General features: G+C 45.9%; 3 protein-coding genes and 1 non-coding gene across 6 annotated transcripts; all 4 read right to left on the reverse strand.

Moving 5' to 3' along the window:
- Nucleotides 1–12,549: 12,549 nt before the first annotated feature.
- LOC133373970 (uncharacterized) lies at nucleotides 12,550–27,669 on the reverse strand. Its single transcript, XM_061604468.1, has 4 exons — nucleotides 27,649–27,669; nucleotides 25,570–25,697; nucleotides 15,102–15,276; nucleotides 12,550–13,383 (listed from the first exon to the last, which is right to left on the reverse strand). Exons 1-4 carry the CDS (start codon nucleotides 27,667–27,669, stop codon nucleotides 12,997–12,999), a joined length of 711 nt encoding a protein of 236 aa, XP_061460452.1. The 3' UTR covers nucleotides 12,550–12,996.
- Nucleotides 27,670–31,937: 4,268 nt separating this feature from the next.
- Nucleotides 31,938–44,545, reverse strand: PDCL (phosducin like). Of its 2 annotated transcripts, XM_061604274.1 has the most exons (5): nucleotides 44,355–44,543; nucleotides 43,011–43,093; nucleotides 40,527–40,710; nucleotides 35,459–35,640; nucleotides 31,938–33,327 (listed from the first exon to the last, which is right to left on the reverse strand). In XM_061604274.1, exons 3-5 carry the CDS (start codon nucleotides 40,699–40,701, stop codon nucleotides 32,776–32,778), a joined length of 909 nt encoding a protein of 302 aa, XP_061460258.1. In that variant the 5' UTR covers nucleotides 40,702–40,710; nucleotides 43,011–43,093; nucleotides 44,355–44,543; the 3' UTR covers nucleotides 31,938–32,775. The 2 variants fall into 2 exon arrangements, with proteins under 2 accessions (XP_061460258.1, XP_061460259.1); XM_061604275.1 differs by lacking the exon at nucleotides 43,011–43,093 and having other exon boundaries at nucleotides 44,355–44,545.
- A 2,494-nt stretch (nucleotides 44,546–47,039) lies between these two features.
- On the reverse strand, nucleotides 47,040–103,523 carry RC3H2 (ring finger and CCCH-type domains 2). 2 transcript variants are annotated; one of them, XM_061603758.1, is made up of 21 exons: nucleotides 103,395–103,523; nucleotides 85,093–85,388; nucleotides 82,705–82,822; nucleotides 81,543–81,776; nucleotides 79,825–80,000; nucleotides 77,374–77,574; nucleotides 76,248–76,380; nucleotides 75,405–75,523; nucleotides 70,176–70,288; nucleotides 67,311–67,625; nucleotides 66,443–66,681; nucleotides 63,577–64,010; nucleotides 61,629–61,802; nucleotides 60,554–60,709; nucleotides 59,957–60,170; nucleotides 58,979–59,063; nucleotides 57,775–57,856; nucleotides 57,428–57,562; nucleotides 54,547–54,654; nucleotides 53,557–53,705; nucleotides 47,040–52,526 (listed from the first exon to the last, which is right to left on the reverse strand). In XM_061603758.1, exons 2-21 carry the CDS (start codon nucleotides 85,321–85,323, stop codon nucleotides 52,331–52,333), a joined length of 3,612 nt encoding a protein of 1,203 aa, XP_061459742.1. In that variant the 5' UTR covers nucleotides 85,324–85,388; nucleotides 103,395–103,523; the 3' UTR covers nucleotides 47,040–52,330. The 2 variants fall into 2 exon arrangements, with proteins under 2 accessions (XP_061459742.1, XP_061459741.1); XM_061603757.1 differs by having other exon boundaries at nucleotides 60,554–60,712.
- LOC133374053 (small nucleolar RNA SNORD90) lies at nucleotides 77,222–77,314 on the reverse strand. Its single transcript, XR_009759811.1, has one exon. It is a non-coding gene; the product is annotated as a small nucleolar RNA SNORD90 (small nucleolar RNA).
- Nucleotides 103,524–104,066: the final 543 nt, after the last annotated feature.

Genomic DNA, 104,066 nt, shown 5'->3' on the forward strand with positions numbered 1-104,066 from the left:
CAATGGGTTAGATCTGTCTGCCTTATGCTCTGCTATCCTGAATGACACCCATCTAAAGGGCCAGGAATCTAAAGACAGATTGCTCTCACTCACTCCTTTCTACCAGCCTCAGTAGTTGCAAGAGCTTTCTTTCCCTTCCTCTATGTTGCACTAGCCCCCACCGCACCCCATAATTGCCCACACCTCCCTCCTTGGTGGCGCCACCTTCAGACACCTTGAGACGTGACTCTGGACCTCTGGCTGACAACTACATTAACAGCCCTGTTGGATCAAGCAAAGGGCCCAGGTTGTCCAGCATCCTGTCCTCACAGTGGCCAACCAGATTTATTTATTTATTTATTTATTATTAAATTTGTTAGTCGCCCATCTGGCTGGTTGTCCAGCCACTCTGGGCGACATACAAGATAAAACAGTACATAAAACAATTAAAAATTTAAAAAAACAGTAAAAACTAACCCATCCCAAAAGCCTGCCTGAAAAGCCAGGTCTTCAGGGTCCGGTGGAAGCTCATTATAGACGGGGCATGGCGTAGATCATTTGGGAGAGAATTCCACAGGGTGGGGGCTACTATTGAGAAGGCCCTCTCTCTAGTCCTCACCAGTCTAGCTGTTTTAACCGGTGGGATCCAGAGAAGGTCTTCTGAGGCTGATCTTGTTGAGCGGCATCCCTGCCGATGCTGGAGGCGCTCCTTCAGATAAGCTGGGCCACAACCGTATAGGGTTTTAAAGGTTAAGACCAACACCTTGAATTGGGCTCAGTACACAGCCGGTAACCAATGCAACTCCTTCAACACAGGAGTGATGTGATCTCTCCGGCGGCTGCCTGCAATCAGACGCACCGCTGCATTTTGTACCAGCTGTAACTGATGCCCATTAGGGGAAGCCTACAAGCAGGACCTGAGCTCAAAGAGCACTCTCCCCACTTGTGATGCCCAGCAACAGGTACTGAGAGGCATACTGCCTCCGACAGTGGAGGGAGGGCCAGAGCTTGGAAAAGTTACTTTTTTGAACTACAACTCCCATCAGCCCAATCCAGTGGCCATGCTGGCCAGGGCTGATGGGAGTTGTAGTTCAAAAAAGTAACTTTTCCAAGCTCTGGAGAACATTGCCATTATGGGTAGTACCTGTTGATAGCGTTACCCTCCACAAATTTGTCTAATCTTCTTTTAAAGCCATCCACGTTGGTAGCCATCACTGCCTCCCATGGGAGCAAATTCGATAGTTGATCTACTGTGTGTTGTGTGAAGGAGCATTTTCTTTTCTCTGTCCTGAATCTCCCATCAGCCACCTTCCTGAGTTCTAATGGTCTAATGTCACATGAAAGGGAGAAAAACTCTCTCGCATGCTTTCTCCACACCATGCATAGGGATGGGTGAGAATTTCGATTCAGTTGGCATTTCAAGCAGAATTTATCAAATTCGCAATTTCCGAAACAATATGAGAACCGAATCACAGCCATCCTTCAAAATGCGCATTCATTCGAATTTTGGGATGCAGTTCGCCAGCTAAGCGACATTTACAAAAATGCATATATTAGGGGAAAGTGTGCATGAGAATGAACGCATGAGTGAAAACAACATGCAAAAAGGCATGAAATGCTGAGAAAAGGCTTGCAAAAATGTGCACCTTTGTCAAAACTGCTACAAAAATGTGTTTATTTGGAGAAATTCACACTAAAATGGTGGAGAGTGTTCATGAGGATTTTTAAAAAACAGCCACCACAGATCACTGTAGGAATGTTGTTGTTATGTGCCTTCAAGTTGATTTTGACTAATGGCGACCCTATGAATCAGTGACCTCCAAGAGCATCTGTCATGAACCACCCTGTTGAGACCTTTTAAGTTCAGGTCTGTGGCTTCCTTTATGGAATCAATCCATCTCTTGTTTGGCCTTCCTCTTTTTCTACTCCCTGCTGTTTTTCCCAGCATTATTGTATTTTCTAGTGAATCAGGTCTTCTCATGATGTGTCCAAAGTAAGATAACCTCAGTTTCATCATTTTAGCTTCTAGTGACAGTTCTGGTTTAACATTAGAAAAATTAGAAACTGAGACAACTGAAATAGACAGATCTTTCCATTCCTAACCATGCAGAATTTTATATACCTCTCCCATGCCCTAACCCCGCTTTGTGGTAGCCAGGCATCTAGGGCAACACACAGGAACAGAGAGCCAAATTGCTCCCTCTCCCCTTCTTATGAATTTATCACCACCAGGATATCTGGAACTGGCTGAGACAGGCGACCCCAATGCAAGGCAAAAACCAACAGGGAGGCAAAGCCTCAGCCTCAGGCTACCAGGCAGCAATTTAATATTAAGCAAAGTAATCACCACATGTGTTTCAAAAAGGATCTGTCTCACGAGTGGCAAAATAAACCACGTACATACATTTCTTGATTTAACAACAGATGTTAAAAGGAATGGAAAACTCTAACACAAATCGAGAAGCAAAGAGGGATATTGTTGTGATGACATTGCACTAAAAGCAAAATACACAGTAATCAAGTCATGCACTCTTATGCCCTTGTAGTCTCCTCATTTCAAAAACACAACAGGAGAAATGGCAAAGGAGAAGGATGGTGTGGAGGTTCCCTTTAAGACCTCTTTGAGACAGCTGAGAGTAATGGCCTACTCAACTGAAGGGATGCAGCTCATTAAAAAGAAGTGAATTATGTCTAGGCCTAGGTATACTCGTTATGCGTGTTTTGCTTTGTACTTAGAATAAAGATTTTTATTACCTATCTCTTGCCTTACCTCTTGGACACAACATATTTGGTGACAAAAGATGGCTCTTATATCACTGAATCCACCAGCACCTTCTTTCAAAGTCCAGGTAAGCCTCCAATTGCATTCCCTGTTTGGAATCGGATGTTTGAAAACTATCTGCTTGCAGTTAGGGACATAGAAATGTCTGAAGAAAGGAAATGTGCATTGCTTATCCACTGTTTGGGAGCTGAAGGGCAGTGTACATTTTATACCTTTTGTTGATGATAAATACAAGATAGCATGCATGTCTTTAAAGAACTTTTTTGTGCCAAAAGTGAATGTAGTTACTAATAGCTGCAAATTCCGTCGGCGTGAACAGAAACCGGGGGAGTCTACAGTACAATAATATATTGCTGCTCTAAGAGATTTAATGAGCTCCTGTAATTTTGGAGATATGGCAGACGAGATTATTAGAGACCAGTTGGTTGAAAAGACAAATATGCCTCGTGTACGAGAACATTTACTCCTAGAGACTGATCTTACATTGGAGAAAGCTATGACTATTGCGACCCAAATGGAGATTGCTTTGGCAGAAGCCAAAATAATGAGCTCAGATAATGGGGGCATGGGGCAAGCAATAGACTCCCAGCGTAGAAGTTCGTTTACAAGACAGAGGACCCCAAAGACAGAGCCAGCTGGAAACAGCTGATGCATCAAAGTCAAAGTGCAATAACATGTTTTCGTTGTGGGTCTTTGTGATGTTCCTGTATTAATGTAAATATGGTAAGTGCTGTTTGTATAGAAGATACATGGTAAGTGGAATGAAAGAGGAGGGGGGAGTAGATGAGCAGTAGAATGCTGGATGATTGGCTGAGCGTTTGAATGGCTGAGAGTATAAATGGAAGAAGGACAGTTGAATCTGGGTGGATGTTAGTAGGTGGCAGAGTTGGTGAATGTGAGGGAAAGAAGGTGTTTGGTGGTGAATGTTAGGAGAGTGTGGAGAAAGAGGGAATTGGAGTTCTAGTTAATAATAAGTCAAGTATCACAGGAATAGATGAAACCATATGCTTATGTACCATTATAAAAGTAATCTTGTTATTTCTGATATTTAATACAGAGCTTGGAAAAGTTACTTTTTTGAACTACAACTCCCATCAGCCCAATCCAGTGGCCATGCTGGCTGGGGCTGATGGGAGTTGTAGTTCAAAAAAAGTAACTTTTCCAAGCTCTGATTTAATAAATACTATTTTGGTTTACCAAAGGCCTGATCCTTGGCTGGGGTTTTCACAGACCAGAAGGGAGGGCAAGGTAATTACCAAGGCTGAAGGGCAACAGTAACGAATGGTGGCAGCGGTGAAGGGGAGAATAATAACATTACATGTATCCAGAGCAACCCCGAGTTACCAGAGTTGTCTATATAGATATTAAGGGGTTGGGAACAGCATAAGCACGGAGTCACAAAAGTAACCAGATAGAGACTCAGGCAAAGTCTCTGAGAACATTGGTTATAGGACGTGACTGGTGGTGCTGCCTAGCAGGGGGATCTAGTGAGATCTGTGCTAGAGTGAAGAGAGAAACCATAAAAAGGACAGTCCGGACTGGTGGAGTCCCTGGTGGTGCCTAGTGAAAGGCAGTAGCCACAAGCAGGTAGGAATCTGACAGGGAGAGCCGGGGAAGGGCGCCACAGTCGTCTTCACATCTTGCAAGTTATACAGGATGTCCTGCTAAGATGGCTCATTGTAATTATTGCAAAACGATGGGACACTTTGCCAAAGTATGTAGGAATAACCAACAAGTACATGCAGTTACAGTGCCAGATACTACTATTTTAAGTGCGGACAGGATTAGATCCGCACATATTGCTGGAAAAAGTATGTGTACTCTTAATATTTGTATTATACCTGCAGGGGTGTCAAAGAACATTGAATTAATGCTGGATAGTGGTTCAGCAGTTTCTATATTACCTGAAATAGTTTATTTGAATTACTTTGGGAATGTGCCACTTATAAAATCAAAATTGCATTTGGTGTGTTATTTGAAGAACCAAATTCCTGTATGTGGATGCCTGCCTGTATAAGTGACTTTGGGGCCAAGTTGTGCATCTGTAGAGTTTTATATTGTGCATAAGGGCACTCATATCCTTGGCAGGGATGTATTTACTGCATTGAATCTTAAAATAATTGATGGACAAGTTGTTGCCCCTCAGTTAAGTGTTGTTGTTATGTGCCTTCAAGTCGATTACAACTTATGGCGACTCTATGAATCAGTGACCTCCAATAGCATCTGTCGTGAGCCACCCTGTTCAGCTCTTGTAAGTTATTATTTTGTATGGTAATGCTCCTGAACAGCATGAGAGTAATTTGCAATCTGTATTAGACTGTATTAGTGCAGCAGGCTTGAAGCTTAATTTGGATAAACATAAGCTTAGACAAACTGAACTTTGTTTTCTGGGTCATATAATTTCACCACAGGGGTTGAAGCCTGACCCAGATCATGTGTTAGCAGTGCTAGAGGCACCTGTTCCTAGAGATATGCAAAGCTTGCATTCCTTTTGGGGTCTCACTTCATGGTATGCAAAATATATTCCAAATTATGCATCTGTTGTGCAGCCTCTTCGGGAACCGTTACGAGGAACTTCAAGTCTGATTTGGACAGGAGCTGCATAAGCCAGTTTTGAGAAAGTGAAGGGCCTGATTGTTAATAGTCCTGCACTCGCACTATTTAATCCTGCATTACCTGTAATTGTGACAACAGATGCTTCTGATTGTGGACTGGGAGCTGTACTTGCCCACCTTCATGGGGATAATACTGAAAGGACTGTGGCGTTTGCATCAAGAACACTTACCGAGGCTGAGAGGAAATATTTAGCTATTGAAAAAGATGTGTTTGTGTTTGCTTGCGTTTGGACTACAGAAAAGTAGAGGACATTTATGGGGCCATGTATTTAAACCACGTACTGATCACAGCCCTTTAACATCATTATTAACTACAAAAGGAGCGGGACGAGTAGGAAACCTTATTGCCAGACGGTCAGCACTTTCCTTTACATACGAAATGGAATATAGACCAGGGTCCCAACCTCTGACAGCTGATTGTCTATCTTGGTTGCCTTTACAATCATCTGAAATCCCATTGGAAGGCGATGAAGAAATAGTTGCATTTATGGCTACTACTCTTGCTGCAGTTACACAGGTCTGCAGTCCAACAAAAGTTATGGGAATTCTCGACAGGCAGATGGCCAAATAATAAAAAAACTTGACTCTGCTTTGCTGCCTTATTTTAGAATATGTGATGAACTCTGTTTCCAAGGGGGTTACTTATTACGGGGAACACACCAGCTACTTGTCCCAGAGGAATTACAACCAACGTTCGTATGTCTGGCACGTGATACCCATCAAGGGATTGTTAGAACTAAACAGAGACTGAGAGATTTGTATTGGTGGCCAGGGACGGACTGCCAAACTGAGGCAGCTATAAAATCATGCATTACTTGCCAATTACATGACAAGACAGCAATAATTCGCAGATCAACCACCAAGTGAACCAGAAAGAACGCCTGTCCGAGTTGGACAATCACCTGCTTGGACTAAGGATGATATTACGGGGATGTGAGAGTATGTGGGTTTCTTATGAGAAGGAGAAATGTGGAGTTCCCTCACTTCCCACTTCCTCTGTCTTTGAGACAGCAGAGAGTAATGGCCAACTGAAGGTCAACTGAAGGGATGTCGCTCATTAAAAAGAGGTGGGAAGCATAGTGAATTATGTCTAGGCCTAGGTATACTTGTTACGCGTGTTTTGTTTTGCACTTAGAATAAAGTTTTTTTTATTACCTACTTTTTGCCTCGCCTCTTGGACACAACAGATGGCAACTCAACGAGAGCAAGACCATCTGCTCTCCTCAGATCAAAGACCAAAAGGTAAAGAAGTTTAAAAGTCGATCACAGTGAACGTAAGAGCCCTGCAAGATCAGGCCAGGGGCCCATCTAGTCCAGTAAGCTTTCTCATAGTGGCCAACCAGAGGCACATTATGGGAAGCCTACAAGCAGGACCTGAGCGCAAAAGCACTCTCTCCTCCTGCGGTTTCTAGCAACTGGTATTAAGGCATATACTGCTTTTGACTGTGGAGGCAGAGCAGGCTACTGTGGCTAGCAGCCATTGATAGCCTGATCCTCCATTAATTTGCCTAATCCTCTTTTAAATATATAACCAGAACTCTGAACTCTGGTCTCAGGAATACAAGAATAAAATACAAGAATAAAATAACGAGTAGGGTGGCCTACAGATCCTCCGTGGCGCAGAGCGGTAAAGCAGCCGAAGCTCTGCTCACGGCCGGAGTTCGATTCCAACGGAAGGAGGAAGTCGAATCTCCAGTAAAAGGGGTTGAGGTCCACTCAGCCTTCCATCCATCTGTGGTCGGTAAAATGAGTACCCGGCATATGCTGGGGGGTAAAGAAAGGCCGGGGAAGGAACTGGCAATCCCACCCCATATATACGGTCTGCCTAGTAAACGTCGCAAGTGTAGTGCGAGTCGTTTCCAACTCTTAGGGTGGCAAGTGTGGGGACACTTTTACCTTTTTTTAGGGTGGCCATGTGCCCTACTTCTCAGAGGATAGTCCTCTGTTTGACAGGTTGTCTTGTCCAAGTTCGATTTAAAGATCAAGACCTCTAAGAAAAGAGAGCAGGAGGGAACTTGGAGCTGCCCGTCAACTGTTAGTGGCCTTTAGGGTGGTGTGCAATGCTAGTCATACTCAGAGTAGACCCATTTAAGTTAATAGGTATGAATAATTTGGACTCTTGAATTGCACTGGGTCTAGTGTGAGTAGGACTTACCCTTAGACTTAACCCTTAGACAAAGAGCCATGGTCAGGCATAAGCACGAGCTGATGATGATGGAGAAGAAGAAGCATTTTATTTATTTATTTATTTTGTTGCATTTATATACCGCCCATAGCAAGTAGCTCTCAGAAGAAGATTTAAAAAAAACGGATGGAAGAGCAAGTTTTCTGCGGCCCAGAGAAAAAGATGTGGGGCTTGAGCCCCTGCCCAGCTCTCCTAAGGACATCCTGGCCTGTTCGTGCTTTGCAACCATCCATTGCAACTGACAAATTTAACAAAGCCTTAACAAATTTAAAAGCTTTTCCCAAAGGAGAACATCTAGCCACTGACAGAAGCAAGTGGAGCAGTCCTTGAGGGAAGCCTGATCTCCATCTCGTGACGTTTGCAGAGGCAAAAAGACAAAGGGAGGCCCTGGCCGGTAGCAGATGGATGCAAAACACATTTTGTTCACAATTGTTTATGCCTCGGCGGAACTGGGTGGCTGGCAAAGCAGGATAAGATCATCTTATGGCAGGTTTTGCAAGGCAAAGTGCGAGTCAAAACAAAACTGCCAGCTCAGGACAGGAAGCGAAGGGAGGAGAGAGAGGGTTTCGCTACTTGAAAGGCTCGTGGTGTTGCTGTCTCTCCTAGCTCCATTCAGACTACCCCACTGGGAATAGCTTTTCAAAATGGCTGTAGCAATGGGAGGGTCTTCACTACCTGAAGGCACCTCACCTGGAGATCGTGGAGGAAGAGTTCTGCCAGGCGAACGCTGGGACTGCTTCAGTAATGTGTGTTGGAGCAGTGCACTCAACCAGCTTTCACCAACCAGGTGCCCTCCAGATGTTTTGCACTGCGGTTTCCATGATCAGCCCCGATGACGGGCCATGCTCGCTGGAGCTGAAAGGAGTTGTAGTCCAAAACATCTAGAAGGCACCAGGTTGGTGATGGCTATACCTTATCACCGTCATCATCATCTAATATCCCTGCTCAGCCACGAAGCTCACTGGGTGATCTTGAGCCAGTCACTTTCTCTCAGCCTAACCTACCCCACAAGGTTGTTGTTGGGAGGAGGAGAAGCATGTTCCTACACCACCTTGAGTTTCTTGGAGGAAAGGTGGGATATAAATGTAATAATAAATAAAATAAAATAAAATTGTTTTTTGTGTTTGAAAATTTGTATATTTGTTTTTAAAGTTTTTAATTGCTGTAAACCGCCCAGAGAGCTTCAGCTATGGGGCGGTATATAAATGTAATAAATAAATAAATAATCTACTGCTACAGCAGGCATATATGTAACGTCTATAAAGGGGGGGGGAAATAGCTGATGGATCGCGTCATGAAATGGGCTTATAAATATTTAAATAAATAATTAAACATAGAACCAATGCAAATCTTTCTGCAAGAATTAACCACTCCTGAGCATGCTTAATATATGACAGGAGGTGTTTCATAGATGAAGATATAAAAAAGTGGCCCCGTGTGGCATTGTTGCTCTTTTTAAAAAAAATTATTGATAATCTGTCAACAACGTAACATTAAAATAAGGTACAATTTATCTGAACAGAATAGCCATATCGGATGTGAAATAATGACGGTACAACGTCATGTGTGTGATGCTGTTGTGTTGCCTTTGTCCATGGTGGGTCAGTTTAGAGGTGATATTATTTTGCATGAGTCCTTATTCTGCTCTTTTGCATAATAGGCAGATTGCCATCTGGTCTGGAGGGAGCATTCTGCAACACGGGAACTCCGGGACAGGTATACTTGGGTGAAAGGGCAAGCCTATCATTGCACACAGGAAACTAGAACCGGTGGTCCCATTTAGACCATGACACTTCGTTGTGCAGCAACGAAAGGCCGTTAGGTAGGTAAAACATTTCCACTGCCCAAATGAAAAATGAGTTGGAAGCAGGAATGAGTGAATCTGTCGGTCTCAGATTCTCATTTTGCCAATCTTAAATTCAGCTGCCCACATTTCCACATCAGCAAGGTCTCTGGAAAATTTATCAGCATTGTAATGCAATTTTTTCTTAATGTACATATTTTTGCAAAGCAATTTCCCGTAATATAGTGCATTTTTGTGTGCTATCTTCACTCATATATGCATTTTTATGTATGCTTTACCCTAATGTCTGCATTTTTGTACACATTACTCAGCTGGAGAAACTGCACTGCAGAATCCGGAGGTTTGAATTTCAGAGGACGGATGCGTTTAGGTTCAAATATTGTTTTGGAAATTGTGAATTAGGTTAGTTGGCCTTTAAATGCAAACTGAATGAACTTTCTCTTCCATCCCTCGTCGGAAGGGACTCGAGATGTAAGGAGGCTACAATTATTGTCCTGTTCTATGATCCCCACAATCAGCACTGTTTCAGTCCTGTTACAGTTTGGCTTCCGCTAAAACCTACATTATTCATCAGCTATGGCCAGAATTAACATGTTTCATTATGCAATTAGCTTCAATGCAGAAGATAACATAATTATTATGTTAACATTCGTGGACTAAAATAAAAACAATAGTAAATACTGGTCATATTTGCTTGCTTGATTTCCATTCCTGACTTCACGTGAATTATGGCATTTTCTGCTTGCATGCATTTCTATCTCCAATGAAATTTTCTGACGTCCCTTAGGCCATCTACCTGAGCCCCGTGCTGATGCAGGAAATCTACTACAACAGCCTCTGATTATTGCTTGAATGACTGAATTCAGTGCCTACACATTTATCTCCTGCTGCTACCAAACTGCTTGATGATGTAGATGGGATACTTTCATCAGGATTCACTGTCTTTTCTTTTGCAGTTGCAGAATTCTTACTTTCCACAACTTGGCTTTTTGAAGTAGGAACTAAGAGGAACTCCTGTCACTCTGATGGGCTCTAATTGGCAGGAAAGGACAAGGAAGCGAGAAGACTCTTCCCAGTGGCTAACACACTCCCCTTTCATGCTGTTTAGCTCATAGGATGCTGGAGACATAGGGACCTTGCCAGGACCTGGCTCCCAAAAAATGTAAGAGGTCTAAGACTCCCCAAGACCCTGCACAACTACACCCCTGCTTGGGACTCTCCCCAAGCCATGCCTTCTCCTCAGACCACACCCCTCACTGGCAGTAGTGCAGTGGGAAACTCAGAAATACAGGGTCGCTTCATAATATTCACAGCCACACCCCCTTCTAAGATTATAGAATAACCTGGCCAGGCTTGAATACTGCTTTCTGCTTCTCTGCCACTGTCACCATCAGACAGTCCTTTCTCAGTGCTGGAGATATTGCTTGAATGACTGAATCCACTGTCTACACGTTTATCTCCTGCTGCTACCAAAGTCTTGATGATGTAGATGGGATGCTGTCATCAGGATTCATTGTAATTACACAGTTCTCAGTCTCTACAACTTGTCTTGGCTTTTTGAAGCAGGAACTAAGAGGAACTCCTTTCATGCTGATTGGCTCATAGAATGCTGGAGACATAGGGACCCTGCTGGGACCTGGCTCCCAAAAAAGTAAGACCCCCCCCCAAGACCCTGGACGACTGCTCCGCTTCTCACAGGACCTGATCCACACCCTGCTCAAGTGCTTTTGCATAGCTGGAGTGTGTCCTTGCACTGTGAGAAAGCCTCTGGTTCGCCTGGACAGAGAGGTGTGCAGAGAGGTTTCTGCGGTGGCCAGGAGTGCTTTTGCACAATTAAGATTAGTGCGCCAACTGTGCCCGTTCCTTGAGCCGTCTGATCTGGCCACGGTGACACATACCTTAGTTACATCCTGTTTAGATTACTGTAATGCGCTCTACATGGGGCTGCCTCTGAAGACTGTTCGGAAACTTCAGTTGGTGCAACGTGCTGCAGCCAGAATGTTAACTGGGGCTGGTTACAGGGACCATACGACTCCCCTGTTACAAAAGCTCCACCGGTTGCCACTCTGTTTCCGGACACAATTCAAAGTGCTGGTGATGACCTATAAAGCCCTATATGGCTTAGGTCCAGGCTATCTGTCAGACCGTATCTCCCTATATGAGCCTGCCCGGGCCCTGAGATCCTCAGGAGAGGCCCTTCTCTCAATACCTACATCCTCACAAGCACGACTAGTGGGTACGCGAGATAGGGCCTTTTCGGTGGCTGCCCCGAGGCTTTGGAACTCCCTTCCTAGGGAAGCAAGAATGGCCCCCTCCTTGCAGTCCTTCTGTCGGCTAGCAAAGACTTTTTTATTTCAACAAGCCTTTGGAACTGAAAGCTGTTAAGGACAGGACTTGAAGGGTGCTGCATTGCTATGGTCTAACTGTATTATTTTAAACTGAGTTTGAATTATTTTAATTGTATGTATGAATGGTTTTAATACTGTAAATAGTTTAATTCGATTTTAATCTAGACTTTTGTATGTTTTTAATTATATGTGTGCTTTTATCTGGAAGCCGCCGTGAGTTCCATGTTTGGGAAAAGGGCGGGGTAAAAATAATGATAATAAAATAAATATGGGATGATGCACACAGGTAGGTACCTCTGGCTCTTCCACAGCCGGAACGTGGCCTCCTGTACAAAGGCAAGAGTCACATCCATTGCTCCACCCACTTTTGGCCTCTGGCCCCACCCACTTATGCCTAGGCTTCCATCCACCTCTGGTATGTAGCCCTTGGAAGGTTGCCTTCTAGGGAATGTGGCCCTTGAGAATGTTTCCTTGGCCTGGTCTAGAGGGCTGCTGCAGGCCTGAAGGCATCTGCAGGTAGAGCCACCAGAGAGAGGCGTAAGCAGCTATCGGGAAGAGGGGAGAAAATAAACAGACATTCAGCCGAGGTAGGCCGGGGTGCATGTGTGGACAGGGAGGTGGCAAGCCAAGCGAAGGGGAAGAAGCAGGCTTTAGAAAGCTGAAGGAACATCTGGCTGCGCCTCATTGTCTGGAATGCTCTAAGGTTGCCCCCCATCCCCAATTCAAAGGAAGAGAAGCTCTCTGAATGTTTGTAGAAGAAAAAATGTCGGAAACACCGGAATCAAAACAGCTCAAGGTCACCTTGAACCAGCCAGCGCACAAAGGAGCTTGAAGGGTCATCCAGACAGCCTGTTTATTGAGCATTCATCGTGGTTTGCTGGCACAAAGTCTCCACAGAGTTTATATATGACGCCGGCTGTTTATTGAGCGTTTGTTTTTATTTCTTTGCAGGGAGGTTGAACAATGTCACTTCAAGCAAGTGTTATCCCTCACTTTCTAGTGCTTTCCCAATCACTTTCTTTACTGCAAACAGTCAGAGTGGGTTGTTGCAGGGGAGGGGGACTGAGTGTGTTGCACAAGAGCACCAAATCCACTTCTGCTGAGCTTCCTGAATGTGCTGGTGTACAATTAACTCATATTGGAAAACTGATAATCTGGAAGTGCCCTGAGGGTCAGATGTGGAGCAAGGCCGGTCTTTTCCTGGGGAGCACACAGACGGCGTACTCATAACTCTGCCCCCTCCCCGCCAGGATTCTCTGGAGCCTTCTACCCAGAGGGTTTCGCTACTCCCCAAGGTCTGGTGTCTGGGGCTGCAGTCCTGCCTCTGCTGAGCTCTCACCTAGACAACCCGGGACGCTCTGCGTCAGGGCCAGGGAGATTTCTGCTGCTGGGTACGTGAAAAGGTGGATCTCAACCACTGCTGCAGGCAGAGCTGCGTCAGGACCCCAAAGAGAGCAGCTGGGTGTCGTAACCGGAGCCGCCGCAACCCCACTTCCCTCTGGCGATGTGGCGCTCTCGGGCAGTGTGTTGGGCTCATGGAGAGATGCGGTGGTGCAGACGAAGTGAGGCATCAAGGAGGATGTGCCAGGGCGTCCCATGTTGTGGGTGGAGGCGATGCCTTCAAGGGCCTGGTGGCCACCTTGTTGCTCTGGGAGGGGCCGTTTCCCAGCCTGAAAGGAAGACAACCATTCAAACAACGTGCAGAATGTCTCTCCCACCTGCCTCCCCCTGCCAGCCTGGTGTTTGACAACATAAAGAGAGCCTGGCTGCTGGATCAGGCCATCAGACTGAGTCCAGCAGCATCCCTGCTTCTCAGAGAGGAGAGCAAGATGCCCCCAGAAAGCCCACAAGTAAGGCAGGAAGGGAGTAGCTGTTCCCCCCCCCCTGTAATTGGCATGCAGCGGTAGACTGCCTCTGAGCACGGAGGTTCAGCTTAGCCATCATGTCCCCACAGCCATTGACAGAACTTGGAGAATTTGCCCTATCAAAGCCATCGAAGCCAGTGGCCATCTCACACATCTTGTGGCAGTGGGTTCCATAAGTGAACTACATGCTATGTGAAGGAGGATTTCCTTTGGCCTGTCCTGAGCTTCACTGGGTGACCCATTGGGTTCTAGTATGGTGAGAGGGAGAGAAAAACGTCTCTCTGCCCACTTCTGCCATGTCATGCATTACCTTACAGCCCTCTATCGCATCCCCCGTCAGTGGTCTTTAAACAGGCCCAGAGCTCCTTCGTGGGGGACTTGAAAGCAGAACTGCTGTGCATGGTAACAGCCCATTAAGGACATTGCTAGTCGAGGTGCAGTCATCTGGGGTCTTGGAGAAGGTTGTAGACCCCCTTACTTTTCTGGGAGCCAGGTCCCAACAGGGTCCCTATGTTTCCAGCGTCCTATGAGCCACTCGGCACAAAAAGGGAGTGTATGGGAGAAGGGTCCCAATTAGTGTCAATTGCAAGCAAGCATTTGTTAGTCCCTACTTCAAAAGGCCAAGACAAGTTGTAGAGAGTGAAAATTCTGTAACTGCAGAAGAGACTGTGAATCCTGATGATAGCATCCCATCTACATCATCAGGCAGTTTGGTAGCAGCAGGAGAGAATCGCGCAGACTCTGAATTCAGTCATACAGGCAACATCTCTGACAGTGAGAAATGACAGTCAAGTGGTGATAGTGACAGAGAAGCAGAAAGGAGTATTCAAACCCAGCCAGATTATTCTCTAATTTTAAAAGGGTGGCTAATCTTAGAAAGGGGCGTGGCTGTGACTATCATAAAGGGACACTGCTGTTCAGCGTTTGCCACTACACTACTGTTGCTAGGTTCTTAAGAGGCTCAGGGCCCAGGTTCACCACACACATTTACATAACATTTTCATGTGCCAACTTCAACATACAGGTGTAAACAGAGGCTTGTGGGTTGTATTCAGCTAAGTCCTACTCAGCGTAGACCCCCTGAAATTAGTGAACCTAGGTTAGTCACGTCTATTAACGTCAATGGGTCTACTCTACCACTTTGTATTCAATTTTAGTCCTACTTAGACCCATTGAAAGAGATGGCTATGAGTAAGTTAGGTGCATTGATTTCAATGGGTCTGCTCGGAGTAGCAAATTAAGAAAAAAAATATGTTAAGAAAAAAGGAGCGATGGGACAGGCTAAGCTTCAGGGCATTAGGCCCCCAGCAATGGCAGCTGTGCAAGTGTTGGGTGTCATGTCCCCCCTTGGTAGCGCTCGCTGAAATCCACCTCTGCAAAATGCACAAGACATGATAGAAGTATGCAAAAGAGACTTGTGTGGTCTGAAAGCTTGCCCCCTGCATTTTAAACAAAGATTTGTTCCGGAAAAGGCATGGTCACACTTTCAGTCTCTTCCTCGGCGACCCTCGCAGGCACCCTACCCGTTCCTCAGCCGGCTCCCTTGGCTCGCAGGGAACGACCAGCTCTTCTCCACGGGGTGATGGTGTCTGATGCCAAGGTGCCCCAAGAGGATCCAAATGAGAAGCACAGAGGGTAAGCGATGTCTCATGCGGGCTGCATTGAGTAGCATTGGCCGCCTGCTCTTCCTGAAAAGCCCTGCCAGTCAAAGAGAAATAGTTATTGGAAAGACAGGGGTAGCCGTTTTGGTCCACTTAGGAGGATGGTAAGGATGGGCGAGAATTTCGATTTGCAATTCAAGCAGAATTTATCAAATCCACAATTTCTGAAACAATATGAGAACTGAAACACAACCATCCTTCGAAACTCGTATTTATTCGAAGTTTTGGATGCAGTTCGCCAACTGAACCATATGTATAAAAATGCATGTGTTCGGGGAAAGTTTGCATAAAAATGAACACGAGTGAAAATAACATGCAAAAAGGCACAAAGTGATGAGAAATTGCTTGCAAAAATGTGACCCTTTCTCAAAACTGCCCACAAAAATGTGTTCATTTGGAGAAATTCACACTGAAATGGTGGAGAATTTTCATAAGGATTTTTTAAAAAAAAAAAATCGCAGATTGCTGCAGAAATGTGAACTGAATTGAAGATTGGAAAAGTGAGAAAACGAGAGAACTGAAATTGACAGATCTTTCCATCCCTAGAGGATGGGGACCAGCTTACAAATCCACGTTGATCTCAGTGGGCTGTTTGGATTTCTTCCGCCTGGATTGCCCACATGGTGAAGTGGGAAGCCACTGGAGGCATCACATCTCTGCCACATGCAGCAGGACCCGTACTGATTCCCATGTACGGTGTCCTCTTCCACCAAGTAATTTCTCTTTCGCCTGGATTTCAAGGGCTCTTGGACAGCTGTCGAGAAAATAGTGTCGTTATTTGTTATGGTTCCATGGTTTTTATCTTGTTAATGTTTTTATCTGTTGCACACTGCTTTATTGGTTTACAGAAAGGCGGTATAAAAATGTCATACACAAGATTGGGTTGTTCATCCTACTCAAAGTAGACCCATTGACAGTGATGGGCACAACTAATCCAGGTACATTATCAGTCTAAAACTTAGTTGGATACCATCTATTTCCCATAAATTTTGGAAAGTTGTTGTTCGCTATGAATTTTGACACTTCTTACGGTATCATAACCAAATTCTGCATGATAGTTCCCTCCTGAGTTCAAGGAACAGGATTTGGTCTATGTTTGGATACAGTTGGATGCCATTTTGAATCAAGGTGGTAGACAATTTTTCCAAGCTGCACTGACTTTAACCCACTGGTTTCAAAATGGCATTGATTTTTTGTCTTCTTAGAATCCCCGAGCCAGGAATGAGGTTGCTAGGATGTATATACACATGCATTAGCATTGCCAGGTCTGCAGGTTTCATTTGGAGACTCCGGTTTTTGAAGGCCCTCCCCTGGGTCGCCAGGCAAGGCACCCCATATTCCGGTTTCTGCTTGCCGGGGGCATAACTATAGGCCCAAATCTCCCTTAGGCCCATTGACACACACCCCTGGCTTTGGAGCCAGCTGCATTCAATCAGTGGGGTGAAGAGGAAGTTCCTCCTCGCCCCCTCCCAATGGGATGCAGCCAGTGACATCACTAGATGCACCCCTGAAATCTCAGGGTTTGGGAATGCTTCTGACCTGGCAACCCATATATATGGAATGAAAAACAATACAAGATCCAGGCAATACCATTCAGTCCTTGAGAAAATTGTACACACACACACACACACACACACACACACACGACAGCTTAAATATTTAGTTTACGTTTATAAAATGTAATCCCAGTAGTTTTTGTGGTGGTGGTGATTGTTATTCTTAAATTTGCCAGTCACCTAACACAGAGGAGCCTCTTGGCAACTCACAATCAAATTTCAAAAATTCAGATTCCACCAACTGCTTGGGTGAAGAGGGAAGTCTTAACCGGGCGCCAAAAAGATGTCCGTGTCAGTGCCAGGCAGGCCTTGCTGGGGAGAGCATGCCATAGGTGAGGGGCCACAACTAAAGAGGCTCCTCCCTTCTTGTCACTCTCTGAGCCTCTCTTGGAAGGGGGCACTTGCAGAAGGGCCTCGGGTGATACTTGACAAGACCAGCTATATCCTTGCCGAGAGATGCGCTCAGTGAGGTATGGTGGTCCCAAACTTTAAAATGTAAGTAAATGTTCTCAAGCAGAAGCAACAAGGATATGGTTAAAAGAACTGCAGGAACCTTACATCTAAAATAAGCAACACTGAAAAGCAGAACTCAGGAAGAAGGGGAATTCAAATAACTGAAGCATCAGCAGTATCAACAGTAAGAAGCTCACTGCAGAGAGAAGCAGCGAGTGGTCGCTAAAAACTCTATAAAAATACTTGGGTAGGCTACAAGATCTGGACCTGGTGCCTAACACTTGGCAGAGAAGGCAGAGCTCTCTGGAGTGGGTGTCCCACATACGTGGAGTCACCACGAAGAAGGTTGTCTCCTTGCCGCTGTCTGCTTCCCTGCTGAAGATGGGGAAAACGTGGAGAAATTCAGATCTTAGTTTAGCACTGGAAAGGGGGCAGAGCAGAGTCACTATGTAGAAGTGGGGCCTTCCCCCCATCTGAAATGGGAAAGCTGCAGTGTGTGTAAAGCTAAGGAAAGTATTTCACAAGACAATGCAGATACCTAGGCTCTGACGCCTTAAACAAGGGTGGCTAACCTGTGGCCCTCCAGATGTCATTGGACTCCAACTCCCATCAGCCTTGGCCAGCATGGCCAATGGTCATGATGGGAGTTGAATCCAGGAACATCTGGAGGGCACCACGTTGGCTACCTTTGCTTCAAAGAGTGATATGGCCTGGGACCACGGTGCCTAAAGGACCACGTTTTCCTGCGGGAGTCTGCGCGCATGAAGTCTAAGATCATCTGGGCAGGCCCTTTTTGTGGGGGCCAGCATGCAACAGGGCCTTTTCTGTAGAGGCACCAGGCACGTGGAATTCTCTGTCACATGTGGTGGAAGGACATCTCCTTCTTTGCCAATGTTCTGTGGTCGCTGGATAAGTTTTTGTATTTTCAAGCAAGCTTCCAATTCCTCGGCTGTGTAGGGTTTTCTTGTTTTATTCCTACTTATTTGCATGTATGTGCGTGCATGCACATGGACATCCCCCTAGCAATCCCTGAGCAACAGCCCAACTTGCCTTTAGTCTGCTTCAGTCTCTTCTGCAACCAATACACCCCCATGGAAACAAAGATCAACACCAGGGATACAGAGGCCCCCACCACCACGTGAACATCCTGCATCTCCAGGCCCAGGAACCAGCTCGAGTCGGTGAGAGGCTTTTGCCTGGGGGGGCGTGAGGAAGAGGAATAGAGGCATCGCAAGTCACAACAGACAGGTTGGTTTATCTTGTTCTGAGGACTGCAGTTGTGTGAGGATCCCGCCCAGCATTTCGCACAGAAATTTAATTTGAGCCTCACATAAACGTGGTTATAAAAGGGACTGCTCCTGAGCATGTACAGAGGGCTTTCAGACAAGGTGATACGTGGAGCTTCAGCATTTTTAATAAATGTTGGCCTCAGATGATTCCAGACACACATGGGGAAACTTAAAATCTAAAAGGAAAACCTAAAGTGTGTATGTGCATGTTTAAAGTCAAGTCTGCCTGGTCTTAAAACTAGTTTATTTTTTTAAGTGCTTCTTTGTGTGAACCCTGATAGGTGTTAATGAAGCATGCACCCAGAAGAGCATGGGCAGAGCAATGTTCCTTGCATCACTGAATAACCCACAACTACTAATGCTTGTGGTCCAAAGGAGGTTAAATTACACAGTACTCCCATGTCACACACAGGGGCAGCTGCCCCTGGGAGTAGCATCCCCTAAAAAATGTAAATGTACTGCCTTCAAGTAGATTCCGACTTATGGCGACCCTATGAACAGGGTTTTCATGAGGCTGAGAGGTAGTGACTGGCCCAAGGCCACCCAGTGAGCTTCATGGCTATGTGGGGATTCGAACCCAGGTCGTAGTCCAACACCTTAACCACTACACCACACTAAACTGGCCCTTAAACCTGGCTACGACTTGTTATTCAGCAGGGGAGCAGCGTGGGCATTTATATATGTCTTGGCTTAGCACATTTGTACCCTGCTCTTCAGCCAAAAATGCTCCCAGATTACAATCAGTCAATAAAAGCAAGGCAGTCCCTGCCTGCAGGCTTACAATCAAAAAGACACGACACAAGAGGAAAAGGGGAACAGGGCAGAAAGAGGAAAAAAGAAAACCCAGGCACTAATTCTTCGTATTGTGACCAGCTGGAATGGAAACAGTCCAGGGGCACTTGCCACACATGTACAGCAAAAGCAACTTGCCCCAAAACAAAGCCACTCCTGCACCTCTCCCCACCTCACCTTGCCGTCACTTGCCACTCTCCAAAGGCCACCTGCGTTACAGCCTCTCCTTCCATTTGCATCGATATGATCAATGCTTTTGCCATATTTCCAGAATGCAAGGCACCAGCTTTGGCTTGGGCTGGTGATGGTTGTCCCTGGAGCTACTCTGGTCCCTCGAGGAATCCAGAGGAAAGACGCTCTCCCATGAAGCTGCGCTGCGCTCTGCCTCCTTCTCCAAGGGATTCCACACTTTGAGGCTAGCGTGGCCTGCTTCTGTGGGTGCTGGTCAACTTGAGATGATTGGAGATTTATAATGAAGAAAAGGGGGGGACAGTGGGGGTCGCCTGGGGCTCCTTCTGGGAGGGAGGGATATAAATTTAAAAGATTTTAAATAAGTATTCAGTGCAAATCCTACTCAGGGATGAAATGATCTGTCACTTTCGGTTCTCTCAGTTTCTCATTTCTCCAGTCTTAAGTTTAGCTTTCCATGTTTCTGCAGCAATTTGTGGGTTTTTTTTAATCCTTATGAAAATTGCTCAGCATTATAGGGTGAGTTTCTCCTAATAAAACACATTTTTCCATGCAATTTTGACTAATGTGCACATTCTTGCAAGGGATTTGTCCAAATACAATGCATTTTTGTATGTTTTTTTCACTCATTCATTTTTGTACACATTTTCCCCAACATATTGCTTTTTTGTAAACTTTGGAGAACCACCTTGGAAAATTTGGATACGTGCGAATTTCAAAGGATGGCTGCATTTCGGTTCTCCTACTGTTTCAGGAAGTGAGAACTGAATAAAGTGCAAACTGGACTGAATTTCTCCTCCGCCTTTTGAAGTGGGGAAGAGAAAGGAACTGACCCACTTGGCAGTGGTGCTCCTATGAATCCACAGAAACAGTTACACCCCCTTCCGCCTTTCCTTGGTTCTTTCTCCGCAAACTGATCTGTTCCACTGAACTGACCACAAGAGGACTTAAACCCTGGTCCGTGCCAGATGTTTTGGAGTGCTGTGATGGAATTCTCATCAGCCCCAGCGTCATACAGCCATGCTGATACAAGCTGTAGTCCAAAACATCTGGAAGGCACTAGGCTGGCAAAGACCACCTTAAACCACTTCATCTCAATCTATCCACAAACATTTGTAGTTGTTATGCCTTCAAGTCGATTCTGACTGTTGGCGACCCTATGAATCTTTTTTGTTGTTGTATTCATAGGGATTTCATGGTAAGCGGTATTCAGAGGAGGTTTACCATTGCCTCCCTCTGAGGCTGGTCCCCCCAGCTGCCTAAGGCCTGCTCAGTTTGCCACAGCTGCACAAGCCAGCCCCTTCCTTGTCTTCAACTGCCAGCTGGGGGTCAACTGGGCTCTTGGGACTATGCAGCTTGCCCGTGGCTGCACAGGTGGCAGGGCACGTAACCCCTGAGCCACTCACTGTGGGGTGATCTTTAGCTGGCCCTTGACACCCAGGAGGCATGAGTGGGGATTTGAACTCACAGACTCTGGACTCCCAACCAGGCTGTCCTCCCCACACCAAAGTACCTGGAGGTTATACCTGCCCGAGACACAAGGTGAATCCGTTTTCATTTGTTCCAGCTCAGCAAGTCATGGTGAGAGCTTTGGGGAAAACATTTTGAACTGAACTGTGTTTAGAGTTCACATGTTAAGGGTCTAAACTGATGTCAGATTTATTTATTTATTTATTAAATTTATTAGTTGCCCATCTGGCTGGTAATCCAGCCACTCTGGGTGATGTACAAAATTAAAACATATAGTTACATTAAAATATTAAAATCTCAACCAATAATAATAAAACCTAACCCACCCCAAAATCCTGTTTGAAGAGCCAGGTCTTCAAGGCCCGGCGAAACACTGGCATAGCCCGAAAGCTACCCGGTGCACTCAGTCAGTCATACTTGCTCAACCTGTAACATTTGTAAATTAATAGATTATTGGTGTGGTGTGGTGTAGGGCAAGCAGTCCTCAATTCTTGCATCTCCAAAGGAAGTTGCCATTCTAAAGGGCTCCCTTAAATGCCCAACAGCTCTGGTGAAAGGGAAGAATCATTACACAGAGGCTTAAGTAAAAAATCTTGCAAGGGCCCCCAAGGGCCAGCGTTACATCTAGATTGCAATCTCAGAGCAGCCTTTGCTGATCAGAGGAGCCAAATGTCATCATTGCTCCCTGATCAAGGCTGCAGCTCCTGGCGTTGGATGGGCCCCCATCTGTTTCATCGCAGCCCACAGCAACATCTTTGTGGGAATTGCACAAGGCACTGGCATGCTTCTTTCTGAGGCTGCGACGTGCTCGGCAGTGATGTTGATGGAATTATGCAGTCTCTTGTATGGGCTGTGCGTGCGTGCATGCGTGCATGTCAGCATGTTCACACTTGTTGTGGGAGAGACGGAAATCTCTACACCACCACCTCAGCTCCTTCTGCTTTTACAAAAATTTTCAGGGGTGGTTGGGTAGTTGGGGGAGAAATACACTCTCTTTGCACTCTCTAGGAAAACTCAGTCTCTCTGTGAAAAAGTCCACAGAAGTTCACATCTGTCACCCCAAACTGTGCAAAAATGACAAGAGGTCCTGTCATTACTTGGCATCTGCTAATCTTATGGAGTAGCAAAGAAAAGAGAAGCTGCCTCTTCTTATCTCTGATCTGCTGTGAAGTGTCCCTATTAACTAATTAATTAATTTGGTTTGTTGGCTAAATTTGTATCCCACCTTTCCACCAGATGGTGCTCAAGGTTGCTACCATTAGTAGTAGTAGTAGTGATTTTCCAAAAATGAACTCAAAGCAGGTTGTTGTTGTTATGTGCCTTCAAGTCAATTACGACTTATGGTGACCCTATGAATCAGCAACCTCCAATAGCATCTGTTATAAACCACCCTGTTCAGATCTTGTAAGTTCAGGTCTGTGGCTTCCTTGATGGAATCAATCCATCTCATGTTTGGCCTTCCTCTTTTTCTACTCCCTTCTGTTTTTCCCAGCATTACTGTCTTTTCTAGTGAATCAGGTCTTCTCATTTTGTGTCCAAAGTATGATAACCTCAGTTTCATCATTTTAGCTTCTAGGGATAGTTCTGGTTTAATTTGTTCTAACACCCAATTATTTGTCTTTTTCGCAGTCCATGGTATGCGCAAAGCTCTCCTCCAACACCACATTTCAAATGAGTTGATTTTTCTCTTATCCACTTTTTTCACTGTCCAACTTTCATATCCATACATAGAGATCAGGAATACCATGGTCTGAATGATCCTGACTTTAGTGTTCAGTGACACATCTTTGCATTTGAGGACCTTTTCTAGTTCTCTCATAGCTGCCCTCCCCAGTCCTAGCCTTTTTCTGATTTCTTGACTATTCTCCATTTTGGTTAATGACTATGCCAAGGTATTGATAATCCTTGACAACTTTAATGTCCTTGTTGTCAACTTTAAAGTTACATAAATCTTCTGTTGTCATTACTTTAGTCTTCTTGACATTCAGCTGTAGTCCTGCTTTTGTGCTTTCCTCTTTAACTTTCATCAGCATTCGTTTCAAATCATGACTGGTTTCTGCTAAGAGTATGGTATCGTCTGCATATCTTAAATTGATGTTTTTCCCTCCAGTTTTCACACCTCCTTCATCTTGGTCCAATCCCACTTTCCGTATGATATGTTCTGTGTATAGATTAAACAAATAGGGTGACAAAATACAACCGTCTCACACCCTTTCCGATGGGGAACCAATCGGTTTCTCCATATTCTGTCCTTACAGTAGCCTCTTGTCCAGAGTATAGGTTGAGCATCAGGACAATCAGATGCTGTGGCACCCCCATTTCTTTTAAAGCATTCCATAGTTTTTCATGATCTACACAATCAAAGGCTGTGGTGTAATCTATAAAGCACAGGGTGATTTTCTTCTGAAATTCCTTGCTCCATTCCATTATCCAGTGTATGTTTGCAATATGATCTCTGGTGCCTCTTCCCTTTCTAAATCCAGCTTGGACGTCTGGCATTTCTCGCTCCATATATGGTAAGTGCCTTTGTTGTAGAATCTTGAGCATTACTTTACTTGCATGGGATATTAAGGCAATAATAATAATAATAATGCAAAGCAACTTACAAATTAAAGAGAGAAATAAAAACAAGTCTAAAAACAACCTAAAATACTCACAAAATGCATAAAAAGCAAAATCCAACTCATCCCCACCTGACGAAAAAATATCCAGAGAATTAAACTCCAAAGGCCTGGCATTTTTACCTAAAAACAGATAGTGATGGCCCCAAGCATGCCTCCCTGGGGAGAGTGTTCCAGAAATGGGGAGCCACCACGGAGAAGCCCCCTTCCGCACCTCCCTCCGTCCCAGCTATAAAGCAGAATAAACACAGGGGAGAAGAGAACTTAGGAGACTGCCTTATAGTGAGGCAGACCGTTGGCTCATCCAGCTCCGCATTGCCTACACTGACTCCAGCCCAGATGTCATTGCGGATTGAAACTAGGATCTTTTGCATGCAAACATGTGATCTAGCACTGAGCTGTGGCTCATAGAAAACTGCCTCATGGTGTGTATATTGTTATTGTTGTTATTATATATTTATTTTTATCCCACCCTTTTTCCAAAACTGGAACTCAAGGCGGCTTCCAGATAAGATAAATACATATAGTTACAAACATACAAACTACCTTAAAAATCAGACTATTTGCAATATTAAAACCATTTAAACATACAGTTAAAATGAATCAAACTCAATTAAACCGTAAAAACAACACAGCACCCTCTGCAAGCTTCGTCCTTAAGAACCATCAGTTCTAAAAGCCTGTCGGAATAAAAAGGTCTTCACCTGCTGACGGAAGGACTGCAAGGAGGAAACCATTCTTACCTCCCTGGGAAGGGAGTTCCAGAGCCTAGGGGCCGCCACTGAAAATGCCCTGTCTCTCGTCCCCACCGTTGTGTACAACACTGACTGTCAGCAACTCTCCAGGGTTTCAGGCAGGGAGACTCTCCCAGCCCTGCGTGGTGATACCAGCGACTGGTTCTGGGGCCTTCTACAAGCAGAGCAGGTGCTGTACCACTGAGCAACAGCTGGTCCCCTAAACCAGCAATAAAATACACAAAGTAAAATAAGGTAGATGATTGTCACTATTCATAAAAGCACACTTGTTGTCCTTCTTTCTCCTTTCCCCTCCCTGGGAGAAGAGTCCTTCAACTAAAATGGATTCCATGTATAAAAACCATGCAAATGTTTAAAAACAATTCCACATACCAAAAATAACTTTTGTAGGAATAAGCTGCTTATAAATGTATAGGATGAGCAGGCAGAAAGCAAGCTTGGCAAATGAGGATCAGAAAATGGGCCTTTGGTCTGATCCTGCAGAACTTTTCTTATGTTCTTAACCAATTCATTAAGTCAAAGTTGCACCCTTGATTTTCATTCCCGTCTGGTCATGTTATGCGCCCGCTTAACCTGCAGCTTTGCATCACGGCCAAAAGCAGGATATGGAGCATAGCTGGGCAAGCTGTGGCCCTGCAAATGCTCTTGGATTCCCAGCTCTGATCATCCCAAGCCAGCATGGCAAATAGCCAGGAATGCTGTAAGCCCACCAACATCTGGAAGGCCACAAGTTCCCTGCATCCTTGATTCAGAGCAACAGATTCAGCATTTTGCACCCATCACTCTTTCTCACTTGTCCCCGTAGCAGAACTGCACAGTTTATGAACAGTGATCCCAGACTACTAGTAGCAGTCCAGCAGGACAATGTACTGTCTTTTCCAACTCCATAAACCAAAGACATTGCATCTTAAAGCAGAAATGGCACGCCGCCTTTTATTAGAGACAGGCCGTTAAGTGTGGTGCTTTCAGAGGCTACCACTAGATGGCACCATCTCATGTGGTTGGGACAGGTGTAAAAGACTTGCGCTCATCACACTTCCGCACCCTCCAAAATCCCACCCATGCGCCAGTTTCACAGTCTGCATCAGCATTCGCCAAACATCTGGAGGGCACCAGCTTGGCAAAGGTTGATCTGTTAATTTGAAATAATCTTCCAGTTTCCCATAGGATTTCAGCCTCATCCGGGGCACCAGCAGACGACATACCTGGGCACCTCCTCAGGGTGGACCAAACGTGGAATCAACCCCTCCTCAGGCACTAATGATGCTGTCTTGTGGCCTGTGCTTGGAGCCAAAGTTTTCCGCACGAGCAGACGCTCCTCCAAAAGCCCCCGCTAGCAGGATGATGAGGCCAGAAGGTTCAACAACACTCTCCAAAGCAGGGGATGCTTTTTGATCTTGCAGCCCCTTTCACTGCAAAAGCACCTGGGAGGGAGGAGGAGCCCTTCCCCCCTCCCATAAACCAGTATTTCAAAGCTATTCTAATTTCTCGTCCATCCTCTGCCAGAAGAAGCAACATTGTCATGCTAGTTGGCTCATCTGCCCATCCCTGCTTTGATTTCTTCCATTTAAAAAAAAGAGAGAGAGAGAGAGGGAGAGAATCAGCCAGGAAACGAGCAGAGGCTTGCATTTTATTCCCAAAGCTGCAGGAGAGTTTCCTGTTAGGTTTTAATTTGGATTCCTGCGTTGAGCGGTGGGTTGGGCTTGATGGCCTTACAAGCCCCTTCCAACTCTACAATTCTGTGATTCTATGGTTGGTCTAAGGCAGGAGAGGGGAAACTTTTTCAGCCTGAGGGACACATTCCCACATGAGTAACCTTCCGGGGGTCTCTGGAGTCCCCTTACTTTCTGGGGGAGCAGAGTCCCAATGGCTCCAGCATCCAGCAAGCCAATCAACAAGAAAGGGGAACGTGTTAGCCACTGAGAAGAGTCTTCTAAAACATTTCCTCATCCTTTCCTGAGGACTGGAGCCAATCAGAGTGAAAGGAGGTCAGTCAGCCACTGAGAAGACTTTTCAGTCGCTGACACGGTCCCCTTTTGTGCTGATTGGGTCCTAGGGATGTTGTGAGAGAAGGCATGAACAAGGATCTTGTGCTCAACCCAGCAGCAAAAAAAAAGGGGGGGAGGGGGCATAGCTGTGACTAACATAAAGGGATGCTGCACTTCTGAATTTCCCACCACACTACTGCCTGCAACCTTTTGTGGCCCCTGGGCCAGAAAGTATTTCATCCTCCCAAATCATTATTCGGGGGTTCAGTTCCTAGGAGCCACAGATGCTTGCATGGTTTCTGAGATTTTTAGCAAATAACATTTGCATGTTTAAACTTCCTGTCTGTCTCAAGAGCCAGTAAAACAAGGTTTTCTTTTAAAAAGAGGAAACAACAGGCTAACCCAGAAATGCTCTAAGCTACTTTGAAGTCTCTTTTTCTAGGCTGTTGATCACTCATCACACCTTGTGGTCGTAGTGGATAGCTCAATGAAGATGTCAATCCAGCAGGTGGTTATGCTCATAGCAGACCCGTTGAAATTAATAGACATCCCTAACTTAGGTTCATTCATTTCAATGGGTCTACTCTGAGCAGGACTTGGCTGAACACAACCCAGTGTGTGGCAGCTGTGAAAAAAGGGGAATGCCACGCTAGGGATCATTAAGAAAGAGACTGAAAATAAAACACCCAATATCTTTACACTATTATACAAATCTACAGTGTGAATACACCTCAGAATAGTGGCCTCTGCACCTCCAAAAGGTTTCTGGAGTTGGAAAAGGAGCTGGCACAGCAGCCCTTTAGGAAAGGTCACATGCAGTGGTGGCTCCATGTCAGTGGGGCAGTGGAATCCGCTCCACATTTTCATCCAAACTATAAAACGGAAGCACCTTGGACAGCTCCTTGAAAGTTTGGACTAAAACCTGGAGCGGATTCCACCGCCCCACTGACATGGAGCTGCCAGCCGCCGCTGGTTACAACATTCAGGCCTTTTTAGTTTAGGAAAAAAGGTGAGCATGGGAGGAGACATGGTAAAGATGTATAAAATTATGCAGGGTGTGGAGCAAGTAGATAGACGTCTCCCCCCCCCCCACAGTACCAGCACTTGGGGTCACCCAGTGAAGCTGAGAGACTGAAGGCAGTCAAAAGAATTTCTTCACACAGCGCATAGTTAAATTTGTTACCGCAAGAGGTACTAGTAACTACCAGCTTGGGCAACTTTAAAAGAGGATCTGACAAATTCATGAAGGCTATGGCTATGGATGGCTATGGATGGCTATGGATGGCTATGCACTACCTCTGCTGTCAGGTGAGTCATGCTACCAAGTGCCAGTTGCTCAGGTCCTGCTTTCAGGCTTCCCCATAGACATCTGGTTGACTCCTGTGAGAACAGGACCCTGGACTAGATGGGCCACTGGCAGTGGTATAGTCATTCAGGGTCTCAGGGGGGCTTAGATCCTTTACGTTTTTGGGAGCAGGGTCCCGATGTCTCCAGCATCCTATGAGCCAATCCGCATGAAAGTGGAGTGTTAGCTACTGAGAAGAGTCTTCCAAAATGCTTCGGTGTCCTTTCCTGCTGATTGAATCCTATCAGTGAAAGGAGGTGAGCCACTGAGAAGACTCTTCTCAGTAGCTAACACTCTTCTTTTTCATGCTGCTTGGCTCCTAAGGACATCTGTTGTTGTGGGAGAAGGCATTAACAAGGATCTCATTCTCAACCCCATAGCAAAAAAAGAGGGAGGGGCGTGGCTGTGACTGTCATGAAGGGACCCTGCACTTCTGAATTTGCTACTACACTACTGGCCACTGGCCTGATCCATCTGCAGGTCTCTTCCTGCATTCTAGTCTCTTGCAGCAAAATCAATAGTCTTGTGGTACCTTAAAACATTAAATTATAGAGCCATGAGAGTGGCTGTATACTATAGCCAGTGGGGATTTTTCACATTCCGCAATGTTAAATTGAAAATACCCCCCATGCCATTCTGATGCTTCCCATAAGCTCATTTCAAAACAAAAGCTTCCATAACTTATAGTCCTGAACTCAGAAACGCTTGCTTAACAATCCTGTCAATTTTCATGGCGATACACAAAACAGTCAGAGAATAGACAGTTCAAAGTGTAAAAAGAGAAAAACCTCAGAGCCCTTTTAGACTTTTTTCTCTGTTCTCATAATCTGTTGAAATTCATTAAAAATCAGCCATGTTCACAGAGTACCTGTAATCCTAATACTGACGTTGCCCCATACTCTGACCTTCATCTGCTGCAGTTTAAAAGTTTAAAAAATGCCTGGCTGATTTTTAATTAATTTAATAAATTTTGGCTGGGACCCAATGATAGCACGGAGCATGCTCAGTAAGAACCAACTGTCAGAATTCTAAAATTCTTCCAAGCTACACAGGAAGTGGATTGGACTGTGAAAGACCAACCCAAATTGTGTTTGCATTTTGACAACTTTGTAGGGCAGTACAATATCTCAGAGAGGAGGGCAGGTCTCCTGCTCCCCTGGTGCATTCACTATAGCTGCCCAATTTCCCTGCTTTTTAAAGTTTGATAGAATAGCTGTGGGCTACAGGTACGTTCTTAAACCGCAAGGTTTTTTGCCTATGAGTGAATTTATTATTGCTTTAAGATTTCATCGTCTACCATCCACTTCAGCAGATGCACGAAGCATTATCCTGATTTATGGGATGGTATCAACTGCTTTATGTGAATGGCCATGGTGAAGAACATAATTGCCTGTCTACTTTTCTGCATTTCATTTCTGTCTGACCTCACTTTTTAGAATTCCGCAGCCCCAAAGATGTATATACACTTAGTGCATCTGATGAAATGGATGCTAGGCTATGAAAGCTTAAACCATGTAGACTGTAACACACAAAATCTTATGCCAGAATGAATTTTATTAATCTTTAAGGTGCCACAAGAGTGCATGTTGGTTTTTCTGGTAAATATTTAACTATTTGGACTGCCTTGAGTTACCTTAACTTTATCAGAGGGTTCCATCCACATTGTAGAAGTCTGTTGGTAAATGTTAACCATCTCAGGAACTTATGCATTGTGACTGGTATCTTAAACTGGGTTCCTACTGGGAGGAAGGGCGGGATACAAATCTAACAAACCAACCCTTAAATAACTTCAAGATATTGCCTGAAGTTACTTAATACTTCATCTCTGTATTTTGAATAGGCTGAGGCGAGATAAAAAGTTTCTACACAGTTGAAAGAAACTTTATAGATCCCCAAGATGTCTTGCTGTTGAAAAATAGCCCACCTGCTCTAGGTAAGCCACCACTCCTCAATCATAATATAATCTGGCCTTAATGACAAAAGGTAGGCTGAAGTGGTACCCAAATGATGCAGGTTGCCAAGCAACAGAAGCAGCTCATACTAAGGCTTCTAAAGGGCTCCACCCTCCTCAGTTTTCACAATGCTGTGGAGTGATACTGTGGGAGGCCACAAAGATGGCAGCTTGGCAGCACAAGAAGGTCCCACTGTTTGCACCAGGTTTGAAGGGGCAGGCATCAGCAGTGCAGTGGGGTGGGGCACTGTCAGGACCCTGGGACCCTGGAGCTGCCCAAGGATGTTGTGTGCTGATGCCGGGCTGCAGTTTTGAGTCTCCTTGAGTGAAACTAGGGCAAACGGTTGTTAATGATTTCCAGAGCAGCAGCCGTGCTAGTTTTTTTGCAGCAAAAACAACAATCTTGCAGCACCTGAAAGGAAGCCTGCAATGTGAAACCACCAAATTACATCAAGGGTTTCTGTGCCATCACTTGTGTACTGACCGAAGGATTTTAAGCACATGATCTGTGGCATCAAAAACTGTTTTGGCACTGAAAACAACAGAATGAAATTCAACAGGGATAAATGCAAAGTTCTACACTTAGGAAAGAGAAATGAAATGCAGTTATAAGAGGGGAATACTTGGCTCAGCAATACGACAATAGTGCGATGTGGCTGCAAAAAAGACAAATGCTAAATTAGGCTGCATTAACAGAAGTATAGTTCCCAAATCGCGTGAAGTACTAGTTCCCCTCTATTCAGCACTGGTTAGGCCTCATCTTGAATACTGCGTCCAGTTCTGGTCTCCACACTTTAAGAAGGATGCAGACAAACTGGAACAGGTTCAGAGGAGGGCAACAAGGATGATCAGGGGACTGGAAACAAAGCCCTATGAGGAGAGACTGAAAGAACTGGGCATGTTTAGCCTGGAGAAGAGAAGACTGAGGGGAGATATGATAGCACTCTTCAAGTAGCTGAAAGGTTGTCACACAGAGGAGGGCCAGGATCTCTTCTCAATCATCCCAGAGTGCAGGACACAGAATAATGAGCTACAGTTAAAGGAAGCCTGAACATCAGGAAAACCTCCTAACTGTTAGAGCGGTACAACAATGGAACCAATGACCTGGAGAGGTGGTGGGCTCTCCAGCACTGGAGGCATTCAAGAGGCAGCTGGTCAGGTGGGTGGTGAACAGGGAAAGGGCCTTTAGAATTGCTGCCCCTCCTCTATGGAATGCCCTCCCCAGAGAGGCTACTGTCTTGTCAGCCCCAGGCATATATGCTTTTATTTTTCCAGGCGCAGAATGTGTCACCTGAATAGATTTTATCCACTCTGCTGTACTGTTTATTATGATGCTGTCCTGCTGTATGTACATTGTAATTGTGATGATCAGGGGACTGGAAAGAAAGTCCTATGAGTAGAGACTGAAAGAACTGGGCATGTTTAGCCCGGAGAAGAGAAGACTGAGGGGAGATATGATAGCACTCTTCAAGTACATGAAAGGTTGTCACATAGAGGAGGGATCTCTTCTCAATCGTCCCAGAGTGCAGGACACGGAATAACGGGCTCAAGTTGCAGGAAGCTAGATTTCGACTGAACATCAGGAAAAACTTCCTGTCAGAGCCATACAACAATGGAACCAATGACCTAGAGAGGTAGTGGGCTCTCCAACACTGGAGGCATTCAAGAGGCAGCTGGACAGCCATCTGTCGGGAATGCTTTGACTTGGATTCCTGCATTGCGCAGGAGGTTGGACTTGATGGTCTTATAGGCCCCTTCCAACTCTGCTATTCTGATTCTATGAATTACCACTGTTCAGTACATCACTATTACGCTGCACTTTTCTGTATTTCCGTCTCACCTCACTTTCTATCATTCCCCACCCCCAAACATGTGTATATGTACGTACCTGCACTCCAACACAGCACTTTTCATGTTAAGTGTGGCTATGTGAGTTACGTGCATTTGAGCGAAGATGGCTGCAACTGTATCTCAGTGCACCCATCTCCATCCGCTAGGGGAGCCTAGACGTGGTGCCTTCCAACTGTTGTTGGACTTACAGCTCCCATCAGCCCCAACCAGCTGCAAGTCCAATCCGATCTGGAGGGCGCCACGTTGTTCGCTGCTGCTCCAGGGTTTCACATCTGCAGTCCCATTTCCGTACCCGTAAAAAAAAAGGAGTCAAACAGCATCTGCCTCGCATCTCCATCTGTGGCTTTGCTTTCCTCCCTCCCCACACACAACGCCCCTGCGGGGAGGGCTGCACTGCACCAACTGCTGCTCAAGAAAACAACTGGATGAGAGGCGTAATCGTCTTTATGGTTTATTGCATTAATTTAAGAAACTGTTAGGAAGTGTTCATACCTTGTAAAAGAGAGCTTAGCAAAATAGTCAAATTTCCAGAGGAAGGGTGGAAGGGTGTTGTTGAGAACAACGTAAAGGACAGACATCCACACACAAGTACAGACAACACCCACTTTGAAGACGACATTTTGCATATCACATAAAGGGATGAACAAACATTAGGAGTGGCCAGAACCCAGAGATAATAGCCAGCCTTACCAAGCAACTACTGGGACTGAGCTACAGTCTACAACATCCTTTCCCAACCTGGCGCCCTCCAGACGTTTTGGTGCACAGCTGTGCAGGCTGGGGATGATGGGAGTTGTGCTCCAAAACGTCTGGAGGGCACCAGGTTGGAAATAGGCTGGTCTACAACAATTGCTCCAGCAGGTATTTAAGCCCTATAGTTCCCTGTTAATTAAATGCCCATTGGGCTGCTTCCCGCCTCCCCCCATCATCTGACATCTTGGGGTTCACGTAAGCCCCATGCACTCCAGGCTCCTGGGGGTTACTGGTACCCAAACTCCAGGCAGAAGTTCTTGCTTACGATTTTGCGTACGAAACAAAGGTGCAGCCACGACTGAGGCTGTGAGACCCACTAGAAGCAGCGGAAAAGGGCTTCAGGGAGGACAGAGCGGAGAGGCCACAGGCTGCTGCAGTTGCGCCATCTGGGAACGAGGCCGTCAGCAATGGAATAACCGCCCTCCAGGAACCAGCAAGGAATGGGACGCATTTGGAGGCTGCGTTTTGTGACTCCCGGATCGGTTTGCAGGCCACTGTGCCCCCCCGCTCTCCCCCTGCCCTCTCAATCTATCTCCAGGTCGCTGTCCTCGCTGTAGCACAAGGCGGCGTTGCAAACGGATGCGAGGAGCACCAGGTCTTTCTCTGGCAGGAGGCCGCACTCCTGCAGGAAAGCCTCCAGGTCTACGGCAAAGAAGTCCTCGCCCAGCTGGTCGGTGATGCGGACGAAGTTGCCCAGCAGCTCCCCACCCTTGTAGACCAGGAGGGCCGGCAGCGCGTTCGTGGTGAAGCGGGAGCTGGTACCGATTAGTGAGCTCCGGACCCGGCAAAACTTGACCGTGGGGTACTCGGCGGCCAGGCAGATCATGCAGCCGTCGAGGGAGTCTGCCCCCGGGATGCCGTCCTCATAGATGTGGATCATCACTAGGGTGTTCTTGTGCCCCTTGTCGATGGCGTCCAGGAAAGCCTCCCCGCTGTGGATCTCAAACACCTGCTTGAAGTGCTGCCCACTGTGCAGCTGCTGGCGCATCTCTTCCATGCGCTGCTTGCGGTACTGCTGCAGGAATTCTTCGTCGTCGGGGCTCCCGTGCAGCATGCTGTATTCCTGCAGTGTCAGCTGGGACCAGGGACATGGGGAGAAACAGACCACTTTTAAAACGCAGCCTTGTTATTAAGCTCCCCAGAGTCAACTGGCTCTGCAACATTTTTCATTCGCCTGATTTTTACTTGTTTCAGGGGTAGCTCGTATGTGACCCTCCTGATGTAGTTGGGACCGCAGTGCCCACCATTCCTGACCACTGGCCATGCTGGGTGATGGGAGCTGGGGCCCACGACACCTGGAGGGCCAGACTCCGCTGCTTTAAAGCCAGAAACCGCCTCGGATTGGGGTGCCTGCCTCCCACACGAACTTACGGGGTTGGCTCTCTGGGGTCTTGGGCAGAGCAAGAGCTTCCTCATCCCCTGATCCTTCTTCCTGAAGATGTCAGGGAGGGAGGCGGGGACCATCTGCATGCAAAGCAGGTCCTCCACCACTGCTGTTTGGCCCCTCCCCTTAAAGATACATTCCCATTTTGAGCAGATCTCATCCAGAATTTGAGCCCCTTGCACCTGAAGCAAGAATGATATCTGCTAAGGATTTTTTACCCTGTTCTTCAATTAAAGAAAAGAAAAAAGTCTTCCAGTGCTGCTCACAAAAACTAATCGTAAGACCCTCTTAGCCCTCAGAATTACAACCTAAAAGCAGTAGTGTTGTGGCACATTCAGAAGTGCAGGGTCCCTTCATGTTAGTCACAGCTGCATCCCCCACACATTTATTTATTTATTATTTATTTTGCTGCAGGGTTGAGAATGAGATCCTTGTTAATGCCTTCTCTCACAACAACAGACATCCCTAGGAGCCAATCAGCATAAGAGAGGAGAGTGTCAGCTACTGAGAAGAGTCTTCTCAGTGGCTGACTCATTTCTTTTCATTCTGATTGGCTCCAATCAGCAGGAAAGGATAAGGAAGCACGTTAGAAGACTCTTCTCAGTGGCTAACACATTCCCCTTTCATACTGATTGGCTCGTAGGATGCTGGAGACACAAGGATGCTGCTGGGACACTGCGTCCCAAAAAGGAAGGGGTCTAAGACCCCCCAAGAACCAATAAAACTATGCCCTTGCCTAAAAGACACAACACAAAAGGAAAATGAATTGGGAGGGAGGAGGAATAAAAGTGAACTCCGGCACTCATTCTTACAGACTAGAACTGCAGCAGGCTGGCCATGGAGAAAGGGGGCTCCTCTGAGGCCAATGCAGAGGCACAGCAGGCTGGCCAAAGAGAAAAAGAAAGTTCTGCCACTTCTTCTCTAGTCTGCTCACTTGCCTAGGGGGAATCCCAGGCACGGTCCCGCGTGAAATGTTTGGTTGGCAAAGGTGATCGGGTAACTAAAACCAGACTGTTTTACCAGACAGGACAAAAAAAGGAAGCACCTTTGCCAGCTCCTTGAAAGTTCGGACTAAAACCCAGAGTGGATTCCACTGCCCCACTGACTTGGAGCCACCAGCAGCCACAGCTCCAGCCGCAGCCTGGCTGCATTTCTGCTGAGCCATCACAATCTTGCTGGAGGGCACATCTGTTCACTTCTTAGGACATTGTGGAGTCTGAATTGTGTGCAGGTTTGCTGTGGTGGTTGGTGGGTGCAGTTTTTTGGGGGCCGGAGGGAGCCATCTAATGGACACAAACAACTCAGATAAAAGGTTTATAAAACGATGAACCGTCCAGGAAGAGTGAACAGAAAGACAGTATCCTTTGGGCATGTTTATCTCAGAGACGTGAACTGGCTTAACAGTCATTCCTCTCCCACAGGAGCCATGGGGTCAGGAGCTCTGGAAGGGGACCCTGGGAACTCCAACAGGATGCTCAGCACTCTCACCAAACTATGACTCCCAGGAGTCTTTGGGGAACAGGGAGATGGGGCGGATGTAAACCCACGTACCATACAGGTATGCTGCGTTTGTCTCAAAAGCCTCAGAATTCAGGCTCAGATCCGCCTTGGTGCAGGCGCTGGGCTTGTCCAGTGGCACCGTCAAGCGGACCCATCACAAAGTCTGCCACCTGAATGTTCAAGCAGCACCAACCGCAGGGGCCACGCACCGCCCAGGGCAGGCAGTCCCCGAGCATAGACTCTTTACCTCCCCATCTGCAAAACAGCACCTCCCACATGGCAACTGCTCCTGGGGAGGGACGTACTGGGGACGGGAGGCTACCTTGCCATTCAGCTTTTCCTGACGCTCCTTCCGCTTCTGCTTCTCCTCCTCTTCGTCCAGGTGGGACCTGCAAGTCATGGAGAGCTTCTTGATGAGGTGCTCCATTTCTCGGCATTGCTCCTCCCGCTGTTCCGTCTCCAGCTGCTTGAATCTCCTCCAGTCATTGATCACACCTTTAGGGCCTGCGGGGGGAGGGGAAATAAAGCAGGGAGGGGTTGTCAGAGGGACACAACGGGCACCTTAGTGACACACTCCAGTCATCAACTGTGTAAGTCCCAGTTAAGGGCTGGGATATCCGGAATCCTAAGAAACCAAAAAGATCAGTGCAGTTTTGAGAGGTTCAACCCACCATCTTGATTCAAAACGGTGCCCAGTTGTATCCAAGCAGATGAAAACCTGCTCCTTAATCTCTGAAAGCATGAAGCAAAATTCGATTTTCAACATCATAAGATGTGTCCAAATGCAGGGCAAACAGAAAAAACGATTTCCCAAAATATATAGTAGGTTTGCATACACTGTCTGCTACCATACATTTCAAGGTGGTGTACAAAAATTTGTAAGACACACAGACACACAAACTATAAAATCCTACTACAATCCATAAATACAATCTTGTCCCCACTGAAATGTCTAAAGTTCCACAGCTGTAAAATAAAACCCCTGCTTTTGGGAACAAATGTTTTGCAACCGGAAGAAAGCACATGGACGTGCAAACGCACGGATGTGCAAGGGCTGGGAAATCTGGATGCCCGAGCGACAAAAAATCATGGACACTGAAACGAAGGCTATTTAGGCTGTAGTTACAAATGTAATAAAAACAAGTTTTAAAAAATAAATGAAAAAAGCAAGTGCCCTGCAGCTCTCTAGGGCAGCACCTCGATTCTCAGTGGCCTTCCAGCTGCCCATCAGAAACTCACAACCAGGAGAAGCGGGCAACTGCACTCTCCCACTCGGGATCCCCAGGCCCTGGCATTCAGAGGCACTGAGTCCCTCCTCCTCCTCTTCCATGAATTTGTCTAGTCCCCTGGCATCATCATAATCAATTTGTATGTTGTCCTTAGGTAACTTACTCAATTAAAAACAACAGCACAGAAATGGGAATAAGCCTGATAATCACGTTCCCTCGAATGCCTGGGAGAAGAATGTCTCACCCTGGTGCCGCAAGCCTGTCAGTGCTGGTGCCAGGCAAGCCTCACTGGGGAGAACACTTCATACACTTGGGGAGGGGGGGCACAAGCCCTCTCCCTTGTTGCCACCCCCTGGACCTCTCCCAGAAGGGGCCCTCGGAGGAGGGTCTAGCTATGTTCAAGCTGTGGGAGGAGTGTTGCTAGATATTGGGGCCCTGAGCCACACAGGGCCTTGTAGATTAAAGCCAGCACTTTTACATTGGAATTTTAAAGCTGCCTTAAGCTGGCAGCCGCCAACATCACCATGTGGCAGTGAATTATGATTTGATTGCTATTTGATTCAACTGATCGTTTTTTTGAACTAGCACTTTAAAAACTAAAGCTGGCCCTGAATGCGGGCCACAGCTTAGCGACACAGGATGGGATTTGCATGCCGGAGGTCTCTGGTTCTGCCGATGGCATCCCTTTGTTGTTGTTATGAGCCTTCAAGTCGATTACGACTTATGGCGACCCTATGAACTTACAAGATCTGAACAGGGCGGTTCACGACAGATGCTCTTGGAGGTCGCTGATTCATAGGGTCGCCATAAGTTGTAATCGACTTGAAGGCACATAACAACAACAATGAATCAGGGACCCCCAACAGCATCCTTCGTTCTTCCCTAGGTAAAAGGATACAGTAGGGCCCCGCTTCCTGGCGCTTCACTTTCCGGCGTTCCGCTAATGCGGTGGCTTTCAGTCCCCATTTTAAAGCCGATTTTTGCGCTTTTGCAGCATTTTCGCGTCATGTGTCCCATTATACTCAATGGGGTTCTGCTTTACAGCGATTTCCGCTTTATGACGGGGGTCCGGAACGGAACCTGCCGTATAAGTGGGGCCCGCCTGTATCAGACAGCAAGATGGGGAAAGGCATTTCTCAGCTAGAGACTTCACAATGGACTCAGTCAGGGACAGGGAGCCTGTAGGGGCCTTCCAGATGTCGCTGGGCTATGACTCCTGTCATCTCTGACCACTGGCCATGCTGGCTGGGGCAGATGGGAGCTGGAGTCCAGTCACAACTGGAGGGCTACAGCTTCCTCACCTCTGGGCTAGGTGGACCAAAGGTCTGACTGAGGACAAGCCAGAGTTGAACGATTCCTATGACTTGGAGAGGGAGACAGAGCATCAGCTGCAGACAATATCAGGGTGAGCATCAGCAGGTCGCCTTAAATCCAGGGACTCCGGATGGGAGACACGACAGGACTTTTCCAAAAGAAAACGTTAGCCTGGTGCACAAATTTAGCTCAGTCTGAGTTTTGTATAAAGAAGATCCCAGGCTTAATTCCCTGACGTCTCCAGTTTTAAAAAAAGACAATCCCAGGGAACTGGGTGACAGGAATGGCCTGAGACCCTGTGGAGCTCCTGCCTGCCAGAATATAAAATCCTGGGCAGAAGGGACCAATGGTCGGATTCAGGATAGGGCTGGCTCATATGTTACAGCACTGGATAAGGTAAAAAAAATCCTACACGACAAAAGGCAGGAACAAAAACTTGCATGAAGCAGTTGCAGATGCCTGCCCCTTACACAGCTTTTACTACTGAATAATCTTTATTTATTTATTTTTTATTTGATTTATATCCCACCCTTCCTCCCACCAGCAGCCCAGGGCAGCAAACAAAAGGACTAAAAACACTTTAAAACATCATAAAAACAGACTGTAAAATACATTAAAACAAAACATCTTTGAAAACATTTTTTTAAAAAGCTTTCAAGATATCTTTTTTTAAAAAAAGGTTAAAAACATATTGTTTTTTAAAAAAAGGTTTAAAAACATAATAAAATGCAATTTCAACACAGACGCAGACTGGGGTAAGGTCTGAACTTAAAAGGCTTGTTGAAAGAGGACGGTCTTCAACAGGTGCCGAAAAGATAACAGAAATAGCACCTGTCTAATATTTAAGGGGAGGGAATTCCACAGGGTAGGTGCCACTACAGTAAAGGTCTGCTTCCTATGCTGTGCAGAACGGATTGTGCAGTGATTGACTGGGTATATAAGGGATAAGACGGTCTTTCAGGTATCCTGGTCCCAAGCTGTATAGGGCTTTGTACAGTACACCTTGAACTTGGCTCTGTAGCTAATGGACAGCCAGTGCAATTCTTTCAGCAGCGGGGTGACATGTTGGCGATACTCTGCTCCAGAGAGCAGTCTCGCCGCTGCATTTTGCACCAGCTGCAGCTTCTGGACCAACCTCAAGGGCAGCCCCAAATAGAGTGCATTACAGTAATCCAGACTGGAGGTTACCACGGACAATAGTAGTCAGGCTATCCCAGTCCAGAAACAGCCACAGCTGTCTTACCTGTTGAAGCTGGTAAAAGGCACTCCTAGCCACAGAGGTCACCTGGGCCTCTAGCGACAAAGATGGATCCAGGAGCACCCCCAGACTATGGACCTGCTCTTTCAAAGAGAGTACGACCCCATCCAAAGCAAGCAAATGACCAATTATCTGAGCTTGGGAACCACCAACCCACAGCATCTCTGTCTTGCTAGGATTCAGACTCAGTTTATTGGCCCTCATCCAGCCCACCACCAAGTCCAAGCAGCAGTCCAGGCCTTGCACAGCCTCTCCCAATTCAGATGTAGAAATAGAGCTGGGTATCATCAATGTACTTCTGACACCTCGCCCCAAATCTCCTAATGACCACTCCCAAGGGCTTCATATAGATGTTAAACAGCATTGGGGACAAAATGGTATGCTGCGGCACCCCACAGCACAACTGCCAGGGGGCTGAAAGACAATTACCCAATGCTATTCTTTGAAAACAACCCTGCAGATAGGATTAGAACCACTGTAAAAAGTGCCTCTAATACCCATCTCACCAAGTTGGCCCAGAAGGACCACGGTCACTGGTATCAAAAGCCCCTGAGAGATCAAGTAAGAGTAACAGGGTCACACTCCCTGTCCTTCTCCCGATAAAGGTCATCCATCAGGACGACCACGACCGATTCAATCCCATAACCAGGCCTGAACCCAGACTGGAACAGGTCAAGATAATCTGTTTCATCCCAGAGTACTTGCAATTGCTGCACCACAACCCTCTCAATCACCTTCCCTAAAAGGGGGTATTTGCGACTGGTCGGTAATTGTCGTAGACCAATGGATCCACGGTGGGCTTTTTCAGGAGATCACCACCTCTTTCAGGGCGGCTGGAACCACTCCCTCCCGCAATGATGTGTTGACCAGGCCCTGGATCTACTCAGTCAAACCCCCTCGGCAAGCTTTAATAAGCCAAGAAGGGCAAGGGTCGAGAGGACACATTGCTGGCCACATCATCGCAAGCACCTTGTCCACATCATCAGGCTGCATCAACTGAAACTGTTCTCAAGAAGTTGCAGCAGACATTTCACTGGACACCTCATTGGGTACTACAGCAGATGTGGAGGGGGCATCAAGACTGCTATGGAGGCGAGCAACTTTACCCTCAAAGTGCGTTGCAAACAATACACAGTGGGCCTCTGAAGGGTCTAAGACTCCATTTCCTGGAGCTGATGTCAACAGGCCCCTGACAATACGGAAAAGCTCCACCAGATGGCTACTTGAGGATGCGATGGAGGCAGAGAAGTGGGCTTTCTTCGCCACCCTCACTGCCACACAGTAGGCACGGTTATGATGTTTTACTCGTGCCCAATCAGCCTCACAGCACGTCTTTTGCCACTTGCGCTCTAGCAGTCATCTTTGGAGGTCTTGTGTTTTAATGTGGCAGAATTATACCTTCCTACATTTGACTACAAAGGATTTCTATCCTATCTTCAGTAACGAAAGAAAAAGCTTTCTACCTTCCCCAGGAGACTGGTTAGCAAAAGATCACCTCCAGAGAAGAGCCTTTAAGCACAATAAACACAACTGACCGACTCAGACCTAGGTGAGCTCCAGGTGGACTGGGGGGCAAACAGGAAGCACACCTGTGTTTATGGCACTGCCGTCGCTGCTCAGAGCTTCCTCCCTGGGCACGGCGTCATCGTGGATGAAGTCACCCTCCTGGTCCCTCTCGTTGTCCTTTTCGCTCTCATCCTCTTCGCTGCTGCTGTAGTAATACTGGAGTTTCTCGCCCAGCAGCTTGTCATCCAGGGTGGTCATTGTGGGGGGCTGCAAAGAGGGCAGAGAAAAAGATTAACAGAAGTTTGTTCCAGCAACGGGCTCTCCTCGGGGACCGCTTGAAACAGATCCTCGCAGGGACATCTGAATTCTCTCCTGTGGATTAGTGAGCCAAATAAGAAACGCAAACACAACTTTATCCTCTAGAAGAAGCAGGATGCACTCCCATAAACGTGAAGGGGATGGGTGTGGATGAAATCTTGTTCTGGGATGCCTGTTCACTGCTGGCACTGAAGAGGTAGACGAAGTGTGTAGCAGTTTTAAGGGAAAAGATCTGTTAAGCTCTCAGTGATCCTGCTCAACAACTGCCTTATATATCAGCAACATCTGCCTCTTTATGATTTATTTATTTACTTGCTACCCACAAAGTCTCCAAGCGACTTAAAATACAATTAAAAGCCAAAATAATATATCAAACATAAAACAAATTAAAAAATAAAACAATAATCACCCCCATGCAGCCACATAAAGCTTTGGCAGCACACCAATCCTGGCTGCAAAAGCAAAAACAAACCTTGCCCACCCTCCAGCAGATTAAAAAATCAAAACACACACACACCAGCTGAGCAGCTTTCAAGCTTTTGCTATCACATGAACCGCAGCAAAACCTTTGCACTTCTGCCTCAACTGCAAGTCTTTGGGCCGATTAACACCTCACTCGCTCATTCCACACACCCCACTTCTCTACAAGAAAGACTTAAGGCCCAGCCAGCCACCCAGCTGCGTGGCAAGGGCATTCAGATGAATATCAGCACTGAGGCGGTAGCGATGATGCAGCTCTAGCATCAACCCTTAACCCTTCTCTTTATCCTAAACCAGATCTGCTCTCTTGGCCATGGATTTGCAGATAGCACTCTGCAAGCCATCTGGGACGCAGCTGCTCAACGATAAGGAAACAACAGAGAGAAAGAGAGAGAGAGGTCAGATTCTCCCAGGAAATGGACACAAGCAACAGCTCAAGAGCCCCAAACCTACAATAACTACAGGTCCAGAAAAAAGGTATCTCTAACACAGACCTGAAAATGCAGGGAGTATGGAATATGCTACCGGAAGGTGCTGCAAGGACTCAGAGAGCTTTAAAAATTGATTAGATGACCCATAGAGGATAGGTTTCTTGATGGTTATAAGCCATGGAAGTCGGACAGAGCCTCCAGGTTCAGAGGCAGTCTACCCCAGAATACCAGACAAAGCTGGAGATAAACAACAGGAGGTGCTTATGCCTGCTCTGGCATGAAGATTTGCTATGAGGCACCAAGTGATGCCAGAAGGAACTCCAAGACAAACAACATCCCTGTCAGGGTAGGCAGAACTCTCTTGTCCCAAGCATGGAGTGAGGGTCCAATAGCCACTTCCCACTGGTTCAGCACGGACTTTGCCAGCAAGGGGGAAATATCAGCCTGGCCCAGCTTAAGAGGACCGCCAGCTGCAGGGAGTTTGCACACTCTTCCCTCTGGAGTGGATTCACTGTGACTGTCAGTTGTTGCTGGCTACAAAAAAAAAAGTCAAGCAAATGAGAGCACAGCTCCAATCACTAATCAAAGGGCTACTGGCTGCATGGGAGGTCATGCCCCGCCCCCAGTAGCTGCTCCCCAAGTCATTACCAGAGGACACCGGCTACCTGGAAGCGCTCACAAAACATCTAGGGCAAGGATGGGGAAAGTCCAGATGTGTCCCACAGGGGCCTCTCTCCAGCCAGCCCGCCAGCTCATGGCTTCTCCTCCTGTAAATATGGGGGGTGGCCCCTTCCACCACTATCATGCGGCCCCTGGAAGGTTAGCCACATGGAAATTCAGCCTTCAGGCTAAAAACAAAAAAGGTGCCCCCCCCAAAAAAAAATCTAGGAGATCGTGCAGGCAGCTCAGATCAGAGAGCAGATGGCTCCTCTGGTAAGCAGAGCAAATGGAGGGACACAGAACCCAGCGGAGGAGGAGAGACACACACCCAGGAAAGGAGAGTTGAAGGTGAGGTATGGCCCACAGGAACTTTTTTCCCGGGGGGGGGGCTGCTGCCAACCAAAGAGCAGAACCAGTGTGGTGTCCATTTACCAGCCTCTGATTGGCTGGGAGATGCAAGCACTGAGGAAAAAAACAAGGCTGCTCCCAAGGGCAGGCAGGCGGGTGGGCACTAAGTGACTGCAGCTTTGCAAGTAAAGTGCACATCATTTTTGCCACTCCTGCCTTGTTCAGTTTTTTTTATATCTATAATTCAATCGGTATCGTTTGGATTGCTGTTTTTGTTAGCGACTTATACTCAGGGGTAAGTTCTTAAAAATAAATCAAATTTTCACTTACTTTCACTATGCAAACTGGGGTGGGGTGAGGGTAGAAGAGAGGAAGCCTCCTTCAGTTTTACAAGGATTTCCCTCTCTGGACACCTGGAGAAGCAGAACCGAGGAGATAAATAGAGGGGAACCAATACTTCACACAATTTGAGAACTATACTTCTGTTAATGCAGCCTAAAATAGCATTTGGCTTTTCTTTTTCTTTCTTTCTTTGCAGCCTGAGAGAAACTAGGTCACAAAGCAAACTTTCTAATTCAATATTCCAAACCTAAATGATATGGAGTAGAGCTGGGGGAGTTAGGTACACTGGCCCTTATACTCTGAACGCCACATTCTCAGGGCTGCCAACTTTTTTTTTTAAATGCCTGGTTTTGCTATTCTGTGCTGTTAGCAGAAATATTTGCAGGGTGACACTTTGGCTGTTCTGGAGATGGAAAAAGCCGAGTTGTCAGTTGAAGGGCACAGAAGCAAAAAGCCCCAGCCAAATATTGCCTCCCACAGAAAAACCCAGCACCTCTCCCCCACCATCCCCAAATAACGAAGCTTGAATTTAGCTTTCCTTGACCAGGCGCCCTCCAGATGTTTTGGACTACAACTCCCACCAGCATCTCCCTGCACTAAGTAAGGCCCCGTCGGCACCATACACGTAAAGCAGTAGTGGATCACTTTAAACACTCACAGCTTCCCCCAAAGCACCCTGGGAACTGTAGTTTGTTAAGGGTGGTGAGGGTTGTTCCCCTATTCCCATGAGAGAGCTATGAATTCCCGAAGGCTCCGTGATGGAAAAAGGACTCTCCTAACACCTCTCAGTCCTTGCTATGAGTCAGACCCCCCCCCAAAAAACAGGCCTCCCAGAAGACATCAACCTTCTTCTTTCACCCTGTCTCTGCCCACTGGTGCCTCCCACCTCAAATCCTCCACCCCAAATCCTGCCTCCAACGGAGGACCACACTCCCTTCCTGCCCCCCTCCCGCATCCCTTAGATGCCCCCAACCACAAATCCTCACCCCTCCCCAATACGATTCCAGCCCTGAGTGCATTAACCCACTTTCCACCTCCCCAAAACCTTGCTAGGGGGCAGCCCCCTCGCCCCCCAATAAGACTACGACTCCCTTCCCCACTGGGAGAATTAACCCTTTCCCTTCAACCCACCCCACTACACTCATTCATGACCACCACCCCCAACATTTTGTTATGGGGCAGCAGCCCCCACCCCCAACAGGAAGGGCCGCAGCCCCTCCAAGCCCCACAGGACATTAACTCTTTCCTCCCCATCCCCAACTCCACCAAACATTGTGACTCCCCCCAAATCCTCGCTATGGGGCACAGCCCCCACCCCCCTTCCCTCCTTACCCGGGGGGAGGAACGTCGCAATCACACACTCTCTCTTCTCCTCCAACAGAAAGGGGGAGGAAGCGGAAGCGCAAAGGATGCCGGGAGGAGCAGGCGGGGAAAGGCGGGGCTCTCCTGGACATAGAGGTAGGGCGGGGGGAAACTCAGCTTGCGCTCACACAGCAATTCACTTCCGGCTCCCCTTCGAACAATGCCATGTGCGGGGCGTCACGGAGGAGAGAGGGGGCGGTGGCTCTGCTCTCCATACCCCTGTAACCTTTATACTGCTTTGTCCTTTTTTAAAAATACACACACATATATGTTTACTTGCAGTCACGGTCCTGAACAATCAGGATCCTCTCTCTTCCTCTTTAGCAACAGATGATGATCTCATAGCAGCACATAGCCACCATCCAGGTGGAGTACTGAGATTTAGAAGCACATGGCTTCCTCCCTCCCTCCCAATCCTGGGAACTGCAGTTTGGGACTGAGATTAAAAGCACATGGTTTCCCCCTCCCCCCAATAATCCTGGGAACTGTAGTTTACCCCTCACAGAGCTACCGTTCCCAGCACCCTTGACAAAGAATCTCATAGCAGCACACAGCCACCATCCTGGAGAGGGTCTGAGATTTAAAGCACATGGCTTCCTCCCGCCCCCCCCGCCCCAAATAATCCTGGGAACTGTAGTTTGGCACATGGCTTCCCCAAAGAATCCTGGGACTCCAGAGCTACAGCACCCTTAATAAACTACAGTTCCCAGGATTCATAGGGATGGAGGGAAGCCATGCACTTTGAATGTGTGGTACATGACCCTCAGCTCAGCTGTGCAGTTAGGCAGCAGGCTTCCATCATTTCTGACCCTCACTTGCTGGCTCTCAAGCCCCAGGAGAAAGCAAAGCGACCTCAAAAAAGAAAGAACCTTCATTCAGTTGTACACTCCTGCTTTGGGGATCCCCTAAAGAGCCACTTGCTGGGCAAGGAAAGAGGACTGGGTCCCCCAGGGAAGTGATTCCCAAATTATCCCCCTCTTGGACCACTTGAACGTTGCTGAGGGTCTTGGCAGACCCCTGAATGCTTTTCTGCTTGTTGTAGTAATTGTAATGTGCTGTGCGATAGCTGTTGTAGGATTTCTAGTTGCATTTTTACAGACACGCCACAGACCATCTGAATGAAGCTTGTGGACCACGGACCAGAGTTTGGGAACCCCTGCTTGAGATAATCTGAAATTTATTTCCCCAAATTAATTTCCTACCCAGTAGTCAAGATTGCACGGTATTTCCATTTATTCCGAGTTCATCACCAGTCCAGAAACACTGAGGTAACTAAGAAAGATTTGGGACTCCACCACAGCTCAGTGGTAGAGCATCTGCCTTGCATGCAGAAGGTCACAGAATCGTAGAGTTGGAAGGGGCCTATAAGGCCATCAAGTCCAACCCCCTGCTCAGTGCAGGAATCCAACTTAAAGCCTAGCCGACAGGTGGCTGTCCAGCTGCCTCTTGAAGACCTCCAGGGTTGGAGAGCCCACCACCTCCCTAGGTCATTGGTTCCATTATCGTACTGCTCTAACAGCTATGAAGTTTTTCCTGATGCTTATATGAAATCTGGCTTCCTGCAACTTAAGCCCATTATTCTGTGTCCTGTGCTCTGGGATGATCAAGAAGAAATCCTTGTCTTCCTATATGCGACAACCTTTGAAGTATTTGAAGAGTGCCATCCTATCTCCCCTCAGTCTTCTCTTCCCAAAGGGGCTCTGGTATTTTTTCATATTGTTTTTAGGAGACTAACTGGAGCTTACAAAGATTTGCCCTTCCATTGTAATTTATCCACAGGCGGGGGGGGGGGGGAAAGGCAAGCAAAAATGATCAAGGCAATGGAGTAACTCCCCTATGAGGAAAAGTTGCAGCATTTGGGGCTTTTTAGTTTAGAGAAAAGGTGAGTCAGAGGCGACATGATAGAAGCGTATAAAATCATGCATGGCATGGAGAAAGCAGATAGAGAAACGTTTTTTCTCCATCTCTCGTAACACTAGAACTTGTGGACATTCAGTGAAGCTGGACACTGGAAGATTCAGGACAGACAAAGGAAAGGACTTTTTCGCATAGCACAGAGATAAACTATGGTATTCGCTCCCGTAAGAGGCAGTGACGGCCTTCAACTTGGATGGCTTTAAAAGAGGATTAGACAGATTCACGGAGGATAAAGCTATCATTGGCTACCAGTCACAATGGCTATACTCTGCCTATGCTTCTGAATACCAGTCGCTGGAAACTGCAGGAGAGGACAATGCTGTTTCCACTCAGGTCCTCCTTGTGGGCTTCTTCCCATTGGGGCATCTAGTTGGCCACTGTGAGAACAGGATGGACTACATGGGCCACTGGACTCATCCAGCAGGCTCTTCTGATGTTCTTAAGAAAACTACTGTATTCCAGATCAGACTACTTGTCCCAGGACCGTCTGGTCTGCTATTCAGGCAGAAGCTGTCCAGGGCCTTTCCATCGCCTGTTCCTCAATACTTTTTAAACTGGAGACATCAGACCTTTTGTATGCAAATCATGAGCTCTGCCAGTGAGCTACAACAACTTTGAGAAGAGCAAGCTGCAAATGTGAATGTCTAGCTAACAGTGTCCAGCCCCCTCCTCCGCTGTGCCAAAAATAGACTCCCCACTTCCCGCATTTAGAGATGAATGCAATACAAGTTAAGGTGGACAATTTTTTTTATTTTACGGCATGCAAATACATGTCAAGTACTGCAAACTTGTTCTATTAATTCTCTCTCAAACACTGAAAAAAACACACGATTCGCTAAAGTCTGTGACCAGCCCAAAAGCTAATTATCTCTTCACTTCAGTGCTACAGCAAACACACGCACACACAGAATTCACTCTGCTATTCAGGCTAAATCACAAAGCCCACCCCATCGCTCAAACTTCCCGCCCCAAAAATACAGACCGTATGGTCTAAGCTTTCCCATGTAAATCCTATTCCTATAACACAAAAGGGAAAAACAATACAATTTAGAAATTTAAAATGGAACTAAATGGAATAGAATTCATCCCCCCCAAATATATCCCTTATTTCATTTTACAGATTTTTTTTAAATTATATTTTTTTTAAATAGAAGCTGAGAATGCACCATTAAAAATGAGCATTAAATCCATCGTAGCGATGGTGTCTGCTTTATTATACATGATGGGTGTACACCATCTTTTATCTCATTTACATTTCAATCGAACAATAGATTTGCAAAGAAAATGTCTAATACAGACGTAAAAATATTCACACTTGAGCTTCACAACCGGTTGTACAATTGACAAACAGGCCTCTTTTCCCAAACTTTCTAGGCTAAGCAAGTTTATAAAATGTTAATCAATGCAACAAGAAAAAAAGTGTTTTTTTTCCTTTTAACTTCCAGGGAAAAGAATATATAGTATACAGTATAAATGCAGACAGCAGATACTGCAAGCTAAACCACAATAATTTGGAGTGGCTGTACAGTGGGTGTGTGTGCAGTACAAAGAAAAGCCACGCATGTTGTATCACAACTACAGTATAATGTATTTGTCTGCCCAGATAAGGAAATTCATGCATTCCCATGCCTTGGACTAAAGAACCCAGGACTCCTCTGGGTAAGCAGGTGGGATCTGTGCAAAATGTACTTTGCCCTGGCCTGTGGCACTCACAAACACAGCCAGAATCCGTTTTGTTTCAAACTCTGTCAAGTATATAAAGTGTTCTAGCTTCACAAAAGCATGTGCGTGTGTGGTGGACAGATTTTTGCTTTCTCACTTTTTGGGTGGGCGGGATGCTTACAACTTTGCCTCACTCCACTTCAGCCATCCCCTTACTGTAGGGAGTAACGGGTCCTGAACGTGTCGCTTTGCCAGCAAAGCGCTGTACTGTGACCCTTCCCAGAGTCAAGGAAGTGGCTGGGAGTTTAGTTTAGACTGCGGGAGGGAGGAAATGACCCCTCACACCCAGCCCAACCAAAACACTATCATGCCATGTCCATTTCTCAACATGTTCTTTATTTGCAATCCAGTCCCTAAATACAGAAGAACTTCCTAAACACAAGGCGTTTAAAAGTAAACATATACCATGAGTAGTGGATGATTTGCTATTTTTTTCCCCATGGGGGTGGAGAGTCAAAATTTAACCTTTGCAAAGTAGGCCAGGGTTAATAAATACTGGGAAAATTTTAGCTGCTCACAAAATTGGGCATGAAAACTGCTGGCAACCTCCTCTCTTCTCTACCGTGCTACAAAAAATCCAGCCACCACCACTGAACACGACCAAGCTTTGCAGAGCTTTGTTTGTAAATAAAAATATAATAATTGTAACAACTGTGTTGGCTTTCAAATCATACAAAACAGAAAAAACTTAATCTGTACTTCTGGCTCCTGTGCATTTGCCATGCAAGCACCATTTTCTATGCTTCACCACAGTCTCCCAGCTATCGTTTCCAAACAGTGCAACCACCCAAGAGAAAACCACCAGGCTGCAGCAGAGTCAGTGATCAATCGTGTCTGTTACGCACCAGCATAGCAGTGCAGGTGCTGCGGCACCAAGACTTGCCTTCAAGGATTTGATGAGAAATATCCCTTGACACCTGCCAAAAATGCGCACCTTCATCTCCTGCCACGCCCACCATTTATTTCACATTTGAAACTTGGCTACTAAAGCATCACCAAGTCAAAAGAAAGGAAGGGGAAATTCACATTCCACAGAAGCACGATTTAAACTTTTCTTGCTGCCACAATTTTCCTTTCAGGTGTATGTCTAGAATTTCCCCTGTATTGGCCTACAAAAATGCCACCTGCTTGCCGAGGGCAGGAGCCATCTTCCTTTGCCGCATCCTGTTAAAGACACCCCCCCCCCGCTCTTCTTGGCTGGCCTAGTTTTCAAAAAATAGAGCTCTAAAACACCCCAGGGTGCTGCTCCATTCCTCCTGCCAGTCCCTCTGGTTGCCCTAAGGGGGAGGGACTTGTGGCCATCCAGATGTTGCTGGACTGCCACTCCCATTCATTTCTGACTATTGGCCATGTTGACTGGGGATGCCCTAAAATGACATCTCAACATTTGCACAGACTACTTTGGAGATGCAATTTGTCACATACAACACCCAGCCAGAATAACACCATTTCATGGCAAGATTACAATGCTAAGATCTTGGAGAGGTGGGTGGCGGGGTGTGTGTGTTGAAGTCCCAGCTGGTTTGTTAGGCCTGCAATTCTCTACAATGAAGATTTCAAGCACAACTTCGGAATAGACTCTTCCCGTGAAGTTTGTGGCCCTTTCTATAAAGCTACTGTACCACGGGAGCTCTTGCTGCCATTGCCAAAGAAATGTAAAGGCAGCTTGCTCCTAGACACGCCAGTAAAAGGACAGCATTGTCTCTGTTGTTGTTTTAAAACTGGACAAGTGGATAGAGAACTGTAAACAATTTATTCCATGCCCCCTTTTTCCAGCGGAGCACAACTGAAGTCTCAAAGGGGAAGGAGTTACCTACACGTTTTAAAAAACTAAGAAGTTAAAAGGTAATATATACAAGGTCTGTTTAGTTATTATATATTCACCTTCAGATTGTGCTGAAGATGTCTGGTGGTGATCCAGTAATGGAAGGGCTATTTCCCTGAGGGCAAAAATAAGGATCTCTCAAACTGTTTATATTTGTCTATTTTTGTAACAAAATAGCAATTAATTTTGTTCCTCCTTTTAAAAAAATTGCATCATCTGCAACATGGAAGATCTTATTGTTTAAATATCCATGTGTGTGTGTGTGTGTGTGTGTGAGAGAGAGAGAGAGAGAGTGTTATGCATATATCTCCATATCTATATATATTTGAAGTTACATACAACGCAAAAGAAATTTTTGGAAGCATTTCAAATGTAATATATAAATTCATATGTACAGAATTTGCCAGCTGGATCTGAGAGTACAACACCCAGCTGACATTCCATTCCACACCAAAATGTTAACAGTCACAAGTTAAAGAGAACAGGTACTTAAAAAAAAAACTTAAAATTTTCAGTTGCCTTGTTTCTCTTGCTGCAGAAGTGAGGGGGCAACAGGAGAAGGAGAAGCTTGAGGAATTGTCCCAGGAAATTAAGAGAAGGGATTTGGCTGCCATATTATAAATAGCTCTTTGCGCTTTAGTATTAAATAAGGGTCAAGTTCTTTTACAACATCACTGGAATTATATATATATGCATATGTATATATTAAAAAACTAATCCTTGGATTTTTGCAGATATTTACAACATAATTTTTTTTTCATGACCTTCTGAGTCAGGAGATTTTTTAAAAAAAGCTGATCCAAGTTAGTATTGTAACCCTCAGAGAAATGCCAGTTTTTGCCCCCATCCCCCACCCCAGACATGTGCACAAGATAGTGGTTTGTTTGTTTTTAAAGAAAGAAGCCTGATCCTGCACACAGAGTGGCATCCTGAACAGTCACAGTTCTGTTTTGCCAGTAACATGATAATATTTTGTTTTGTTTTTAAAGCCATTTGCTAGCAGGACGAGCCCTTGCGTACAGTACACCTGGTGAAAGTGCCACTTGGCTAAAATATTCCAGTACAATTTTCCAAGTAAACAACTTCACAGAAGTTAATTAACAAACATTTTTTTTAAAAAAAGGAGAGAGAAATCTAAAAATCATAAAAAGAAAGCTGTGGAAGAGAAATGAGCAGTTATCTTGCCAGGAAGCAGAGAATCCTCTTGCTCCACCAACTTCAGGATAGCAGGAAAGGAAAAGAAAACATGGCTTAGGGTATAGGAGTGTGTTCTTATTTCAGCTCATGGCTCCCTATTTCGGTTTCCTTAAAAATCACCATTTTAAAGAGGACATATTTATTCATTGTTCTGTACAAGCTGAACTAAAGCTATATTATTAATAAGTGTTCATGGCCTTGTCAGAGTTAATCAGTAATAAACCTAAATACTAAACTTCTTAGTAATGCTATAACCAATACAATATCAGGAGTGTCTGAAGAATCGCTAATCAATTATTATTTTAAAAGTACAGCAACAGCAGTACTGTGTTGTTAAGTCAGTGCAAACGTAACAGAAAATGTTTATCTCACAGGGAACAATTGGTGAGGCTCTGGATGCCAGCTGGGGATTTGGCCAAGGGGCTGCATGACTTGGCACCCTGGGAATGAGCGCACCGTGTTGTTGTCAAACTAGAACGTAGCAATTCTGCTTACAACCTGGAGCAGGTAAAGACAGAAAATGTAAGCCAAAAGATGCAGGCACTTGATTTTTCACTCTATAATTTGTACACTTGATACATGGAAATATCAAGCTCTAAACCAGAAGAGGATGGGGGAGTTGGGGGGGCAGACAGGAATATGCAAAGTGATGCACTGCTGCATATAATGCAGTAGCGCAAAGCTAAAAAAGAAAAATAGAAGTATTATCAACCCTGAATTAAGTTTTATGTTAAGATCCCCAACCTGTCTTTCTCACACATGCCGATTTCATGCAAAGTTCCACAGCTGAAGAAACAAGCAACTGCAATCAGATGCAAATTCCTCTCTCATGAAACAAAAGCAAGGCAAAACAAGTGAGTTTTACTCCCATGAGTCATTTCACCCCGAGGATCTGCTGGCTTCAATGAATAACTTGTACATCTTCCCAGAGAAGCCATTTCTCAACAAGAACAGCTCAGCCGGTTCCCCGGAATTTCTGTGAACTCATTAAAAAGCTGCTCTTAAGCTTAAGTAAAACAACGTCCAGGTTCCAAACCACTTGCAGCAAGTGATCAACTGGACTTAGCAAAAACTAGTGGTTTGTCTCATTCTCTCTTTTCTTTTCCAGAATGCTAATGTGAGAGGGGCTTGATGTATCAATGAGTTGACAGGAAACAAATGACCCCAATAATATTTTCTTAAAAAAAATATACATTATATAATATATATATTATATATATATATTTATAAAAACAAGTGTAAATGCTTCCCTAGCATGATGACAAGCTTGAAAGCAGAACACCTCTCAGCTGTTAACCATCTTGCCATTTGCAACAGGCCTTAAAAAGTCGCTTTTCCCTTCCACCATAACATGAGCAGTTTTGAGAACAAGGCTGCCTATGCTGGCAGATGTTGTGATGGGCAAGGTCACGCTGCTCACGGAGGATGCCATTGGTTGGCTGAAGCAGGAAGTCACCGGCAGGACTGCTTTCTGCTTCTCCCTGATTTTTTGGGGGTAGGGTGAGGAAGAGGCGAAGAAGGAAAAAGGAAAGAAACCCTGATGACAATTGAAAACAGAACAGTAGATTTTCAATAATTCCATAGCAGTTCGAGAACGTAACAAGGGCAATGAATTAGTTAAAGATTCTTCCTGATAGTTTTGTACCAGCCAAAGGGGTTGTTTTTCAAAACATTTAAGGGTTGCTTTTTTCTTATTTGAGTTATAATTTTCCTCCTTAGTTACTTTTATTTATTGTATTGTATTGTATTGTATTGTATTGTATTGTATTGTATTGTATAGTATTTGTATACTGCCCCATAGCCAAAGCTCTCTGGGCAGTTTACAGTAACTAAAAACATTAAAAACAAATATACAAATTTAAAACACATCTTTTAAAAACAATTTTAAAAACTTAAAACAATTTAAAAACACATGCTAAAATGCCTGGGAGAAGAGATAATGGGAAAAAAAGACTAATAGAGAAGAAAAAAAGTAGTGCCCATATGTAAACCTTGAGCTCATACACTCGTTAATAACCCAGCATTTGAAAGAAGGCCCCCTCTACACCAGTAAACCTCTCTCCCTTCTCTACGATCTAATTCAGGGGCCTCTGGAGAGAAGCAAGCGGTACAGCTGCCATTACTAGTACTGCTGCACCATCAATGCTCAGAGCAATTTCCTTTCTTCAGCATAGTGGCTGAAGTCAGGTAGGCATGTGTGTGAGAGAGAGAGAGAGAGAGGGTGTGTGTGTGTTCTCAACCTCTGAGAGAAGGAGAGAGCGAGAGAAAAAGATCATCCCCCAACCTAGTGCCTTCCATATGTTTTGAATTCCCATCAGCCGCAGCACATGGCCAAAACATCTGGAGGGCACCAAATTAGGGAAGGGCGAAGAGTAGGAAAGAAGGGACCAGCATTTGGCAAGGAAGCCGCAGGGGACCAGAGGGGAGAGGCTCTGGGCAACTGATGTCTTTCTTCCTCCAGGCAGAGAGCTTTACATGGATTGGATGCTGTTGTTTTTGCTTAACACTCACAGAGCAGCAAGGTCTTCACCTAAGCTGGGCCTCGCCGGCTGCCTGGATTCCTTCTGAGGCTGTTCCAGAGGGTGGCCGTTCTCCAGGGCTGACCCGTTGAACAGATTATCGTCTCGATCACCAATCCCAAGCTGCAGGCTCAGAATCTCCTGAAGAGGAAGGAAGAGGACATAAACAACAGCCTTAGCTGTGGTTTCCATCCTACCAAACCTCCAGTAGCCACTGCTAACAATGGAGAAGGGGACAGTGGGAATGGTAATGCTGGGTAGGGCCTGGGATGGCCTGGCAAGGCTGGACAGGGGCTTGAGGTGGATCCCTCCCACCCACCACCACCACCACCACCAAATAAGGATGAGAGTCATATGGAGAGGACCGTAAGGCATTCTCTGTGGGCATTCCAGAAATACACCGGAGGGTCCAGATCCCAGGGTGGAGAGCATGTGCTTTGCACATGAAAGGTCCCTGGTTCAATTCCCCGCATTTCCACTTAAAAGTTAGGAGTGGGGCTGAAAAGACCCCTATCCAAATGGATGGAAAGCTGCTGCCCGTTAGGGTAAGTGGACCTGCAGTTTGACTCAAAAGACAGCTGCATGTGTTCATGAGAGAGAGAGAGAGAGAGAGAGAGAGAGAGAGAGAGATGCAATATATAAAAAGAATCAGTCCTCAGAACCTTCTGTAAGCCTCATGAATACTGTCTTGTCTGAGCTGGGGGCTTGGTGGCTGGGAGTCAGGCAGCATTTTGGTTTATTTATTTATTTATTATTTCATTTATATCCCGCCCTTCCTCCCAGCAGGAATCCAGGGCGGCAAACAGAAATGCTAAAAACACTTTAAAACATCAAATATGATATTTCGCACATTACGCGGGCACTTAATAGCAGTGCCACCAGCGCTGGACTTCTTCAATAAGACGGGATGCAAATGACACCCACGCACGCATGCACACCCACGCATGCTCAGTGAATCAAGAGGATCGCAGTGTTTTCATACTTCAATGTGTCCTCCCCGCCCATCAGGCTCATCCGCATCGAGGGCTGAAAGTTCTAATTCAATGTCTCGGTCGGGCTTCGTGTCTGCACCATCCTCGGTGTAGTCAGCCTGGGTGGCAAGAGAGGAAAAAAAGCAAAAAGATATAGGGTGTTTTTTAAAGAATGGGTGGTGCTCAAGGGCAAGCACACGGTGCAGAGAGAGATGCCGATGGCACCACTATGGGTATATGAAGCAGGAGTAGCTGCTGTTCCTAGTTCCCACACAGCTTGGGGGAATCCAGGCACAATATAAACAGGAAGCTCACAGCATGTCCCTCAGCTGCAGGCAGAGGGTGCTTCCGAACAACCTGTTTATTGAGCATTCAGATTTGTTCGCAGGGAGATGAGGGGTAGAGACACACTCACTGTTCTGCCGGTTCCACTTCTCTCTTCTGAAAATGGGGGCACACGATGCTAGTGAAAACTCGCCCCTTTTTGCTGGAAAACCAGGTGGGAGCAGCTTGAGTGTATTTTTAAGAATAAATAGCTTCAAAGAGATTTTGCAGCTGATCAGAGAGATCAACCCATTGCCCCTCCAGGTGTGGCCAATGGAAACGCTTTGCTCTGGCGACTAGTGTGTCCACAGCTTAGATGACATTAAGCATTCATTTTGATTTGTTTATGGAAAGGTTAGACGATGTCAAAGCAAGTGTTCTCCCAGTGTATTTTCCAGTCACTTTTCTTATCGCAAAAAGTTTGATTTTGGAGGAGGGGGTGGTATTGCTGCACAAGGCCTGTCAATCAACTATAATTACACAGCTTGAATTGCTTCTATGTGATCGAATCCTACTGTGCCTGGAGCCTAACTTCCTCCCTAGTTTGCATCTGAAATGACAGGCATATATGCCAGCAAATTCAACTCTGACTTAGGCTGTGGGCACAATAGTTCCTTCAAAAGCAGCCAGAATGATCTTTCTTGCTGCATTTTGAAGTGACTCCGCTCTCTGCTGGACACACCTCCCTTTCCCACTGCTGACTTCAAACCTTTTTGAGGACCGCCCACAGCAAAGCATTTCCATTGGCCACACTTCGAAGACAAAGCGATCAATCTACCAATCAGTTGCAAAATCTCTCTGAAGATGAATTTAGGAAAAAAAACTGCACTGGAGCTGATCCAATGAGGTTTTAAGAGTAAAAAGGGGGTGGAGTTTGACTAGGGTCATGTGCCACCATTTTCAGAAAAGAGAAGTGGAGATGCACTGGAGCCGGCACAACAGTAATTGCATCTCTACCCTTCAAGACATCACTTTTCCCCTCGTAACTTGTTTCACACAGACAGTCAGCTTTTCTCTAGTTTTAAAGAAGGGCCACATGCATTGATCTGTTAAAAAAAGGCAGGGGGACAGGGTAGGAGGAGACAATCAGCACCTCAGTCAGTTGGCTTCTGCTCTAAACTGGCCAAATTGTTTTTGGTATTTGGCTGCCCTCAAAGGGGGGAATTGACTGCAGTGAAGGCGACTTCCAGAGTGGCCAAGAAGTGTTGATTGGCAAATGGAGCATCTGGCTTCAGTTTGAATTTAACTGTGAAAAGCATTTTGAGGCCTGGAAAAAAAATTCTCTGCATAAGGGAGGCCCCTGTGCATCTGGATGTTTATACCTAAAAGCAGAGTTTTGAAAAGTTACTTTTTTTGAACTACAACTCCCATCAGCCCCAGCAGGCATGGCCACTGGATTGGGCTGATGGGAGTTGTAGTTCAAAAAAGTAACTTTACCAGGCTCTGCTTAAAAGCAACTGAAGAGGTAAAGTGATCCCATGACAAGCAACCCTGAGTATAAATTCCAGGACTTTTCGTTGGTGGCCTTTAGATCTTCCAGGGATCAACAACTAGAATCCTCTTCCTCCTGCTTGTATCTGTAACAGGCCCTCTGATGTCTTCTAAGGCTCCAAGGGAGGATCTGGTCCTCTTGAGTATAAATGATGCCCCTCCAGGACTTTCCTAAATGTGAATATCCTTAGCAGCTCATGGAAAAGAGCAGGACATTTCACACAATGAAATTCAAACTAGTGAAATTTTCACTAGTTCCTCATTACTAAGCTGCCCCTTCCTCTCAAGATTTGAATGCCTTGCGTCCGGAGGAGGGTGACAAAGATGTTGAGGGGCCTGGAGACCAAGGAAATGGATGGGTTTACAATACGCTGTAGCCATCTTCAAGTATTTGAAGGGCTGTCACATAGATCAGGGGCCCGGAGGCTTTTTCAGCCAAAGGGCCGCATTCCCTTCTGGCCAATCTTCCAGGGGCCATATGCCAGTGGTGGGTGGAGCCAGAGGCATACATGGGTGGAGGACGAATGTATTACCTTTACACAGCAGGCCAGCTTGTACACCCACTCACACGTCCCTCTCTATCCTCCATCTGGCCAAGAGAGGCATGAACAGAGTTCAAGCACATGCTCTGGCCAGGCAAAAGCACTCAAGGAGGGTGCAAAGGAGGGGTGTGGTCTGGGCAGAATCCTAAGGGCCAGGTAGACAGGCCAGGAGGGATACATTCGGCCCTCCGGATATGGATGATGGAGCAAATTTATTTTCTGTTGCTCCCATGGGTTCAAATTGCAAGAAAAAGGATTCAGATGAAACATCTGACAGAACTTCCTGATGGTGTGAGCTGTACACAACATGGCACAGACTGCCTTGGGAGATGGAGGGCCCTCCTTTGTCACAGGTTTTTAGGCAGGTGCTGGGGGGATGCCTCTCAGGGATGCTGCAGCAGCCAGTTTCCAGCATCAGCAGAAGGTTGGCCTAGAAGACCTTATCGGCTCCTTCTGAATCCATGATTTGATTATTCTGGGGGAGCCCTTCTACGTCTCCTCCACCCATAACAAAGCAACAGCCCAACTACTTTACCTCGCCATTTCTTAGACCGATCTCCTTGCTTAAAAGGTTTAAGGTGAGGTGACTGCTTTCATTCAAGGAGCTCCATTTCTGCTGCGTGGCTAGTGCATTTGCCTCTCTCTGAAGCAGCAATGAGTTACTTTTGGCCTGTGTGGGAGAAGAGCAGAGCAAATGGCAGGCAGTGCCACTCTCAGGAGCGGCCTCTGCAAGCATGCAGGGTGCAGCATGGCACTGCACCCAAGGACCAAATGTTCTATCCCTCCGCCCTGTTGTCTGGCTAAAGAGATCAAGCAGCTTGCTGCAAATCTTCCATTCCCCAAATTCGACACCAGGAGACAAAGTTGCTGGAACAGCCGTACCTGCTGCAGTTCAATACTCAGCAGATCTCCAGTACTAGAATGCTTTCTTGGGGCAGATACTTCAGCAACAATGAACCTGTCCCTTTAAAGAGAGGAAAGGTTAAACATTACTCCTTGCATGGCAGCGAGAATGACGTCCAGCACCAGAGACAAGTGCACCCCTCTCCTCTGACACCCAAATTAGGCAAACTGGTCCTAATTAACCTGACAAGGGTCAGCACAGAATGCCAAGGCAATGGCTCTCACTCAAGTGGCTACAAAGGGATTTTAACACACCATTATGTTGTGGGAAACAAAGGTAGGGGGAAAGCGCCCTCGTGGGGCGAGAACTGGAATTTATCCAAGTACAACTACAGTCCCGAGGGAAAATTGTTCTGATTTTGGATAAGTGCCATGTTTTCCCCTAGGAGACTGATGAGCCTTGGAACCAGGAGGCTTCTGGGCCCAGGGCCTGTTCATGTGGCATCCACTGCTGGCTTCGCTCTGCCACCATGCCATGTGAGCTGGCGCTCACTCATATACCATTCTTCTTGTAGTTCCTATTACATTTATATCCCGGCTTTCCTGCAAGGAGCTCAAGGTGGCATTCATGGTTTCCCCCTTCCCCATTTTCTCCTCATAAGAACAGCCCTATCTGGATCAGGCTCATCTAGTCCAGCATCCTGTTCTCACTGTGCCCAACCAGATGCCAATGGTGAAACTGCCCATCTAGTTCACTGGCCCATCTAGTTCAGTACCATCCACCTCAGTGGTCTGTGGGAAGCCTGCAAGCAGGATCTGAGTGCTACAGCACTCTCCCCATTTGTGATACCCAGAAACTGGTATTCAGAGGCATTTACTGCCTCCGACAGCGGAGGCAGAACACGTGAGACTAGCAGCCACTCATAGGCTTAAATTCCATCCTCGAAACAACCCTATGAGGTAGGCTTAGCTTAGAGAAGGTGACTGGCCCAGTGAGCTTCATGGCTGAATGGGGATTTGAACCCAGGTTCCCTAGGCCCTAGTCCAACAATCTGGGAGCCGTGGACTTGGCACTGACTGCAGCATTTACCCACACTCTGGGATTTCTTGCTTCTCCTGTGTGAACAGTCAAGGGATCAAGGCAGGCTGAGCTGAGGCTGGGTCTCGTAATCAAGGTAAGCTCCCCCGAAAGCCACCCTCAGGTGACCAAGGAGGTCTAGCAGTGGGAACATTCCTTGCCTACCGTTCTGTGAAAGGTGCAGATAAAGTAGAATCTGAACTGTAGGAGCTCCACCTTGAATCAACGGTGCTGACATATGGGATATAATCTGCAACAGGCAAAAGGTACAAACTCAGCTCATGTCAGAGAGAATCCCGTTCCGCCTGCCCTGCTCTCATGTCACTCTGGCAACTAGGGAGATGGGAGAAATTCAATTCCACTCACGTTCAAAGCCAAATTTATCAAATCTGCACTTTCCAAAACAATATGAGAACCATCAAAGCACAGCCAGCCATCAAAATTCACACTTATCTGAATGTTATAATGCAGTTCTCTAACCAAATATTGAAAAAAATGTGTATCTTAGGGGAAAGTTTGCATAAAGATGCATATATTAGTGAAAATAACATACAAAAATGCATTACAGGGAGAGACTGCTTGAAAAAATGTCTACATTTTAAAACTTCATACAAAAATATGCTTATTAAGAGAAATGTGTACCAAAACGCTGAAGAATTTTCAGGAGGATTTTTAAAAAAATCTCAAAGTGCTGTAGAAATGTGGAAAATTGGGAAACCAAGAGAAATGACATGGGCAGATCTTTCACCCCTTCTGGCAACCTCTTCTATCCCAGTTCAAGGCTGGTCAACTGACAGTACGCCATGCAAAGAGGCAGACAGACGTGCTGTCCCCAAACAAGCACCCCCAAACACACAGCACCCTTTCAATGTTGTTTTCAAGCCGGATTCAGTGAGGCTGGAAGAGCGCAAGAGAAACAGGCCCTGTCCAAGCAAGGCAGGAAAACAAAACTGAAGCTCCAAGGGAGGGGCTACTCAGGAGCAACTTGGGGCAATGATGTTTTTCCGGTCTTCAAGGAGCTGGTGGATAACAATCCACTTGGTAGCGTCCCAGTGCCCACTCGAGAACTGAAAGATTCTCCCTCGCTCCTGGCAACCCCTTCTTCTACGCCAGTTCTAGGCTCCAAACCAACCCAGCCTGTACCTGACATGCTGATTGGCTTGGTAGCACTTCCTTGGGAAGCAGTGGCTTGAATCGGGTCTGTCGTGTGATAACCCGTGCGTGATGATCTGGAGATGGCACCCCATTTGGAGATGATTGGCCCGTCGCTGAAAGGAATGATGGGGTCTTCCTCCTTTGCCCTTCTCTGGGTTTCAAAGAGGTGCACCTGCCTCTTCATGTCCCCACTGTCCAGATCCTAAGCAGCCCAGAAAGAAAAGGAAAGCTCAGAGATCTAGCTGTGTATGGCCTGAGACAGGGAGACTCTTTCCTAGGTCCAATGTGACACTGTGTGCTCGCAGGAACATATCTTAAAGCAGTTCCCTTTGGAATGCCACTTAGCAGTGCATCCAGACCACTTCATGCACATTGTCTCTGCTGTCTTCACAACAACTCTGTAGGGTGGGCAGGGTAGTATTGCTTCCCTTACCTTGCAGACCAGGTGTGTGTGTGTGTGTGGAAGCTGAGGTTAAGGAAATTGCTTTTTGGAAAGTGGTTTCCAGAAAACCCTCCGCTGGCAGGCGGAGCAACACTGAGTCTGGCTACCACACAGAACAGGCCCAGAAAGGAAAGCTGTCTTACCAGGAGCACTGTGCCAGAATTGGCAATGACATCCTTGGGCTCCGACTCAATGGCACTTATGCAGGAGCTGATGGTGCCGCAGGACCAGGGGGAGTAATGGGAGAGCCGGTTGTCCTCGTACTTGGTGCTGCTCAAGTCGCTGGAGCTCTCACAGAACTGCTGGGAACAAGAGACACCAGAAAGACCTTGACCGATCCCACAGGCCCTTTCAGTCTTTTCCAGATCAACAGCAGCATCGCACACACATTTAGGGACATGGTGATGTACAGAGTAACCCTAGCAAAGGAGGAGAGCAAGTGCCCTGTCCAAAGGGGCTTACAGTGGGGGGCAGGAAGGTGGGCACAAGGGCGAATGAAAGCAGCAGCAGTGGCACCTACAGGAGCTGCACTTCGGCTGGGAGCATGGCAGCTAGGCCTGAGGTGGGAGGGTTCTTTTATCAAGCAGCAGCCCTCAGCAGCCGCGTGGGACTGCTACTTAATAAAACAAAAGCTTCCAAAATTGGAGAAACGGTCCTCTGGGAGAGGCTGTTTAATCCCAGGCTCTTTCCTCAATCTAAATGCCAACTCTCCTGTAAAAGCCTACTGGCCTGGGGTGTGAGCGTAGGTGTAAAAAGAGAAAGGTGTCCCAGCTCCATGAATAGCAAATTGTCAAAATTGGTAGTCGGGGGAAGATTTAGAATAAAGGCCTAGAAGGAAAGGATTAAACGTCCTGTCCTGAAAAAGCACACCCCAGACCTTCAAAGCAACCATGCAGAACTACTAACCGGTACAACAAAAGCGTGCAGGAGTTCCTATGCATGAAGGCCTTCACTGCCCCTTAGACCAGGGTTGAGGGGCCTGCAGGGCCATCCAGATGTCGCTGGACTCCAACTCCCATTGTCCCTGGCTGTTTTGGTTGGGGCTGGGAGATGGAGCCAAGCAAACTTTGGAATGCCGCAGACTCCCCACTTCTAGCTGGAAGAAGTTCAATCCCAAGGGAAGAGTGGGCATTCAGGAAGTAAGAGAGCATGTGCTGAGGAAAGGGCATCAAAGGCTCTGACAGGGCAGGTGGGCCCCCTCCCTCCTTGGTGCCTTACTTCTGTACTGAAATCCACCCTGAAGAGAGGGGAAGGTGGCGGAGGAGACTGTGTAGCTGCAGGAAGCGTCGAAGAGGACACGAGAGGCGTTTTCTGCGCGTGGCACGGAGCCCACTGTTCTGGCTTCCTTTGTAGCGGGTCATCGTAAGTGGGCTTCAGGTGGCCACAAGGTTCCTGGGAGGAAGGCACCAGTCACAGGCTTGAAGGATGGCTCAGAACCAATGACTGTCAGGGCAGCTCATAGCGAATGCAAGCATTAACTGCTCCAAGACGTATGTTACCAAGAACATTGGAAGTCTGCCTTGTACTGAGTCAGACCATCTAGCTCACTACTGTCTATGTCAGGGTGCCCAAACATTCCCCGCCCCCGCCAAGGACCACATGGAAATTGCTGAGGGTCTTGGCAGACCACTTAAGGACTTTTCTGCCTGTTAAGAACATAAGGAGAGCCTGCTGGATCAGGCCAGCGGCCCATCTAGTCCAGCATCCTGTTCTCACAGTGGCCAACCAGGTGCCTCTGCAAGGCCTGCAAGCGGGACCTGAGCGCAAGAGCACTCTCCCCTCCCGCCGTTTCCAGCAACTGGTATTCAGAGACTTGCTGCCTAACTGTGGAGACAAAACAGAGCAATTGCAATAAACTGTGTAAGGTGCTGCATGACTTTTAAACTGTGTTTTTACAGACACTCTGTGGACCACCTGAATGGAACTCAAGGACTACTGGGGGTCCACAGACCACAGTTTGGGAGCCCCTGCTCTGTGCTGACAGTGGCTCTCCAGCATTTGAAGCAGCAGATGTTCTCAGCCCTATCTGGAGATGTCGCCAGAGACTGAACCTGGGACCTCTTGCAAGTAAAGCAGATGTTCTACCACTGAGCTACGATCCCTCCTCAGCAATGCAATATCTTGTATTGTTTTATGCTATTTTATGTTTTTTCGTATTTGTAGACACTGTTGTACACAGCCTTGATATTTTACACGAGTCAAGGCTCCGTACAACAGTGTCTACAAATATTTTACTAAATAAATAATGTTAAATTATTACAAGTATAAAACCATCAATAATTTTACTAAATAAGCGTTCAGCTGGTAATGCAAGAAACACATCCAGCAGAAGGCTTGACCTTTTCCCACCGTGCCCAGATTCCTCCTAATCTGAACCATGTGGCTGCAGACAAAATCAGAAACACACATGGTCGTGGCCAAGGAGGTTCTCTTGGATGCTTCCCCCAATGAAATCACCTGCTAGCCAGGAACCTAACACTGATCAAACAAAAAATCAGCAATGGCAAATTTCTAAAAGGGGAAGAGAGGCCTGCAAGACATGTCCTGTGTCCTGCCAACCCGCATCCCAGATGTGTGCAAGGAATTCAAGCCTCCAAGAAGGCTTCCCCCAGGCACCTGGTTGGCCACTGTGAGAACAGGATGCTGGACTAGATGGGCCACTGGCCTGATCCAGCAGGCTCTTCTTATGTTCTTAAGCGGAGAGTCTAGGTGGGGAGATGGGTCACACCAGCAAGGAAACCTGCAGCTATAGGGCAGAGCCCTGCCCCCTGTAGAGTTGGGCATGCTTGGTGTTGCTCCTTGCGTTCACCGTGTTTTCTCTATGCCTCGCTCTGCCTTATTTACGGAACATAGAAATGCGATTGGCCACTCTTTGGGCCCAGGGGTATAATACAACTTAAAACAGCAAAATCTGATAATAAAAAAGCCTGAAAATGCTGCAACACTAGCTCCATCAGCAGAGTAAGCATCAAATAGGAAACCACACAGCAGGCTACACATCTAGCAAGTCTGAGGCCCAGGAGCATAAAAAGGATCTTTTGCCTACAGGCGAAAAGGCCCTGGATGCCCTTGAGGAACTGGTTTTGGCAAGGCACCAGGAGATCTAGCTGGCTGGGAGACCTCGGCATGATAGAAACAAAGCTCCAAAGGCTAGAGCAGCACCTACCCTTGACAAAGGCACCGTCCTCTGCTCTGCCGGCAACTGGCAGGCCATGGAATAGTAGCTGTCCAAAGAGTTGTACCTTTCCCGCAGAAAGGTCTGGTAGACAGAAGGGTGGACAACGTCCATGGGTGGCAAGGAGTTGCTCCTGATGATGTCGTCCCTTGGGTACATCTGTGGCCGCCAGATACGCCGGCTGTCATAGACCGGGGCATACATCCCGGAAGGAACTGGGGGGACTGGCCCATACGGCGGCGGTGGCGGCGGCGGTGGCTGGTAAGGAGAACTGAGCCTGTCCCGAGGGGGAAACGCACCGTAATGGTCGCCGTATGGCACAGAGGCAGGCGGGAGAGGGGGTTCCGGTACATTGCCAGACCTCACGAAGCGAGGGAGGCAGGGAGCCACGCCAGCTGGGACCGTTGGTGGTGGTGGGTAATATCCTATGGAACAAGAGACATTTGTTTGCTGAGCTCTGCCTATCATCTAGGATTTTGTGCCGTTTTAGGGCTGGGTCTGCATATGCAGCAGAAGTAGGTGGTAGGATGGACTGTACTATTTCAGGCCTATGTTGAATGCTTCCCTATGTAAAAAGGGGGGGAAATCCCTGCAAGCAGAAAATGGATACAGCAGGGAGCAAATTGGGCTAGAATGGTGGTAGCTTTCTGCTTACGGGAAGAGCATTATAAAATGGCTTCCCCCTACCTGCAGCCTGAATGGTACAGATAATTTATCACCTTGTTTTTGCTGTATATATTGACTGGGTCTTCTTAGCTGCCTTTAGTTCAAACAGAACATACTTGTCTGCCTTCACAAAAAAACAGTCCCTTCCTCAGAATACAAGCTCCATACAAACATTTCCCCTCTTTGCACGTTTATATGGGCCAAGAATATTATTATCTAATTTGTATGTCACAATACAGGCTGACAGAAGGCACTGCTATCAATGGAGTAAGGCTATTGTTAGAAATAATAAAGAGAAATCAACAGTCAACTGGCTGTATGAATTTTACAACGTACAGCTGCTAAGGCTTGGGGGAAAGACATTTTCTACTACTGCTTCCACCAGAGCCTTCACTAGCCACCACTGCCTTTAACACTAACAACAACAAAATGGTTACTGCGTTTTAATTTTCACTTATTGTCACTTGGCTTGTTGCCATGCAGAAAGGCAAGCTATAAATACTTCAAATAAATAAAACAACAGAGTCCTCTAGCGCCTGAAGACTAACCAACTGGCATACTATTTCAAGGACTTCCTCAGACGCATGAGGTCTTACCCTTTATACACACAGAGATACAGGAATACCCCGCTGTATGGACCTTCACTTTAAGGATACTTGCGAGTACAGACGTACTTACAGTACCACCATTCCCCTGTTTACGTACGCTTGCTTCGCAAGAACGGACACTTAACCTTTGGTTGTGGCCTGTTCTTTCGGGGTGTGTGGCGGTGGAAAGAGACGCGACCGCGCATCAGCTGGGAGGCACGATCGCAATCAGCTGAGAGGCGCAGCAGTGCAGCAGCAGAGGCTTTAGCGCGGGGCTTTGAGGCTCCGCGTGAAGGAGAGGTGGCACAGTGGCGGCATAAGTGAAAAAAGGTAGTGCTTCACTTTAAGTACATTTTCGGTTTACATACTTGCTCTGGACCCATTGCGTACGTTAATGCGGGGTATTCCTGTATATACGCACATATATACATTGGTGGAGAAGAGGGGTGCTGAAAAGAACAGATGGTATTTTGGTGTTTGTGTTATGAACACAACTGTGTTTGTGAATGACCACTGTTAATATAAAGTAATTATCACTGCCTACTTTTCTGAATTTCATTTACTTCTGACCTCATTGTTTAGAATCCCTCCCGCTACAAACCATGTGCGCGTATGCACATCTTAGGATAACACCTAAGGAAGTGGAATCCAGCCCACAAAATCTCACGCCATAGTAACTTTGTTGGTCTTTAAGGTGCCACAAGTCTGTTGATTTTGTTTTAACAGGCCATCACAGCTATCCACTAGAAGTTGTTTAATAAATACTTGACCAATCAATTAACAGTGCAATTGTATGCATGTATGCTCCGAAGTAAGTCCCACAGAAGTAAGGCCTGCTATGGGGCTTATTCCCAGATAAGCGTGCATAGTATTACACCCTGAATCTGCATACAAGTACATCAAATAATTCCACAAGGAGGGTGGTGGCAGCGGCAGCAAGGGAGGTCTTTTTGTTTTTAGATGGCACATTATACATGTGGCATCTTATTTCTCCCACGCAGGAAGAGGAAATCTTTCTTTTAAGATGCTTGCCACCTCTTTATAAATGATTGTATTCAAAACACATTTTAAGATATGCCACTTAGGTTAATTAGGGAACGCATTCTTACCTGATGAAAGTGTCTGAAACTCAATGAATTTAGTCCAGACTTCCCCAACCTGAAAGCTTCCAGATGTTTTGGACTACAACTCCCAACAGCCCCAGCCAGCAAGACTATGCTGGAGTATGCAATACAGTCATGTTGGCTGGTGGTTTATGGGAGTTGTAGTCAAAAACATCTGGAGGCTGTTGAGGTGCGGAAGGCTGAATTATATGTCACGTGAAGAAGTACTTTCTCTTGTTTGTCCAGACTCTCCCACCATTCAGCTTCACTGGATGACCCCAGGTTCTAGGAGGGATAAAAACCTCTCTCTAGCCACACCATGCACAATGGTAAAAACCCTACTCCACCAACACAACATTACCACCACTGAAAGCTCAATGGAGGACACAGCTGGCTCTGCTTGGCACCTAAAGGATACCAAGGATGGCACCTGGCAAGTTTCCCTTTGCAGGGAGTCCCATAATCAAGGGGTGGCCACAGAAAAGGCCAGATCTGCCTCACCCGCTTGTGGGTACTGCTGGGCTTCGTAGGAGAGATGGGCCCTGGGATCTTGAAAATACGGAAGGTTGTCAGAGTGTGGTGGGTAGACGGGCACTCTGGCAGCGAATGAGCTAGTTTTGGAGCTGATGGAGCTCATTTCTGTGCCGACAGGAGGAGGGGGTGGTGGTGGTGGTGGTGGAGGACCTACTGAGGTAGCTGTTGCCTGGCTGACAGGAGTCTTTGGAGGTGAACCAATTTTACTGAAAGAAATCCGAGACAGAGAGAGAGGGAGGGAGAGAGAGAGGAGGAGAGAGATCAATCAAATTTCCATCCTAACTACAGAAATCATGGGATAATTTTGATTGATCAATTCATTAAATATGCATTGAGAGAGAACCTCCAATTCTGATTTTTAAAAGTGTCCCCAATTTGCTTTTTGTCAAAACGGGACTGGGGAACCTGTGGCCAGAAGCTGCTTGACTCTGAACTCCCAGCATCCCTGGTGATTGGCTTGCTGGTGGCCCTGGGGATGATACAGGCAGAAGGCTTCATTCCCAAGGCCACGTGCAGAGGGTTCTAGCCTTCAGCTGACTTGATGAGGTCCATCAGGATTTTGCTTCCTAAAGCACTGGTAAGGGACACGTTGCCTCCAGATGTTCTTGGTACTCTCAACTCTGACAACATCTGGAAGGCCACAGGTTCCCTTTGCCCAAGTTGAGGTATGCACACATCACAGCGGGGGCCATCTTGAGAAGAGGAAGAGACACAGGGGAGAAATGCCTCTCCTAAAATGGCATTAGCTTCCTCCCACAGCACAGCTTGGCTGGCCTGAGACAACGGCAGCCACCCCTGCCCCAGGATGGACTTCCTCCCCAAGCACGGCACATACCTTTCAGGCAGAGGGTCTGCTGAGGAGCCCGAGACGTGCTGCCCATTGGCTCCACCTTTCCCTGCTTTCTTCACATTCTCCAGCGCCATCAAGGACGAGGCGTCGGCACAACGCGGGATCAGCTGGGGCACCCCAATCTCCAGGCTCACAATGCCGTTGGTGCTCGGCGGTGTCATCTTCCCAGCTGTGTCCGCACTTCCTATGATGGAGATGACGTTTCCGGCAGTGGTGGAGACGGCGCTCGTGACGCTGGCTTTGCCTAGCAGAGGGAAGGTCCTCACCGTGGCACTGATCTTCTTGTTCCGTAGCCGATACCTACAGTTACATAATAACAGGGAAGGAGGTTTCCTGAGAAGGTGAAGCGAGGAAAATTGTCTGCAGATGGAGCCATGCAATACAGGGAGAGGTCTTGGCTCCTCCACAGCACTGGAAAACATCCCAGGGGCAGTCAAGCCGAGGCAAGATTTGGACATTGGGGAGCCACCCCCCCAAAGCTTGACCCTTTCCCATTATCCAAAATTCCTCACTATCATGACTCCCTCCTCCAGCCTGCCTTACAGTTCTTTGAGTCTAGTTTTGTTCAAATCTGAGCACCAGAAGCTTCTGTGCAAAGTTGGAGACAGCAGGTGATTTTTTTCCGAAAGAGTCAAAAATAGAGAAAGGCTCTGCCTTAAGCCTCCTCTGGTCAAACGTGTTTTTTTCCTTGTATTGTTTTATTTATTTATTGAAAATATCACAATCCCACCTCTTAATCTTGATTTTGGAAGTGCCAGACAAGATGATCACCATACAGTAACACACATACTGGCTGGTTTTGGGTTTTTTTAAAAGAATTGCCTGCTGTTTTGGATTTTTTAAAATAGCATCATCGTGGTTTTATTATATAACAAATAAGAACTATTAGAAAAACAGATAGTAGACAAGCAGAAGCAAACACAGTCAAAAACCAGCATTAAGGTGTGTTTAAAACCAGTCAAAGGGGGGGGGATATTTACTGAGAGAATTTAGGTGTTGCCCTTCAGCACAAACTCCCAGAGCAGTGCAGTCAAAATAAAGCAATGCAGTAAAATGTTAGTGTTCAGTTTCAAATAAAACCGTGTAATGTTAAAACATTACAAAACTTGCTTAGTGGCAAAAATGTGTGCATGTGGGTGTGTGGGGCAGGGAAAGGGTTACACACTACAAGCAACCATCCGCCTTACAAATGATCATCTGTCTCTGGACCATCACATGCATGTATGCAGTTCACTGTGAAAGGTATTCCTGGTCACTTACATCCACTTTGCCTTTAAGGTGCAGATGTATTTGGAGGGCTGCCACCCAATTCAAGAGATCTTAGGTTGATTAACAGTGCAATCCTATACATGACTACTCAGAAGAAAGCCCCACTGAGTATAGGATTGCAGACTAAGTGTATGAGTTTTAGGCTGCAGTCCTATACATACTTACCTGAGAATTAAGTCCTGCTAAACTCAGTAGGAGCCAGTGTGGTGTAGTGGTTAAGGTGCTGGACTACGACCTGGGAGACCAGGGTTTGAATCCCCACATAGCCATCAAGCTCACTGGGTGACCTTGGGCCAGTCACTGCTTCTCAGCCTCATGAAAACCCTGTTCATAGGGTTGCCATAAGTCGGAATCGACTTGGAAGCAGTACACTTTAAACTCAGTAGGACTTACTTCTGAGTAACCATGCGTAAGGGTGTGCTGTTGATTAAATCTGCATAAAATCTGCAAGTGAGAAAGTACATAATGGATACAACATTTTTGGGGGGAGGGGAGGGTAGCTGCTATAGAGCATTGTCTAAGAGACTGCCATGAATTATGATGTCTCCAGTATAAATCCCGCCTCTGTTACGAACTAACCAGGTGGCCTTCGGCAAGTCACTCTCTCCCTCAGCCCCAGCTGCCTCACCTCAAGGGGACAACAATACAGACCTCAGGGTGGTTGTTTTAAGGACTGCAACTAGATAATTCCAGCGAAACACTTGGAACACATAAATGTGCTATACAAATGTTGTGGTGGTGGCGGCGGTTGTTTTTAAATAATAGTAATATGAGGAGGCATTTGCTACCTTCTCTCACACTGGAGGGAATGCCTCTTCTAAGACAGCATGCTATCTGCAGGGTTTTTTTTAAATAAGTACTTGTATTACAAATGACTTTAAAATTTGGTACCCAATGAATCAGGAGCACAAAATCAATCAAAATGCTTAATCAACGAGGTTAAGCAACTGATAGTTGAGAGAGTCCCCAGCTCATTAAGGCGGGGATGGAGAACTACAACTGTTGCTAGACTACCATTCCCACCTTCCCTGATCACTCAGCAGGCTAGCTGGGGCTGATGGGAGCTGGAGTCCAATGACACTGTGCCACAGGTTGCCCATCCCTGCACTAAAGGGACTAGGGAGGAGACCCATTGGCTGGTGCCGCTTCAAAAGCATCCCAACAACCTAACAGGCGGTATCGATTTGTTCTTTGTCCACCATCCACTGCTTTTATGCGTCCAACTTTTTTCCTCCCCCAAAATATCAGTATTAATATTGATATTTTGAAAGAAACTATCAGTATTTTGAAAACAATTATTGATATTTTGAAGGAAAGGGCTTTGCCGCCTCCTCCTCCTCCACTATTATAGGCTTGGCTTGCTTCCTACATTCAAGGGGAACAAAACTGGCGTCAGGGGAAAGCTGCTGAAGCTCAGAGCACACAGGATCACTTCACAAAGACGGAGAATATGCAGACCACCAAAAAATCCAGTGCTAAATCCAAATTCAGCAGAATTCTCCCCAACCCTAGAAGCGAATGCTGCTCATGTATCAAGAGCCTGCAGGAGAGCTGCTGCTCCTCCCTCTTCCCAGTACTTACTTCTCCAGCTCCTCCTGAGAGTGGGCAAACGTGCAGTTAGTCCCCCGCGGGCACCCGCCTTGCTGTCGCAGGTCACGGCACATGCTGGTTTTGTACTTGCTGTTTGGTTGCGGCTTTCAAAACAAGAGGAGGAGGGGGGAGAAATGCTGTATTGTTTAAACTGAGTCCGGAACACACCCCTATCTGTATTATTACGGATCCCACTCTTCAGAGTGAGAGAAACACAACCAATAGCCTTTGGCTTTTACTGACAGTTAATGCGTTCTGTACTCGCCGTGTTGAGAAATGGTGACAGAATGCAAGGCGGTGCAAGGAAGAGGGAGAATCAGTCAGGAGAGCCACTCCCTGCCTCTTAACTCCCACCCCACATAAGTCCACAGGGGCCAAACCCCAGGAATCCAAGGGGCAAGCAGCCAGCAACTTCAGGGGAGTTAAAGAACATAGCAACTGCCCTGATGGATCACACCAAAGGCCCTTCTAGCCCGCTGGTTGGGTTCTTCCTTCCTTTCCTTTTCTCATATAAAAAAAAAGTTAGCTGCAACAAATAAACATTCTTACATTATTCACATGGTTTTGTTTTTAATTCCCGTTAGCCAAAGTGGATCCCAGATCTCAGAGTGTTGCAGATTCATGCTGAATGTAAAAAGGGAATGACTCCAATTGAGACACAGAGGGTGCAAGGTTTGAAACACAATAAAAAAATCCCACACGAATACAAGACAGAGCACACACTGATTAGTAGAAGGCCATGCTTAATGCTTTGGTTCCTAAGCGCAGGAAACCGGGTGCCTTTGGCCACCCACAAGCAGGGCACGAAGGTGGTAGCTGTCACCATGCCCACAACCTCTGGCTTACTGCCAGCCATCTGGAATCTGGAAACATGGTGCCTGAGGTCACTGAGCAAATGGGCATTCAGAGATACATCCCCCCATTAACTTATCTCATCCTTTCAAACCTATTTTTTTTCCAAAGTAGCATATTTATATATTTTTGGTGTCTTGGCCTGGACCCAGCTGGCTGCAGGAGGAAGGTGTGGTCTCCCACTGCCCCAAGGAAGGGCCAGCTCCTGCCAGGGGAGAGTGACAACGAAACAGAGCCAGGTTTCTTCTTTCACTTGTGTGCGTTACTGATTTTAACACCACTCCTCTGCTCGCTCCCCTGCCACATCTCTGAGTGGTGGCATTTTGCGGTGTTCCAAATGCACACAGAGCCAAAGACTCCTCATCCCATCCAATGCTTTCCAGCGCATCTAACAGCAAGAAGGTGAGGAAGCACACATTTGGGGAATGCTTCATAGCCTGCTTGGCCAGCTTTAGGAACGTGGAATCAGAGCGCTGGAAGGAGCTGTTAAGGCCATCGAGTCCAACCCCCGGCTGAATAGGAAGCTGCCTCAGCTGTAGGAACAGAGGGAGCCGCCTTATGCCAAGTCAGACCATTGGTCCATCTCCTTCAGCACTGTCTACACTGACTGGCAGCAGCTCTCCAGGGTTTCAGGTACGAGTCTCTCCCAGCCCTACCTGGAGATGCCAGAGTGTGATCCATATATACTTTTCTACCCTTAAGGATCTAGGGATGAGATCCCTTTGGGGGCCCCATGGTCTGCTAGCAGGGCCGGCTCCAGACATGCCAGGGCTCTAGGGCACCAGCATGCCTTGGGCTCCACCACACGCACACACCCCCACGTGTCTCTCACAGGGAGGGAGCTTCTTCCACCCGCCCATTTGCTGGCTTCGTCTCTCCTGTCTTTTGCGGCTGCACAGGCTGCTACGCGCGCGCATCGCTGCCATCAATCAAGATGGCACTGGAAGCTTCAGCCCCCTAGGGAAACCTCAGCCACCATCCTGGTTAATGGCAGTCCTGCGTACGCAGCTCGCAGCCTCAAAAGATAGGAGAGACAGTCAGGCAGAAGAAGCTTCCTTTCTGTGATCCGTGGCAGCTACTCTCTGCCGCGGGTAGTGGAAAAGGAGTACTACTCCTCCCCCATCCTACTGAGAGGCCCCTCAGAGGCCTCTGTGGCTCCAGGGGCCCTTGGCCAGGGCCTGACCTGGCCGCCCTTTGGGACCGGCCCTGTCTGATAGGGTGGTGACTAGGGATGGGATCCGTTGGCGCTGGCTCACAAGCATTCCGTCGACCTAACAGGCTGGTGTCGATCCGAGTTCATTCTGTATCCGCTAGACGCTGTTTTTAATGATCCATGTGTTTTTTTCCACTCAGAAAAAATATTGATATTAATATTGGTATTATAAAGGGAAATATCAACATTTTGAAGAAAATATCAATGTTTTAAAAGGAAATATTGATAGATTATCATTCTTACAATCAATGTTTTAGAGGTTTTTTTTAAAAAAGGTCCGTTTTTAAAAATAGCCACAGCAATTCACTATATTAAAATCCGATCCTCAGTGAGAATAAGTGAATTAATGGGAAATTTGGTACCAAATCTGAATTGGGTGGAATTCTAGCACATCCTTAGTGGTGGCCACCCCAGACCGTTTCCTCTTGGGAATCAGCTTCCCAGCACTGAGTGGTAGATCTCCTGGGAGCATGCCCTTTTTAAGCAAGTGGCTATACTCTTCCTTTTAAGGAACGCTTTTCATTATTAACATTTTATGATTTTCCCATTTATTTTAAGCAATTAATTAATTAATTTTATTTTTTCAGAATTTCTTGCCAAGTTTTCAAGGTGGCTAACAAACATAATTTTAAAAAAACGATGAAAAAGCAATCCATCCCTGTCCTCATAACTAAAAACTGGAGAGAAAAACATATAAACCAGCAGCCAATCCTAAAAATAAACAAAACAAAAAACAGATTTACGTTTAAAAAGGAGAGAACACGACTTCCGGGAAGGGTGACTTCGCTTGTGCCTGCTTTTGGGACGGGCTCCCGCCTCAAAAGAAGCTTATTCAGATATAAATCAGTCAGAACATTTTTTTTTTGACTGATGAAATTTCTCCCGGGCAGGGAGAAACGTAGAGATCAACCTCAAAAGCCTGTTTTTGTTGGGAGGACTGGATTTCATTAATTTATGAGATAAGGTCCAGCCAACAATGCCGGACGGACTTCCTAACAAGCTCTATCTGCTTAAGCGATACGTTTATCTTTTCTTTAAAGAGAGAACGGACTAACAGGCAAGCACCCTTCTTTCTATTATTTTTTTTACTTGGTTTAAATTGTTGCAGCAAAAGGAGATTTGTCAGATTGATCGGCTTTGGACAACTTCTGGGTGACATATAGCTCTTCTCTGTTATTCACGAAATTAACAGCTTATCTCTGTTTCTGTCGCAAAAAGCTGTCCTGGAAGTGCATTCTAAAGATAATAAACAGAAGAGGGATTTCTATTCCTGATTTCTATTCCGAGAAATATTATATTGTCTGGGACTATTCTCTTTTTGGTCTATTTTATTTTGACGAATCTGCTTCTTCACGACGCCACTAACTGTTTTGATGCTGGGAACTAAATTTGTTTTGCATTCTTGAACATAGAGAGATAAGGCAGGTTGCTCTGTTTATACTGTGATGTCATCAAGCCTGGAATATTAACCCAATTGTTGCTGAAATAAGAAGTGGTTCTTCTTTATTTTTGTTTTGCTTTGTTTTCGTGGTTTTAAAAATGGCAATCAAGAAAGTGGCTGAGAATCTGGAAGTAATTATGTTTCAGAAAATAATGGATGAGATTGAGATAACGAAACAAACCCTGCGACAGGGTAGTAAGGAGCTGAAAATTGAACTGAGCAAAATGACGCAGGAGCTTAAAGAAATAGGGGATCCTGTGAGAGAGGAGAATGAGATCAGAGATGAGAAAAGAAAAAATAAAGGGAAGATACAAGCCCTGGAGATTGGAACAAATGTGGAATTGGAAAAAGATCTGGAGTTTATGGATTTTAGAAATAAAATCTACTGTTTGGAATTTAACGTTATCTCTGAAGAAATTAATGAAGATATTAGAGATAAAGTTATCAATGGCTTGGATAATCTTCTGGACTGGAATGATGTGATGGAGCTTGATATAGAGAAAATCTATGGAATTAACTGCAGCCATGTGACAATGGAAAAACTCTTAAGAGATGAGCCAGTGCATTTTGTAAAAAAGAAGAACACAGATATGACTTTACAACAGTATTTCAGCAACTTATTCCGAATGGATGGCAAGAAAATATTTGGGATAGAGGAAATTCCCATCAGACTCTTATTATATGACTATGGCTACAACAGCAAGATTATTATGGAATACTGATAATGGAAGATTGGACACTGAAATTACTGGACTTAACAGGACTATTGAAGAAGGAAGATGGAACTAATAGGGATAATGGAATAATGGCTATTGAAATTATTGGACCTAACAGATTCTGATGAGATGGATTAATCGAAATGTTTATTTGGACTATGGTTATGACAATAAGATTATTATAATTATTAACAAGATGGATTAATTGACATATTTATTTGGAGAAAAATTGATAGATATATTTCTTAAAGAATTGAAACCTCTCTTTGACTTTTTGTGGAAAGAATAAAGTAATGTTTATGAGATTTGATGATTAATTAAGATAACTACTGGAGGAAAGTGATTTTATAATATGATTTAAGAGACAGGATTGTTATATATTGTAGACCTATAACTGATTTGATATGTGACAAATGGGAAGTCAACATTTTATTTTTTTTTGTTTAATCATTTTTGTTTTGTTTTTTGTCTTTGAATGTTTTATGATTTTGTTTTCTATGTTTTATGAAAATTTGAATAAAAATTATTGTAAAAAAAAAAAAAAGGAGAGAACACAGGGAGTCCAAAAGCGATCAATGGGGAAATTCTATGCATGTCTACTCTGAAGTAAGCCCCACTGAGGTCAATAGAGCTTATTCCCAGGTAAGTGAGTGCAAGACTGCAGTCAAAGACAGGTTCCACAGCTTGGACACCACCACAGAGAAGGCCCTCCGTGCTTTTTACCACCTCTTAAAAAATGCTGGGTGCTGGTTTTAACCCTTTCCCTCTGCTGATTTACAGCTGTATGGTTGCATCCTAATTGTTCTCCGGTTTGGGAATCTACTTATGAACATAGGAAGCTGCCGTACAGTGAGTCAACCATTGGTCCATCTAGCTCAGTATGGGCTACACTGACTCGCAGCGGCTCTCCAGGGAGATGCTGGGGACTGAACCTGGGACCTCAGGTAAGGCTTCCTTCCACTTAAAAGAGCCTAACAATGAGTCAGTCAGCCAGTCACCTGTGGAGTTTCATGGCCTTTCCTACTGTAGTTCTGAATGAAGTCCACTAGGCCATGGACAACCGTTTTCACAGCCACCATAGCGTTCTCCAGCTGTTCCCAGGTCGGAGATGCTGCATCTGTGGGAGCAGCAAAAGAGGAGGAGGGAAAGAGTTAACTATTGGTAGCCGGCAGGAACATGTCGCATTTTTGTCAGATTTGACATTTCTGCTAAGTTGAGCAGAAATGTCTCTTGAAGAGCCTGGCAGAACTAACCAAAATGGAGCTTTGTTGAAAATATTCCCTCAGGTATTCATCCGTTAAAAATTCCCGTCATGCTGCACTGACGATTGAGATGATATCGCTTTATCAATAATATTTTCCTGGTAGACCCAAACTGGAGTCCCCAAGTCCCCCCGCTCCGCCCCAATCCGTGGTTGGGCTCCTACTGCTTCTGCTACCTGACAACTGACAACAACTGCATAAATCAGCTTTCCCTTACCTGATGCCCTCTGTATGTTTTGGACTACAACTCTCATCAGCCTCAGCCAGCATAGGGAGTGGTCAGGGGTGATGGGAACTGTAGTCGAACACCTGGAGGCCTCCAGATCCCTACTAGGAATGCTGTCCTGCAGAGGACATGGCATGAACCAGGTTTGCAGATTGTCATGTGGAACAAAAGTGTATCTGGGTTTCCCATTGCACGTACAAATGTGACTATATGTGAAGCAACTCTAAGAGAAAAATTTCACAGGGCAGAGGGTGAGAGGAACCAAACATATCCCTCTCCTTTTGTAAGAAAGAAGGTAAAATGAAATTTGAGTGCGTGCATTCAAGTACACACACAACAGATCACTCACATACCTGGATTAGGATCTATGTTGGCCAATAATTCCAAATGGGGCCGAAGCCTGTTTAAATTTGCAGGGTCACCTGTACGCTGCAGAACGATGGTCAATTCCTGCACACTTTTTGCAAAGGATTCTGGGGACTGAAGCTAATGAAAAGAAACACACAAGCGTTTGGCATAATACAAAGAAAAAATGTGAATGTTAAGAGTATATGAAGAGTCCCAGTTGGATGAGGCCAAAAGCCCATCTGGTCCAGCATCCTGTTCTCAGAGTGGCCAATCAGATTCCTCTGGGATGCCCACAAGGACCTGACCATGCCAGCACTTTCCCCTCTTGCAGTTCTGAGCAACTGGTATTCAGAGGCATAGCCATTGTGGCTAGCAGCCATTGACGTGAATTTGTCTAATTTGTCTAATCCTTCGTGAATTCCTCTAATCCTCTTTTATAGCCATCTGAGTTGGTGGCCTTCAGTGCCTCTTGTGGGAGCGAATTCCCCATCTCAACTATGCCTTTGCGGAGTACTTTGCTTTGTCTATCCTGAATCTTCCAACCAAAGGCCCAAAGTTTTAGTATTATGGGAGAAGGAGAAGGATTTCTCTCCTCCTACTCTCTCCACACTGTGTGTAATCGTATACACCCCCTATCATGTCCTCCCATTTCTTGGCTGTTTTCTAAAACAAAAAGTGTCGTTGAAATGTTGTAATCCTTCCTCATGGGGGAGCTGTTCTATCCCCTTGACCATCCTGGTTGCCGTTTCCTGAACCTTTCCCACCCCTTTTTGAAACCAGGTGACCAGAACTATACACAGTATTCCAAGTGTGGTGTGAGATCCAATGAGTGTATATTTGTGGCTCAAGAAACATCAAAGTCCCGGTCCACAAATCTTTCTTTTTAATGCGTTTTCGGTTTTGCACTTTAAAACGGTTATTATTTGACTGACCTCAGCCTAAGGTGTAGGCAGGAGGGAACTGTTTCTTAATTCAAGGGCACGTCTTCAGATTGTGTAAACTGAGAATCAGTGCTGAGAATCTGCACCTCTCAGCTCAGAATCTGCCCTATGCAGCTTCATCACCAGACGTGGCATCCCGGGGGGGGGGGGGGGAGAAAAAAGAAACAGCTATTTTGAAGCTGCTGTGCACCTTGTCAATGATGGACTGCATGTGGGATTTGTGGGCCAAATCTCCATAAAGGAGAGAAGACCACTGCTCTGGTGAGATCCGAAGCCCAGCTTCCATGGCGATGTGGACGATCTGAGCGTCATGTTCCCTACGCAATGCCTCGTAGCTGCGAAATTCCTCTTTCAGCTGCATCAGAGAAGAGTCTTCATCCCTCTTGGTGACCTACACAAATCAGTCAGTCTATAAACAAGTCTGATGCACTCAAACATCAATTTAAAGGACTGTGGGGTGCACCAATGTACAGATGCAGTCTATCTGAACTGCACTGCTTTCAATAAAATGAGTGCTCTGAGACACATCACCTCTTCACACACACATCCAAGTGTGCCATACATTGTTAAATGCAATGCATCCACAGGGGTGAATACAATTTATTTATTTATTTATTTGTTTGTTTGTTTGTTTGTTTGTTTGACTTTTATACCGCCCGACTAGCAATAGCTCTCTGGGCAGTGAACACAAGAAATACAATAAAATCACATAGTATAATACAACAAAAACATATAAAATAAAATAATCTAAAATCAATCACAGCAGATTTTAAAATTACGTTAACTTAAATTAATATGCCTCGGAAAAGAGGAAGGTTTTAACTTGGCGCCAAAAGGATAACAATGTCGGCGCCAAGCGGACCTCCTCGGGGAGACTATTCCACAGTTCGGGGGCCACCACTGAGAAGGCCATAGATCTTGTCACCACTCTCCGGGCTTCCCTATGAGTCGGAACCCGGAGGAGGGCCTTCGTAGTAGAACGTAGAGTACGGGCCGGTTCGTATCGGGAGAGGCGTTCCGACAAGTATCGTGGTCTCGCGCCGTATAAGGCTTTATAGGTTAATACCAACACTTTGAATCTGGCCCGGAAGCATATTGGTAGCCAGTGCACATTAGGATGGTTGCATTATCACCAATGACTGCTATTGTGGACAGCACTATCCTACTTTACATACATTTAAACTTTAATAAAATTGACAGAGACTTGTCATGCTGCCAGTGGGACAGGAAATCACTGTCCCCATTCAAGCCCAAACAGACAGAATCAAACTTCTTGGAAAATCATCAGTTTCACACTGAAGTCTTCCTTTTCAAGAAAAAAAAACCTCCTACAGTAGGAGCAAGATTCACAAACTGCAAACATTTTTATTGGGTTGGCACTTACTACTAAACTGCCCCAATCTTTTTTGAAGTCATTAAAACCAACTTTGCTAAGTGTGAGCTGCCAAGCTGCAGAGAATCTACAGTTGAGGGTCTTGTAGGTCATGTAGTCCAACCCTTTGCTCAGTGCAGGATATCCAGAGATCTACAGCATCCCTAGCAGGTGGATGTTCAGACTGCCTGAAGGCCTACAGCAAGAAAGAGCCACCAACACCCTAGGTCAGGAGTCGGGAACCTTGGACCCTCCAGATATTGCTGAATTGCAACTCCCATCATCCCCAGCCATCATGGCCAAAGGCCAGGGGATGATGAGAGTTGCAGTTCAGCAACATCCAGAGGGCCAATGGTTCCCCACCTCTGCTCTTGGTAGCTGTGTCCACTCTCACCATCAAAAGGTTCCTCCTAATGTTTTGACAAAACCTACGTGTAATGTAAGCCCATTAGATCTACTTCTGCCCTCTGGGATAGCAGGAAACAAGTTTTTGCCCACTTCTATGGGACAGCCCCTTCAAGATTTTTTTTTTTAATCTACTGGACTCATTAGTCGCTTTACAAAAACATCTCAAAGCAACTTTAAAAAAATAATACTATGCAAAATATTTAAAATGAATGCACAACACAAGGTAATCAAACCATGACAACAATGTCTCCACTCTGACTTTCCCCACCCCCACTGGTCTGATCTCAAGCTGAAAAGAAGGAGACACCAGAAATGTTTAATGTTGGCACCAAGTGAGGCTCCCTGGGGATAGCACTCCATAGATTTGGGGAGGGGGACTACTGAAAAGGCCCATTCTCTTATTGCCACTCTCTGGACTGCTGCTGGTGGGGTCACACAGAGAAGGACCTTTGATGCTGACCTCCATAATGCTGTCTATCATGCCCTCCTCTAAACCTATTCTATTTTGTCTATACTCTTCTTAAAGTGCAGAGCCCAGAACTGGACACAGCACTTCAAATGAGGTCTGACCAGTGAAGAATAAAGTGCAACTATAGCAGAGCTTGGAAAAGTTACTTTTTTGGACTACAAATCCCATCAGCCCACTCCAGTGGCCATGCTGGCTGGGGCTGATGGGAGCTGTAGTTTAAAAAAGTAACTTTTCCAAGCTCTGAACTATAGCTTCCCATGACTTGGAAACTTTATTACTATTCAAGCAACTTAAAATCACTCTGGCCTTTTTTGCAGCTGCATCACACTGCTGACTCATGTCCAGCCTGTGATTGACGCTGCCTTTAGAAATGAAAATCTCAGGCACTACACCTTGAAGCATGACGCTCGATACAGCAGCTGCACCACATGGCCAATGCTGGTTTTGGATGCCTGAGGGAATCTTGGCTCCAGCCTCTGGACGACAAAAAGCACCAAGACTTTCCTGGAGAGGGCTGAGCCGTCTTCCAAGGCCAGCAGCACCAGCTTCAAGGCTTCTTCCTGCATAGCTAGAAAGCCAAAAGCTGAAGTTACTCTTTGCCCAGATTTTTCCAGCAGTGAGGGCTGGAAACTTAAATGGTTTGCTCTAAAAAACTCCAGAGAGCCCATCTGCTTCAATCCCAAGGGGTAGGTGGGGGCAGGGAAGGCATATTTCTCAAACAGTGACATCATCACCACCTTGGCCATTTTTAGAACTCTGGAAAGAGATCACATAGAAGCTGGAAAAAAACAGCATCTATTCCCAGCTTTGTGAGCGATACTCAGCATGATCCTAGACATGTCTATTCAGAAATAAGTCTAACTGAATTCAGTGGGACTTACTCCAGGGGAAGTGTGTACAGGATTGCAGCTTCAGAATTCCATCTTGACAAGCTCATCTTCCTATTTTAACAGCAGGGATGGGGGACAGCCCCTCTCAGCATTAGTGCCAGTCTTACTAAAGCTCTTGGCTTCCCTTGAAACTCCTCCAACCATTTGCTCAATGAGACTGGCCCACCAACACGACACCTGCGGGCACCACGGGGCCCTCATATACCTCCCTGGCACACACCAAGGCTCCCTGCCCCTCCCAGTTTTTTATTTTTATTACTAAGATTGTTTGTTTTTGGCAGGGGAGAAGGGGCTGCCAGTTTTCCTTCTGTAAAAAGGGTAAAAGCCCTCTGCTGCCTATGCCAGTTCTCTATTTATAGAGAGTTTTTAAGTCCAGGCTCTCCTATTTTACTACCTATCTGGTGCACGTGTATCAGGGAGAGCAGAAGGGGTGTGCAGCAATTGTTGGACTCGCTTGCAGGTAACTATTTATGGAATTCCCGTCCCCGAGAGCTATGTTTGGCTCCCTCCTTGATTTCTTTTAGACACGTCCTTAAGACTTTTCTTTCTCGGCCGTCTTCTAGTTGCAATGAGCTGGGGCGGTTGGTATCCTGTGTCAGGAAGAAGGGGGCTGACTGTGGAGTTTTCATTACTTGCTTGTCTGTTTTATATTTAAGAATAAAGGAAGCTGCCTCATACTGAGCCAGACCAATGTTCTACCTAGCTCAGTAGTGTCTACACGGACTGGCAGCAGCTCTCCAGCGTTTCAGGCAACCCTACCTGGAGATGCCATCATGGATTGCACTTGGGGTCTTTTGTATGCAAAACAGGTGCTCCAACGCTGTGCTATGGCCCTTCAGAATGAGATAAATTATATATTGATTTTAACTGTGTCATTAAGACAGTTTTACTTTTTCGTTGCCATTCTTTTATTGTAAACCTCTTAGGGAGGATCTACGGTCCTGAAAAGTGGAATAGAGACCATTTTAAATAAAATAAGTAACTGCTCCAAGCATCCTTCCATAAAAAAGGGGGTTCCTGGACATGGGGGGGGGGGCTTATACGAGGAATAGCTTCTGACGTTTTTGATTTTGTTTTGAAGCCTTTCCACTCCCTTCTCTTTCCCCACAGCTAATACATCAAGGAAATGTGAGATGACAAAAAAAAAAGTAGGTATAGCAGCACCCAAGTGAGCGAGCGAGATTCACATCCTATCTCTATACTGCCCAGCCTGGACTTACCTGGCCCTAGGAACTGGCACCCTCGTGCCCGGACAGCAGCCCAGAGGTTGGCAGACAGCTGCTGAGGGTTCTGGTGCTGCAAGATCAGCTCAGTCACGGTCCTCTCACCAAGGGAACGGGCTGCCCGCATGGCCCTGACCCGACCTTCCTCTTCTACCAGCTGACAGTTCACCAGCGTTACCAGCTTCCGTTGCATGGGCCGGCTTAGGGCACTCTGGTTCAGACTGGCAACACCTATGGAGGGAGGAACAGGAGAAAGGTTAGAAGAGAGGCATGCCAATTCATGTGAAAGAGAAGGGTTTTTGTTCTCAACAGACCAGGCAGGATGGCACCTGAAACATATACACAGGGGGATAAATCCGTCCAGGTCACATTTCAGTGTGAATCTATCATATTTGCACTTCCTGAACCAATACACAATCCAAAACACCACTCTCCTATGAAGCTGACACGGCTCTGAACTTTGCAGTGCAGTTCCCCAATCAAAGAATCCATATAAAAATTATAGTAGTGAAAAATGCACTTTAAAATGCATGTAATTGTAATAATTATGCACAAAAATGCATTCTATTGTTCGCAAAAACACATATACTAGGCAAAATTGTGTACAGAAATGTGCGCAAACGTGTAAGCATTTTCAGTGCAGACTTAATTAAAAAAAAGCAGCAAATCTTCACAAACAAGTGGGGTGAACCAAACTTAAGGTTAGAAAAACGAGGGATTTGCTCGTGGGCTTCCCATCAGCCTCTGGGTAGCCGCCGCTGTGGGAAACAAGATGCTAGACTGGAAGGGCCCTTGCTCTGACCCAACAGGGTCCTTCTTATGTTCTCAGGATCTTGGTTCAAGCTCCTTTTGACTAGTGCCTGGCACTCCTGAACCTTTTCAGGGGCAGGGTTACAGTTCAATGTTAGACCAGAAGCTTTGCATGCAGAAGGTGCCACGGTCAATCTGGGTATCTCCATTTAAAAAGTGATCAGGTAGCAGATGCCATGAAAGACCTCTGCCTGAGACCCTGAAGAGCAGTTGAGCAGAAGATCCTCGTAGAGACGGACAAATGGTCTACGGCAGCTTCCTTTGTTCAGTTCGTATTTAAAACCTCTCAACACCTTGCTCGACTCCAAAGGAACCAGGGCTTCTTTCACTAGCTCACATGGGAACTTACCCTTGCCTCCACTTAGAGGCTTTAAATAAAGTGCCAGGTCTTCAACACATTTCTTTGCCACTTCATAGTGTTTGTTCTCTCCTACGTTACTTAGCTTGATGGTCTGGTGATCAGGTACCTATAACAGTCACAAGAAGAAAGAAGGAAAGCAGTTACCGACGTTTGTTAACAAAAGGAAGGAGAGGGGTATATGTCACTATTGTAACGCTGCAGGAAATTGTTTACCATTTCTGAACAAGCACCTTAACTCTTGAATGATGCAAGATCACAGAGTTAACACTTAAAATGTAGCCTGGTTAACAAACAGCAACGCTTCCTTATTTAATTAGCCTAAGACCAAGCCAGACAGATAACTGTACTACCTTACAGGGGAGAGGGGAACGAAGAAACAAAATGCAGATGTCTCAAAGTGCAACTTTAATGCAGCCACCTCCTTTGGTGTTTTGAGAAAAGCATGCCTTCACTTGAACCCAGCTAAAAAGAGTGACAGTGCAAAGGAGCCAATCAAACAGAAGGAAGAGTAATACATTAATATCAAGACAATAAAATGGAAACACACTGGCCCGTTTCGTACCTAATGTTAATGCCTGCCCTACAATTTACAGCTCGTCATTTATCTGGGAGAGCGGAACCACAAGGCCAGGTTCAGATGACTCACTAAGTCAAACCATGGCTTAACTTAGCGCAGCAACAAAATGACCGGAGGACGAGCAAGCAACGTTCCTCTCTGGGAGTCTGCATGTTTGCGTTAAGCCATAGTTTGGCTTACAGTGACTTCATGTGAATGAGGCCACCAGGAAATACCCACATATATGGTACCTCTTCTCTCTGTTCCTTCAGATTCCTCTTTTCTGCCTGGCCTTTGACTTACCTTTAATCCTCATCCCCAGACTTTAAGTACATGGAACAGCATTTGCCCACATTCCTCCTCTTGTCTCCCCCTCTCTTACTGTCCCAGGTTGTGCACACACCACACATGTAAAACACATTATTCTCCTCAAATAATCCTGGGAACCATAGTTTGTTACGGGTGCTGAGAGGGGTAAACTACACTTCTTTGGGGGACATAATGTGCTTTAACCGTACAGTGCGCATGCAGCCATAGTGCCCGTTTTAGACTGGAGCCTCCTGCCATGTTACCTGCGTAACTCTCTGAAGCGCTCATGGCACATGTCATACAAATGGCTCCTGAGCTTCCCCCTCCCCCAGACCACTTGAAAACTGCTTAGGGTCTCGACAGACCACGACTGTTTCCGCTGCCTGTTGTAGCGAGTGTAATGCGCTGTGCTAAACGCTGTAAGGTTTTTAATTGTAATTTTTGCCTCTTTTCTTTCTTACATATTGTATGACTATTTTATTGTTCAAGATATAATTTTTATTGCAGCGTTTTACTGTACAAGAAACTGCAATGTAAGATATAAAAGCAGCAATAAGAATTGCTTATTAAAACTTATTGCAACTAAAATTAATGTGAACATTCAGCGTAACGGGCGTGCCATCTCCTGTTTCCAACCACAAATATTCAGACATGCTGCGGACCAGATGAACAAAGCTAGGATACCATCAGTGATCTGCGGACTGCAGTTTGGGAAACCCTGGGATATATAAATCGTAACAATGTCAAACAGGCATTTATTGTATGGATCGAAAACTCTGAACTAGTCTAAGGATTGGCCCAGCGTGGAAGCGTAAACGGTTATCTTAGTCAACAGTGCTGTCGTTTGGTTTTATTTCTGCAAGGTTCCCTCCCCACTGAAAAGCAGCTATCCAAGGTGGAAGCATTTTCAGAAATGTAATCTATGTAGTTGGGGCTGAAGCACCAGGCAACTTAAGCCATCCTTTCCTCCCTGCTGGCCCAAGATTATTTTGCTGTCTAAGGCGAAGGACAAAGGTGGCATCCCTCTCCACTTCATGTATGGAAGCTGATGGGCCGGAACTTCAATTTTAATTCAATGCTGGTGACGGGATGGTGTCCTCCACCACACCTGAGGCAGCAGGCTAGTTTTTTTTGGGGGGGGGGAAGCAGGACATGCCATGTAACTGTAATTGCTTTTGTTGTTATTAAAATGTTGTGTTGATGTGTTTGTCTTCCTGGGCTCCTTTGGGAGGAAGGGTGGGATATAAATTCAACAACTAAATAAAATCTGCTGCCTGGGGCAGTTGCAAACAGTAGGGCCAGTCCTGCATCCATGACCCAGATCTAGCTCACCTTCAGCCAGGAGTGACAGCTGAAAAAAAGAGAGAGCCCTTTCTCAATCTATTTGCACTTCAGACATTTGCACTTCAGACAATGTGCGTGCAAGTTAAATACGCATGAACCTCAAGAGGACTGGATATTTCAGAGGAGTGCTAATTCTGAAAAGGTTTGAAGAGCTGCATTGACTTTACCTGGGCTCCAACTAACTGGAGAAGTGCAAAGTTTACAGGAAGCACATCAATGTCGGTGTTGATGGCTGTCTGGTCGAAAGGGCAGGCCTTGCGGTGCAGCTTATTCAGGCAGGTCTTACAGACCGTGTGTGAACAGCCTAAGCTGATGGGCTTGTGCACGTTCTCATCAAACTCGTTGTAGCAGATTGGACAGGACAGGAATTCCGTCCACTGCGCTGCCTGCACAGGCATCCTGGAAGCTGGGCGCTCGGTCTGACAGCTAGCAAACCATGTCGTCACTGTCCAGGATTTGGCAGCTGTGAAGCAAACAAAAATGCATTTTTATACACACACACGTATCTTTAGCTCCCTTTTCATCTCTGGTGGGGCTCTAAGAAGAATGGAAGCCTTTGCTTCTGATTTCAATTAACCAGTTTAGTGTTATGTCCCAAGTCCTAAACTGTGTGAAGTTTAAATATGATTTGTTGGAAGCAAACCACAATTCGAAGTAGGCTCATTTCAAATAAATCATAGTTAAAAATGACCACATCAGAGAAAGAGGTGGGAGGGCCTGAGCCTGGAGGGATGCTAGGCTTGCTCCCACCACAATAAACTATGGTTTATCATATCCAAATTATACCTTACTGAAAATGATGTGATGCTAGAAATATTGCAAGAAGCCAACAATTACAGCAGCTCTAGCAGCCAAGAGTCTCACTGAAGTTCAACCACAAAAGCATACTTTAGTAACACAATGGCAAGAGGTGGTCTTAGAAGAGGGTAGGCTTTTCTGCAGTGGGTCCACATCTCTGTAATGTATACATGGGGGGGTTGTGGAGCCTCTTCCTACAAGCATTCAGGAGAGTCTTAAATCCCATCTTTTCTCACTGGATTTAGCTTGAGACTAGGCTTTGCACTGTGGGGTTGCTGATATATTTTACTTTGTTCTTGAGTTACTTAGTTTCTGGACTGGATGAATGTTTTCCTTTTAATTTAACTGGCTTTTATTTAGCATGTCTAGCATGACTGCATTTTCTTTTTATCTTCTATGCCACCTTAGGAGGGCTTGTGCTTTTCCAGGTGCGTTTAAAATTTTTGAAATAAACAAACAAGAAAAAGGTCACTTTTCAAATGTGTAAGATGCTTCTGCCAAATGTGGATCAAGCTACAAATGTTGTTTGGGGATAAACCTAATTATTTGTTTTCCTAACCGGACAATATCAACAGCTAAGGACAATATGTTACAATACCCAAAACAAGTTGTCGGTGCCAAAACCCCCAGTATCCTTCAAAAAACATCCAAATTCCACTCAAGAACTTCCCCTTGATTTACAAAGAGGCCTACTATTTTAAATGTAGATTTTTATATGTCCAAATTATATGTACCCATTTTTAGTTGTAAGCCGCCCTGAGTTCCGGTTTTGGAAAAAGGGCGGGGTATAATAATAATAATAATAATAATAATAATAATAACAATAACAACAGATACACGTGAAAGGTACAAATATTGTCAGAGGCCTACACTTTTCAGCTGAGCGGCCAAACCAAAGATTGAGGTTGCCAGGACCATGCTCCTCTGTAGAAGATCAGGGACAAGCTCCTGCTCTCCTTCCCAGATCCAAATTTGGAGCTGGAAAGAGCTACAAAGACTTATTTATTCGCCCCTGTGCTTTCCTCCCCACCTTGAGAGGAAATCGTCACGCAACTGCATGAATGAATCCTGCTGTTTTCTGAGGCTCAAGGTAGGAAGACGGGCTCATCACACTTGCCAGAGGGCTGCGACTATCTCACTGAAGTGATTCAAAATGCAGAACCTTGAAGACTGTGCAGATGAAGGACAACTGAGAACCTGGATACAGACATACACACATCCTTTTTAAACCATTCCGAAAGGCAACACTTGGGAATGCAGGATCAGAACTGATCACTAGCGGTCTTTCCATTTCACACCTTACAGTCTTAGAAGGCTGTGATGTTCTGCTGTTTCTCTGGCTGGGTTTGGAAAATACTTGTTGAAAAGCAGCTGTAAAAGGACAAGATTTTGTGTTGTGGCTAGCGATGGGGGAGAATATCTGCTAAATTGGACTTAGTACTAGATTTCAACTGAATGTGACAGCCCACTATCTTTTTGGACTGGCACTGATTTCTGCGGCGGGCTGAGGCTGCAATCAGCAAGGATTTTTTGTGGTGGGCCACAGATGTAATTGGCACAGATTTTTTTTAATGAATTCTTTCCTCAATTTTACGTAATTATCTTGGCAATTTCCTCTAAGTTGATGCATTTGTAACAGTGTGTAGGTGTGATAAATAGGAAAAAATAAATCACGTAGAACACCGTAATCATTTGCGTAAGCATTTGCGTTAAAAATTATGAAATTTTTTTCACAACCAAAAACACAGAAACAAACAGCGGATCGAATCAGCAAGTGCCAAAACATGGGAACAAAAAAAGTGTGGATCAGGATCGAACAACAGACTATCAGAATGCAAGTGGATTGGAACTAGGCAGCGTACCCCATCCCTATTTGCAGCCTATTCATTCCAAAAGGAATCTTTGAAGGTTTTTAAAGGCATGGGGGAGAAATTCAAATCCAATCCAATTCTTTATTTGCATTAGCCACAAGCCATTGCAATTGGAATATATAAAAGCAATAAAAAGCAGATATACAGCTTAATCAAATTATCCTACTAAAATTCTAGCATTTCTGTAGGATACCGACCAATAAAATTGATATATCCAAAATCCATCATCATAAGAGAAATGGATAAGTAAAACTATCAACTAAAAAACCACAAACCTATATCAGATTACAACCCAAGGTACCACTGTAGATCTTGTTCTAATTCTACCTGCTAAAAATTTTGCAGACATTTCTGTCTCCCTCTGCTTTTGGTCTACACAAGGAAAAGCCACATGGAGGTTAGTTGAATGCTCTGGGAAAGATGACAGCAGTGGGGCAATCAGCTCACTTCTCAAATCTCTACAGAAAGAGCAGAATAGCATTACATGGGCTACTGTTTCAGCACTATCATCTCGCAATGGGCACACACAATTTTGCAGTGGAATTCTTTTAAAGGGGGAGTTCAGTTCCGTTCACACTTAAAAGGTGAACCTACTTTACACTTTCTGAAAGGATACACAAATCGAAACACAGCTTTCCTTCAAAATCTGCACTTCTCCAGATTTTGCAATGTAGTTCTCTAGCCAAGTAATGTTTACGAAAATGCATCTACTAGAGTGTGTATAAAAATGCATATAAATGAAAATCTCAAACTGATGTGGAAACGTGGAGAACTTAAGATTGTGGAAAATGAGAAAATGAGAGAACTGAAACTGATGTATTCACCTGTCCCTAGACTTAACCACTTCATCAGGCCCAAATGGCTGCTTTTCAATGCTCTTCTGCATGTTTTAAAGAGATGCCTTATAAAGAAAGATCACATCAAATACAGCCTTTAAGATCAGAATAGAAAAATCTCATTTATGCAATTGGCACACAGAGTGAGACCAATTCTTTGGGAAGTGTTGCTGAGCACATTTCACCATCCTTTCCTTTGTAACACCACAGTCTGGGGAAATACAGAACTAATCCCAGTTGATTAAATTCATTATTATGATTATTTTTTCAAGCTTTCTAAGGTTTTTCCACCTGGCATAGTAAAAGCTGTGTGCACACTGAGATTATGAGGCAGCACAGAATGCAGCATTAGGTATGACTCCCTGAGCCTCTCAGCATTTGGTACCCAGCCCCCAAGTTAAGTTTCTAGCCCTTAAGGTCACGAAGAAACGCTTGCAAATGTGGGTAGTGCTTGTTGCTGAATCACAGAAGCCCAAAGGATAACTGAATAAGATTTCCAGTTATTGGGGTGGGGGCTTCAGTGCCCATCCCCATGATTAGAGAAACCAGAAGTGATTATGCAATATAATGGAAAACCCTGAAATGATGAGTAGAGACATTTCAACATTTTCACATGTTGCATTCTAGCTCCCAAATTGCCAGCGGCACATTGAAAGGGGAAGCAGCCATATCGACAGCTGAAATGCTGCCTGCAGCCAAACAAGTCTTGGCTTTTGGGTACCACAAACAGCTGACTTCTTGCAATGGGTGAACCTATCACATCAGCACTTCTGCCTCTCGGTAATGTATAATCAATGCCTGAATGCAATGATGGGCTGGGTGAGGGGGCTAGTAAGCTAAGAGTGAATCTCAACAAGATGGAGGCACTGTGAGTGAGCAGTTTCCAGTCTAGGAATTAAACAGACTGCCTGTTCTGGATGGGGTTGCACTCCCTCTACAGAAGCAGGTACATAGTTTAGGGGTACTCATAGAGCCAGCTCTGTCACTGTGAGCACAAGTGGCCTCCATGGTGAGAAGCACCTTTCACCAACTCTTGCTGTTTCTGGTCAGGGATACCACGTCCTCACTGATTCATGCATTCTTAGCCTCGAGGCTTGACTACTGCAATGTGCTCTTTGCGGGGCTGCCTTTGATGCCATTCGGGAAGCGGCACAGGTTGCCTATATGGTACCAGGCCAAATTCAAGGTGCTTGTATTAACCTGCAAAGCCCTATACAGCTTAGATATTTGGCAGAACGCCTGCATCCATATAACTCTGCCGGATGTTAAGATCTGCAAGGGATGCCCTCTTAACAGATATGATATTTAACAACACAGGAGAAGGCATTATCAGTAAAGGCACCCAGACTGTGGGATTCCCTTTCCTCCTATATATGGGTGGTGCCAACTCTGACAAACTTTCAGTGTCAGCTAAAGTTCTATTGATTTACTCAGTCCTTTGGTCGAGCTGCTGGCCTCTGGGCTTGTTGTTATAAGGGATGACTGTTTACAATTGACGTTTTAGTATAGTTGGTTTTATAAAGTATTGAGTTTCAACAAATTTTGACTGTTACCAGTTCTGGGGTTGCTTTTAGCAGTGAAGAGTGGGGTACAAACAGGCCACATCCAACTATGTGTTACTCAGTGTAGATGTATTTAAAATTAATGGACCTATGTCAGTCATGCCCATTAATTTCAATGAGTCTGCTCTGAGTAGGGCTAACACTGGATACACTCGTATGTTTTAAAATAAAGGGGGAAAAATAGGGGGAGCTTCTTCAGAAGGCTCCTATTTTTGCTGCATTTGCCTGAAGCAAAGATGGCTTCAGGTGGGTTTTTTGGGGGGGAGGGGGCCAGCTTTGGGCAAGATGTCTTCGACAGGCTCATCTCTGCCTCCCTTCTGTTGCTGCTGCCTGCACACATGTGCTCTCTTGCGTCAGTCCAAACAGCCAGCCAGAGGGAGGTGGAGAAGTGAGGAGACGCCACTGGTCTTCCTCATTGCTCCTGTCATTGCTCAGTGGCTCAAAGACAGGAGGTGTACAGGCAGTGTCAGAAAGGAGGAAGAGGAGCAGCAGGGCCAGAAGGTTCCGAGTTGACAGTGGGCCCCCGGTTGAGGCATGGGCCCTTGGCAGGGGTCCAATGATGTCAAACCCTGATGCTGGCCACTCTGCCAAGAGCTACCGGGTCAACATTCCATTCATCAACTGGGTGGATTCAAAAAGTCAAGGCTTGGACCTGGTTCTGCATCTGAAAAACGGGAATGAAAAAAGGTGACTGCATTATGTTCTTGTGGAGATGAATGAGTAAGACATGAAACCACTTTTTATAAGGGGAAATCTGTGCTGCACCTGAATTACTCCGCTTCTGATTCCACATTTCAGTTCAGTTTCACATTTGGCTGTGCGACAATTTAATTAGTGGCAACACATTAAAATGCTTACTAGAATGCTACTGATTTAAGTCTTGCTTTTTTGCATACACTTTAATTACAGCCATCTGTTTAAAAACTCCATTTGGAACCTCGACTATCTAATGCCTTTAAGCAACAGGATATACTTGATACATGGTGTTCTTATCTCCATACAGAGTTATAACATTTGGAAGGTTTATTATTTCTGATTTGTTTAAGTTCTAATATCTGTGCTGCTTTTGCTGATGTAACATTTATTGGTCTCAGTTTATGGCATCTTACTTGCCATGACTATTCATGTAATTTTGTTGGGTCCAAAATGAAACTGGTGTGCCAGCTACAACGCTTCCCAGACAGAGATAATGTGGTCACCATTATCCATGCACGTCACTTCTAAGTTAGGCTATTACAGTGTTTTGTATGCAGAGATTCATTTGAAGACTAAAGTTAATACAGAATGCATCACTTAGGTTCCACTAGCTAGGATTCGTTACACTGAGCAGCTACACTGGCTACTGGTCCATTTCCAGGCCCATGACAAAGTCCAGAGCTTACCTACAAAACCCTACAACAGGGGTTCCCAAACTGAGCGTCATTCTGGTGGTCCGGAGTGTGTCCGTGAAGAACACTTACAATTTGAATTCTATGGAATTCAAATTGTAATGCTATAAAATACAACGAAAGAATCATACAGCATCTAGCACAGTGTACTACAATTGCTGCAATAGGCAAAAACAATCATTAAGTGGTCAGCTGAGACTCTGGGCACTTTTTAAGTGATCTACAGGGAAAAGTTTGGGAACCAACGCCCTACAACACATTCCTGCCTAAACATGGCATTCATTATCTCAGGCTCTCCTTCAGGTCCCACAACCCATCTGAGGTCAGGTGGGTGGTGAACAGGGAAAGGGCCTTTAGAATTGCTGCCCCTCCTCTATGGAATGCCCTCCCCAGAGAGGCTACTGTCTTGTCAGCCCCAGGCATATATGCTTTTATTTTTCCAGGCGCAGAATGTGTCACCTGAATAGATTTTATCCACTCTGCTGTACTGTTTATTATGATGCTGTCCTGCTGTATGTACATTGTAATTGTGATGATCAGGGGACTGGAAAGAAAGCCCGATGAGGACAGACTGAAAGAACTGGGCATGTTTAGCCTGGAGAAGAGAAGACTGAGGGGAGATATGATAGCACTCTTCAAGTACTTGAAAGGTTGCCACATAGAGGAGGGCCCGGATAACTTCTTGATCATGCCAGAGTGCAGGACACAGAATAATGGGGTCAAGTTGCAGGAAGCCAGATTTTTGCTAAACATCAGGAAAAACTTCCTAACTGTTAGAGCGGTACCAGAATGGAACCAATTACCTGGTGAGCTGGTAGGCTCTCCAACACTTGAGGCATTCAGGAGACAGCCACTTGTCATGGATGCTTTAATCTGGATTCCTGCATTGAGCAGGGAGCTGGACTCAATGGCCTTATAGGCCCCTTCCAACTCTACTATTCTATGATTCTATGATTTTATACGGAATAATTTACTACTTTGTCATATGCTGCCCTGATAGTTTTACTTAAGTAGGGATGAGGAATATGTGGCTCTCCAGTTGCTGTTGGAATCTAGCTCCTATCAGCTCCGGCCAGGATAGCCAATGGTCCAGAAACATCTCGAGAGCCAAAGGTTCCCCAACTCTGTACTAAAAGATGGCCAACCCCCCACCAATACATACATAAATAAAGCGTATTTAAAGTACTTTATCCTGTGTTTCCACAATTCAATTGGCAATGCATTTAGCATACCACCACCACCATCATCATTAAAAGAACGATAAAAAATATAAAACAGAATGGATTGAGTGGATTATTTCCAGGTCTGCAATACACACCTGTTCCTGTTAATCACTGATTACACTGTCACAGTGCGCCACAGTTGTCAAAATGTCTATTGTTTGTGGTTGTAGCATTAATGGAGAAAAGAACACTATAAGCCTTAATATCCTGAGATAATTTCTTCGTAATCAAAAGCTATTCCATTTATAGAACAATTGTTTTACAGGCTGTTTGAATCTGTTTTAGGAATCTTTTCCACCAACACATTTCTTGGCCAAAAAATTCTAACATGCAGCAGAGGGTTCTGTGGCGTCTCTAGGGCACACAATCAGTTCGAAGGGATGGAGGTGAGAACCGACCAGGCCTGTCGAACAGCCTTTGCCAACCTAGTGTCCTCCAGATGTTTTGGACTACTACTCCCATCAGCACCAGCTAGACTTGACAGAGCTGATGACAGTTGTTGTCCAAAACAACGGCACTAGGTTGGCAAAGGCTGCTGTTGCACTGCTTGATTTGAGAGTCCCTGTCCCCCCAAGAATACATCAATGCCTTCCCGCAGCTGCATAAGGCAAGGGAAGGTCACTGGGCCAGTTGCCTTTATTATTTTATTGATTTATTTATTTAAAATCTTTCTATCCAGCCCTTCTACCCTACAACAGGGCACTCAGAGCGGCTACAATAAAATCGCACACATATACAGTAGGGCCCCACTTATACGGTGGGTTAGGGACCAGGCCCCCGCCGTAAAGTGGAAATCGCCATAAAGCGGGACCCATAGACTATAATGGGGCCGTCACACAAAAATGACGTGAAAATGTCACAAAATTGGCTTTAAAAAGTGGAATTTCCCATCGCCGCATTAGCGGAACGCCAGAATGTGAAGCGCCGGTAAGCGGGGCCCTACTGTATAATAAAATACACAATAAAAACACAAAACATTACAGTAAATTAAAATGCACAAAATACTATTAAAATACATAAAATGCATTATGCATACACATACAAAGATACATATATGTATATTTGTGCACACACATATAAGAAAGTGAGAATAAAAGAACTTAAAAGATAAAAATAAAAGATGAAAAACTTAAATCAGTGTCAGGCTGACCCGTGAGTCCCAACCAAAGGCTCTCCGGAACAAAATAGTTTTTGCAAGTTTCCAGAAGACCATCAGGGAGGGAGCAAAGCGGGCTTCTTGGGGCAGGGAATTCCAAAGTCTGGGAGCCACAATTGAAAAGTCTCTCTCCCACGTGCTTGTCAATCTAACTTCTTTCATTCCAGGCATGCAGAGACCAGAGGCAGATGATCTTAAATCCGGGGTAGGAACATGTGGACGTAAGCAGTCCCTTAAGTACACTGGTCCAAGGCCATTTAGGGCTTTAAAGGTCAAAACCAGCACTCTGAATTGGGCTCGGAAACAAATTGGGAGCCAGTGGAGTCGATAAAGCACAGGGGTGATATGTTCCCTGCGCCGTGCTTCAGTTAACATTCTGGCTGCTGCATTTTGGACCAACTGTAGTTTCCAAATAATTTTCAAAGGCAGCCCCACATAGAGTGCATTACAGTAATCAAGCCTCAATGTCACCAATGCATGTGTCACTGTGGCCAAGTCACCTGCTTCCAGGAACGGATGCAGCTGGTAGACCATTTTGAGATTATTTATTTACTTCAGACATTTTTATACTGCTGTTCATCATGTAAGATTTCAGAGGGAAACTTCTGAGGAAACGTGCTCATTGTTATTGATCTTCTCACTGAGTGACTCCTGATAAGCTCTAAAGGAAGTCCACAGTTTGCCTGGGTCTGTGGTTTTCAGTTAAGAATTCTAACACAGGAATTGCAGGCACAATCCTTTTATTTATTTTCACTTGTTTTTACATATAGTCAGTTTTGTCCCCAGCGTCTGGGATTGAAAAGAGGAATGCCTTTGCGTTCAATCTTTGCTGTTATGACCAGTAGCAACTCATAGATAATATCTTCCATGAATTTATCCTGATGGAGGATATCAACAATTATTAGCCATAAACACTAAACAGAACCTCCATGGTCAGAGGCAGCATACCTCTGAGTACCAGATGGTCATGGCAAAATAACAAAAGATGCTGGGATAATGTTTCAGCTGAGCTTCAAGCAAAATTTATTTATCCCCCGCCCCCCCATCCCGAGGTCTTCAGGATAGGGAGGGCTATCCATTTTAACTAATTTACACACAGCTTCCTTAGACCAAGTGCCTTCCTTATAGTTCTATCCTAACTATGGATAAATCCCATTTAAATTCATGACACTTACTTCTAAGTAAACGTTGTTAGAAATATGCTTATTATGATGTAGTTTTGAGCAATTTCTCTGAAACAAAATTCCACTGAAACTAACTTGCTTTCAAGTAAGTGTTAAAAATTGTTTTTTAAAGTTGCATTACAATCTTACCGAAAACAAAGCCATGGTTTCAGTGGCAACAAGTCCTGCACTTGGGCTGGTTACCACCAGTGAGAATTAAATTGCTGGTTTCAGAGAGTGGAAGGAAGGTCACTAACTTCCATCTGTCCAATCCGAGCACAAGGTCATCTCGTCTAAAGTATGGGAAGGATTCCAAAATTATCTTGAACTGGAGCACCTCGGTCAATTTACTACTTGCACTCAACAAGGTGTTCACCTGGAATTACGGAGAGAACCTTCTGTCTTTTGCACACCAGTTTTCTTCTATAGAAGCCAGAGAGAGACCTGAGTCACAGTCAAAGTCCAAGAAAGAACAGCAGTCACAATAATAGCACCCTGCATTGTTTTGATGTGATGACTTGAAGCTTAAATAAACCCTCTCTAGATAGAACAGAACTTGCTTATTTCTGCATATTGCATGATGTCTGCCACAAACCTGGGCTCAGCCCTGGAATATGTGAATAAATAAAGAAGACATGCCCATGAACATGTGCAGAATGCCATTCTTTCATGTCTAGTGAGCTTGTGCCTGCTCCCACATATCTGGACAAAGCTTCCAGTTCACAGGATCCATCTTTACAAATGAAGCATGTCACAAGTAGGCCTCCCTAATAATAGGGTCTCATTCAGCAAATGGCCGCATTTGGGTGTCACACTAAGCTATGGCTTATTGTGATAGGAACAAATCTCGTTTTCCTTGGGCCTTGTGCTTTTGTTCTTTATTAATTACAGATTAGCTTTATGTTCAGACCCTAAACTGTGGCTGATCTTAACTATGGTTTTTTGAAATAACCCACCTTAATGACCTGTGGATTGAAATTTAAACCATAGTTCAGGTTAAATACGGACTGGACCAGTTCACATGACACAGTAAACTTACTGTGAATGCTGAGATTGCTCTTGTGCTCCTCCATGAGTGGAAGCAACAAACTGTGATCCCTGGCATAGGGCTACATCCAAACCAGGAATTGTGGTTTGTTCACTAAAACAAACTTCGGCTTTACATTATGGTTTGTTGGAGCAAACAAACCCTCTTTGGATGTAACGCTAAGCCAGGGATTGTGGCTTGTTGCTCCTACTTACACTAGAGAATGAGAATTTACACTTTCATTAACTACAATTTACCACAATGTGTAAATGCAGCCTTTGTCAGGTATGTATGAAATAAACTGTGGTTAATTGAAAGCGAAAGCTTCAGGCATTCTCCTCACAGTGGCACAAGAGGAAGTGGCGGGGGGAGCGGGAGTGTTTGAGACTTCAGCTTGACTAGGTTTATTCCATAATGATAAACCATAGTCCGCTTCAGCCTTCCACAACATGGCGCCCTCCAGATGTTTTGGGTTACAACTCCCATCATCCCTGACCGTGGTGGCTGGGGCTGGTGGGAGATGCAGCAGATGTAAGGGAAGTACAGCATATAGGGAGGCAAATGCTGCACAGGAAGTTAGTGGCTGTGCTGTGGGCTGCCCCCTCCTCTAACTGGGGCTAGGGTGGTGGTTCAGTCAACCAGCCCTTGGACCTGTGGATGTTGCAAGTCTGTTTGCAATCAAATCTCCCGAGGAGGCAAAGCTGATTTGCATAAGCAAAACTTGGGCAGGTGAGCACAAGGTCTTTCCCAGCTTTGTCCACCTGGTTTTCAGTGCAGCATCAGAACAGATCTAAGGATTGGGGGGTTGCTGGTGTCTACAGGAATTAAATCTCTCTTTCTAGGCTTTCTGTGTGGCTAAATACAAGCCTAATGAGTGTTTGCAACTTTTGTTGGGCGAACAGGACAAGTTAGGGATTCTGCTGGTATGTTGCCTGTATCTCACTACCCAACAGTCTCCCTGCATGAGCTGACAGAGCGTGGATGCAGTATTGAGGACCCCCAGACTACTGGTTACGAGAAATTTCAATATTCATGCTCAGGCCACTGAATTTGGGGCAGCTGAGGACTTCATGGCTGCCGTGACAAACATGGGGCTGTCCCAACATGTCGTCGGTCCAACACATACACCTAAACACGCTCTGAACTTGGCTGTATCAACAGAAGAGAAAGAGGATTGTCTGGGGGTAGGGGATTTTATCACCGTTCCCTTTTCATGATCAGATCACCTCGTGATAGTCAATATGTCAGCGGCCTTCTACTCAGAGGCAGGGAATTAATTAGGATGGCCCACCCCCAGAAGATGATGGGTTGAACTGGTTTCCAAACAGTCCCCTCCCCTAGTTGATAGGACTGATGCTCCTATCAGTCTTCTGGTTAATCTGTGGAATGCAGAGGTGACCCAGGATCACTCCTGAGCAACCTCTCCCACTTGGTAGAGTCCAAGTGGCTCTGGGGTGATCAAGCAGGTTGGGAGACAGCTTGAATGCGAGTGGAGGAAAACTCCAGACAAATGCAACTGAACACTAGTATGCATTCAAGTCTACTCACATCAGCAGTGAAGGAGGCAAAGAGCATTTCTTCACTGCATTCCCCATATGCTGTCAGCAGAGCCGTTTCAGGTGATACTTGCTGGCGTAAATGAGTTTTTGGAACCCTTAGTGGCCCACTATGTCTGGCTTGTAAGGCATTCTGAGGATAAAGCTGCCAGAATCCATCAGGATGGATTCCACTTTTGTAGCAGGTCAATCTTGAGAGGTGTCCAGAGTACTTTCTGATCCAGTTCTGTTGGTTGCTGTCATGGCCCCGTCAGAGGACTCATCAGACGAGGATGACTCGGGAGTAACAGCAGCAGACCCAGAAGCAGCAGACCCAGAAGGAGAAACGGAGGAAACTCCTGAGAACCCAGCTCCTTCTCCCCCTCAGCTGCAGAGCACCCCAGACACAGCTGAAGCCCTTCAGCCAGACGCAGGCAGTGAACAGGATACTCCCCCCTCACCTGCAGAACGTAGACAGCAGAAGGTCAGGCAGAAGAGGGGCAGGCCTGTCCACTGAAGGCCAAAACGCTGAGGGCTCACACCTGCTGACAAACCTGCTCCTTAAAAGTCAAACCTTGGCTTCAGCTTGTTGCTGACTACAATGTCAGGTGTGACCACTGTGTGTCTTCCTATCCCCTGAACCTTGACTTGGACTGATCTCTCGGCAAACTAGACCCGGACCTTCACTGACATCTCTTCTGGATTTCTGGCTTGGCACGTAAGCTTTGAACGGCCTCTGCCCTTAGCTCGCTTCCTCCTTGCTAGCCTGTCAGATTTATAGCCAAGCTGCCGGCTGAGGACTTACGGCCTGGCAATTACCAAGGAATCTCCAGCCCTGCCTGCACCCTCACCGACACTGCTGTCTCAGTGAAGAGCTGACAGTTGCATTCCAGTTGATATGGCTCAATGATGTGGACAAGGTACGTGGATGGGTGCAGGTGACCTTCTTGATCTTGCCCCTCCTGGCTCGTAAAATCGAGCAGGGAGGGGGGATCCAGCTGAGCCAGGGAGGCGATTGAAGCCTCCCTATGAGATGCAGCAAGTCCTAGCGCGCCTGAAAGAGGTGGTGGTAAGACCACTCCTGATAAAATGTTCCCTGGACCCAAAAGATATGATTAATTATCTATCAGTCACATATGTCCCTTTCCTCAGCGACATTCTTCAGTGTGTGTTTGCTGATCAGCACCAGAGAATCGGATGGCACTGATTTTCTGGATCCATTTCAATTGTGGTTCATGCTTGCATTTAGCAGAGACTCCGTTAGTTGTCCTAGATGAAGACCTATGCTGGGAGAGAGCTGGGGGAGTGTGACCCTGTTGATTCTCCTAGATCTCTCAGCAGCTCTTGATACCATCAAATCATGGTATCTATTAGGAGTCCATATTTGAGGTGAAAGTGGGTGGTGCTGCCTCATAGGGGTTCCAGTTCCACTTGTATGATCAACTCCAGAAGGTGGTGCTTGGGGGTATTGTTTGGTCCCACGAAGCCTCTAGCGTGAGGTTCTAGAAACTTCAGTTTTATTCCCCATGCAGTTCAACATCACTGAGAGTTTGGGGAGGTGTTGTTATCAGTACACACTTTGATCCAGGTAAGACAGAGACAATTTTTATTAAGTGATTCCTCAGTCTGAACAGGGGAGGTGCAGGTACTCAGCTTGGGGGCACTCTTCGATCCATCACTGCCACTGTAGGCACAAGTGGCCTCCATGGTGCAGAGTGCCTTCTACCACCTCCAGCTGATGGCCCAACTATGACCCTTACCTGTATGGGGATAGCCTGGCTTTGGTGATCTACACTCTGGTAACCTCTAGATTACTGCAGCTCATGCAAAATTCAGTCACCAGATTACTGACTGGGACCATGCACCCAAACACATCACAACAGTTCTGACCTGGCTGCCAATTTGTTTCCAGGCCCAATATACAGTACTGCTCTTGACCTATAAAGCCTTGAGATCACTATACTTCACGAACCACCTTTCCCCACATGAGCAACATGAACATCACCTCAGACCCTTCCCAGAGAGGTCTCCAAGAGAGGTCCAGAGGACTGCAAAGAGAAAACAGGCCTTTTCAGCAGCAGCCCCTTTTCAGCAGACACCAACACCGTCATCTTTTTGGTGCCAGGCGGAGACGTTCTACCTCTCCCTGGGATTTGGGCACTGATATTGTGTTGGTTTTTATGGCCTTTTCATGGCTGCAGTTGGCATTTACTGGGTGGGGAAGGACTGCTGGTCTCTTTTCTGACTGATTTTCGTGGGTGAGCTTTTCAGTGTATTTTTAATTGATATATTTTCTCTTTCCTGTATTCTACTGTTGCTGCAAGTCGCTTTAGGACTCCTTTGTTTGCGGGAAGCAGTACATAAATCAAATAATATTGGAAAGCATCTGCTAAGCACTGGGTTGGGGAGAATTCGTTTATTGTGACAGACGAATGTTGCCAATGAATGTCACCAGACAGAATGGATCCAACCTTTTCCCCCCAGAAACCAAAAACTTGACCCCTCTGAGAATAGTGGAGATTTTCAAACAATTTGTTCTACATAAAGAGCAGCAGCAAACCAAGGCACCACCCTGCTGCTTCCATTTATGATCCTTCACTTGAAACACATAATTTAAAAATGAAAATAGCCACATAGGATTGTAGCCAAGGCTAGTCCTACCCAAAGTTGACCCTTTGAAATTAATAGACATCATTAACTTAGGCTTATTAATTTCAGTGAGTCTATTCTAGGTATAACGTAGTTGGATACAACCCGTGTATATTAATATCAAAATGTTATTAACATTTTTAGTACAGCTTTGGAATGTGTGCTAGCGTTAAGTTGGGAGCAGATAGGTCAGGTTTTTTAATTATATTTTAGACTGACTGAATTTTATTCTGTTTCATTCTGTGTTTGAAAGTATATATTTTTTAAAAAATTATTAAAATAGAACAAACTTTACTATACAGTACAAACATACATATATATATATGCCAAAAAAGTGGAAAAATAAATAATCAACTAAAGTACCAGGGAAAATGGTTGGTAACATAGGAAGCTGCCCTACACTAAGTCAAACTATTTGTCCCTCTAACCCAATATTGTCTACTCAGACTGGCAGCAGCTCTCCAGGGTCTCAGTCAGAGAGGAATCTTTCCTCATCACTTGCTATCTCATCCTTTAACTGAAGATGCTGGGACCTTCTTCATGCAAAAGCATGTGCTCTACAACTGAGCTACAGCTACCCCCTTCAGAATTATTTTCTCTGAACTTAAATCTAAATGCCTATGTATGGCTATATAAATCTGCTCCCTTCTGCCTGGGGAGATAGCCAGTCTACCTGTCTGTCAGCTTGTGAAGGACCATCAGTGATGCAACTGATATCCTTCAGTGCCACAAAGGTCACTGGCCTGCCCTCTGTAGTGGAAATCATAGAATTCTGAATTATACAGAGCTCTTCCAACAGGCAGAGTGTTTACAAGCATTGTCTGCTGAAGAATGTTGTGCAGCTCAGAAACCTTCATCTCTCAAAGTCTAATAATAATATTTTAAACATTGTCATAGTTACTTTATCTCTCTAGATTATGTTCAGAACTCTTTATGTATTTCTGGTATTTACATTCCACCCAATCAACTATGTCCTCCAGGCAGTTCAGGCCTACACATCTTTGTTCAGGACACAGATCAGATCTAAGCAGCTGCAGCAGTTGAGATAAGTAGCTGACATCTCTTGCACTATTCTAGCAAACGTGCTGTGCTTTTCTGCGCTTCTACCATCTTTGCATAGGAGTGCAGCCAAAATTTAACCACCAAGCTAGCTAGACCCACTACTTGCAGGCTTTTAAAAAATATTTTTTTTACAGACACACTAGAATAAAGGTGTGATGGCAGAAAACTATAATAAAATAATGGCATTAGGGTGACAGCAGTTTAACTAGGATCTCATATGAAATATCCCCTCAGCATGGAGAGTAGAATGGGGAGAATAAAAATTATGAATGAGTTCAAACAGGCTGTTTAAAATCAAAAAAGGGGAACCCGAAGCCCTCCAGATGTTGTTTTGCTACAACCCCCATCATCCCTGAACATTGGCCATGCTGGCTGGGACTGATGAGAAGTGGAGTCCAACAACATCTGGAGGGCTACAGGTTCCCAATCCCAGATTTAAATCCTTGTGAAGACAGGCAGTTAATATAAGCAGGCAAAACTGGGCTTACATTTTGCCTAGAATAGACCTGCTCCAAGCATGACAGAATTCCTACATAAAAAACAAGCCCATGTAGGGAACAGCATGCAACACACATGTAAATCATCAAATGTGACAACAGCATTTGGCCATATAAACACAACATGTACATTTTCTGAGAAACAGTGGCCAATGGCAGTGTCTAGGCCCGTGTGGCACTCGCAACAAAATATATGTGCATACAATTCTGACATGTGTTGTGCACTGTTCCTTCCACAAGGATTGTTCATGTACAAAAGCTGTCATGTCTAAAGCAACCCTTTGAGAATTTATCACCTGGGCTTAATGCTCTGCTTGTATGCATCAACACAGCATGCACTTGACTGAAACATTAATAATCTAGGCATGCAACCTCACACTTTTTAAAAATCTGTGCTCTGACTGCTGAAGCATTCTGCATAGCCTGAAAACTCATATCTTGTATTTTAAACATCTGGGGCAGGAGTGTTCACATCATTCTTCTCTCCTCACCCAAACTTTCCAACAACCAGTGGAAGCTGAAAGTGGAGGCAAAAGAAGAGATGACAGAACAGCATCTAGGAGAGAAAAACACAGGGCTTGCCATACCATTAGGCAAAGAAAGGCAGCCAAGAAAGGCAGGTGTTTTGGGGTGTCAGGAAGAGGCAGCAAATAGCTAAATTATTTCATTTATTCTCCCTAAAAGAAGGGAAAGAACTTCTGGGGTTTTCTTCCTATGGAGAGGGTGACGTTTGCTGCTCTGCTTCAGACAGCAAAGTATTTGGGGCTAACCCGGGAAAGATGGGGGGGGGGGAGAATGTGGCGTGTTTAAAAGGTGTACACTACCCCACTTCTCTTGCAGAAGGAATTTCTCCCTATTCATTGTGCAATCTCTTACCCCAAGGAAGGGGGACAATTAGTAGTGGTGGTGATGGTAGACAGGGGACCCAATATCTGGCCATTGTGGAGGGGCCCTATTTCACCTCCCATCCCACACACCCCAACTCCCAGCACTAGGAAGAACATAAAAAGGGCCCTGGTGGATCAGCCCAAAGGCTCATGCAGGCCAGCACCCTATTCCTCCCAGTGGCCGACCAGACGCTGCAATGGGAAGCCCACAGGCGCAACAACTCACCCAGCAACTAGCAACCCTGAGACACTGGAGGTGGCAAAGAACCACCATTAGTAGCCACATTGGCTAGCCTTATGCCCAGGGGAGGGGTCAAGCCATGGTGATGGGGGAGAGTCTCATCCATGCCCAATCAGTAAGGGCCCTTCCTTCGCCTTCTCTCTCTCCCCCCCCCACAACCCCCACTCCCAATAATGGTGGTGGGGAGAAAGGAAAGGAGATGCCAGCAGCACCCCCGTCCCCCTCTTTCTTCTCCCTTGGCCTTGGCGGACCTGGAGGTGGTGGGTGGTTGGGAAGGAGGGGGGAGGGGTGCAGACCCACACACATAGGGCAGCCCCTCCCCCCCAGCAGAGGGGAAAGGGCCAGCGCCCCTCCCGCTCCCGGGATTGGGGGAGGGAAAGGGTCACCCGTCATTATCACCCCTCCCCTCACAACTGGTGGGGGAGGGGTCCCCCTCGTGCCACGCCCCTCCCCCCATGAATTTCACCGCGGTCCACGGGGGGGTTGGTTTGGGGGCTGTTAGAAAGGGGGCGGGGTCTCCTTCCTCCTCACAGCCGCCAGCCAGGCCCCACCCTCTCGCTCCCGGGGCCCCTACCTGCGGGAGGGCCCGGGCTCTCCTCACACCCCCTGAGGGGCGCACCCCGGAGCGGCCCAACGTCGGCGGCGTCGGCGGCGTCTCCTCATCGCGGTGACAGCCGGGAGCCCCGCCCACCTCGGGGCCCGCCCTCCTATCGCGAGACTCTCGGCCCCGCCCCACCTCCCTGGTCACGTGGGCGGAGGTATGTTTTTGTTTTTCCGTCGGGGATGAGCGGAAGGTGGCCAGCCATAGAGGCAAGACGCCCAGAAGGGACGGGAGGACCACGGGCCACGGAGTTGAGGAAATCCAGCCGCTCCTCGTTCCTCGTCTCTCGCGTTCTCCAGTGAGAGGCAGGCTATCCGTCAAAGAATCCTAGACGTTGAACTCCAAAACTACCTTTCCCTGGTAGTGACCAACCCTGGCCCTACTCTTACCATCGGGGCTTTTGCCCCTGCGCCCTATCTAACTTCCCTTTCCACCTCTAGGCTCAGAAAGGCATTCACGCTGGCGAAGCTTAATGTACTACCGTCAGCTCTCCTAGATGGCAGATACCGAAAGATTCCTTTTGCTGAGCGCCTATCCCTTTGTGGTGCAGATGTAGTGGAAACTATTGGCCATGTACTTTTAGCTTGCGCTTTTTATCACGATTTTCGTCTTTTAACTATTACCCCGATTATCCAAAAAATCCCG

This window comes from Rhineura floridana, chromosome 20, assembly GCF_030035675.1.
Source record: "Rhineura floridana isolate rRhiFlo1 chromosome 20, rRhiFlo1.hap2, whole genome shotgun sequence".
In the NCBI taxonomy this organism is placed as follows: Eukaryota; Metazoa; Chordata; class Lepidosauria; order Squamata; family Rhineuridae; genus Rhineura; species Rhineura floridana.

Coding starts and splice junctions, on each gene's coding strand:
- LOC133373970 (XM_061604468.1), bottom strand. CDS start 27,669: ATGACTCACCTGACAGCAGAG. Junction 15,277..25,569: donor CACCCTGAGGAGGTGCCCAG/GTATGTCGTCTG, acceptor TTTGACTGGCAG/GGCTTTTCAGGAAGAGCAGG. Junction 13,384..15,101: donor GGGAGCCGGCTGAGGAACGG/GTAGGGTGCCTG, acceptor TCTTCCTTTCAG/GCTGGGAAACGGCCCCTCCC.
- PDCL (XM_061604275.1), bottom strand. CDS start 40,701: ATGACCACCCTGGATGACAAGCTGCTGGGCGAGAAACTCCAGTATTAC. Junction 35,641..40,526: donor CGGCAGTGCCATAAACACAG/GTGTGCTTCCTG, acceptor CTCCCCCCGCAG/GCCCTAAAGGTGTGATCAAT. Junction 33,328..35,458: donor AGGAAAAGCTGAATGGCAAG/GTAGCCTCCCGT, acceptor CCCTGGTCCCAG/CTGACACTGCAGGAATACAG.
- RC3H2 (XM_061603757.1), bottom strand. CDS start 85,323: ATGCCTGTGCAGGCAGCGCAGTGGACGGAATTCCTGTCCTGTCCAATC. Junction 66,682..67,310: donor GCAGACCCTCTGCCTGAAAG/GTATGTGCCGTG, acceptor GATTTCTTTCAG/TAAAATTGGTTCACCTCCAA. Junction 57,563..57,774: donor TGAGTATTGAACTGCAGCAG/GTACGGCTGTTC, acceptor TCTCCCACACAG/GCCAAAAGTAACTCATTGCT.